This window comes from Adiantum capillus-veneris, chromosome 11, assembly GCF_014529385.1.
Source record: "Adiantum capillus-veneris isolate H3 chromosome 11, ASM1452938v2, whole genome shotgun sequence".
NCBI lineage: Eukaryota > Viridiplantae > Streptophyta > Polypodiopsida > Polypodiales > Pteridaceae > Adiantum > Adiantum capillus-veneris.
Genome location: NC_140941.1, coordinates 52,964,626 through 53,108,804, shown reverse-complemented (window position 1 = coordinate 53,108,804; position 144,179 = coordinate 52,964,626). Strand labels below are relative to the sequence as shown.

The 144,179-nt window shown below is 45.2% G+C and overlaps 1 protein-coding gene across 2 annotated transcripts; it reads left to right on the top strand.

The window, feature by feature from the left end:
• The first annotated feature begins 25,120 nt into the window (after positions 1-25,120).
• Positions 25,121-134,278, top strand: LOC147447238 (Haloacid dehalogenase-like hydrolase (HAD) superfamily protein). 2 transcript variants are annotated; one of them, XM_086523092.1, is made up of 9 exons: positions 25,153-25,254; positions 58,672-58,757; positions 58,867-58,994; positions 83,771-83,840; positions 83,942-84,101; positions 84,224-84,305; positions 84,397-84,613; positions 133,768-133,832; positions 133,923-134,278. In XM_086523092.1, the coding sequence occupies exons 3-9, from the start codon at positions 58,902-58,904 to the stop codon at positions 134,175-134,177; spliced, it is 942 nt and encodes a 313-aa protein (XP_086379218.1). In that variant the 5' UTR covers positions 25,153-25,254; positions 58,672-58,757; positions 58,867-58,901; the 3' UTR covers positions 134,178-134,278. The 2 variants fall into 2 exon arrangements, with proteins under 2 accessions (XP_086379217.1, XP_086379218.1); XM_086523091.1 differs by lacking the exon at positions 58,672-58,757 and having other exon boundaries at positions 25,121-25,254.
• The last annotated feature ends 9,901 nt before the right edge of the window (positions 134,279-144,179 follow it).

Genomic DNA, 144,179 nt, shown 5'->3' with positions numbered 1-144,179 from the left:
CCACTATTCACTTACATTTAGTCGAGTCTATGTATTTGACCATAGTGGATGAATCTATTGCTAAATCCTTATGGGACAAGATATGCAATACATATGAGAGCAAAAGTCCAAGGAACAAAGTACACTTGATGAAGAAGCTTTTTGAGCTTCCCATGAAAGAAAGTGACACAATTTTTGCGTATGAATGTGCTCAATGTACTTTTCAATCAATTGACATCACAGGGACTAGAATTTGATAACAAAGTGCAGCCCATCTTCTTATTGTGATCTCTACCCTCTTCATGGGACATATTTTACACAACAATTAGCAGCTCTTTGCTACTCAATGAAGAGATATGTAGGAAGGCTATGGAGCATGTAAGGTAAGGTGATGCATATATTGTAATGAAATTGGCCTATTTAATTTGACAGTACCGGAAATTAATGAGAATACTTTTGAGAAATGACTTTGTGAGCATAGCGGGTGAACATAATTGAAGATAGCAACATAATCATAGCAATTAGTTAACTTGGCATGAAAAATACTTTTGCAAGAGAGAGAATTTAGAGAACATGACAACAGTTGAGGACCGGATTTATGTGGAGCCGGTCCCCCCTCCAATAGGCATTTGTATTATGATTTCTCCCATTAAGAGAGACTTGTTACAATACAATCTTTGTGTTCCTTGTGACCTAGGTGATGCAATGAAGATGGAAAGCTTCATGCATCACAAACATAACATAAACTTGAAGAAAGCTTTAACTATCCCAAGCCTCAGTCCCAAGACCTCAAACACCTTCGAAGGTGGACAGAGCTAGCAGGGAATGAGGGTAGGGAAGAGGAAGAAGAAACATTTCGTAGGAGAAAGAATTAGTTCCTAACTCGTCATAACTCTTGTTGCTAGCATACAAAATAGCATAGTAATGAAGAAGAAGGAGATGGCAATCTTAAGCATTGAAGCATGGCTCTTGGTTGGATTTGCACTCCATATCCAAGAGTGTTGGTGTAGGCTCTCAACCTCTACTTGCTTGGAGAAGGAGAGGGAGCTCTTGCACTTTGCATAGCACACAATGAGAGTGTTTGTGAGTGTGTGTGGGTGAGTATACCCCCTAAGCAACCCCCTAGCTTGCTTGGGTCGACCCCCCCTTGTAGCTCATGCTTGAAGCTCATTGGACCCCTCCAGGCCTAGCCAATCACAAGCAGAAGGCATTACAAGCAGCAAGGGTAGCCTTGAGACAAGTGTCCCCCTTTCCCCTTTGAGAGAGAGGGCTAGATAAATGCTAAATCAATTAATTAAATCTCCTAAATTATTATTGGACCCCTTGGGTGGCCAACCAATAGGCTTCAGGCACACCATGAGGCAACATGAGGAGAAACTTGACAAGTGTCCCTTTTGCTTTCTTTGTACCATGCATGCCTTGTGTGAGTGTGTGGGTGTTCTCTCTCATCCCCCCTCATGTAGGGCTTGCCCCCTCCTTGTAGGGATTGAATCTTTGACTTTTTGACACCTCAACCCCTCATGCATAGGCCCAGTTCCCACCACAAGCTTGGCTCATAAGCACTTTAAGCTTGGGGTGGGTTCTCACCTCAAGTGCAACCCTAGCATCTCAAGCATGTCAAGCACCTCAAGCATCTCAATAATTAAGCACCTCAAGCATTTCAAGCACCTCAATAATCAAGCACCTCAAGCACCTTAGTCATCAAGCATGACAAACAGGACAAGCACCTCGAGCTGGGTCGGATTCCCGTGCCTCAAGCTCAGCTCTAGCTTACCTAAGGTCAAAGGCCTTTTACACACATTATTGGAGGTCTTCAATGAAGCTAACCCTAAGGTCTTATGCTCCATTTGTTGCCTTGCTCTTTGATAGACCATCTCTCATTTGGGCCCCTTTACCATTGGCCTCGTGTTGAGATAGATCTATAAGCACATGTCTATATCTTAACACTTGTTCCCGTTTATTCTCCCACATTAAGTGATCAATTTAATATGAGAAAATCATTTGGATTGGTTAGATATTAGATATTATATTTTATGACATATATTGTGAGTGGTGAAGGTCAGAGAGGTCACACTCACAACCATGCCAAAATTAAGAATAACGAGAATTCGTGTAGCAAATCTAGAGGTTTTTTGCAGAATGGAGAGTGCTATCATTGCCATAAGAAAGGACATTTAGAGAAATATTTTCGTGCATGGCAAAGAGATAAAGAAAAGTCTCAAGACAACAAGAATTCTAACAATGACAACAAAGACAAAGCTAAGATTGAGGATCCCAATGTGCTAAAGTTTCCTAAGATTGCAAAAGTACCTGAGGTCCAAAATTCCTTGGATGTTCTAGTCTTTAGTATAGATCTTAGTCTACATGCTCGTATTGCACAATTTGTTAGCTTTGATCAAAATTGGATCATAGATTTTGGAGCCAGTTTCCAAGGGACACCTCATATAGAATGGTTCTCAACATATGCACATACTCGTGGCAAAGTCAAGCTCATTGATGCATATGAGCTTGAGATCCATGGCGCTAGAGACATCAAGCTATTTTTACATAATGGCGTGGAATTCATAGTAAAAAATGTCGGACATGTTTCCAAGTTAGTGAAGAGTGTGATTTTTTATCATCAAAGATAAATTGTGCTACATGACCACTTTTGGGAATGGATCATGGACGATCAATAAGGGAAATCTTGTGATTCTTAAAGGTTAGAAGCATGGAACAGGATTCTTTATCCATAGCTGAGTTGCCATCTATTGAGTTGTGGCCACATAGCTTGCAAAGCCATATGAGCCAAAAGAGCATGAAAAAACTAGCTCATTTTGGTTTCTTGGCTCTGTTAAGTTATTCCAATATTTTGATGTATGAGCATTGCACTGGGGCTTGTCCATAGCAACATTGCATTCCTATGCCGACCAAGTCTCTAGAGGGAGCTAGCTATTTTGTGGCTTTCATAGACAATTCCTCTAGAAAGTTGTGGGTTTATCCTTTGAAACATAAGGAATTAAGTCTTATGTACTTTCCACAAATTCTTAGCATTGGTAGAGAGTTAGGTTGGCAAGAGGATCAAAAGCTTGAGGACTGATAATGGTGGAGAGTACATCTCCAGGGAGTTTGAGAATTTTTATAGCAAGAGAGGTATTAAGAGGAAGCTTACTACACCTCACACCCAATTAGAATGGAGTTGCAAAAAGGATGAATCAAACAATTCAAAAGCAAGTCACAACCATGGAGCACCCATGCTTTCTATGGCTATTGGATAGAGTCAATATGTATTGCAGTACGTATTCATCTAGAATACAATTGAATTACCAGATTCCAAAGGAGTTGTGGTATGGCAAGAAGCCACATTATGTTCATTTGTGTGTCTTTGGATATGAGGCATATGCACATATTCCCAAAGAGCTTCAGAAAAAGCTAGACCCAAAGTCATACAAGTGCATCTTCCTTGGTTATGGTGCAAATAAAGAGATGGGATATCTTCTCTGGCACCCAAAATCTTGCAAAAAAAATTGTAGCTCACATGTTATCTTCAACAAATCGAAGATGCACAAGAAGCCTATCAAAGAGGTTGAGTATAGAAAAGTCACATTTGAAGACCTTGCCTTTGAATATATGAAAACTCACAAGACTAGTGATGTACCTTCCACTACTAGCACTCAAATTGATAGGGTAGAGAGTAGAAGTTAGGCTTTGAGACGATCTAGTAGATCTTCACATTGACTTGAGTTATTTCAACTAGGGTTGGACTATGTTATACTGACAGACTACAGTGAGCCAACTTATTATAACGAAGCCATGCAAATGGATGACAAGGTCAAGTGGGAGCAGTACATGCAATCAGAGTACAACTCAATTGTCAACAATGAGACATGGGACTTGGTTGAATTTATAGAAGGCAAGCAAGCCTTACCTTACAAATGGGTTTACAAGAAGAAGTTTACATCTGATGGTCCTACGCTTGATAAGGTATTCACGTAGCAAAAGAGAGTTGATTTGACAAAATCTTCTCGTTACTGGTCAAGATGACTACATTACGCATAGTGCTTGGCCTAGTAGCCATTGAGGATATGGAGCTTGTCCAAATGGATGTGAAGGTAACCTTTCTTCACGAGGATCTTGAAGAGGATGCTTACATGAAGAAACCTGAAGGTTTTGAATAGCCTAGCAGGGAGGAGCTTGTATACAAACTCAAGAAAGCACTTTATGGCTTAAAGCAGGGTTCAAGGAAACGGTACAAAAGTTTGATGCTTTTATGTGGTCCCAAGGTTTTAGAAGGAGTCAAGAGAATCACTGGTTATATCCAAAGAAACTGTTGGGGTAAAGACCTGTGGTGGTCACCCAACCCTTTTCTCCCTACCCTCATTAACTCATTTAGTAACCCTTCTTCTTTATAAATACATAATAAAGAAGCACACATGCATACTCTCCTTCTAACAGTGTGTGGTGTTTCTCCCTCTATTTTGTTCCTCTTTTCCTTCCTTGCATGCACGAGCATAAGCACACGGCCCTTACAACCGGTATTAGAGCAGTTGTGTGCTCCAACCCCAAGCCCAGTCCATCCACCCCATGTGTGTAGACCTCCCAATTCAAGAAGGAATCTCAAGGAGATCTAAATCTCTGAAGAAATCGGGATCAATAGGAAAATCGTACTTGTTCGAGGACTATATGCATCAATTTTTTTGGAAAAATATTATGTGGTTGTGTTTGTACACGCACGCGCGCGCACACACACACACACACACATTGCAACAAAAGGGCAACGTGGAGCTTTAGCATACAAACACATTGGGAGTTCAAATCGAGTAGTAGAGGCATTGAATTAGTAGAATTGGGTAGCTTTTCGAATTTTGAAAGTGAGATTAAGCAAGAGTGTGCTCTCTCTCTCTCTCTCTCTCTCTCTCTCTCTCTCTCTCTCTCTCTCTCTCTCTCTCTCTCTCTCTCTCTCTCTCTCTCTCTCTCTCTCTCTCTCTCTCTCTCTCTCTGCATAAAGAGAGAGAAGGTCGTTCTCTTCATCAACGGAATTCTCTCGGCATAAAGAGAGAGAAGGTCGTTCTCTTCATCTGCGGAATTCGGGCCATCCCACAACCTTGGATCGAGAGAGAGAGAGAGAGAGAGAGAGAGAGAGAGAGAGAGAGAGAGAGAGAGAGAGAGAGAGAGAGAGAGAGAGAGAGAGCGAGCGACAATGGCTCTCCTCTAGCCCGCATCCAAAGAGGCCTGGCCCTAATGAGGTATCCTTGGAGACTACCTCTGTATCAATTTCTTATGCGACAACACACATCGACACTCCAAAATGGCATAGACTACGCTTGGCATTTTTTTGACATCCTGCACATTAGGCATCGGATTTTTGACATGCGACCCCTAACATCAGCTAGTGTGCTTTCATATGCACATACATATGTTTAGGCTACATTTCGACTTCGAGCATTGACATTTTCAGCACTTTCGTTTGGTGGAAAAAGTAGACAGCAAATTCTAGTCTATGTTTACATATAGGCTTTCTCATAATAGGTTTTAGACAGACACAAGTACAAGGCCTTCATAGGCACTTTTGGTAGTGGTTTTGATAGCAGCTTCATTGTGGGATGTTTTGCATTGGCATATGCGGTTTTTTTTAGCACTTAGAGTGCCATTGAGCTCTTCTAAGAGCAAATATCCCTGCAACGATCTTGTTGTCTACGGTTTGTAGCAGTTTTTTGATGCAGTTTGTGCTACACATGTACGTTGAGTTGCAAATATTTCCCTTTGTATGCCACGTGGAGCCAATTTTTGGCAATTTCTCAATTGTTTCTGAGACTCGGACCGGATGAGCCTTTTTGAGACTGTGGCTTGTCATTTGTGTCTATTATCCTTTGGAGGATTTTATGTGTTTTATGCGTCATTTGGATCGAGTTTTCACTCTCAAACAAAGGAAACTCATCCAAAAAAAAATTGGCAAGTTTGTCTATGTGTTTTATGAGGCTTTGAGCATTACTTTGGCTTGAGATTTCACCCTCATTACAAAGGAGGTTCTGTCAAAATCTCGCCAAGTTTTCTCACCATAACTTTTGGCATTCTTGTCATAGTGCTCAAGTCTTGAAAAATGGCATCTTTTGTTAAGAACAATATTTGCAATATAAGAAAGTTTGATGGCATAAATTTCTCTATGTGGAAATCGCAAATCCATGATGTGCTAACCCAAAAAGGTCAATTATAGACAATCTTTGAGCATGTAGAGGGAGATGGCTATATAAAAGCACAATGGAAGATGCAAAAGCGAGGTCCACTATTTGCTTACACTTAGTCAAATCTATATATTCACCATAGTGAATACATATGAGAACAAAAGCACAAGTAACAAAGTGTGCTTGATAAAGAAACTTTTTGAGCTTTGCATGAAAGAAGGTGACATACTTTTCAAGGACTTGAATGCATTCAATGTACTCTTCAGTCAATTGACATCACAAGGACTGGAATTTGATGATGAAGTATGGTCCATCTTCTTATTGTACTCTTTACCCTCTTCATGGGACATATATTGCACAATTATTAGCAACTCTACACCCAAGGGCAAGGTATGTTGTGATTTCCACTCTACTCACTGAAAATCTATGGAGCGTGCAAGGCAAGGTGATGCATATGTTGCCAATGGAAACGGTCAGAGAGGTCACACTCATAACCATGCCAAAAGTAAGGATCACGAGAGTTCTTGAAGAACATTTAGAGGTTCTTTGTGCAATTTGGGTGCTATCATTGCCATAAGAAAGGACACTTGAAGAAATATTGTCGTACATGGCAGAGAGACAAGAAAAAGTCTCAAGATAACAAAAAAGTCTCACAATGACAACAAGGGCAAAGCTAAGATTGAGGAGCTCAATGTGATAGAATCTCCTAAGATCACAGATGTACCTAACGTTCGTAGTTCCTGAGATGATCTAGTCTTTACAGCAAATTTTAGTCTAGATGCTCTTATTGCACAAGATGCTAGTTTTGATCAAAATTGGGTCATCGATTTTGGAGCCAATTTTCATGTGACACCTCATAGAGAATGGATCTCTACGTATGAACATACTCACAGTAAAGTGAAGGTCGGTGATGCCTATGGGCTGGAGATACATGGTGTTGGAGACATCAAGCTAGTCATGCAAAATGGCATAAAATTCATAGTCAAGAATGCAAAACCTATTCCCAAGTTAGCAAAGATTTTGAAATTTGCTGGGCCGGCTTGACAACTTGGGTTACACAACCACCTTTGGGAATGGTTCATGGTTAATCAAGAAGGGAAATCTTGTGATTCTCAAGGGTCAGAAGCATGGAATGCTTTATTCCATGTTTATTTTGTGTGCGAAAGAGGATTGTATATTCATAGCTAAGCTGTTGTCTACTGAGTTGTGGCATAACCGGCTAGGCCATATGAGCCAAAAGGTAATGAAAACTCTATCTCATTTTGGTTACTTGCGTGTGTTAAGGTATACCAATTTTTCTATGTATCAACATTGTATCTACGATAAACAAACTAGGACCACCTCATCGCCAGTGAATAGGAAACGTTTGTAGCCACTAGAGCTTGTACATAGCGATGTTTGTGGTCATATGCCGACCAAGCCTCTACACATGATTGATTTTAGAAATTACACATAGAGAGTAAGAGGTTCTTCACTTATGACCATCAATATTTTGTGACTTTCATAGACTATTCCACCAAAAAGGTGTGGGTTTATCCTTTAGGACATAAGGATCAACTCCTCTACTCTCCAAAAATTATTAGCACTTGTAGAAAATTAGTATGGCAAGAAGATCAAAAGGTTGAGGATTTATAATGTTGGAGAATACATCTCCACAAAGTTTGAGAATTTTTGTAGCAAGAGAGGTATTAGAGAATGCTTACTGCATCTTACACACCTAATCACAATGGAGTTGCAAAAAGGATAAATTGTACAATTCAAGAGCGAGTCACAACCATATCTTGACTCAAGGTTTTTGGGCAGAAGCAATAATGACATTAGTACATATCATCAATCGGTCACCTAGTACACCATTGAATTACCAAATTCTAGAGGAGTTGTAAATAAAAAAGAAAACCACATTATGAGCATTTTCATGTCTTAGGATGTGAGGCATATGCACATATGCCCAAAGAGTTTCCAAAAAAAGTTAGACCCAAAGTCACACATGTATTTTCCTTTGTAAAGTGCAGATGCAGAGATTGGATATCCTCTCTGACACCTAGAATCTTGCAAGTCATTCGCAGTTCACATGTTACATTCAACAAATGGAAAATGCACAAGAAACCTATCAAAGAGTTTGAGTGTAAAAAAGTCACATTCGAGGACTTGCCTCAAAATCTGTGAAAATTTAGAAGACTAGTGATGTACCTTCCACTAGCATCACTCCAATTGACAAGGCAGAGCGCAGTAGATAGGCTTTGAGACCATCTACTAGCTCCTCACATCCACCTGAGCAATTCAGCTAGGGTTAGACTATGTCACGCTGACTAACCATGATGAGCCATCTTGTTACAAAGAAGCCATGCAAATGGAGAAAAAGGTCAAGTGGGAGCAAGCCATGCAATTTGAGTACAACTTGATTATCAGTAATGAGACATGGGACTTGGTTGAATTTTGAGAAGGCAAGCAGGCCTTACCTTGCAAATGGGTTTGCAAGACGAAGTTTACATATGATGATCCCAAGCCTAAGTACAAGGCTCGATTGGTTGCTAAGGGATTCAAGCAGCAAAAGGGAGTTGATTTTGATGAAATCTTCTCGCCCCTGGTCAAGATGACTACATTGTGCACAGTGCTTGGCCTAGTAGCCATTGAGGACATGGAACTTGTCCAAATGGATGTGAAGACAACCGTTCTTCATGGGGATCTAGAAGAGGATGTTTACATGAAGCAACCGAAAGTTTTTGAACAACCTAGCAGGGAGGAGCTTGTATGAAAACTCAAGGAAGCACTTTATGGCTTAAAGCAAGGTTCAAAGTGGTATCAAAAGCTTGACACTTTTATATAGTCCCAGGGTTTTAGAAGGGGTGTATATAAAGAAACTCAGTTGATGGTTCTCTAGTCATTCTTATTTTATATGTAGATGACATGCTCATTGCAGGAAAATCTACTAAGGAGATTGCCAAATTGAAGCAAATGTTGAGCAAAAACTTTAATAAAGGATTTGGGCAAAGCACATCATTTTCTTGGTATGCATACCAAGAGAGACAACAAAAAGGGTATTCTTGAGTTATCTCAAGAATCCTATATCCACAAGGTCTTACAACATTTAAATATGCAGGGGGGGAAAGGCAGTGAGCACCCCACTATCATCATACTTGAAACTTAGCAAGGAAGATTCTCCCTAGACAGATGGTGAGAGAGTAGAAATAGCAAGTGTGCCATATTCTTCAGCTATAGGCAGTTTTATGTATGCTCTGGTAGCTATGAGGCTAGACATTGCGGTATATAGCTAATCCTAGCAAGCACCATTAGATAGCTAGCGGTAAACACATCCTCATATATGTGAAGGGTACAATGAGAAGGTGTTTACGCTTTGGCGACAGTGATCCACCTATTGTTGGTTACACGGATGCAGATTATGCGGGTTGCAAAGACAATAGGAGATCTATGTTTGGCTACATTTTCATATTTGCAAGAGGAGCCATTTCTTGCAGACCATCTCTTCAAAATTATACATCTTCTTCCACTACAAAGGCTGAGTACATTGCAACATCAGATGCCAGCAAAGAACTATATGGTTGGCATGTTTAATGGGAGATTTAGACGTTCATCAAGTATCTGTTTTGTGTTGTGATAATTAGAGTACTCTTGCTTTGGCAAAAAATCCCATGTTTCACTCCAAGTCAAAACACATTCAGGTGAGATATGATCTCATTTTGGATATGTTGACATTTAGCAATTAAAGCTTGTTAATGTTCACACTGATAACCCAACGGATGCTCTTATGAAGAGCCTAGCTACAAAGCGGTTTACACATTGCATCGAGTTGATGGGTGTAGAGCAAACACAATTGTACAAGGGTGAAGCTTTCATGCTTCATGGTTTTACATGATAGCTTCAATCATAGACATTTATGGCCACATTTTCCTTTAAGTAGGAGATTGTTGGGGTATAGGCTTGTAGCCACTGCCCATGACTAACACCCTCTACACTCTAGTTCACTAACTTGATTTACTCTCTTCAAGTGTATATACAATAAAGGAAACATGTGATGACTTCTGACTTTGTGTTGTTTCCCCCAATTACTCTTCGCTTCTTCTTCTACTTCATGCACACACGCGTATGGGCACATTGCCTCTCTCACATCGTTAACCTCATTTAACAATTGTATATACAATTGTACAAGGGTGAAGCTTTCATGCTTCACGGTTGTACATGATAGCTTCAATCATAGACATTTATGGCCACATTTTCCTTTAAGTAGGAGATTGTTGGGGTATAGGCTTGTAGCCACTGCCCATGACTAACACCCTCTACACTCTAGCTCACTAACTTGATTTACTCTTTTCAAGTGTATATACAATAAAGGAAACACATGATGACTTCTGACTTTGTGTTGTTTCCCCCAATTACTCTTCGCTTCTTCTTCTACTTCATGCACACACGCGTATGGGCACATTGCCTCTCTCACATCATTAACCTCATTTTCCACCAACTGAAGATGGGGACCGAGAGGTAGGTAAACTTGGCAAAGTATGCGCATGAAATTCTAGAAAGTTGTTCACCAAGAAAATAAAAGTGAACTATATTGCAGAGAGGAAGCTCTCGCCAGGCTGGCCTACTATGCATTGGGAATGGCCGACAACCTACCACTTGCACCCAAACAAAACCTTTGGCTCAAGCTTGAAGAAGAAGAGAAGAGCAAAGCACTAGTGCCTAGTATTAGATTGGGCAAGAAGTTGTTGATTGTGCACATATCATCTAAGGAAGATACCTTGGAACACAAAAGAAAGGAAGCTCATGAGGATGATGAGGGTCTAATGTCGCTCATATAAAAAATGGCAAGTAGATCAAAGATTACAAAAAGTGTTGTTGTTGCATCTAGCAAGAGAAAGGAATATGAGTCACATATGGTAGCACAAAAGAAGGCTCAATCAGATCAAGAGCAAGATGATGCAACAGAGTTACAAAAGCAAGAGCGTCCATAAGAAAAAATGAGGACAATGGAAGAAATCTGTAAAGATGAGAAAGGAGTTCTAAGAAACATTACTGAGCAAAGATCTGATGAATCTACGAAAAGAGCAAGGGTAGCCACCACAGATTTGGCTAGATTGCTAGTAGAGAAGGACAAGGAAGAGAGAAAGAGGGCAGAAAGAAGAATAATGATCGACAAGTGTGCACACCCCCTTTTCAACCCTCTCCACTGCCAACAACAAAAGAAGTACCCAAAAACAAACACGAGGGGAAGAAGAAGGAGAGACAAAAGCCTCAAAGAATGAGGAGAAGAATATTTTTGGCCCTACTCCAGTGGGTTGCAAAGCTAGAGAGGGAATGACCAAAAGGACTTGGAAGAGCAGCGGAAGTCACACAACCCTAGAATCAAGAACCCCTCTATGGTACAACATGTGGACATGCGAGAGGAGATAGAAAAAAATTACCAAGAGGAGGAAGCTAAAAGAGTCTGCAAGATGGCCAAAGATCAAGAAAAGCAAGATGAGGAAGTGGCTCCTGCAGCAGTAGGGATTTCACAAGGGCAACAACTTGTTGCAGAAGCTGTACCAACGTAAAAGGAGGAAGAGACTACTACACAACCTACTCAAGAGGGACAAGTACCACATAATATACCAAGCCCTTTATGGAATCCAAAGTTGATAAAGCTTGAGGAAGCTACCACAAGTGAAGTGAGAGAGACAAGCAAAGACATTCTTACATAGCCAGGCACAAGTGGACATAGGCAAGATGTAGAAGAGTATTCTCAGTAGATGATCCTCTAGGTGGAAAATTTTAAATAGCCGAGAAGAAATCATAAAGTAACTGAGCTCTTGAATGCAAGACCTAGATAAACACCTCAAATACATTGAAGATTATCAAGAAATATACTTTTGATCTAGGTCTTGAGTGCAAGACCTAGATAAACACCTCAAATATTTTGACGATTATCAAGAGAAATACTATATGAATCTAGAAAACAAAATGGAAAATATTCATAGGGTGCAAGAAGAGGTAATGGTTTACAAAGCCAACAACAATAGTTTGCAAGACTTGCTAGACAACTAAGAAGAAGAAACCAAGATAGTAGCGGAGTGGTTAGGGGCAATAATGAATATTTGCAATTATCAGGGTGAGGATCTCACTGAAGTTAAGGTAGATCTACAAAGGATAATCCATTGATCACTAAGTATGCAAGTGTACTTAAATATCTCAAATACCTAATTGAAGCGTATTGAGGACACGTCACAAGTCCAGGACCAATAGTTGAGACAAGTAAGAGAGAATCCATCACTCGTGGATTTTAGTAGGGATGAAGATTATGCTTCCATGGAGAAACGACATAAAGAGCTGGAGATTGAGTTGGAGTTAGAACATAGGCAGAGGCAAGATCTAGCCTTGCAATACATGCTTAAGAAAGAAGCCATGCAAAAAGAGATAGATGCTTTGAAGGTAGAATTGAAGAAGGTGAAAGAAAAGTCAAAAGCACAAGGTCCAACAATGTCAGAAGATATCCAAGAGGAGGTCATAAAAGATAAAGAATTTCTAGTTTGATACTCCAGGGGTAGATGGTCAAGCGGACCCAAAGTTTCTCTTAACATAAGTAGAGGCTAGCACATTAGAGGTTGTAGTAAACCTTAGTTGCTACAGCAGAAAAGAAGCTCTCTCATGCTATTTTACAAGAGATAGATGAAGTATGGAAGGAGGCCATGGAATGGGAACAGAGAATATTTTACTCAATGAATATGGACCAACTTATTTCTAAGCAGACCAATGATGATTGTCACTAGTAATCACTTCCCCTATCCACCAATGAAATTTGAGCTTTTGTTTATCAAAGAGAGGATGCTTAATGAGATCCAAGAGGAAAGACCAAAGGTCAAATAACAAGCAAGGAGATAGAGCCAAAGTGGAAAATCAATCATGTAAAGAAACATCTCAGTACTACTTGTAATTGCCCCGCAACTTGAAGTCTAAGAAGATCTCCTCTATTGTCATGTGCCTAGAATCAAAAGCTAGCATTTGCTTCAAGGACTCAAAGCAAAGAGGCCAACCTAGCTTAATTACCCTATAATGCCAAATCTAGAAGAGGGGATTGCCACTGAAGACTATATGGTGAAAACACTAAACGATGGCACCTTCAAAGGCATCCTACTAGGTCTCCCCAATCTGAGAAAAATAAAAAGTCTTTCAAAACATATTAAGTGCGTAAGTGAAGGGTGAGTTTAGGAAATGAAAAGACAGATGAAGGAAGAAAGTCAAAAGACATATGAAGGTGGAAAGTCAAAAGACCTTTTGCATCCATATAAAGAGGTGGTTGACTTCACATTGTATATTTGTGTTTCTCTTCTCCTTTATTTTCCCTTTAGTGTTTTCTTCTCTTTAAAGTGTCCTCTCTCTCTCTCTCTCTCTCTCTCTCTCTCTCTCTCTCTCTCTCTTCAATTGATACTGTTGCAAATCTACGTGCTTCATCATTGCCCATTGCTGCATGCTATAGACTAGCGCATCATCTTTGTTGTTATTGAGGGAATCTTTGAATTATGAATACCTTTCAATTTTTTTGAACCCATTAGGAATACCTTTTTGCATTTGGTGCCACGCTAATAAAAATAGGAAGAATGATACTGACATAACTAGAAACTTTCCAGAGAGCGGAGCAGACACATGCTAAGTGGATATCCTTCTTCAAGGGAAGCAAGGGCCTCTATTTTGATCTATCAAGCCAGTCTACTGATGATATTCTCTATGTATTCTATGCTCAATTGATGTTCTTGCTCTCTGCATACATGGAAATCTTTGAAAAGGCTTTCTACAAAGGATTCTTTACGTGGAGGACAAGGGTATTTGGCCCAGTCTTTAAAAACCTCAAAGGTAGATTTGTGGGATACTCTAGTGTGGAGCTAAGGGATAACATCTACATGGAGTTCATGTCAAATAAAGACCAACAACTACGGATGAAGTACCAACAAGGTTTAGAGTAGTTGCAAAAAGGACAAAAGGCCCAGGCTCCCACACATTACTTAGCACCCTGACCCTCGTGTCAAGGGATGCCATGGCCTAACAGAGGGGGGAATGTTAGCTACTGATCTAAAAAATTTCACCAATTGAAGATCATGTGGCAATGATTTCAAAATTTTCCCATTATTAAATGATGTCGGCCACTTAAGTGTGTCATCTTGACTTGTAATTTTTGCTTATTTTTGGGTGTATACATGTACCATTGTCATTGAGTTGGGCTACAAGCTTCCAGTTTGTATTTGTCATATCTGTTGGCACTTATTTTGCTAAGTCCTGAGCTATTTTGGGCCAAGGACCAAATCCTAAGACTTCAGCCAAGTATAAAGATCATTTATTTAACCTAAGATTTGAAGGTATTAATGAGATAAGTTTTTGTTGAGCGTACGACAATGATCTATGTATTTGTGGACTTTATGTGGTCATTTCTCCCTCATGCCACACTGCATTTTAATTTTGAGCATTGTTACATGTTGGTAGATGAAGGCTCTTCACATTGATGTAAGACACTTGTGCTATTTCTCAAGTTGGTTTGTGACTTCCTACGAGCTATTTGGTGTGAAATCTTGTGATTTTGACGAATGGTCAGTTGGGTCAAGTAGAGATCAACATTCCTAAGCAGAGGATTGCTTACAAAAATTTTGAGGTGCTAAATTCAGGGGTAAATTTGAGTCTCATTTTTGCGATTAATTGCTATCTAGTGATCCTTGGACCATATGATTGGCTGTTTTAGTTTGGTATATCATCCCTATAAGTTTGATTGCATTTGGGTATCATTTGGTTGATGAAACAATTGAGATTTACTCATGGTCATAGTTTAGCTTTTGATGATTTTAGGATCATTTGAGAGTGGGTATTTGATTGTAGCTTGCATTGACATTTTTTTCCAAGAACCTTGTTGCCTCCATGCTCTAGCTAGGTCTACAACACTCCTTGTATTGACATCAATGTAAGGTTCTCACTATTTTTGCAATAAGATGAGACCGGAGTGTGAAAACCTGTGTAACGTCATCCAATTCCTTGTTGACAATTAACAACACTCCTAGATTGTCTATTGGCTGAAAAACACTAGTACACAATGTTTTTGTGATGAGGACACAGTAGAAAAGATCCAACCCCTCTTGATCCAAAATGCTACTCTAAGAGAGGATTTTGTGACAAAAATGTAGCCACAAGTTTCCCTCTTGCTGTCTCTTAAAGCGTACTCTTAATTATCCTTCTCTTGTGCTTCACATCCACTAGGCATTGTCAAGCCTATTCTTTCATACAATGTCAAAGTATAGCAGAAGGTGTGGAGTCAAGGGAACTCACCGTGCACAAGAGACAGGAGAAGAGGACGGAGAAAAACTCTAGAGAGAGAATATGGAGAGAGAGAGAGAGAGAAAGAGAATGAACACACCTTGCACGGGCAAATTGTGCGCCCAAGAGAGCACATAGGTGCTACAACTCAAACTACAACGTGCTTGAATTGGGAAGTCCACTCCCCTATGTAGGGGATCAGACAACATGTGCCCAATCTATCCCAAAATACCCCACAACCTTGTTAAAGTTATGGCATCTCAAGTGACTAGCCCAATGTGATCTCACTATTTATTTTGTCTTTAGGTATTTGTTTTCCTTATTTGACAAGATTCTTGATAGGGAAATTCTCTAAGGGGGGTACTTAAGGTCCCCCCATGCTGGTGTATATCTAGCACCTAGCCCCCATTGTATTATCATCTAGTTCATGGCCCACTTGGTTGGTTCAATACTCTCTCTCTCTCTCTCTCTCTCTCTTGTGCATTCTCTCCCTAGCCCTATGCTTCCACGTCATCAACTTTGCATGGTAACAGAGCTTTGTGCTTGATGATCTAGAGAAAATTGCACACAAAGAAGAAAAAACCTTCGGCAATGAGAAGAGGAGCACTTGGAGAACCGTGGTAGTTTTGGTGCCAAGAAGAGAGGCACTAACAAATGCATTTTGAAATGCTAAAAACAAAAATGGTTGCATTTTCTTGTTCACCAACAGTGTTTAGACCGTCTTCAAGCAATCCTTTGGAAACGCTAGGCATCTTTGGCAGTATTAGGCGTGGATTTTGGCAATGTTTTGAAATTCATTGAACGCGAAGAGCTTGGTGTGGGGAAGTCATGGCAAGTGGGTAGGGGAGGGCAAACATTCTAAAACGCTCAAGCTAAGCGACCCCCCAAGCACTGTCAATTTTCTTGTGTTTTGATATGCTATGTCCAGCAAGGCAATCCGCGCTTTCTAGGGCTTGTGTTTGCTAGTGTTTTGAGAAGTTATTCAAGGGTAAGAGGCCATGATAGTTGTGCTTTTTGAAGCGATTTGAAAGGGACCTTCTAAAGGCAATGCCTTCTGCTATTGAAGCTCTATAGTGGGGGATCTCGAGTGGCAAAGATGGTCGAATTCCAACTCAGCTATGGAAAGAGCCTTGAAATTGCTCCAAGAAGAGGGTGGCAGTAGTTTAGCCCACATTTTGAAGGAGCATATTGCTGCAAGAGGTTGGGCATTGTGATCATGGGTTTCGTGCCCGTTGTGGAGTTACCAATGCCATGTTTTGAAAGGCAACGGAAGAAGGGTGGCATGTTGTGATGAAGAAGATCCAAGATCAACATGGCCACAATAAGTGTGTTGACTAGTGCTCGGTTAGTTGCCTCAATGCCCGCAAGGTCTGAGAGCCATTAGTATAAATGTGAGAAGATGCTTTGTTTGGCTCGGGAATGTGAAACCAAAGGCAAATGCAAGAGCTTGCAAGAGGACAAAGGCAAAGGCAAGCTTGACAAGGATAACAATGATACATATTCCGATGAGGAGATTCGCATGGTACATGTGGCCGCAGCCAGAGTGGCCACGATGCCAGATTTCTAGCCATGTGGCAATTGCCACAACTTGCTTCAACCAGAGAGAGGCTTGTGAGGCCAGAGAGTAACAAAAGGAGCTCCCTATACATGATTTGGACCCATGTGTTGGAGTTTAAATTATCGGTGTTTGAACCCGTGGGTCGGAGTTCAAGACATATGCATCTAGCAAGGAACCAATGCGACATATAAAAAATACTATGGATGTTCACACAAATTCATTGTTGTTGGATGAAATGTGTTCCAAAAGTTCATTATTTAGAAAAGTTTGGATGTGATGTGTTTACAATTTATGAATGGGGATTCTTGGCTGTAGTGTGGTCTATAGTTCAATTTTCCAGTGAGGTGACCGGTGCTTATGATGGCATTCTTCTGAGGAGCGGGTTGGTGGTTGCATAATTCAGGTGTATCTAGTGGATGGATCCTCTATTGGGTGTCCATGGTAGCTTCTTCATCGACTTGGTCTTCCTACATATGTCCACTATGAGCTACAGAGAGGGTGTTAAAATTATGGCATCTCAAGTGAATAGCCCAATGTGATCCCAATATTTATTTTGTCTTTACGTATTTATTTTACTTATTTGACAAGATTCTGGGTAGGGCAATTCTCTAAGGGGTACTTAAGGCCCCCATGTTGGTATATGAGTAACACCTATCTCCCATTGTATTATTATCTATTTCATTGCTCAGTTGGTTGGTTCAACAATCTCTCTCTCTCTCTCTCTCTCTCTCTCTCTCTCTCTCTCTCTCTCTCTCTCTTGCACTCTCCCTAGATCTATGTTTTCGCATTGTCAACTTTTGCAGACCCATAAATATGGAATAAATGAGGGAAACAACGAGAAAATAGGGCGGCCAACGAGTGATAATCCAAACACAAACTACAAACACCCCCCCCCCCAAACATGCTTAGATCAAAAATTACATTTGAATATTGGAAAGCCTCACAAAGAAGCCCTCGCTGACTAGGTCTAGAGAGGAAAACCTAGGAGATGACCTCCAAAAATCTAACAAATTGAGTAATTCAATGGCGAGTTCAATTAACATGTCTCTTTCCTATACCTCTCTTTCCGTGTGTGTGTGTGTGTGTGAGAGTGAGAGAGTGAGAGAGAGAGAGAGAGAGAGAGAGAGAGAACCGGGAGTATTTGCTTGTGAAAGGTAATCATGCATTTCAAGGTTGAGATTGGGAAACTAGATGGAAGGGTGAACAGGGTCTCCTGAGCGATGCCTTGGTGGCTGATGCGGGAAGGTTAGCTGAGGTTTCGGATAGAAAACAAGTCACTTGGGAAGCAAGCCTTGCCGGCAAGAGAGGTGTTGAGAGTGCCGATTCTGTTTTTTTTTCGTAAGCTTAGCCTTAGTGCTCACCAGATGCACCTCGGTCTGAGTCGATCGCTCGCTTATTTTGTATTGCGCGCTTATTTACTGCCACAGCTGTAGTGAGCCTCTTGATCTCGGCATTGTAAAAGCAGTGCAGCAGACAGTGAGTCCCGTGAGTAGCAGGAGCGCCACTATCCCAAAGTTTCGCTCCTGAGTTTCGCTACTGCCCGCCGCCTCAAGCCTGAATCACGATTATTAAGTCAGTAGAATCATTTGTTTTTGCTTTCCTCTTTTCCCTAGTAAATAATCGCCTGGATAATAATCGCCTTTACCTTTTGGTGTCCTAAGTGAGCCTAGAGGTACTATTTCCCTTGTAACCTTTTTTGACTCCTTTTGAATTTAGTCTAAGAGAGGAGGAGGTATTCACTTATTTGATAGAGCCCATCTACCCTTAGAGTCTTGAGCTTAATCAAGTATTAAAGGTCTGCGATCATCAAAAATGGAACTTGACGATTTGGTCGTTAGTGAAGATATTGGCGTATTTTCATAGATGTTAGCGGTGGGTAAATTTTTCGAAAGGGAGGTAGCCGTGCCGATGGATGAAGGTGGTGGCTCGGGGATGAGATCGATGGATGATGCGGAAATGTCGAGCCCCAACTCGCCAAAGGCATCAACCAAGAAAGAGGACAAAACTGTCTCGATTGAAAAAGCTCTCTCTGAGGAAACAAGAGAGAAAATAGGCTCAACTCAAGGGTTCCCATTCGAGGTAAAAACATTGAAAGACGGGGTTCCTCAGGGTTCCATCTGTACGAACGCAAATAAGACGTCAAGTGCATCTGTTGCTCGTAGGTCAGGTATTTCGTTTGCTAGCATACTCAAGGGGCCTACCTCTAATGATTATGGAAAAGGCTCAGCAGAAGGGATGTTGAGTGAAGGGGATATCGAAAAACTGCAGAATACAAGAGCCAGACTTCAGCGAGAGCTCACGGAAGTCAATAAGAAGATTGAGTCCGGCCCTAACAACAACAAAAGAACTTGCTCCCATACAGAATACAGTGGGCTGGTAGAAGACGGTTTGGCAGATCCAGCCTTCTCTGCTTTAAAAAAGTCTCTACCGCAGAGCAGGTGGAGGTAGCCGAGGCTATTACTGTAGCGATTCCACCAACGCTTATCAAAAAACAGTTAGCCAGGCAAGCTAAGCTAACGCTTATATTTGGGTTCAGTGGAAGAATCCCGAATAGGTTTGAGATGATTCAATGGCTTCAGGGCCTTCAAATTCTTGGTCATGGAGGAGCAGTTGAAAGTACTTCTTACCTAGCTAAAGCGTTTTGTTCAGTGAGATTCAAAGAGGCCTCCGATGTGGAACAATTACTTGACAAAAGGGACCGTAGTATTTAATAGGACTATGGTTTGTGTGGTGCCTTGGGAGCCAGTGTTTGATTCAACTGAATCTCTTCAAGGGTTTTATCCGGTCTGGGTTGAGTTTGTGGGACTACCTAGCTGGCTATGGGAAAATCTCAGGATGCTTGCTGATCAACTGAGCACTCCCTTATTTATACCTAACAAGAGAGGGTTTGGCAAAACCTCAAACAGGGTTTGTATAGGCTGGGATATGTCTAAAACGCCACCTAAGAGCATGGTTATGGGCATGGTTATCAATGTCGGAGCCGGGCTTGTTACTATTCCGCTAAACTTTGGAACATACTTTGGAGCATGTTTTGAATGCAACAACTTTGGACATTTTGCCAAGGATTTCCCCTTGAAGTCTAATGGTAATGCAGCTCCGGTAGCACAGGGCCCTAGAAAAATGGAAACCCCGATGGAAGGGCTGGAGAAGCAAGGAGGCAATAACGAAGGGGTAAATGAAGGGAAGGATAAAGGAGGTATGATAGATGACAAACTAGATATGAAGATGCAGGAAAAGGTTGTGGCGGAATCGATTCCCATGCAACAAACCTCCGAAGGTGCAGGCAATAATAACAGGTTCATTACTCCCGCTGCTACCCCGAAATTTATGACAGTGACGACGGTGACGGCTGTTCAAGTCCCTGGTCTGAAAAGATCCAAAAGGGTGAAGGCAGTGGCAAGAGACTCCAAAGTGCTTCAAGTCGTGAGAAAACTTGAGGTGAAAGGGTTTAATCCATCCTCCACCCCTGGGAGAGGAGGGGGGTTCACTGTCCCATTGCACAATCCATTTGTAGCATTGCAAGAAAAGAAATCCCCCAACTTGGAACCCCCAGATTCTCCTAGGGCCAAGGAGATGGGGGGGGGGGGGGGGGGGGGGGGGGATGATTCGGATGCTGAAGAATTTGTTCCTCTGTCACAATGAACCCCTCATTACAGATGGAGTCACTCACTATCCAATCTTGGAGCATAAAGGGGTTGAAAACACGTAAGAAGAGTACTCTATTTTGGGAAGAAATAAAAAAGGAGAAGACAGTACTCAACTGCTGGGCCATCTAGGAACGCCACTTAGATGCCCATAGCAAGAGAAAGCAGGTGCTAGGAGCTGGAAGCCAGTCAGAGCACCTATTCAATGATATAATTGTGGGATCTTTTGAGGTCAAAAGGTCTATTAAGCAAGGCTGCCCTCTGGCCCCCCTACTTTTCGCCATAGGATCACATCCTTTAATCACAACGCTCGAAGCTAGTGCAGAGCAAGGGGAGTTGCAAGGCCTAGCTTTGCCAGGAAATAGCCAACTCCTAGCAAAATTTTTTGCAGACGATTCTCTCCTCTTCCTGAAGGCGTGCCCCCAGGTCATCATGAATGCTCTGGAGATTGTACAAATTTTTTCAGTAGCTTCGGGGTCCCAGTGTAATATAGAGAAGTCAAGGCTGATCTCCCTATCGGAAAATGACTCATTTGACCCTTCTGTCTAGTTGGGGGAGATTGTCAAAAAAGGGAATATCTTCAAACATCTGGGAGCCCCCTTGGGGGTGGACGTAACTCACAAGCAAATATTTGAGTGGGTGCTTGAAAAAATCAAAACAAAAATGAGTAGGTGGGAGTATGCTCTTCTCCCATTCCCACGTCAGATTAAAGTGATAAATGCCTTTATGATTCCTTATATTGCCTTCACTAGCCCGCTTCTCAAGATGGCTAAGTGTCACTAGAAAGAGTTCTTAAAACTAGTGAAAAGGTTTTAACAAGCCTCTAGTATGCCCGCACTGCCTCCAGGCTGGACAGATGCTATTGCTCACACCAAGCTGACTGGTTACCGTCATTGATGGAGATGAAGGTAGTCCCAAAAAAAAGCCTCTCGGATCACATACCTCTACACGTACAATTTAAGAAGAATACAGAGGAGGAGCAGAAACCAAGAGGAGGGAAAAAACTGTTAGTAACAGGGGCACACCTATTCAAAGACCCTCTTTTCAGGAATATAACCAAGAAAGCATTAGGTAAGCTCAAAAAAGATGTCGACCTCAACAAACACAATGCGTGGGACCTCTTTGCTCGGAGCATCCAGAAAGCAATCAAAACCTCAAGCCCCCGAATTAAGAAAGTTAGGGAGGTACAGCTTCTGTAGGTTACAGCGGAGGTACAATTGCTTACCTCCAAAAAAGCCAATGGGCTTGCTACTGAGGATGAGCACAAACGATGGCTCGAAGCCAAATCTAACCTAGCGAATGAGCAATTGGAAGATATAAAAAAGGCAAGGCTTCTTTCTAGGGAGACTTTCCTTCAACCTGAAGCCTCTAATCAAGCCCTTTTCTTTGGGGCTTTAAAAATCAAGAAGAGCCGAGTCCAGGTACGCTCGCTCTATGATGAGAAAGGGACAACAATTCTTAACCGGGATGAGATGGCTGGTCTGATGCTGAACTATCTTAGTCAAATCATTGGACGGCCAGAGATTCAGTCCCAAGAAGTGGAAGAAGCTAGAGGGTCCCTACTTTAGAGTGTCAAGAAGAAGATTCCCCACTCAGAAGCTTATTTCTTGGAAAGGGCATTTTCCAAAGATGAATGTTCACTAGCATTGCAAGCCCTTGGCAAGTAAAAGTCCCCTGGTTGGGATGGGATGACGATGGAATTCTATAGAGAATTTTGGGACGATCTCAAGGTCCCAATCACAAGGATGGCCAATAAAGCCATTGTCGAAGGGTCGTTGGAGTTAAGTGTAAAGAGAGGGCTTATCAAACCCATCCCCAAACAGATTTGTTGTTCACAATTGAAACACTGGCGCCCTATAACGATGATGTCGGTGGCCTACAAAATTATTGCTAAAGATGTAGCCCTCAGACTAGCCCCCTTACTAACCAAGATCATCTCTCCCCATCAACATGGGTTCATCAAAGGAAGGTTCATTTACGATAACATCTTGGCAGCAATGGTGGGCATCGAGTACGCAACTGTCACGAAGCAAGAGTGTGTACTGCTACAGTTGGACCTAGATAAGGCTTATGACAGAATGACATGGACATATATAGAAGCCGTCATGGAAGCTCTGGGATTTGGGCCGCGCCTATGTCGTTTGGTAAGTGTATTGGGAGTTGGAAGCCAATCAGAGCACCTGTTCAATGATATAATTGTGGGATCTTTTGAGGTCAAAAGGTCTATTAAGCAGGGCTGCCCTCTAGCCCCCCTACTTTTCGCCATAGGATCACATCCTTTAATCACGACGCTCGAAGCTAGTGCAGAGCAAGGGGAGTTGCAAGGCCTAGCTTTGCCAGGAAATAGCCAACTCCTAGCAAAACTTTTTGCAGACGATTCCCTCCTCTTTCTGAAGGCGTGCCCCCAGGTCATCATGAACGCTCTGGAGATTGTACAAATTTTTTCAGTAGCTTCGGGGTCCCAGTGTAATATAGAGAAGTCAAGGCTGATCTCCCTATCGGAAAATGACTCATTTGACCCTTCTGTCTAGTCGGGGGAGATTGTCAAAAAAGGGAATATCTTCAGACATCTGGGAGCCCCCTTGGGGGTGGACGTAACTCACAAGCAAAGATTTGAGTGGGTGCTTGAAAAAATCAAAACAAAAATGAGTAGGTGGGAGTATGCTCTTCTCCCATTCCCACGTCGGATTAAAGTGATAAATGCCTTTATGATTCCTTATATTGCCTTCACTAGCCCGCTTCTCAAGATAGCTAAGTGTCACTGGAAAGAGTTCTTAAAACTAGTGAAAAGGTTTTTATGGAAAAATAACACGAAATCCTCCAGGCCATGGCAATGGGCCCATTGGGAATCAGTTGCTCGGCTGGAGAATCAAGGAGGCCTCAGAATTCTGAACCCTGTGGCCCATGCAGAAGCTTGCTGTGCCAAATTTGTTGTTTCCTTAGCTAAACAGTATCAAGTTTGGATTGTCATGATCAAAGATACGATGGAGGCAGCTAAACTTGGCTCGAAAGGGGGAAAGTGGAGAGGGGTGGAGGTTCATGACAAGCTGTTAGCCCCGACGTGGACTAATCTAAGACTGGGGGGCAGCTTAGGAGAATTGGTAAGAAAATGTGATAGAGCAGCAGGAGTCTCAATGTGGGGGGAGAAAACCAAATACTTCAAGAACTCCATTTTGCATTGGTCCCCCTAGCTGTCCAAAGTTATAGAACCGCTACAAATTCCATATTGGATAGAGATAGCCAGGAAGCTGAATAATAAGGGTCTGAATTGACTGGGGCACTTATGGTACACATCTGGGACAGTGACAACAAGAGTTGGAAAACCATTGACCTTCTAGTTACCGAGTACCAACTGAATAGCTTGGAGGTCTTGCTGATCCACAAAGTGATGAAAGAGCTTGACAGTTTAGTGATGCCTATCTGTGTTTCGGAGTTTGACTGGAATGCCTGGAAATGGCCTAGAAGCAGTCTCTTATGGAAACCCCATCCTAAAGACATCTACCATACAATGATGCATAAGAAGAATTGGTCTAGCGCCCTTAACAAGGTATGGAAAAAACAATGGCCGGAGGAAAGGTGGGAGCAAGTAATGGAGAACATTTGGAAGCCAAAGATTCCGCAACACATGAAGGTATTCTTATGGAAGGTAATTTGGGGTGCTCTTCTGACGAGGGTGAAGATTCAGGAAAGAGGGATTGGGTCAGAACGATGCTTGGGGTGCACGTTGGCTAGTGAAGATCTGGCCCACCTCTTCATGGATTGCCCAACTATCAAAGGCCTCGCAGGGAAGATATGCAAGTGGGTCCAAAGAACATGGAAAATTGGGTTTTACAAGACTGATCTTTTCCTTGAAGGGAAGAATTCAAGTGGTCCTGCCATCCTCATCAACACTCAAATCGTCAGGTACTTCTTCCTACATAATGTATGGCAAACAAGGAATCGACGTGTGTTTGAAGGAGGTCTTGAGGTGGCAAGCTTCGCAGAAATTATACAAGAGAGCAAAGTGCTAATATGGACGCTCGGGCGCAAGCAACAATCGGAGGATTGGCCTAGGACTACTTGTGCCTTGCTGTTAGCAGAGGGCATGCCTAGGACGGGGGAAAATCTTGGCTATTAAAAGCTCTCAGAAGAACATGATAGCTCTCAGAAGAACATGATAATGAACCTTATGTATCATGGATAAGTTGGTTGGGCTGGCTGCCCTGTTAGCCGATGTAACTTGGGGCCCTGGATGATGTCATGGCTCAACACGAGCATGACAAGACCTTATGACTATTTGGGTTGATTAATATAATTCACTCACAATTGTGAGTTTTGTTAAAAAACATAAAAAATAAAAAGGTTGAGGTTGTGTAAGAGTCCGGTCTCGTCATGTTGCAGTGGCATTTGTGGTATTTACAAAATAATCTTGAAAATATGTCATGCTCGAATTTTTTCATTTTCCACACCCTTTCCCTTATATTATGACCGGCAAAAAGAAACTACCAGTGAAAAATCGTAACTTGAGAGGCACCTTTTCTCACTTTCATTGCACATTCATCATTACAAATGCAAGTCGGCTCTACCCGCTGCGACATGCCGTGGAGCTAAAAGATGAATGCCCACGTTTTAGTGCGCTCTCTACCAGGTCAGACTCTGTGTCTGTTTCGATTTGAGCTGAGAGAGAGAGAGAGAGAGAGAGATCGAGATCGAGATCTTGTAGGTGGCTGGATTTTTTGAGAGGAGATCTGGTCTGTGCCCTGCTCCTCAGCATTGTCTACATTGCAAACCTAGAGATTTCTGATCCGAATTAATGACTCCAAAGCCCTCCTCGAAGAGGCAATGCAAACGTTCTCGAGTTCCAATCATATTTAGCAATATAGTAGTCTCTGGCGCCTGCTGGCATATCCTAGATGCACCTTGTTAAATCTGGCAATGTCTATATCTGCTTGCTGCAAGGGGTGCGCAACTGGGCAATGACACATCTGATTTGTATCCATATACCTTGCACAATGAATAAAGCCATGATTTCGGTGGCGAGAAAATGCAAAAACCACCTTTGACTCTAGCTTGTATTGGTGTGAGCAATCTCGATCCGTGTAATCTTTTGTCTGATGATCTGGCTGCTGAGCGGTTCAAAGTACGGAATGGCACATCTAAATAGTATCGAAACTTTTTTTATATTGAATCCATGTTACTCAAACGGTGCTGATATGTGTGCATACCATGAGGTATTATCTCCTGTACTGGATAGCTGTCTAGCTGTCTAGATGACATGCATAAATGAGACTCTTATGGACAATGCTATGCAATGGTGGAGTGCTTCATTCACCAAGCCTCATGCTCTGAGGACATGTCAAGGTTTGAGGACAATTTTGCCAATAGTTATCTCACATTCCTGTTAAACTACTTGCAAAGATGATCTCCACCGGTACTTTGGAAGATCATAGTTAGAGATTATGGGATGCGTATTTACCCATTTCTTTCTTAAGAAACTAATACTTTGGAAGATTATAGTCAAAGATTATGGGATGTGTATCTACCCATTTCTTTCTCAAGAAACTAACACTCGAAGATCAGTTTGATTAATGTACTATTGGATTATCTTCACCCCTTCAAGAGGTTTGCCTCTCCAAGTAGGTCACCTCCATGCAAGAACTAATGGACGAGAGACAAACTTATCTTTGAACTTGAAAGGACTAAGGACTCTCCCATTGTGTCACGATTTGTATCACCTTCCTTGTATGCTCCTATTGTAGATACGAAGACGTACCAGATCAGAGACCCCTATTCACGAAGGATGCGTCTCTTCGCTCAAGGGTCGCTCCTGTGTGGTAAATAGCCATGCCTCTTCAATGAATGGTCGCATCTCTACGTCGAATGGATATGAATCTACAGTGAAGGGACACAACTACTGGTTTAGAGTCACGTCTCTTGGCCTATGATTATGTCTATTCATATGTGTTTCTTCGTCTCCTATTTAAGGAGCTTGTTATAACATGAATCACTCAACATAAATTCACCATCGTGAGTCTCTTGTCTTCAAGTTCTGTTCAGAGTTCAATTTTTATGTTAGTATGAATAAACACACATAGTAAGCGTGCTCTTTATAGTGATATCAGAGAAAATTGTTTTTCCAGCCTTGGATGTGGCACTCATTTAGCCTCGCCGTTGCTCTCTTTCTTAAACTCTCAATCGGACGTGTTGTATGGCACCAGAGGAATGACGACATTGAATTTGCTTCCAACCGGTATGAGGTAAACTTAGTATTTATTTGCTATCTACACACAGAAGTATAAAGAGCAATAGAAATGTGTGATATGAACAATTAGAGCATAACTCTTTGTGAGAAGTGAACGGGGGTGTCTCTTGGTGAGTGCCTCCGTGTGTGCCTCTTGAAAGGTGTGTTCTCGAAGAGAGATTTTTTGCGCTCCTTGCAAGGTGTCTCTTTGTGGCACCGCTTCCGCATTAGATTTCCTTTCACGAGCACCCCTTTGCAGCATCCCTTCGCATGCCCCTTCACGCCACCTCCTCCCGTATGGCTTTGGTGCCAAGTTTTTACACTACTATGTTTTACAGCCATGTTTAATAAAAAAGTTTGACCGGCTGGTGGCTACATGTAATCACCACCGGCAAGTGATCGGACGTAAAAACAAAGATAACTACAATTTGCAAAGCTCTACAACACTCACTTTAAAACAACTTGAATAACTGAGAGAGAGAGAGAGAGAGAGAGAGAGAGAGAGAGAGAGAGAGAGTCCACAGGAGAGACACGTTGTGGCGGAGTTCCACTCCGAGATGGCATTGGCCCCAAAGATTGGTGTCGCTTTCTACATTTCTTTATTATTGCTTGAACAAGGTATATCTCTAGGACATTGCTCTGCTTCTCCGCGTGGTAGAATGCTAGAGAGAGAGCCCAACATACATATTTAAAGGCCCTTGGCCTCACCTAAAAGTTGAAAAGCATGGCTTCTGAAAGCTACTGGTCAAAGAGCAAGCGCCCATAGGGTTGTGTGTATAGCGCTGCCATGTCATCAATAATATCCACAATTCGCTTGTGGATCCGTACAACATGCGATGTCATCGCTTTTTACACAATTGTTGTTGTTGTGTGTGTGTGTGTGTGTGTGTGTGTGTGTGTGTGTTTTGCTTTATTTTAGGGTTTTAGGCCTCTCGGCCGATGTTCCGTAGGTTGGTCGAGTTAGGATTTTTGATCCCAACTCACTTTGGGTTTTAGGCCACTCGGCTGACTTCAGTAAGTTGGGTCAAACTTCTTTTTCTTCTGGTGGTAGGGTTTTTAGGTCTCTTGGCCAATGGTCTGTAAGTTGGTCGAGTTAGGATTTTTAATCCTTATCCACTTTGGGTTTTAGGCCCCTGAGCTGACTTCAGTAAGTTGGGTAAAACTTCTTCTTTTTCTTTTGGTGTTAGGGTTTAGGTCCCTCGGACGGGATGTGCAAAACTCAATCAAGTTAGTTCGAAAATCTGAGGGTCATTTTGAGAATGAGTTAGTGTTTCTCATTGCACCAATGATTACATATGCAATTAAAAGACATAAAAGAGGAGAGAAAATGTGTGCGTGGCATAGAAGATTCTGGCTTTGACAAAGAGATTGACATGGACTACCTTTTTAGAGAGAGTTTGTGACTGGCCAAACGAACGTAGTGATTAATTGCATCTGTGACCTCGACGCAGAAACCCTAACCCCAAAACCTGTCACATATCGCCTTCTAAAATCAAAGCAATCGTCCTCGATTGTAGGATATAGTAGAGAAAGAAATAAAAGTGATAAGCTAGTTGCATACACCTCAAGTGCATATGAAAATTTGCTATATGGCTAGTATTATAGCCAATACAAATAAAAGGACATTGGATCATGCTTGGATGACGATTGCAAACCCAAGGTCATCATAATCATAATCATAATCATCTTTCATAAATTCATATAAATTTAATAATTTATGCTTCTTGTCGTCAATTTAAAATTTATAGGATTGATTCTTAAGCTGTCATCGCTTCTTGATCAGTTGGTATACTCAAGTCTAACAATAAGTCTTCGTTTCTGTGAATCGTTTGTTCTCTTGTGTTGAGCTTGGCATAGTACTTGCAAAACCAAAACATGCCCCATAAAACATGATACATCACATCTTGCCAAGTCCATATTGTAGAAATCAACTGGATCTACGAATGCTTGAACGTGGAGTCGAAGTGATCCAATCAACGGTGTCAATGATGTGTAAGTCCCATTTGCCATTTGTGCTTCAATCTGAGCTCCTTTGGCATATTTGTCAATGCCAATCTTGCAGCTAACTATGGGGAGATAAAATTTTGCATGGTTCTTGGGTCAAAGAGAATAAATGATCTCTAACATTTCCTATAGCTTTATGTGTGTCATGGTTCATGGAGTGGATCAATGGTGATTGTGCTTTGATTTGCAAAGGGCAAGAAAGCAAGATGACCTTTGATACCATTGTAATCACTTTTGGCGAGGGATTCAACGGAAACACAAGATAACTACAATTTGCAAAAACTCTACCACACTTTCACTTCAAAACAACTTGAATAATTGAGAGAGAGAGAGAGAGAGAGAGAGAGAGAGAGAGAGAGAGAGAGCCCAACATACATATTGAAGGCCCTTAGGCCTCACCCAAAAGCAATGACATGAAAAGCATGGCTTCTAAAAGCTACTGGTCCTAATAGCAAGCTACTTATGACTCGGATCGCGATATAGACACCGAGTGCCACATATGTAATACGTAGATGAACTTTCGAAAGAAATTCTCCCCAAAAATTCTTCCTTTCTTCTTTCTGCTCCGGAACCGCTTTTACTGTCAGCACCAGTACCTGACCTGGCACCGGCTCTAGATCTTGAACCCATTCTAGAGCCTAAGGTTGAGCCAGAATCTGAATAGGACAGTCCGGTCCCTGCTATTTCAGAGGATTTTCCATCTCCCAACAACTCTCTAGACCTCCGGAGCCTGCTGAAACGTGAATCTCATACATATTTCTAAGCATTGCTTTTGATTCCGACGTTGGTGCATTTGGAAGTTGACTATCAAGTGTGAGTAGGACGAGTTACCACATTACAAGTTCATTCTCACTCGTTTCCCTTATCTGGCCACCATATCCCGGACTGCTTCGTGGAACCGCATTTCGGAGCTCCAGCGAGCACATACGCTGGTTTCTTTTCATTCAAAGGAAATAGTGCCGGACTACACTCCCCTTACCCCAAAGCTCGATGAGATTGAAGACCTTACAAAGGACGAATGGCTCGTCATGTTCCATCTCGTTCGTCTAGTGCGTTTCGTATGTTCAAAAATTCCCAGTCGTTTGTGACCGTTGACGGTATTCTGACTGTGGAGTAGTGAACGTTGTAGATAGGTTTTGGAGCGCATTTTCACCACAATGGATCATGTGCCATGTGCTAGAGCCTAGCCCTTCCACATGTGACAAATTACAATGGACATGAAGGCTTGAAGCCCATCATCCATGTGAGATGATGTGACCTAAATTCTAATGACACTCTCTCTCTCTCCCATGCCCTCCCTCACTCATCAAGAGTCATCATCCATGCTCTCCCTCTCCCATGCCCTCCCTCTCTCATGCTCTAGCCTCTTCTTGTTTAAGTAATGCCTCTCCATTTTGTTCTCCAACACTTACAACTCCAAGCTCTCAATGCTCTCATGCTCTCAATGCTCCCATGCCCATTCTCGAATCTCTACTTGTCATTTTGGTTTATGTAATGCTCATTCTCTTGAGTCTCGAGTCTTTACATTATAGTATTGTAAATTGTAATTTGTACAAATGTCAAGTTTCTTTAAGTGGAAAGTTTAGACCCAAGGGCCTAGGCCTTAGACTTAAGAATTATTTTTGAACGTACGTAACGTCATCGTACATAATATTTTCTTTTAGTTCGTTTAGTACCGCACATCGTCGTACGTGTATAGAACGTACGGGACCGTACGAGACCACTATGATCGAGCCAGCACATTTATTGCCGATTTTACCCAGAGTCACAGTCACAATTCAAGACTCTTTGTTACGAGACTGTGACAACCACTATATATTTACTGGTTTCTTTCCCTTGATTTTTTATTTAATTTTTGGGACTCTCTTGTTAAAATCACAAATGCTTGGACATTGTGTGGCCAGTGTGAAACGATCGTTGGATAAGAATTTCACTCGTAAGAGTCAAGGCCAGGCAGCTAGGAGATGGTTGAGCCGATCGGCAGTGGAATCTGACTAGTAAAGTAGTGGCTAGACTCACTTAAAGTTATTTAGGCCCCTCGGCAGGACTTTATAAGTTGGTGGGTACTAGGAATTAAACCAAAAGGAGCAAACTGGACACATGGCAGTAGGAGAGCAACCTGCAGGTAAACCCTCATTCTCCATAAGCTCATCCCAAGAGGGGGCGCCCATTTTTGAGGTTGGAGGCTGATTTTGAGTTATTGTGCTCCACAATGTGTGTGTGTGTGAGTAGTGGGTGCAGGTGATCACAGCTTTAATGGAAAGCTTGCCTTTTCCTTTGTCTCATGTAGCGCGATGATTTGCTCTCGCACATCTCTCTCCCCTTTGCACATATGGTAATGCCCCACTAGTTGGGCTTCTTAGATGACCATGTATAGTTCTGGGGGTTTTATGCACGTTTGCCAAGGCAAGAGCCTTCTGTATAGGAACTAACTGCTAATCCCCTTCAGGTACATACAATTCCATCGCGAAGGAATGCAAAAACGGAGAGTTTTCTCGAGTGAAAACTTGTCCGATTTATAGGGGAACTGTCCCATTGTGCGCGGGAGCTTCTGAGATACGCATAGACGTGGTTGCTCCGCTCAAAATGATACGAAACAAGGAATTACACCTGCTCTGTTTTTCTGTAGGTTTAGGGTTTCGCACCTAAACTGCAAGGTAATGTCAAGGGAGCCTCGGGAAAGCCTTGGGTGCTTGTATAGGACAATTTAGAGAGGTTTCCCGTGAGGAATCTCGTCTAATTCAAAGGGCAAGTGACCCTATGGGTGCGGGAGCTTGAGGGCTACCCACATAATTGATCGGCACACGAATCAAAGCACAAAACATAGAAATACAGCTTGCTGTAATTTTTTGCAGGTTTTGATGCCTACAGGTCTCATGTTAGGTGCATTGGAATGATTGTTGCGCTTTGCTCAAGATGAGTGCTCCGAACTGTGCTCAAGGGTTTCTTTTAGTTCTTATGGAAGGGAGAGCCTTCCGTTCTTAATGGAAAGTGCTATGATCACGAACAAAGTGAATGGACATTGTGCGTGCAAGTGAATGAAACTGAGAGATAGAGAGAGAAGAGAGATACGACACCAGAGACGTTGTAAAACCCTCCTCCGAAGGCCCCACTCTCGTCGGCGAGAGTGGTCTGCTTTTGATTGCACAGTGGTACAATGCGTATGCAATGGACTGATGCAACTTGGACTATGCCGATGACGACGACGGTGATGACGACGACGACTTGGGGCTGAAATCTGGGATCTTCTAATCGCTGAATTTCGGGGCTGTTTCGGTGGCTGAAAATGACTGTTTTGGCTGTGTTTTTATGGGCTGAAAATGGGGGAACTTCTGCAACCACTTAGGCTAAATCTGCTGCGTTTCTATCTGCTGAAAATCTGCGTTTTCGACTGCTGCAGATCTGCATTTTTAGGGCTGATGTCGCCGGCTGAAAACGCTGAGAACTTGCAGGCTTGCTGGCGTTTTTGGGCTGAAAACGCTGATGATGGCTGCAACGTTTTTGGCTGAAAAACGCTAGGGCTGCCCATTGCTGGCGATGGGAGGAATCTGCAAACTCTAAGATGCTGATGAGATGATGATGACGATCAAGGTAGGACTGGGGAAAAACGCCAAGAAAAAGGAGTCCTGCTGCCTCTTCTGCCAGAAAGTGCTAACTTGGGTTTGCTTATATATTAACTTAACAAAATTTCCCTACCTACTTTTGTTGGAAAGTCACTTAACTGGAAAATTCCCCTAACTGAATCTGATGGATTCTGAAGGGAATACTGATGATCATGTTGTGTGCAACCGGAGGATATGCATCTACATTAAGTGACTTGGCATGCACGGTCTACGAATAGACTCACAAAAGTGCCAGATCACTTTTAATCTAAACTTGACTGGACTGACTGAACCTTGCTGTGGTGTAGCTTGTCCACGGACACATAGGGTTAGGATGTGTCACGTGACATCCCCTCCTTTTCAAAGTGAGGTACTGGTACCGAACTGTATGGCATCGAGGGAGATCGCCAATAGCATTCGGAATCCTGGAAGGGACTCTTCGCCAACCCACCCTGATGTGTGGGTCGTGTGGTACTTGAACTTCATAAAGGTCTGCAACGCTTGCTTCTTTGGGCCGCGCCGAAAGCGACACAAAGTCTTCTGTGGCTCCTTCCTTGCTTCAACTTCATCTAGAGACCTGCTTCTTTCGTCTTCAAGAATCTCCATGGCTGAAAATTCCTGAAACCATCTCCAACACAAAACCATGATCATACCCATTCCATGTAAAGTGAAGGAAAAAAATCTTGTCTTCTCTAAAGACTGTGGATGCAATGTAGATGAACATAGAGACGGAGTGACAAACCGTTCATCAAACACATACAAACAATGAGATCGAATTGTTTCCGTTTGATCGAAATCAATCAACTGTGACAAATCACATTGGAAATACCCATGTGTGGTACTCATACTTTCATGTGCTCTGTCTGCAACTGTGTCATGCCAAGGAAGAGACATGGAATGTGACTTCCTTACATACATACTGTTCAGCTTTTCATGAACAATCCGCATACATTCGTGCTCATCCATGAGAGAAACGTGCTCAACATACAATATGTCATGCCTAGGAAAAGGGATCACATAATGATGCTGACTAAAATACTGGAAACGATCACGAATGAAACATTCGAACAATGCGGGTATATCAATCATGCGAACACATAATACTTCATGTGAGGGCTCTTTGGACCAAGGCTCGAGAGCCAAGATTGATCCTTCGTGATTGATCAAACCTGCAACGAGGTTAGCTTCGCTAGTAAAAGCATCCACTAACACATCATCCTTGTGAACAATCACATCAGCTTCATGCAACTCATCATGCTTGTGAGAAATCACATCTTGATCATGCAAATCATCATGCTTATCTTTGTCATCCAAATCATCATGCAAATCATTATCCTTCAAATCATCATGCTTCTCATAATCATGCAAATCCTGTGTGTCATGCTGTGGAGAAAAAGGGACTGTCAGAGTCTCCTTTTCCTGAATCCTTTCAATCTTGTCCTGCATATTAGCAATGAGAGATGGAGAATGAAAAATGTCCTCTCCCTGAAAGGCAGTAGGAGAATCACTTTTGGCATTGAGAGTTAAAGTGTTAGCCTCAAAATCAATGAGAGCGTTAGTCTCACGAAACCATCGAATGCCCAAAATCATATCACATCCTGAGAGAGGAGAAACAACAAATCTTCTAGTGAAGGCAGTCTGTTGAATTGTAAACAACACATCAAGGCACTCCTCTGTGATGAGAGCGTCCATACCGGGACGAAAGCCAGAGACCTCGATAGGAGATCTCGGACTAACCTCGAGGCGGGCTCTCTCAACAAGAGAGGAACTGATCACATCATGCATACTACCTGGGTCAAACAATATGACAAAACGGTGCCCCGACGTACGACCATAACATTTAATGAGAGATTCATTAATGGGAGGGTCCTGAGAAACTTGGGGCACACTTGTGTTATCATTCATTGCATTGATAGAAGAAGTGGGTGCTGTGGGTTCTTTAGATTCATTCGATTCAAGCTTAGGACATGTTCTTTTTATGTGACACTTAATGTGACAATGAAAACAACGACCTTCCTTAGAATAAGTGCTTTGTTCTTCCGACGTGATGTATCCTCCTATAATTCCTTGTGCTACCTTTTCATATGGAGTCAGCTTAGGTTTAGCAATTGTGTTAGCCTTATCCTTAGATTCATTGGAAGAATTCTTTGATGAGAGACTGTTGGAAGATTGGTTAGAATAGTTATCATTCTTACCATACTTACCGTTCTTACCGTTTTGCGGGTTCTGAGAAGTCTGCGAGGTACTTGTGGAAGTCTTGTTCTCCTTAGGCTTTTCCTTGTTGTGCTTCATCTCCTGTGCGAGAGCAATCGCTACCGCCCTGTTGAGATCGATTGGATCGAGTACCTCGACATCGTACTTGATATACTCGTCCAATCCAAAGAGAAAAGCCTCTTTGCGCTCATCATCCGATTTTTGTAATTGAGTGCTTAGCTGCAAAACACGATTAGAAAAAGACATGACTGGCATACCATTTTGCTTGAGAGAGCGCCAATCGTCTTTCAATCGTGCGAGGTACTGAGGTGGCATAAACCGCGTCTTGAGCTTGTCTTGGAAATCAGTCCAATCTAAGGAAAGGGGCGTGAATCCGTCGGCTGCCTCTAGGTGCGCGGCTAGTTGTGCCTTTGCCATGCGTGGTACCAATTGATGGCATCACTGGCAAGGTACATAGCTGGCGTCAAAACTTTGCTATTTCCTGTCTTCTTAGTTGTCGGAAAATAAGCATTAAATTGATGCAACCAAGAATGAATAACCGTAGCATCCATCTTACCGTCATACTTACTAAAAGTCAACTTCACTGTGATTGGATGGTTGGAATCCACGTCGTGGCTTGCACCACTTGAGGAACTCCCACGATCTTTGGGTGGTTCGGTCTTCGAGGCTAGGACTTGGACAAGCAATTCTTGAGTGCGTAGCTTCCTTCGAGCTTCACGCGCGGCCTCCAAGGCCGCGGCTCGTGTTGCCGCTTCCTCCTTCCTTAGTTCTTTTCTTTCTTTTCTTGCGTCGCGCTCGCGTTCTAAAGCAAGTTGCTTGTCTTCCTGTTGTGCGGCATGTCTGACGTTTCTTTTGTTGCGCTCGCGGTCCTTGGCTTCTTGGTCTGCGGCAATTCTTGCAATTGTGTCGTCGCGCTCACGGTCCCTAGCTTCTTGTTGTTCTGCTTTGCTGGCGAGTTGTGCCAATGCAACTCGATTCGTTTCTTGTTGTTGTGCCATCATGTCCAACATCGACTTGACCATTATCTCCTTAGGAGTGAGTGCAACTCGTGGCGTAGATGGCGAAGGGAGAGGGTCGAAAAAGTCTCCTGGTGGGGAAAAATCTTCGCCGCCTCTCATGCTCATCACCTGTATGCGAAGTATCCATTCCGCTTCGAGTGACGACCATGCACTATGATCTTTGGTTCTGAAGTTCACGAGGAACTTGGGTTCTTGAGGGTCTTGGTTCTTGGGTTCTTGAGGATCTTGAGGTTCCTGAGGTGTTCTTTCGCTTGCAAATCGCGTTGGAGAAGGATCTTCTCTTCACCCGAGTTCTACTCCTTTCTGCGGGCGCACCCCTTGGCGGCCTTGCGCTCACACCAAGGTTGCTTTTTCCCACCTCACGTCGATTGGCCGGCCGCTAAGTGCACGGTCCACTCTCAATGAGTGAAAAGAGACACAACGGGAGGCTGGACAAGCTCTTCTTTTTTGGGATTCCTGTCACTCTTCAACAAAACACGATTAGGGATCGACACGCCCAAGCGAACTTGGGTTCGTGCGACCTCAACAAGCAAAAAAATTCTTGTGGTTCTTTCCTTGAGTGATACAGAACACTGCCAAAGCTCTGATACCAATGTTAGGTGCAGGGGAATGATTGTTGCGCTTTGCTCAAGATGAGTGCTCCGAATTGTGCTCAAGGGTTCCTTTTAGTTCTTATGGAAGGGAGAGCCTTCCGTTCTTAATGGAAAGTGCTATGATCACGAACAAAGTGAATGGACACTGTGCGTGCAAGTGAATGAGACTGAGAGATAGAGAGAGAGGAGAGATAGGACACCAGAGACGTCGTAAAATCCTCCTCCGAAGGCCCCACTCTCGTCGGCGAGAGTGGTCTGCTTTTGATTGCACAAAGTGGTAAAATGCGTATGCAATGGATTGATGCAACTTGGACTATGTCGATGACGACGACGACGACTTGGGGCTGAAATCTGGGATCTTCTAATCGCTGAATTTCGGGGCTGTTTCGGTGGCTGAAAATGACTGTTTTGGCTGCGTTTTTATGGGCTGAAAATGGGGGAACTTCTGCAACCACTTAGGCTAAATCTGCTGCATTTCTATCTGCTGAAAATCTGCGTTTTCGACTGCTGCAGATCTGCGTTTTTAGGGCTGATGTCGCTGGCTGAAAACGCTGAGAACTTGCAGGCTTGCTGGCGTTTTTGGGCTGAAAACGCTGATGATGGCTGCAGCGTTTTTGGCTGAAAAACGCCAGGGCTGCCCACTGTTGGCGATGGAAGGAATCTGCAAACTCTAAAATGCTGATGATGATGATGACGATCAAGGCAGGACTTGGGAAAAACGCCAGGAAAGGGGAGTTGGCCTAGCGCTAGAAAACTCTAGGGGTGCTTGAGGGGGTACTGCTGAGAAGTTGCCTGTTTGAGCGGGAAGCTCCTACTGCCTCTTCTGCCAGAAAGTGCTAACTTGGGTTTGCTTATATATTAACTTAGCAAAATTTCCCTACCTACTTTTGTTGGAAAGTCACTTAAAAATAATAAGTGAAAAATACCAAAAATAGGGAAAATAGGCTAAATGCATTGGAAAATTTCCCTAACTGAATCTGATGGATTCTGAAGGGAATACTGATGATCATGCTGTGTGCAACCGGAGGATATGCATCTACACTAAGTGACTCGGCATGCACGGTCTACGAATAGACTCACAAAAGTGACAGATCACTTCTAATCTAGACTTGACTGGACTGACTGAACCTTGTTGTGGTGTAGCTTGTCCACGGACACATAGGGTTGGGATGTGTCACGTGACATCTCAGGAGCATCGGGGAAGTTAGGGAATCACCGAACATGTGTTTTAGTGCAAATTAGAGGCTAAAAACAGAGAATTCAGCGTATTGTAATTTCTTGCCAGGTTTTATAAAGTGCTCTAAAGTGCGTGGAAAGTCACTGTTTACTTGGGATTTTGTTTGTAGAGACTTCTACTTTGGTTATGCTGTCAAAATCGGGTTAAGAGTAGGGGAATTTCAGCCCGATAAGAGTGGGACAACTTGTAAAAGTTTACTAATTGATTTTCTAAAAATATGGCATGCTTCTTATGAGTCTTCCTACTCTAGTTCTTGTCCGCATAAGTGAAAGCTTTGGGACAACTTGCTTGGATGGAATCTAGCTCGTCTTTTTCTTGAGTCAAAGGAGATGATCAACCAACGTCAGACCAGCCATAAGAGGTAACCAACGTTGAATTAAAGCTTCTTTATCGTTTAATAACAAGCAGTGATAAGGAAAAGGTTGACATTAAACCTCCATAACCGTATGTTGGGTGCTACAAGCGGACTAGTGGCTTTAGTCCACTAGTCTCATCAAGGATACTACCTTCCTTTTGTGGCAAAATAGGGTGACCTTTGGAAAACACATGCCAACATGGGCTAAATTTAAGCAAGCATTATGCAAAGCCTTCGTGCAAGCAAGTGCCAATTTTCATTCACGCTCTGCTTTGTGTTTCTTATGCAAAACAGGTTCTGTGGCTGCATATATATCTCAGTTCCAAAAATTGAACTCGGAGATTATGACCCTTTATGCCTATGACAAATTACATTGTTTCATTCAGGTATAATATATGTTTCATTCATGGACTTGAGCCCACCTTACGTGATGATGTGCATAAGGCCAGTGCCCCTACAGTTGATGTCATAAGACGGGCACCACGTGCCAATAGAAAAGAGGAGACTAAAACAGACTTTTAGCACTTCAATAATAACTGACCACTGTCACAAGATGGGCACCACGTGCCAATAGAAAAGAGTAGACTGAAACAGACTTTTAGCACTTCAATAACAACTGAATTGAGAGAGAGAGAGAGAGACGACACACGACACGGAGTGGCGGAATTCCACCCCAGAGAGTATTGGCCCCAAACCTTGGCGCCCCTTTTGGTATTTCTTTATATTGCATCAACACAGTACAAGCCGGTACTCGAAATTCTGCACCTTCTCTAGGAAGCATGCCAGAGAATGAGTCCTAACCTCATATTTAAAGGCCCTTGGCCTAAAAAGCAATTATAGTGAAAAGCCTTCAAACTTAAAAGCATCTGGTCCGAAAAGCAAAGCCAAAAAGCTGCCAGTAATCACGGAAATTTGTACAGCCTGCCACGTCATCAACCAGCGCAATTTTCGGAAATCTCCCTGCTACCCTTAGGGTTAGGGTTGAGGTTTCTGCAGTTTTAGGGTTAGGGTTTCCATAATTAGGGTTTCAAGTTTTAGGGTTAGGGTTTCTAGAATTAGGGTTTCAGCAGTTAGGGTTTTTGACAAAAATTAGGGTTAGGGTTTTTGCTCTCAGGTAGCCACGTCATCACTTTGTGACTGTTTAGGCCCCTCGGCGACATCTGTAAGTTGGCTCCATTCTTTAGGCTTTGACATGTCAGCAGTTTGTTACAGTCGAAGACGCCATCTCTTATGTGGAACGGCTAGGAGACTTTCGTAAAGACCTTTTATACTTGGTTGAGTCGTTGATCGCCCTTATGGTTGCGAATCCAAGAATAAGTTTTCTCTACCTCGGATTGATGAACTATTTGATCAACTTCTTAGCACTAAGGCATTTTTGAAAATCGATTAGAAGTCTAGTTATCATCAAATTCAAATAAAAGCAAGTAATGAATACAAAACAACCTAACAAACTAAGTGTGGACATTACAAGTTCTTGGAAGTTCCTTTTGGGTTAACTAATGGCCCTGTATCATTCATGATCTTAATGAACAAAAGTTTTGCTCCATATCTTGATTTGTTTGTCATCATTTATTTGGATGATATCTTGGTTTTTAGTAAGAATTTGGTAGAATACAAAGAACATCTTCGACTGGTATTTTGGGTATTGTGCTATATATCAATAAGAAGAAAAGTGAAATTTTCAAAGATCTGATTGAGGGTTTTTAGTAAGAATTTTGCAGAACACAGAACATCAGCCCATGCATAAGGAGTGTTTTTCTTCAACAAGAGAGTAAAAAACAAGAGATTTATAAGCAAAATTACAAACAAGCCCTTGTAATAACATGCCCCTATGGGAACTAGGGTTTGATATCCTAGAACTGAAGGCCAATTGACTCTTTTATAGGTTTTTCAGCCATTTGCCCTACCGACACTTTATAAATGTCATATCAAAGTCATTGATAAATGACTTAAGTGACTGTTCATATGCCTATATGCTTAAGTGATTGTATTGTGCAAGTGAGGGTATGCAACTATTCACGTGTTTGGGTATGCAGGTCCTCTAAGAGGCTCACAAGGGTGCCGGACTAGATCCCTAACTAAGATTGACGCTAACCTCTAGGAGTAGCTTGTTCACGTGGCTCAAGTGCAATGCGCAATATCCCTCCGTGTTAAAAATGAGACACAATTGCCGAACTTCTTTCGGTGGATGTTGTCTGGACTTCTGATGCTTGTGGATACATACACCGATGAAAATTCCTCCAAACTTACGGATACTGTGGATGTAGGTACTGCTGCGATGTAAACATCGACCATATGAGTTACTAGGCAGCCTTACTACTATCGCAGCATATCAGTTGTCACAAACTGCTGACGTGTCAAGCCACTGATGACCGGAGCTAACCTGTAGATCCCGGCCGAGGAACCTAAACCCTAAGAAGAGGTAGTAGAAGAAGAAGAAGCAGCAACAGAAGAAGTTTTACCAACTTATAAAGTCTTGCCGAGTGGCCTATTTTTAAAGAAGAGTTCTCGGCAACTTATTGGACCCTGTCCGATGGGTCCACGTGACCTAAAGAGATTAAATAAAGCGGGACCTTCACACACGTTGTCAGAAGTTTTTTGGAGCAAGGGATTGCGCATATGTACATGCCCATGCATGGTGCATCAAATAAAGCATTGGCCATTTTCCAGAGCCAGGTGGTTACGTGGGGCCCACATGTGTACAGGTAGGACAGCATGTACATAGTGCATCAATTTTCATCGTTACCAGTACAAGTGTGTTTTTCTATAATAATGAGGAGTTGGTAGCGCGTAAAACTTCTCGAGGAAGCTATCCGCGGGTCGACGACATGAGGTAAGCAGGTGCGTCAGATGGCATCTAGTGGCGTCAGGAGGTCGAATGGGGTCAATATTTGCACGTGGATAAGTACGGACACAACGTGGGTGTTTTCTTGTGATAATTATGCAGAAAGGTCATCATGAGGACCATCTTTTGGGGCCACTTCACGTGGTGACGAGATGCATTATTGAAAAAAGCTGAGTGCCAGGTGTGCGGATGATGCAAAAAGGTGACAACTATGCACTGCGAGGTTAGTTTTTGGTCTGTTCGGGGTCCGTTTGAGGTCAACTAAAAGGCCAAGGGTGCCCAAGTAAAAAAGCTAAGTGTAGGAACTGAAAAAACAGAGAGAAGACTAGAAAAACGTGGAGAAGAGAGGAGGAACAGTCGGAACTGTGTTTTTGGGGTTTTTGGAGCCTGTTTTGGCCGTAAACTGCTCATCCGAGGTGGGATTTGAGCACTTTGACATTGTGGACTGGGGTTTGGGCCGTTCCAGATGCGATGGCGCTGTCCATTTTGCCAAATTCCTCAGTGTTTTTCTGTTGTTTTGGCTGTGTAAGTTTCTCCTATGAGCGAAGCTTCTGCTCCAGTTTGTGATTGTATCTGGTTTATTTTACCCATATTGTGTGAGCTATTTGTCCCATTGGTGTTGGCCCAAGCTCAATTGTATCTAAATATTAGAAATTCTCCTCTTTTGAGCTGAGTTTTTGAGTGTGTGTGTGTGTATCTCTCTGTGTGGAGTGGGCAAGTGGATAGTCTCTCTCCTCTCACTCGATCGGTGTGTTCCCTGTCTCGGCCAAGTGGTTTGTGTAAGCCGAGTGGTGCCCCATAGTGTGTGTGTATATCCTTCCAAGAGTGTGTGTCGGGTCATTATAGAGGCATTCTGTGTGTTTCCATCCCGCTCACATTCTTTTGGTGCCCCCACGGAGGATCTTCTTCGAGTACCTTCTGCTTCGAGCTTCAAGCTTCGAGATTCGGGATTACAGGTTACAGGTTACAGGGACAGGTACAGGTGATTCACACAGGTACAGGTAGCTGGAGTATAGTGATATACTAGCAGTGGAAGTCACTTGCAGTTGCCGTGGGTATGCATCATTGGGCGCCTGTTTGAGCGCATTGTCTGTTGGTATTGTACGTTACTTGTGGAAACTGCCATTGTACGCCTTTGTAGAGCCATACTTGGTTTTTTTTGGCAGTCCCAGCCATTTCTGAGACTTGGTTTGGAAGATAGTCATTTCTGAGACTTGACTATACGAGATTTGCATAAGCCTTCGTGTGAGGGTCGATAGCGTTAGGTTTTATTGAGCTGGGGGATTCTCAAATGTGGAGATCCTTTCGGTGATATAGGTAGCTGGAGCACCCTTTTCGTGACCTCGCCATAGGCTATGTATTAGTGATTCCTACTTGATGCTCGGGTTCTATTGTTGGCAATTTATGCATACATATACAGTCTATATTTTGGGTTCACACTGCTCTACTTCTGGGGAAACTTTGGCAAAATTTTTCCAAGTTATGATGGCTGGTTTTTTGGTCTTTTGAGCCTTTATGTTGTTATATTGTTGAAATTTTGGCAAAATCAGAGGATAAGATAGGTGTGCTTTCTTGGGAGCTTCATGGTTGGCTTTAATGGATGATCAAAATGGCCCTCAATTCACTCCTTTTCATTTAACTCAGAATCCAGATAAATGTTCATGTGTCCAGGAAGATCGTTTTCCAGCAGCGCATAGTCTTTATCTTCGGGCCAAGAAGATTAAGAGAGATCCTGGAATGTCCTTTGCCTGTTGTAATTCCGATGATTAACTATGAAAACTCATTTGATGTGCATGTGTTTGTCCTTATCTAAAGTTGAGCTCCATTGAAGTTTCTGGGAATTGAGTCAGTCAAAAGTTTTGGGTTCTTGCGCGTGTGTTTGAAGGGGTTCTCAAAGCATCGTAACTTGGGTAGCCATGGCTTTCTCTTATCCGGAGTTTCATGGAAGAAGTGATGAAGATGTGGAAGATTTTGTGGAAAAGATGGAGGTTGCATGCATTAGCAACCAGATTCATGACCCTGCGCATATGTTACGTCTTCTCCAAATTTGTTTGAAGAGTGATGCACGAGTTTGGTCCAAAGCATTTGAAGAGGAGTTGTGTGTGGCTGATCCACCCGTAAGGTTGAGTTGGGACAATCTAAGGCATGGATTGGAAGTGGAGTTTGTGAAGATAGAAGATCCTGACAAAGTGTGGCAAGAAGTACAGGCTTTAGTGCAAAAGGAAGGTGAGCCAGTAGATGCATACATACGAAAGTTTTCATTGGCATGGGAGAGGATGTGCAAGACCTTAGCACCACAAGTACCCCCGCCTGACATGATGAAGAAGGACAGGTTCTTGGCTGGTCTTTGGGAGAATATACGTTGGAGAGTGGAGATAAAGAAGCATAGGACATATGAAGATGCACTAGAGGTGGCAAGGAACAAAGAGTGGAAGCTGAGGAAAATGAGCCAGCTAGGAGTAGAGTCTTTGCCCAGTAGGTCTGAATTTCAGCCTATGGACTCTTTGCCAGGTCGCATGCCAGGGGTTCATCATGAACCAGTGGTTTCTGTTACTCCTCAAGCTATGCCAGCAGTGGTCACTACAACAGTGCAAGATGATGGGCTAAGGCAAGACATGAGGCAAGTGGTAGTTTTAATGAAGAATCTCAGCCTAAACATGCTAGGTCAAGTGGGAAATAATCGAGGTCGAGGGAGGTTTGCAAATCAGCCAGGAGGTGAAGAGAGACCCAGGAATGGTGTTGGACAAAGCAATGGTAGGTTTTGGAGGCAGACGGCCACATGTTATAATTGCGGAGAGTTGGGCCACATGAGCCCACAATGTGATAAGCCACCAAGGATAGGGGGAGACATGTATCCATTGCCAACACAAGTGCTAACTAGGTCAAATGATTATGGCATTGAAATCAAGGGAGAAGAAGGAACGAGTGGATTAACCCAGGAGGAAAAGGAAAAGAAAAAAGTGTTAAGTGTAGTCACCTTGGAGAAGGCATCAAAGCTAGAGGATACATTAGTGATGCCTATTGGGAAGAGGACCACAGAGGAAAAGGAAGGAAGAAGTGTCCCAGGTCCTAGTAAGAAGAAGGGAAAGAGTCATGAAGGCGAGGATGTCAAGGCCAAGAGGAAAAGGAGGGCTCGTCGCAAGTTTCATGTTTCAGATTTTCCACTAGGGGATGGGCAATTAAGCTATGACTTAAAGGAGGATCTGACAAGCAGGAAAGCCGATGTTACTTTTGGGCAGCTTATAGAGATGGTGCCTAAGCTATAGAGACAATGGAAGAAGATGGTTAACCCAATGGAGAAAGAGCCAGAGAGAGGTTTAGTAAAGGTATTGGCGATGGACGAGCTACCAGATATTTGTCCAATAGTAGATGTGTGGTATAAAAGAAAAAATCTGGGATAAGGTTATGTGGATGGTGGAGCTCAAATATGTGTCATAACTCATTCATGCGTTGAGAAGATGGGTCCTACAGTGAGTGGGGTGTCGGGCTTTCGGATCAGATTGGCAAACCATAAAAAAGTAAAATGTTTGGGTGTTGTAAAGAGCTTAGAAGTGGAAGCATATGATACAAAGGCAGTGGTTGATTTTCATGTGATGCCAGCAGGGTTGGGAGCATATCCTATTATACTGGGTAGACCATGGTTACGTGCAGTGGGAGCTGTTCAAGATTGGAGACGTGGTACGATTAGCCTCTATGGAAAGACAGGTGCTATATAATATGGACACAAGGAAACGATTGGAGGAGCTTTATGAAGATGAGGATGAGTCTAGTGATGAAGATTATTCCACAGTGAGACTGATGAGGACAGTTATAGTACTACCAGCAGTGATGAGGATGCCGATGTTGCATTTCTTTTGATGGACAAAGAAATCCAGGAGTCTGGTTTAGTTGCATTTGCGAATGAAGTTAAAGATAAAAGTGAAGGGCCTTATGAAGTGATTGGAGGGCCGATGCAAACCAAGGTTGAATTGTCAAAGAAGCAGGAATTGATGACACAAATGATTAGTGGAGACCTCTCAGCCATGGAGAAGGAGATATATTTGCACATGCTGGCTAGTTTTCCTGATTTGTTCATTACTTCATATGAAGAGATCAGAGGGTTCAAGGGCGAAGAGATGCATATAGAGCTGAAAGAAGGTGCTAAGCCAGTGCAGCAAAAGCTAAGACGGATGGGTCAAGAGCAAATGGAAGCCTTGCGAGAAGAGGTGGACAAGTTATTGAAGGTAGGGTTCATAGTCCTTGTGGAGACCACAGAATGGGCGAGTCCAGTAGTAGTCAGTCCAAAGAAGGATGGGAAGTGGAGGATTTGTGTAGATTTTAAACCCTTAAATGCAGCCACTAAGAAGAACCCATATCCTCTTCCATTCATTGATCAGATCTTGGATTCAGTGGCAGGTTATGAGAGATATAGTGTGTGTGATGGTTTTTCAGGCTATTTTCAATTGAAGATTTCTCTTAAAGACCGAACAAAGACAACTTTCATTACGCCATGGGGTTGCTATTGCTACACTGTATTTGCCATTTGGGTTGACAAATGGACCATCTTTCTATCAAGAAAGAGCAAATTGGGTATTGGAACCATTCATTGGAAATTGTGTTAAAGCTTTTATGGATGACTTCTGTGTATACAGCAGTAGGGCTGAGCACCATGAGAAGCTGCAAATGGTATTGGCTCGATATGATGAATATGGAGGGCAACTAAATCCAAAGAAATGTCATCTAGCACAGCCAAGGGTGAAGTTATTGGGCCACATGGTGTCAGAAAATGGCATTGAGGCTGATCCAGACAAGGTTAAGTCTATTATTCTTCTTCTATCACCTACGAGTACAAAGCAATTGGCAACCTTTATACACAAAGTGAAGTACATGGCACGGTTTATTCCATTGTCTTCGCAGCTTTTTTATCCATTACAACAAGTGGCAAAGCATGATTCGTTGCAATGGGACGACAAGTGTGAAGAAGTGTTTCAAGAGGTCAAAGAGGTGTTAGGGGGGTTGTCAGCCATGCAGGCTCCTGATTGGGAGAAAGTTTTTTATGTAAATTCCTCAGTAGGGGATGATGCCATTGGAGCCATGCTATTGCAAAAGGGGAAGGGCAGCCATTATATGAGGCCAGTGTATTGTGCAAGCCGAGTGAAGCTGGTAGCAGAGAGAAAATTCTCGGAAGTAGAGCTAGTGATGGCCAGTGTGATATTTGCTTGTCGACGATTTCGTCATTACTTGCTACCACGACCTTTTGTTTTCTTGACGAGTTATGCCTTTTTGCCACAGTTAAGTAATGGCACTAACATGTTAAATGTGGTGAAGAAATGGGTGATTGAGCTGCAAGAGTTTGAGTTCTCTTTTTTAGTGGAAGACAATACAAGAGCTACCCTAGCTGATTTGTTAACCTACAAGGAGAATCCCCTTATTGTTAAGGAAGAGGTGGTGAGGAAGGTAGTTAAAGAAGTGCCACAGATCAGCAATGCGCATGTTTTGTTCTTTGATGGCTCATACAGAAAGAGCCATGATGCGGCTTTAGGGGGTATAGCACTTTATGATCCAGAGGGGAAGCTAGTATGCAAGAGAGGCTTCAAGTTGGATGCGCATAGTAACAATGAGGCTGAATATGCTACATTGGAAGCTGGATTACACATTTGTTTGAAGCATGGGGTTAGAAGGTTGAGCATAAAAGGTGATGCCTTGTTAGTTGTGAAGCAAGTGCTGGGTGTGTGGAAGAGTAAGAACACCTCATTGAAGGAAATGTGTTTCAGAATTAAAGGCCTGTTAAAAAAGTTCGAAGCATGGAGCATCAGACACATTGAACGTGCTCTAAATGGAGAGGCACATGAAGCAACTCAAAGTATGATTGGGGAGCTATTTGTGTTGAGGACCACTTTACCTCTTTATCATGGCCGGGAAAGTTTGGCTCAAGAAGAGTTTTTGCTAACAGGAATCATTCCAAAGGAGATTCAGAAGTCTAAGAAGTATGGTTTTTTGCGTAGAGCATACAAGTACAAATTGATTGGTGATGTCTTATACATGAAAGGGGCTGATCTTATGTTGAGACGTGTACCTTGGCAGGAGGAGCTTTACAGAGTGTTGGAAGAGAATCATGAAGGCGCATGTGGCTGCCATTTTGCTCTAAAGATCACCTTGCATAAGATCTTGCAAGAGGGGTATGTCTGGCTTAGTTTGCACAACGATGTTCACCATTGGTGTAGGTCTTGCAATAGGTGTCAAGCATTTGGGAAGAGAGTGTTGAAGCCAGAGCTACAAAAAACCATTATGGCGTTTGATGTGTTTGAAAAGTGGGGGATTGATGCAATAGGCCCGTTACCTATCACAAGCAGGGGCAAAAGCTATATTTTGACTGAGGTGGACTATCTCTCTAGATGGGCAGAGGCTATAGCAGTAAAACAGATCACTGCAAAGGATGTGGCAAAATTTGTGTATGATGAAATATGTTGCAAGTTTGGGGTGCCACTGGCGCTACTTTCATATAAGGGGCCAGGATTTAGAGCTAAACTACTATACTAGACTTCTTATGCGCAAAGATGAAGATTAGGCACTTGTATACGACTCCTTATTATCCGTAGTGTAATGGCTTAAATGAAAAATTCAATGGTGAGTTGGTACAAATTCTTTCAAAAGTGACAGAGCACCAAGAAAAGAATTAGGATTTGCAATTGCCTAGTGCATTATGGGCTTACCGTACTTCGGTGAAGACAGGTGTAGGGTTTACTCCATTTCATTTGGTGTATGGAAAGGAAGCACTATTGCCTGTGGAGGTAGAGTTGCCTGCAGTAAAGATGTTAGAAAAGTTGCTTGGGCAGCCTAGTGATGCATTCAAAGAGAGGCTCTTACAGTTACAGGAGGTTCAGCTGGATAGGATGAGTGCATTGGAACATTATGGGCAGATGCAGGATAGGGCTTTGGCAAAGATAAATGAAAAGGTCAAAAGTAAGGGTATCAAGAAGCATGACTTGGTTTTGTGCTACAACAGTAAGCTAGACAACACCTTCCAAAAGAAGTTTCAAATTAAGTGGGAATGCCCTTTCAAGGTAGTGGAGTGTTTTCCAAATGGTATATATCAGCTGGCTAACTTGGATGATGTACTACATAAGTCAAGGGTAAATGGATTGCGTCTTAAATTATATCATGCCAGGTTAATGATGGTGGAGCAAGATGAGCTGTCTGTGGATCAAGCAGTGTTGGTGAAGGATAAGGAGACTTGTGACGTTGTGAGTCTCATATCGCTTTTTGCTGCTGCTGATCATGAATGATCTAGCAGGCTAGGGGATGGGCAAATTATGTCAGGAGTTTTTTGGAGCAAGGGATTGCGCATATGTACATACCCATGCATGGTGCATCAAATAAAGCATTGCCCATTTTCCAGAGCCAGGTGGTTACGTGGGGCCCACATGTGTACAGGTAGGACAACATGTATATAGTGCATCGATTTTCATCGTTACCAGTACCAGTGTGTTTTTCTATAATAATGAGGAGTTGGTAGCGCGTAAAACTTCTCGAGGAAGCTATCCGCGGGCCGACGACATGAGGTAAGCAGGTGCGTCAGATGGCATCTAGTGGCGTCAGGAGGTCGAATGGGGTCAATGTTTGCACGTGGATAAGTACGGACACAACGTGGGTGTTTTCTTGTGATAATTATGTAGAAAGGTCATCATGAGGACCATCTTTTGGGGCCACTTCACGTGGTGGCGAGATGCATTATTGAAAAAAGCTGAGTGCCAGGTGTGCGGATGATGCAAAAAGGTGACAACTATGCACTGCGAGGTCAGTTTTTGGCCTATTCGGGGTCCGTTTGAGGTCAACTAAAAGACCAAGGGTGCCCAAGTAAAAAAGCTAAGTGTGGGAATTGAAAAAACAGAGAGAAGACCAAAAAAATGTGGAGAAGAGAGGAGGAACAGCCGCAACTGTGTTTTTGGGGTTTTTGGAGCCTGTTTTGGCCGTAAACTGCTCATCCGAGGTCGGATTTGAGCACTTTGACATTGTAGACTTGGGTTTTGGGCCGTTCCGGATGTGATGGCGTTGTCCATTTTGCCAAATTCCTCACTGTTTTTTTGTTGTTTTGGCTGTGTAAGTTTCTCTTATGAGCGAAGCTTCTACTCCTGTTTGTGATTGTATTTGGTTTATTTTACCGATATTGTGTGAGCTATTTGCCCCATTGGTGATGGCCCAAGCTCAATTGTATCTAAACATAAGAAATTCTCCTCTTTTGAGCTGAGTTTTTGAGTGTGTGTGTGTGTATCTCTCTGTGTGGAGTGGGCAAGTAGATAGTCTCTCTCCTCTCACTCGATCGGTGTGTTTCCTGTCTCGGCCAGGTGGGTTGTGTAAGCCGAGTGGTGCCCCATAGTGTGTGTGTATATCCTTCCAAGAGTGTGTGTCGGGTCATTATAGAGGCATTCTGTGTGTTTCCATCCCGCTCACAACGTACACAAAGATTTGCGTGGAGCTTGATGACGTGGCAGCTGTACAAACGTCCGCGTTTTGCGCTGCAGTGGAACCTGGCAGACTGTACCTGGATAATAATTTGCGAGGGGAGTGTTCATCTGCGACTTTATGTTTCTATCCCTTGTAACATGCATATGTGAGCATCTGTGTTGCATTCTGATGTGCAAACCATTGAATATTTCTTATTGGATGAGATACTTCTGGGAAACCAACGACTTAAGATATCAAGAGCTCCGATGTGGAATGAGACTCCTTATTGGATGAGATTTTTTTGGGAAGCCAACAACCCAAGAATTCAAGAGTTCCAATTGGGAATGAGAAAACTGATTGTCCCTCCAATTGTCCCTCAGAATATTCCTTGAAAATTTTTGAGCTAACTTGACTTGTTTTGCAGACATACGATAATCGCGGACGATTACTTTCTTCCAAGAAGGGGGGATGCCACAAACTGCTGACGTGTCAAGCTAATGAAGAACGCAGCCAACGTGCAGATCCCGGTCGAGGAACGTAAACCCTAAGTGGAGGTAGCAAAAGAAGAAGCAGCAAGCAGAAGAAGTTTTACCAATTTATAAAGTCTTGCCGAGTGGCCTATTTTTAAAGAAGAGTTCCCACCAACTTATGAGACCCCGTCAGATGGGGCCCAAGTGACCTAAAGAGATTAAATAAAGCAGGACCTCCACACACACACACACACACACACACACACACACACACACACACACACACACAAAGATTTGCGTGGAGCCTGATGACGTGGCAGCTGTACGGACGCCCGTGTTTTGCGCTGCAGTGCCGCGCGACAGACTGTACGGACTTCCATGAATTGCGCTGGCAGATGCTGACGTCATAGAAACAGGGGACCCAAGGTTGGGGGCCTTTACGATAGGGACACAACGTGGGACGAGATTAGGGGACGGGACGTGCAGACGTCCCTTACACGGGTGCGTAGGCGGGACACGTCCCGAGACGCACGTCCCCGGTGACGGGTGCGGGTGGGAAACAAGCAGGGGCGACTCGGCGGGATTTTTTCAAATTTTAAATTTCAAAATTAGGCCGTTTTGTGGCCGTTTCACTTTTGGGGGGGGGGGGGTCTATATAAGAGGCCCAAGGAGGAGCCACTTTCAAGCTAACTTGCTAAGAGCCTAAGGCCTCATACTACATATTACATGGTACATACCCAAGCCTCAAGGGCTTCGAGGCTTCAAGCTTGACTCTTGCCTTGAGTCTTGTCACTTGAGCCTTGAGCATTGCCATCCCCTCTCGAGTCTCTCCTTCCCCTCTCTCTTTCCTGTCCCCCGTCCCCTGTTTTGCCATGTCCCCGAGACCCGTCCTCGTCCCCGTCCCCATGTGACTATGGCTGACGTGCCAGGTGTATGGATTTCCGTGATTTACGCTCAGCAGCTTTTAGCGCCAATTTTTGAGGCCAGATCCTTTTGAGTTTGAAGCTTTTCATGTAAACTGCATTTTATAGACCAAGGGCCTTTAAATTTGAGCCAAGGGCTCATTCTCTAGCACGCTTCTGGGTGAAGGTGCAGAGCGCGAGTATCGACATTGTACTGAGTTCAAGCAATATAAAGAAATATCGAAAGGGGCGCCAAGGTTTGGGGCCAGATGTCTCTCGAGGTGGAACTCTGCCACTCCCCATCTCGTGTCGTGCATCTCTTTCAGTTCAATTGTTATTTGAAGTGCTTAAAGTTGTATAGTCTGTTCTTTTCCGATGGCACGTGGTTCGTGTCTCCATGACATTAGTCCTGATGCTGACTTTGCCTTGTGAGCAAGTACTACCACCTGAATAGTCCTGTCATGAAAACATTGTGGGTGAAGATGAAAGGTCAGGGTGCTCGGAGGTATTTCTAATGGTTCCATGTGTATGGAAGTGGATGCGTCCTACATGCGAATGGGAATACAGAAGAGAGTTAGGGATCCTTTCTCCAATTTCTTCCATATCCGCATAGGAAGCAAGGAGATCTTGGTACTCAAGATCTAGATCTTCTTGTATCTGATGCCTATCTTTGTTCAAAGATAGCTATGAAGACGGGAGCACGCTTGATGTGCGATGGACTAAGGGTGGGAGTGGCTAATATCTGTAGGCGTATGTATTAGTTGGGGCAGGCCCACGAAACTTCTTTGATATATAGAGAGATTTTCAAATCTGGGAGAGGTTCCTTGGCATCTTGGTTCTTCTTGGGTTCTTGATTCTTCCCTTGAGTTTGCGCTGTTGAAGCATGTCTGGAGGTGTGATACCAATGTCAGGTGTAGCGGAAGGGTTTAAGGATTTTACTTAGATCTAGTACTTCGCACAAACACAAGGTAACTTTATGTGACGGGTTTTAGGGTTAGGGTTTTTGCATCGAGGTCATAGACGCATCCGATCCATGCATTCGTTTGGCCAATCACACTCACTCTCCCTAGAAAGGTGATCCATGCCAAATTCTTAGTCAAAGTCAGAATCCTCCCTGCCATGAAAAGTTATCTCTATGTGACATTTTGCATCTGTGTCCATGTGTGGCACTAGGACATCTAAGTGACGTGTGGGTCTAGGGCTAACTTGATTGTATTTTGTAGGTTTTGGCAGAGGGGCCTAAATCCTAGAGAAAAGAAGAGATTCCAACTTACAAAGTTCCGTCGAGGGGCCTAACTCACTAAAAAAAGGACACTATAGCACTACTGTACGGATCCCGCGATCTGCGCTGATTTTCCACAATTTACGCCCAACTTGACACGTGGCAGCAATGTAAGGATTTTCCGCTTTTTGCGCGTCAAATTTCGCTGGCTGACGCGGGCAAAATTTTACGTTGGAGCCACTCTTTGAGGCATGTGGCAACCCTTGTAACGTTTATAAGCACCCCTTGGGCCACTCTTTGAGGCATCTGGACGCAAAGCTTGAAGAGCTGGACTCATCGGGAGTTGTGCCTACTTGAAGCAATAATAAAGAAATATTGAAAGGGGTACCAGTCTTTGGGGCCAATGCATCTTGGCTCGGAACTCCGCCACACCGTGTCGTCTTTTATCTCTCTTTAAGTTGTTTTGAAGTACTAATACTGTTGCCAAGTGTGTAGATTCTGTGTTTTTGTCCGATCACGTGCTGGAAGTGATTACGCTCATTCGAAAGAACTGAATTGAACACGATGAAAGAGAGAGGCAAAGACAGACCACCGCCTGTCGGGTCCCAACCACTCTCAAGGGCTCCCTTGCTCTGTTGCCAGAATAAGTACTTGCTTTAGATTACTTGCATAAATGATGATACAATGGTTAAATGCTTAATGCTGACTACTTCGTGCTGATGCTAAGCTGATGCAAAAGCGTTGGCTTGATGTGATGCAAAAACGCTGGGTTGAACTGATGTAAAACGTTGGGCTGAAGTGATGCAAAAACGCTGGCTGAACTGATGCAAAGACGCTGATGATGGTGGGGTACTGGCAGTGGAAACACTAGGTGCTGTGGGCGTTGGATGCCCCGATGGGTACTGGGTGTCCTAGAAACTAAAGGCCAAGTGACTCTTTTCTAGGTTTTTTTAGCCATTTGCGCTACCTACTTTTTATAATTGTCATGCCAAAGTTACTTATTAAGTAAATGACTTAAGTGACTGTTCATATGCTTGTATGCTTTAGTGATTGTACTGTGCAAGTGAGGGTATGCAACTATTAACTTTTCTGGGCATGCAGGTCCTTTGAGAGGCTCACAAGGGTGCCAAACTAGGTCCCTAACTAAGACAGACGCTAACCTGTAGCAGTAGCTTGTCCAAGTAGCTCAAGTGCAACGCGCACGTGACATCATCTACAAATAGATGGACAAACTGAGCGAGTGAATCAAATTTTGGAGGAAATGTTCCGACATTATATTCAAACTCGAATTAATACTCGTATCTACCTCTAGTGGAGTTTGCTTACAACAATTCATTCCGTACAGCAATTGAAATGACTCATTTCCAAGCAGCCTTTGGACATACTCCTTTGGTTCCTACGAATTTTGTGATACAACACAAGGTTGCTTTGGCAGATCAATTGGTAAATGAAATGTAGGATATTCTTCTTCAGATCAAGAATAATTGACTCATGTTCGACAGAATTATCAAAAGCTAGTAAATAGACATCGGTTCCATTTAGAATTTCAAGAAGGTGATTTTTTGCTATTATGTGTTGCTTCCCATCGATAAAAAATGGTGAAGTCTGTATTTTTAAAGCTACGGCTCAAATATTATGGTCCTTCCAAGATTTTAAATAAGTGTTCTACAATCAATTACAGAGTTGAACTTCCTTAAGCATGGGGTAAGATTCATCCTACATTTCATATTTCTTGGCTTAAGAGATACACTCTAGGAGATTTAGTTATTCCCGATGTAACATCCTATGTTCCAAAGATTGAAGAAGAACACTTGGTGTTAGTTCCAAGACTTATACTGATGTTCGTTGGGAGGAGACAACTCAACCTTACAATTGGAAGTGACCACATTAGGTTGCTTCTTGCTCAATCACGATATACATAAACTGTCGAGCGTGAAACATAACCCACTTGTGTGTCATAACAACTAGCTCAAGGCTTTTGAAGTTCTCAAGGTTGCAGTGACTGAGGCTCCATGTCTTATCCTTGCCTCTTGGAATGACCCTTTTGAGTATGGACGGATGTGAGCAATGTCGCCATAGGAGCTGTGCTACACCAGCATGGCCGTCCAATTGCATTTCTTAGTAGGAAGTTGAACAATGCTGAAAAGAAATATTTAGTGTATGATAAGGAACTTCTCTTTTCCATTCATTCTCTCAAACATTGGAAGCATTTTTTATATGGTAGAGAGTTTACTGTGTGTACTGATCATCGAGCCCTCAAATGGCTTCAGTCTTTGCCTAGTGCACATTGGAGTGACTGCCAAGCACGGTGGTCACAGTCTTTTGTGCAATTTGGAGGTTTGATAACTTTGTGTTGATGTATGCTCATGTGTGTGTGCGTGTTGTGTTGGGGAGCATATGTTAGTACCTAGTTCTACACCCACTATTGGGCTTTGACGACGTTAGTGGGGATGTCGTGGTATTTAGTCAATACTATGCATAATGGAGCTGATGGTCTATACCTTGGGTGACTACCATGGGTCTATACCTTGCACTTTCCTTCAAGGGTGAATCTGGGCTTATCCTGGATTCATCTAGGTATATATATATATATATATATATATATATATATATGTTCTAGGTAAAGCTAACCCTGTTGCAGATGCGTTAAGTCGCAAAGGATAGATTTTGATTGTTGAAACAAGCTCAGCCGTCTCTATTCAAGGCGTCTCTTTTGACAGCATGAAGAACAAGTATGCAGATTCCGAGTTTGGTAAGCAATGGTTGCAGGCTCTTGCTTCCCAAGGGTCTAGCAATTATTTCATTCGTGAGGGTCTCTTGTATTTCCGTCGCCATCTGTGTGTGTTGCCTCCTCTTAGGCAAGCCATATTGCACGATGCACATGATGCACTCATGGGTGGGCACAGAGGCATGAATACCACCTTAGAAAAGGTAGAAAGATTCTTTTTTGGGCCTAAAATGTGAAAAGATGTGTTCAAGTATGTCACACAGTGTTCCATTTGTCAAAAAGTAAAAGCTTCTCGGAGTAAGCAGCAAGGCTCTTGCTACCGTTGCCTATTTCCGAAGGGCCATTTTAGGACATTTCAATGGATTTTGTGACTAATCTTCCACAGGGTTTGCATTCAAGGAACACTCAGTGTCTAACCATTGTTGATCTTTTCAGCAAGTTTTGCATGTTGATTCCTTGTAAGGCCACAATAACAGCACAAGATGTAGCACGTCTGTTTATTAAGCATTGGTATCCCCTTTGTGGTTTGCCAAAGTTGATTGTGTCAGATAGGGATGTCAAGTTCAAGTCTGATTTTTGGAAAGCACTGTTTGAAAATTTTGGCACCAAGTTGAATTTTTCATCCGCATTTCACCCATAGTCCGATGGTCAAACTGAGATCTACAATCAATTGGCTTTCGATGTTTTGAAGTCTGATGTGCATGATCAGCAGTCTCATTGGGAGCAATATCTCCCTTTAGTTCAAGAAATTTTGAATGACTCATATTCCAGTGTCATTGGTAGAACTCTGTATGAGGCAGCATTTGGCCGTCCGCTTTAGTCTTTGTTGACTCGATCGTTCAGTTAGTTGCCTGATGCCAATGCTGAGAGCAAGTCTTTGGATGAGATTACTGAGAGTGTGAAGCTTCGTCTAAGCAAGGCTCAGGAGTCTTATTCTCGTCAAGCTGACAAGCATCGTCAGGAAGGAAGGGATTGGGTCTATCTTAGGATCATGAAGCAACGTCTCAAGCAAGTAGGAAAGAAGTGTCCAAAGTTGTCTTTTCGTATATATGGTCCTTTTCCAGTCATTAAAAAGATAAATGAGGCTTCTATGAATAACTCATGGTCAATGCTCAATGTTTTCCGTGTTTGTTGGTTGAAGTTGTTTCAAGGAGACCCACCAAAGGACATTTCTGAAGAAGAACTCAAGATCATTGATGAAGTAGATGCCATGGAATCGGAGCAAATCTTGCTGCATTGGTTTAGCCATGGATCAAAGAAGCACGTACGACAATACCTTTTGAAGTTCAAAGATCGAGGAACCCACGAGGCAGTGTGGGTTGATGAAGCATTTTTCACGGATTACCCTGAGTTGTTGGCCGACTACAAAGAAGCCATGCAGCTCGGTACTAGTACCTCACCTTGAAAAGGAGGGATGTCACGTGCACATCTAACCCTATGTACATGAGGACAAGCTATTCCTACTTCTAGGGTTTAGGAAGCCTAGGAAGTGTTCAGGCAACCTTGTGAGCTTGTACGCGGGCCGTGCATGTCTAGGCACTTAGTTGCATACCCTTTGATTGCACAAACCATGATCACTAGCATGACCTTCAGTACCCAGAGGAAACTAGTGACAAAAGCGTCTGCCTTAGGATTCTGGGTGCATAGTCTTGGTCGTTCTTCTTGTGCACTTTTCTGGTGTATGAGGAGAGCGGCCGGGAGTGCCCTGCCCGACTCCTAAAACAAAAAAACTAGCATGACCTTCAGTACCCAGCATGAGCATTTTCCAGTGCGCACAACCTTTTTGGGCAAAGTACTCATTTTTCACTTATTTATTAAATAAGTGATTTTATTTGAAATTGTGGGCTGTTGGGGAGCTTGCTCGACCCAGACTAAAATACCTATATAAGGAGACAGTAGGCGCCATGAAGAAGCAGAAGAAGCAAGTGTAGAACACTCAGGAGCTTAGTCCAGTATTGCTCCTCAAGATCTAGCCTTGGCGTTTTTCTCAGGAAGTCCACCAGCCTGGCATTGTGCCACAGATCCCTCAGCGTTTTCAGATTTCAGCCTTGGCGTTTTGCATCAGCATTTCAATCCTAGCCTTGGCCCTCGCGGTACCATACCTTGGCCCGCACCAGTTTCCTCGGTGATTTCTCACAATGCCATCAGTTCAGCCAGCGTTTTCAGATTCCAGCCATCAATTTCAGAGTTCAGCCCATCAATTTTCAGCATAGCGCCGTCGTCACTGTCATCATCGCCAACAATTGCAGATTTCAGCCCTAGGACAGCGCTCAGATTTCAGCCAGCTTCAGCCCTAGCGTTTTAAATTTTCAGCCCTCAGTCTTCGCGGTCGACATCATCATCGTCAAGTACCACATCATCTAGAAGCATTGTACCAGACCTTTGTGCAATGATCAATCTAAAGCAAAGACCTCTCTAGCAATAGAGAGGGGGGCCCTTGGAGGGGGGTTTGGGACCCATCTGGTGTCGTCTCTTCTCTCTCTTTATCTAGCACTCTCATGCACTTTGCACTCACTGTTTCCACTCTCTTTGTTTTGGTCATTGCACATTCTTTCACTAAAGCACGGAAGGCTCTCCCTTCCGCTAAGTAAAATGGAACCTTGAGTACCACTGATCACTCATCTTGAGCCATACACCATCATTCACTTCCGCTGCACATTACACTTTTCTACGTTCGATTTTTCACATAGCTTGTAATGTATATAAATGTCTGTAAAACTCAAAGTCACTGAAACTTTCACATGATTGCCTTTCATATTTCTCCAAAGTTTACCAAATGCTTATACCTTTTTTTTGAGTTTGGAATAATTGTTCATTGACTTTCCACCTTCTCTTTTTTTGAAGTAGTGCTTTGTATGCATGTAGATGCTTTTGATAGTCTTTCTTATTTTTGTTTGCATTTAAAGTTATCAAGTACTTGTGCTTCTTTACATTCTATATCAAACCATTTCCTCTTTGAGCTACCTTTATTGACATCTTTGCGCGCCATGTGCTTCACGGCAAAGCATTTCTCTGCACAAGAGCAGATGACTTGCTTAAAAGCTTTGTGCTTGCATTCTAATGTTGCATCGCTTGGAAGCTTAGTCTTCAAACATTTACTCAACCATCTCAATACACATAGGTGTCCGTTTGAGGTCTACGCACAAAGATGATTGTTCCATAGTATGGTTGGAGTTTATATGCTTGGGTCTCTGTACATTTGAGATTGATACATAGTCTTATGGTCCGATTCCGCATTCCATTGAGTTTAAAACTTTGTATACAATCCAAGATGGCTTCCGAAAATAAGATATTGTGAGTCAAACCATCTCCATTGTGTTTTCTACATGTAAATCCCTTGGTGCCATTCCATAAAGATACACCATTTGCAATGAGAATTCCAGTGCTATTGCACATATGTAGAAGTGACTTGCCTTATTGGTCTCGATCTTTTCATCGCAAGAGATCGGCTATACATATATACATTCTTTAGTCTCCTCAAAACATGTGGCACATCTAATTGTTGTATGTTATGCAACAAATTTGTTGTGCGTACATTCGTATCATCAGAGACAATAACCTCACCCTTGTCCTTGAAATGAACAATGTCTTCCCCTAGATTGACAAAAGGTTGATCTCTATCCAAGCAAGTATCAAAGTTGGAGTCATGGTGAGAAATGTAACAACGCGCAAAAGTGGGTGTGCCGGTTGGTGTTATTATATGCTGTTTATGCTTATCATTTTTGACGATAGATACATAATCTTCCAAACCCTTCTTAATCATGCATGCTACACCTCCTTGTCCTCTTCATTGCCTTGGATTTTGGTCCACATCAAAGAATGTGCATTGTATTTGTCTATCCCAGAATCTGATGGACATCATGTTCCCATGTTTCAACAAGAAGGATGATATTCGATTCATTCGTTAGCTCATCTCTGCCAATTCCTGCATTCCATGGATATCCATTGCAATTCCAAAAGCACACTTGTAACCGTGAGTTTGTCTCATAGGTCATGTGTCCCTACTTGTTGGATGGCCTTGCTTCCCTCTTGGGCATCTTTCCTTCACGAGATAGCTCCTTCTTTTACTTTTTTAGAAGGCAAAGAAGATGTGAAAATTAACATTCACGTTGCACCATTGTTTTATAGAGCAAAAGGTAGCAAAGCCCTCGCTATTAAATCTTCTTGAAATAATAAAGGCTATCATAGCCCATGGTTTTGAAAACTCAGGCATAAGATCGGAGAGCTTACACTGTGGAGCATGCCTTGATGCCATATCAATAGCTATAGGACCATCTTAAGATCCCCCAATATTGGTAAAGCTTTTTTTGGTTTTCTTAGTAAGATGTTACCATTAATTTTGATTGTTTTTGGAAAATTGATCAAGCCATTCAATGCAAAAATTTGGTTCTGTTTAATTTTCAGCTTGTTCTACATCGTCGAAGTCAAAATCCATCTTTATGAGGACAAGGATGCTAGTCTCTAACACAATGGAACAGAACTTTACAGTTTTACACGGGCTTAAGCATCTTTGTGAGCCCCCTCATTATAAGGTTCACATATTTTACTCCAGTGGATGCCTTTTGTGATTTCAAAGCAATTAAGTTTTTATAATTCATTGTAATAGAACATTCCCGTCCATTGGATGCCTGTTACAATCTTCAAAAGCGTATTTTCTTTTTAGCAATGAAGTTTACAAAATTCATTATAATAAAACTTCAATTAACATGCTGTGTGAATGCACATAAACAGATATAAACTTGTGGCATGCTGCTTTGGTACAATAATCCTTAGTGTTGGTTTGCTTAGGAGTGAATGTAAGACATTTTCTTGTGTTTTTTTGGCATTTTATGGTATTTTGTTTTGTTGTGAGTAATTTTTTGAAGGAGTTTCATTATCTAATGCTTTTTCTGAAGGAGATATCATTGTCTAATGCCTTTTTTGTTATGGTGCGTCAATTGAGGAGAGTGCGCAAAGTTCAAACACCCTTTTCATTGTTCAAGGCTGGGGAATGGAGATAATGACCTCCATTATTATTAGTGAGTGATTACTTGGGCTATCTGCGCTTCGTGTAGGCCCAAAGAAAATATTGAGGTTTGAAAAAGTCCAACATGGCTTCCAGATTTGCAGCAGCAGCTATCATGATTCTTAGCAAGATACAGTCCCATGAAAGAGGCGTTTAATATGCATCTCAATACTTTAAATCGTTCAGATTTACATCTAACATTGTCTGCACAACAAAGGTGGTCTGTCCCACTCCCTTAGCAAGCATCTCTTTATCTCTTTCCAATAAACAATTGTCGAGCTAGCACTATTTTCTTGGCATATGGCACATGTCACCTACACACCACACCTCCCTTGGGAGAAAAGATGGACATCTTTTTTAGGTTTTAGAATGGACTAGACACTAGACACGACTATCAACTCCACTGCCTCATGTGGGAGAAGTGATCTTGCAAAATGTCTTGCAACTGACAAAAGAGGGACTGAGGATGACTTGACTTTGGAGCTGACAGCGGCTTGGACTGAATGAACATGACTAAGGATCTATCATGTGAAATAGGATGGGACAAAGTAGGGCGGCCACTGGCTAGGTCCATTCACACACATCATGCCAAGGGATGGGAAATCATCTCCATATTGGAGAACACTCTATTTCGCTAACCCAATGCGCATATCCGATTTGAGGAACGGCAAGAGAACAAGGACAAGACTCTATTTTTGTAACATACTTCATTTCCCAAGGGACTTGGTGTGTGTGGAGCTTTATCCAACAAAAACAACTGATACAGAAACTACCACTAGTGTGAACATGGGCTAAGAAAATTGGGAAAGAAATTATGTTGCATGAGTTAGAAAACAATTCACCAAGCTATATTCTCCTGAACATGTTGAATCTTGCATGCAGACAATGTGCACTGCTGGTAAACTTTGGGCGTGCATCATCATCATTATTTGCAAGCTCCCCAATATCACAATCAAAACAGAAATCTTGCAAAGTTATGACTTGGGGCAGCCATCTGGAAATGAAAGGTAATAATATCGAAGCTGACAAGCTTGACATCCTTAAAACAGCTTTCGTCGTAGGTTGCTTGGACCCGCCTAACTGCAAACCCAGCACATTCTGCTTCACATTCTACTTCACATGTTTGGCTGCAGTATTCATGGTGACTGAGCGAGGTTGTGGATAGATAGGATCCAGCCACATCTGTATACAAGCATGCTTGCATTAGCATTGCAGACATCTGAAGCAAAACTACCAATATGGATCATATTGTCTGAGCAGTCAGTACTAAATCCTATATGGAAGTATACTTCCATTCTTTGCATCCATCACACCCCTTTTTCTTAGAATTCATCAGCAAAAGTTGTGAGCGCATGAGCTCTAGATGAACCCAGCCGGGAAGATGGGGAACCTTGGAGTGTACAGAGAGTAGGTGTGTGTTGGTGTTGCCATTTGCATGGACAGGGTGCAAATATAGGCATGGAAGAGCAGCTTGGGAGTACTTGCATTTCTGATTGCGCCCAAGATGACAAATCTTCATAGTGCAAAAGATTAGTAGATCTTGTTGTGGATGATGTATGCAGCAATTCGTTTCTTCACTGTGAAGTTCTGCTTGGGCATAAAGCAAGCAAGTAGGGCGTCTTCCTCACCTGGTTTCCTGCTGTTTGAGAAGCAAATTATCCCTCCATGTTGTATGAAGTCTACATTTCATTTTTAGTCTTTTTCCCTTTGTTTAAATTCGAAACTGAATAAACCTCAAAGTGGGCTTAGCAGGAACCGTCATAGATGGTTTGTAAGCTATGATATAGACCTAAAGCATGCCTAGTTCAAGCTTAAGGAAAGTCAACACATACTTTTGCAATTGATGGCAGCCTCGACTTTTGAATTCATCAGACACAAGGAGCATGATGCACGGCTCTTGCACTTCAAGACCGTTGGATTAGAAGTGTGTGCTCTTATGTTTGAGTGAGGCACCAGGAACATTTGGAAAGGCTATAAAAATGTTTATTCTCGAGTCCAAGAAAATGATCTCCGTCACTTGCTCTAATCTAACACGCCGTAATTTTTTTCCTCAAGGAAAACCAAAAGCACAGTTCTTTTGTGAACAGGACACAGTCTTTTGCTCACATAACAATCTAATGGAATGAATTTTCCAGCAATGTGAGGAACAAACCTTTCGCAAGAGGAGAAATTTCTTTTATCTAAAGCATAGTTTCTTTTGAGAACATAACACAGTTGTTTGCCCATATAACAATATAAGGGAATGAATTTTTCAGCAATGTGAGGAACAAAGATAAAGTTCTGCTAAGCTCCTTTATGGACGAGCCTCTGTCACCAAGTATGATGTGGCAGTAGTCTCTGATGTGGTAAGATTTGTGACGTGGCACCTGATACTGAGGCAGCCACCTGGGTATTAGCGTGAGGAGATCTATGAGAAGTTACAAAAAACACACAGCCGGAAACTTATATATGTGGCACGTAGCTGAGATGGCTACTCAGCCCCTGTTTTAGAAAAAACCAAAACACCAGATGGGCTGCTTTTCGGTGCTCAACTCTGGGGATGTTGCTTTGTTTGCGAGAGTCACTAGGGCATGGCCTATGTGCCACTTTGTGACAAACACAAACTGTGAGGGCTTCAATTGGGAAGCAGAGGGGGTGCGTCCAATCGCAAGGAATAAGCTAGCAGTGGGAAGGGCGATCGGCTGCCAGAAAATGCTAGGGCAAGGCTGCAGGTGGAGAGGCCAATTCTAGTCAGAAAATGCTAGGGCAAAGATGGGCTGAAAACACTGACAATCCTCCAAATGTGCATGCACTAGAATGCACTAGAATGTAGGGGTCTTCTCACCTCGAGTTTCAAAGGTCAGATAAATTTGCATTAAAAATATTGCAGTCGTAGTTTGAATGCATTGTTGGTCTTGTATCTCCCAATTGACCCAACCATTTAAACATAGGTTCTATTCTACTCTACATGCTAGTGTTGTCGAATGCATACTTATGGAAAATAGGGAAACAAGAACAGGAGGGAAAAGAAAAGAGAGAGAAAATCGGGGAAAAAATTTGAAGTTTTGGTTAACTATAGGAAGCAAGGAAACCAGAATTGGACGTGAAATGGCAATATATTGGGAACATGGAAGTAGAAAAAAAGTGGAACCATAGTTTTGTAATACCTGACACCTTGTATGAACCATTCATGAAAAGAATGTTACGAGTGACAACAAACCTAATCTAATGGACTTGTGCAGACATGTAGGTCCTGCAAACAGGTTCCACTGTTGTTGATACTGAGAGATTCCCCTCCCAGGGGCCTATGCAACAAATATACAATTTTACATCTTTCATTGGTACATAATTTATATTACATTAGAGTGTGAAAGCAAAGGGAATTTTCATGCTCGGCATAGCATGGAGTTTAAGCCATGAGCCGGACTGCACCTTCAGGTACGTGGCAAGTAGTGATACCCTTGGAGCACCCCTTTGTATGTAGTCAATTTCGCACCCCGAGTCATGAATAACTCACACTCGAGACTTGATAACGGTAATTTAAATTTATATTTCTGCATGTCAAATCAAGATTCTGAATTGGCCAAATGGGCTCCTCCATCTGTAGCAGGCTACAGTGTCACTTTCATAGGACACATAGTCAGTACAGTTGGTTTGGTCTGGTTCACACTGGACGGACTCTCTGGGCTCGGCAGCGACACGTGGCAGGGATATGACGGTGGTTCTAGTGGACATCGTGGCAAGGTCACCACCACCACTCAGTCTGGAGATAGACTTAGATGGCTGACATTTATGAGCCGTTGTGGCTCTTTATGGTGGGACATGAGTAGTAGCTGTTGGGTCATAGAGATTATCTTCTTCATATCTGGTCCAACGTCGTCGTCTAGAGTAGCGAGTCTATACACAGCACGTCTTCACCATCCGTGCACACTCCCATTGTACCTGAGTCCTGGGCTGGAGCTGAGTGTGCTGCCACGCCAGAGTCTGTATCGGTTCTTTGAGATAGTCGAGTCATATGTTCTGGTCTGCTGTTGTGTCTCTGTGAGCTCAGTTGTTATCTATTGTTCCTTTGTTTTCAGTCTGTTTCGAGTGAGATTGTCACGTACATTGCATTGAGGAGCACCCACTGTAGAGAGCACGACACACTATCCGCGCTACAGGTGCTCTCATTTTTGGCGATCACGGTGGGATCTCAATTGAAGTCTCACTCTCTGTTGAGGTCCAAATCGTGAGGCTAGTTGGTTTTTACCTAGCTTCGCCTACTTTGCCTTGCACTCTGTAGCCTGCTGTTCTGGTCCTCTCTCGCCCTTGTCCAACCAGCTCTCGTCCTGGTCTAGGCCTTCCTAGTCCCTGGTCCAGCCCTCCTCGTCCCTGGTCCAGCCTAGGTCTAGTCACTTACCTGGTCTAGTAGAGTCTAGACTTGTCTTCAGCCAGTTAAAGCAGTTAAAGGTCTTCTTGCCCAAAGCTTGGTTGGATTTGTGGTCGCCACACACATACAAGGCGGTCATTAGAGCGTCAAAGCGCACTACTGAGTCCTCTGAAGTACTACAACAGAAGACGACCCTTGGTACCTAGTAGAAGTCCATCAACCTCATCACCCATACCTCCACATACGGCATCACCCATTCCTCCATCCGGTTCCACATCTTCCAGGTCACCTTCCCTAGTAAAGCTCTCTCCTATCTTGTTACAGCAGGCTATTGAGCACGGGCTCCTGAACAAGAGGCCATGGAGGCGTTGGCCAGTGTTTTGGCCAAGGTAAACATCAAGTTTCCTACCTTCAAGGGACTCTCTTCAGAAGATGCAGACGACCATGCAAGGAGGTTTGTATCTCTCTGTAGGGGTCGTGTTCTTAATAGAGAAGATGCTTATTTGGTACTCTCTCCATCTACCTTGGATGGCTTAGCAGACAAATGGTGCAATCAGGTTGCAAAGAACCATTTTGCAACTTGGGCAGCTTTAAGACAACAGTCCTGTGCAGCATTCAGGCCACGTGACTACCAGGAAAAGGTTTTGGATGAGTTGGCCAACATGGTGCTCCAACCAGAGGAGACTTATGCAGAACTTATGACTAAAACCAAGTCTCTGGTTGCCAAGCTTCCCCAGCAACCCGGTGAAGTTATGATGAAGAAGTGGGTGGAGAAGGCTCTTCCTAAAACTTCCCAACAAAACTCTGAGAGAGTCTCTGACCTGACGCAACTCTGGAAGAGTTTGTCGCGGCTGCTACTAAATAGAGGGAGCTAGGAAGCTGTTCACCAACTCCCCTCAGGTAGAGACCACCTCAGTGTTTTCGGAAAGTCCTTCTGGTCTGTTAACTTCTTTACGCATGGAACTGGAAGCCCTAAAACTACAACGCGCTCTTCAAGAGGAGAAATCAATCTCTCTTAGACAGGAGACGCAACCCCCACATCACGAGGCTTTGGATCAAATCAAGAGAGAGCTAGAAGAGCTTCGGTCTTTGCAGGAGACTAAAGCTATGGTATGGTGCAGCTCGTGTCGCTCTCCAGGACACCCTCCATAGGACTGTCCCCTTCGGGCTTATTGCCACTTCTGTGAAAAGTCTGGGCATGAGGACAAGGATTGCTATTACCTCAAGGGATTGCGACAAATATAGCAAAGTCTTGGTCCTACTCTTCAACAAGGGCCAGCACTTGCATCCAACATGGTTTCTCCCTGTGGCCATCCACACCACATGCCACCTTTATTGTCAGCCCCTCGTATGCAAGGTATGCAAAGCACTTTTCCCTCTCAGAGCTTTTATCACACCCATGCTCCCTCTCCACCTCACAGCTTCTATGACTCCACCTCCAACTCCATGCACCAAGAGCAAGGACCACCTCGTCCTTCGACTCGTCCATTGAATCGGCCCATTTTGTGCTACAGATGCGGGGAATATGGTCATTACCAAAGCAAATGCCCTCTGCCCGAAGGGTCCCCTCCCTGCCGTTATTGCCCTGAACTGAAGGATCACTATAGTAAAAATTGCCCTAAACTTCGTGCATCCACGGTTGCGAACCCAAGTCAAAGGCAAAATGAGTTTACCTTTCATAAGCTCAATTTGATAACAGTTAGCACCACTCCTCAACTACCCCCTTCCGCCCATGTGGTTACCACTCAAGAGAAGTTGTAGTTGGTAGAGGAGCCAGCGGGCGTCCTCACCGGGGCCGAGAGAGCCGCTCTCGGTCTTAGTATTCCAACACGTTCAACTCCCCCACACATTCTCACACCAGTGGATACCCTACCTTCAGCTGTTAACAAGCCATCCCCCAGTGCCATGAAAGAATCCAAATCTTTGCTCTCCGATATTGATGAAGCTTTCTTGGAAGCAGTTTCCGATCTACAAAAGATCAAGGTACTGGAGAAATCACTGGTAGAACAAGAAAAGCTTATAGCAGAGACAGTCTTGAAGAACACCTTCCAACAAGTGTCCCTCTATGACACGCTGCGACTAGATGCGAGTTTTAGAAGTGACACCCTTACTGTTATTCAGTCACTTTACCCCGGAGCAAGTCCTAGTGGCGGGCACCTCCCAGTGCGACCATCAGAGTCCTATATGATATCCAATCCCGCTGTAATATATGACTTTGATGGTCGCACTTGGAGGTGCCCGCCACTAGGACTTGCTCCGGGGTCAAGTGACTGAATAACAACAAGGGTGTCACTTCTAAAACTCGCATCTAGTCGCAGCGTGTCATCGAGGGACACTTGTTGGAAGGTGTTCTTCAAGACTGTCTCTATTGTAAACTTTTCCTGTTCTAGCAGTGGTTTCTCGGGTCCTTGATCTTTTGTAGATTGGAAACTGCTTCCAAGAAAGCTTCATCAATATCGGAGAGCAAAGATTTGGATTCTTTCATGGCACTTGGGGATGGCTTGTTAACAGATGAAGGTAGGGTATCCACTGGTGTGAGAATGTGTGGGGGAGTTGAACGTGTTGGAATACTAAGACCGAGAGCGGCTCTCTGGGCCCCGGTGAGGACGCCCGCTGGCTCCTCTACCAACTGCAACTTCTCTTGAGTGGTAACCACATGGGCGGAAGGGGGTGGTTGAGGAGTGGTGCTAACTGTTATCAAATTGAGCTCATTTTGGCTTTGACTTGGGTTCGCAACAGTGGATGCACGAAGCTTAGGGCAATCTTTACTATAGTGATCCTTCATTTCAAGGCAATGACGGCAGGGAGGGGACCCTTCGGGCAGAGGGCATTTGCTTTGGTAATGACCATATTCCCCGCATCTGTAGCACAAAATGGGCCGATTCAATAGACAAGTCGAAGGACGAGGTGGTGCTTTCTTTTGGTGCATGGAGTTGGAGGTGGAGTCATAGAAGTTGTGAGGTGGGGAGGGAGCATGGGTGTGATAAAAGCTCTGAGAGGGAAAAGTGCTCTGCATACCTTGCATAAGAGGGGCTGACAATAAAGGCTGCAGGTGGTGTGGATAGCCACAGGGAGAAACCATGTTGGATGCAGGTGCTGGCCCTTGTTGAAGAGTAGGACCAAGACTTTGCTATATTTGTCGCAATCCCTTGAGGTAGTAGCAATCCTTGTCCTCATGCCCAGACTTTTCGCAGAAGTGGCAATAAGCCCGAAGGGGACAGTCCTGTGAAGGGTGACCTGGAGAGCGACAAGAGCTACACCATACCATAGCTTTAGTCTCCTGCAAAGACCGAAGCTCTTCTAGCTCTCTCTTGATTTGATCCAAAGCCTCGTGATGTGGGGGCTTCTCCTGTCTAAGAGAGATTGATTTCTCCTCTTGAAGAGCGCGTTGTAGTTTTAGGGGCTTCCAAATCCCTGCGTAAAGAAGTTAACAGATCAGAAGGACTTTCCGAAAACACTGAGGTGGTCTCTACCTGAGGGGAGTTAGTGAACAGCTTCCTAGCTCCCTCTATTTAGTAGCAGCCGCGACAAACTCTTCCAGAGTTGCGTCAGGTCGGAGACTCTCTTGGAGTTTTTGCTGGGTCATTTTGGGAAGAGCCTTCTCCACCCACTTCTTCACCATAAATTCACCGGGTTGCCGGGGAAGCTTGGCAACCAGAGACTTGGTTTTAGTCATAAATTCTACAAAAGTCTCCTCTGGCTGGAGCGCCATGTTGTCCAACTCATCCAAAACCTTTTCGTGGTAGTCACGTGGCCTGAATGCTGCACAGCACTGTTGTCTTAAAGCTGCCCAAGTTGCAAAATGGTTCTCTGCAAACTGATTGTACCATTTGTCTGCTAAGCCATCCAAGGTAGATGGAAAGAGTACCAAATAAGCATCTTCTCTATTGAGACCACAACCCCTACAGTGAGATACAAACCTCCTTGTATGGTCGTCTGCATCTTCTGAAGAGAGTCCCTTGAAGGTAGGAAACTTGATGTTTACCTTGGCCAAAACACTGGCCAACGCCTCCATGGCCTCTTGCTCAGGAGCCCGTTGCTCAATAGCCTGCTGTAACAAGATAGGAGAGAGCTTTATTGGGGAAGGTGACCTGGTAGATGTGGAAACGGATGGAGGAATGGGTGATGCCGTATGTGCAAGTATGGGTGATGAGTTGGACTTCTACTAGGTACCAAGAGTCGTCTTCTGTTGTAGTACTTCAGAGGACTTAGTAGTGCGCTTTGACACTCTAATGACCGCCTTGTATGTGTCATGCAGCGACCACAAATCCAACCAAGCTTTGGGCAAGAAGACCTTTAACTGCTTTAACTGGCTGAAGACAAGTCTAGACTCTACTAGACTAGGTACTAAGGTAAGTGACTAGACCCAGGCTGGACCAGGGACGAGGAGGGACTAGACTAGGGACGAGGAAGGCCTAGACCAGGACGAGAGCTGGTGGGACCAGGGGGAGAGAGGACCATACCAGTTGGACTAGGGCAGAAGAGGACCAGACCAGTAGGCTACACAGTGCAAGGCAAAGTAGGCGAAGCTAGGTAAAAACCAACTAGCTTCACGATTTGTACCTCAACAGAGAGTGAGACTTCAATTGAGGTCCCATCGTGATCGTCAAAAATGAGAGCACCTGTAGCACGGATAGTGTGTCGTGCTCTCTACAGTGGGTGCTCCTCAGTGCAATGTACGTGACAATCTCACTCGAAACAGATTGAAAACAAAGGAACAATAGCTAACATTGAGCTCACAGAGACACAACAGCAGACCAGAACATATGACTCGACTATCTCAAATAACCGATATAGACTCTGGCGTGGCAGCACACTCATCTTCAGCCTAGGACTCACAGATACAATGGGAGTGTTGAGGCTCAAATGTGCAGGGATGGTGAAGACGTGCTGTGTGTATAGACTCGCTACTCTAGACGACGACGCTGGACCAGATATGAAGAAGATAATCTCTATGACCCAACAACTACTACTCATGTCCCACCATAAAGAGCCACAACGGCCCATAAATGTCAGCCATCTAAGTCTATCTCCAGACTAAATGGTGGTGGTGACCTGGCCAGGATGTCCACTAGAACCACCGTCGTATCCCTGCCACGTGTCGCGGTCCAGCCCAGAGAGTCCGTCCAGTGTGAACCAGACCAGACCAACTGTACTAACTGTGTGTCCTATGAAAGTGACATTGTAGCCAGCACCTGTAGCGCGGATAGTGTGTCGTGCTCTCTATAGTGGGTGCTCCTCAGTGCAATGTGCTTGACAATCTCACTCGAAACAGACTGAAAACAAAGGAACAATAGATAACAACTGAGCTCACAGAGACACAACAACAGACCAGAACATAGGACTCGACTATCTCAAAGAACCGATACGAACTTTGGCGTGGCAGCACACTCAGCTCCAGCCTAGGAGTCACAAGTACAATGGGGGTGTCGAGGCGCAGATGTGCAGGGATGGTGAAGACGTGCTGTGTGTATAGACTCGCTACTCTAGACGACGACGCTGGACCATATATGAAGAAGATAATCTCTATGACCCAACAGCTACTACTCATGTCCCACCATAAAGAGCCACAACGGCTCATAAATGTTAGCCATCTAAGTCTATCTCCAGACTGAGTGGTGGTGGTGACCTTGCCACGATGTTCACTAGAACCACCGTCGTATCCCTGCCACGTGTCGCTGCCTAGCCCAGAGAGTCCGTCCAATGTGAGCCAAACCAGACCAATTGTACTAACTGTGTGTCTTGTGAAAGTGACACTGTAGCCTGCTACACCATCGTGCAAGTCTATATGGTGCCTTGCTTGGAGCTTAAGGTCCAAAATATTGATCAAGTGCAAAAAAATAGAAAGCTGTATAATGACCACAACTCTTTACACAAGCACAATTTTGCGTATGAACCATACAAAAGAAAACACTTTAAACGATGTGGTTAATACAAAGGGTTCAACTTGATTTTTAACCATTTGGGAGATACGACCAAAAGAGTGTCTCTACTGCATACATTATATGTCACGTGCACATCTAACCCTATCTTTACGTGGACAAGCTAATTCATGACAAGGGTTTGGTTCAGTTCAACCAGTCTAGAATAGGAAGTGATCTGGCACTTTTGTGAGTCTGTTCGCAGACCGCGCATGTCCAGACACTTAGATTAGATGCATATCCTTTGGTTGCACACGACATGATCATCAGATTTCCATCAGAACCCATCAGGAGCATTTTTACAGTGCATAGACCTATTTTTCCTATTTTTGACATTTTTCACTTATTATTTTTAAGTGACTTTTGTTGGGAACTGGGTAGGGCAAATTAGCCAAGCATGTCTATAAAGAAACCTAGCGCTAGCATTTCTGGCAGAAGAGGTAGCAGGAACACTCTGTTCAACAGGCAACTTCTCAGCAAGACCCCCATCAGCAAACCTAGAAAACCTAGCGTTTCCCCTACAGCAGCCTTGCGTTTTTGCACAGCAGATCAGCCCCAGCACCAACAAGACGATAGATCAGCCCTAGTGTTAGCAGATTTACACAGCAAGGCCAAAGCGTTTTTGCAAATTGAGACCAGATTAGCCTTAGCGTTTTTGATCAGCAAGAGGCCTAGCATTTTGCAGATCTTTCGCGACAGAACCGATACAAGCATCAGCGTTTTCAGTTTTCAGCATCAAGACTCCGCAGAAGAACCCCCAACCTCGCAGATCTCACCTTCCCGCAGCAGATCCTTGCCACATGGTCAGATCCAGCGTAGTTTGCAGTTTCAGCCCGGAAAACGCAGATTTCAGCATCTGTGTTTTCAGTGCGTTGTTGTTGCATCGTCGTCGTCACCGACATAGAGTCATAATTCAACAGATAAAGATTTGCAGATTTCAGCCCTTAGCATTTTCAGTTTTCAGCCCATCTCATCGTCGTCGACATCGTCGGCAAGTCCAAAGCATTGTAGAGATTTGTGCAATCAATAGTAGACCACTCTCACCATAGAGACCGGGGCCTTCGGAGGAGGGTTTGACAACATTCTGGTGTCGTATTCTCTTCTCTCTCTATCTCTCAATCTCATGCACCTTCATTCACAGTGCTCACCACTTTGTTTGTGTCCATTGCACTCTCTCACTAAAGGAACGGAAGGCTCTCCCTTCTGTAAGTAAAAGGAACCTTGAGCACAGTTCGGAGCACTCATCTTGAGCAAAGTTCAACATTCACTTCCGCTGCACCTTACATTATGCAAGCGCATACATGCCATAAACATACATTAGTGTGCTAAACATAATTATGAAGTAAGAATCAATAGTGTACATTTCTATGAAGAGGCAGGGATACCCTTTACGATAGCCTTGTCAAAGGTATGAGTAATGAAGGATGACAGAGCCCTAGCTGTTCAAATGAGGTACTCTCCTTGGAGATAAAATGGTCACATGCTCTCAAGTATTGTAATCTCCATATCACCCTTTGTACCATGCCCTCTGTGAAGGTTGGCTGTGGCTTGTAGGCCGCGGTTTGGGTGGATCGTATCGTACATGGTATATCCCTCTACATATGTATGCCATTTTGTTAAGATTCTTAATTTTCATGTGCACATGGCTCTGTGTGCCACATGGACATGCTAAATTGACTTCTATATCCAATTGTGTACATAGGAGTGTTTGAGAACCTAGGGATTTAGTACAGGCAACTTTTTGAGCTTGTTCGCAAGACCTTTATGTCCGGACAAGTCCATTAGATTAGGTATTCCACTTTTAAAACCCTCTTACGTAAATGGGTTGTGCACGTGTTTTGACAAATGTTATTACACTTTCGGTGGGCATTTGGCGACACGAGCATGTAGAGTTAGGCTAGGGGAACGTGTCGGTCTAATTCTTGAGACCAACCGTTTCCAGAGTTGAGAGATGTGGAACTGTTCCATCTAGAAACTTGCAGTTCCTAGACCCTCGTAAAAAATGACTTATGATTTAATTCATTTAATCATGTCAAAGTCACTTGGCCTACCTGAAGTCAATTTATTAGAAGAGGGAAAGTTTGCAATATAAAGAGAACCGGATGTTCCTCTCACTCAGCATCGTCTGGAGTGCCCTCTCTCTATCTAGCGTTTCAAGAGTGTGGTTGCCCCACATCTCCATCTCCAATGTTTTTGAGTTGGATTGCTGCCTCTCTTTGGCCTAGGCGTTTTCTGCCCAAATCACTCCCTTCTCTTGCAACCTTCTGTGCACTAGAAATCCATCTTCCTCTCTTCCTTGGTGCCCCATTGCCTTGGAGTGGAGCCCCATTTACTGCCCATTTGTCGCCACATCATTCACATCATTTCAAAGTTGCTCACGATGGATCGACGCTTCCCATGAGAGAGAGAGAGAGAGAAAGAAAGAAAGAAAGAAAGATTTTTTAACGTCTATGTCAGGCCGAAATCGGCCTATGAGACAAAACAGATGTACATGGTGTGTATGTCATCCGTCTATCGGAAAGACAAATGAAACAAAACTGATACAAAACTGAACTGAATGTAGGTAGTGGAGTATCTGAGGAGGGATGGAGCTCTATCTCTCTAGGGGTATATGCATGTCTATATGCTCAAGGTAGTACAATCATGAGAATGCATCAAGCTATCTAGCTCCATCCTGTACTAATGGGGGGATGTAAGATGTGGTACATGGGCGGGGCTGGTGCCAAGGCTACCCGGATGAAAGCTGTCGGGTCGGCCCTCATCTGAGCTACTCGCTCCTCAGTGGCACGGTGCTCCCGGGCTCGGATCTCCTCGATCTGTCGGTGGTGGGAGCTCGCGCCCCTGTAGCCTGTGACTCGTGGTCGTCGTCTAGCTCGGCTCACCTCCGCCTGTGGGAGTGTCACTCCCCTCTGAGTGTCTGGTGAGGGAGGGGTGGCAATCCTCTGAAAGAAGTCTGTGAGCTGCGACTGTCTCCCCTCTGTCTGTGTAGCTGTGTGTGGCTGTAGTAGTGTGTCCCGATGGCTTTGTATCTCTAGTAAGAAACGTCCGAGCTGTCTCTGATCTCGAGAGTCCATGATCTCTCGGAAAGTGGGCTGTCCTCTGAATAAGGCCTCATACTTGCCTCTGATCTCAGTGTATGCTCTGCATCTACATACAAAGTGCTCCTCACTCTCCACCTCCTCTGTGCAGGCTCTGCAGACTCGCTCCTCCCTGGGAACACCAGTGTGTCTCCCGATCTCAATCTCTAACCTGTGTGAAGCCACTCTCAGCTGACCAATCGCCACCCGTGAGCTATGTGGCATATATGTGTCCATATAGCGTGGTCTCTGTATGAACCCCCCAGACAATATGGTGAGAAACTGGTCTCTGTAATCTGACATCCTCATCCCCAAGCCAGGTGACTCCCAGACTCTCCTAGTGTATAGCTGCCACAGATCCTGTCTCAATACCAAGTTCCTCTCACTGCGAGAGAGGTGAATATATGGTGAGTGGGGGTCGTACTGGAATGGTGGTAGGCTCTCCATGTCAAGACCGTGTCCCTCAAACCATGCTCTGACCTGTGAGTACCATGCTCTCTCATGCCCACTCTCTGATAGCTGTATAGCTGCCTCAAATGCTCTACGAGTAAGTCTGTCAGGAGGTAGCTCTCTCATCCTCTGGATGAAGCAGACTGTCTGGAATAGTGCCTCTACAACCATAGGTGGTGTGGCGAGCTCGGCTCTAATAATGTCATGTGGCACTGTCTTCTTGCTGCGGAGCAAGCGTGAGATCATACATACCTGTGGCCTCTCAAGCTGTGTCCACTGGTCAACTGTCAATCCTGGTGCCCATACTGCCGCCGAGTACATCAGGGCCGGGGTGACTAAGGTGTCGAAAAGCCACCCCTTCGTGCGGGGCTCCTGAAAGTGTGCCTGGTGGCACCTCCGCTCTAGCATGGTCAGAGCTGCATATCCTCGGGTGAGCCTGTCAGCAGCAGCCTGCCTCATAGTGAAGGGTCCTGGTAGGCTGGTGAATGTGATGCCAAGGTAGACATAGGAGGTGACTACATCAACCTGTCCTCCTGCTGCTGTGAAGGTGGCAGCGCTCCTCACTGCACTGGATGTGTGAAAGATCATGACCTTGGTTTTGCCAAGGTTCACAGTCAACCCCCTGTGTGTGCTGAATTCGTCCAAGGCCTCAAGATGGCGTTGCAAGCCCTCGGGTGACTCTGAAATCAACACAATATCATCAGCATATAACATGATGTGGACCGGAGTACCTGCCAAGTCGCTCCCCTCTCCCCCTGCTCGCAGTATGTAGTTGGAGATCTCGTCGATGTAGAGCCCAAAGAGTGTCGGGGAGAGTGGGCATCCTTGCTTAACACCAATGGTGCTAGCAATGGTCTCTGAAAAACCGCCTGGGCAACGAACTCGACCCGTCACCCTCTCGTAGAGAGTATATATGGCCCAAATCATCTCTGTTGGTACCCCAATGCTGTGAAGGCGCTGGAAGAGTCTCTCGCGTGGGACTGTGTCAAAGGCCTTGCGGAAATCCACAAAGCAGCAGTAAAGCCTCTTCTTCCGCACCTTTGCCCCATCAATGAGGCAGCACAGAACGAAGATGTGATCAGTGGTGGAGAAAGCTCGTCTGAAACCTGCCTGGCCTGGAGCTCGTAAACCCTCGGTCTCTGCGTAGCGGCTGAGCTGTGCCTCAAGTACTGCTCCATATAGCTTGGCCATCGTGTGGCCAATCATGATAGTCCTGTAGTTCCCTGGGTCCAGGGTGTCGCCAGATTTGTGGATAGGCACTATGGTGTGCTGTGTCCACTCCTCTGGGAAGCCCTCCCCTATAGCCCGGTTGAAGACATGTGCAATCAACGGGGCTATAGTGGAGGCCGCATAAATGATGTGCTCACTCTGTAATCCAGTATGGTCAGCTGATCGTCTATGTTGCATGCGGTGTATGGCCCTCTCTACCATCTCTGCTGTAAAGAAGGAAGAGCACGTGGGGCGTGGCCCGTGTGGCTGTGGGATAGGAGGCTGCCCTGGCACCTCATAAAGTCGCTCTGCATAATCATGCCATATCTGTGGATCCTCAATAGCTGTAGTCAGACGTGGCTCGCGCAGGGTGCGCCATGCCATCGCGCTATCCATGCTCATGAATAGGCGGTATAGCTCAAGCTCCTGTGCCTCTTCTAATGCTCGCCGCTTTTGGCGTGTCAGCGTCTTCATATGCCGTCTGGCCTCTCTCTCTGTGATCTCTCCTAAGGCTCACCGTGCACGGAGGCGTTGGTATAGCTCTCTGCACTCATCATCATACCAGCAGTTCTGAGGCATAGTCCCGGGAGGGGGAGTGCGTCCTGTGTGAGTGGTGTGTGGAAAAGAGCTAATAGCTGAAGTGTGGAGAACGGAAGAGATATGTGATGTGAGAACTGAGAGTGGTGTGGATGGGTGGAGGAGGCATAGGCCATGCTCGACCTCTCGGCCGAGTAAAGAGGGGCTAGATCATGTGTGAAATGGATGGTGGTGTGTGGAGTGTGTGCTGTGGAGCTGTGTGGGATGGTATCTCCGGTGATGGAGAAAGAGAGGTATGTGTGGTCGGCTCCGATGGGTATGGGTGGAATGGTGAAGGATGTGATAAGGTGTGTAGCCTCCCTGGGTCCCAGAATATAGTCGACTGTACTCCCCCCTCCCTCTGTAACTCCATGTGGCATACAAGTCAGGCCCCCTGAGGTGGGCCACTGAGCCATCCCGTTATAAATAACGAGACGGTGCTGGGAGCCAAGTCGAAGTAGATGTCGTCCGTAGGCTGTGACTGGAGCTCTGTCTGCTGTATCTCTCATAGTAGCCTCCTCATCTAGAGTGTGTAGTGCCTCTGGGTCCTCGTGGTCATATGCTTCACACTGCTCACTGCGCGTACGAGCATTGAAGTCTCCCATAAGGAAGACTTCACCCAGTGTGGAGTACTCCATAATCTCCTCCGTGAGGCATGCGTACGGTGACTCCTGCTCAATAGGGGCGAATCTGGAGCCTGTGGGAGCAAAGTAGCAAAGGGCAATGTAGACGATCCTGTCTCGTGAGAGCTCGAGGCGAATCCACATGTAGCGGGCCTGTGGGTCCCGGGCAACAATCTGTAGTCTGTTGTGAAGCCCCTGTCTAAAGAGTATGGCCACTCCTCCTGAACCGCGAGTGGTGTGCTGGCGCATACATCCCCGATGTAGAGACTCCCACTGGAATCCATGTATCCGTGGTAACCCTCTCTCTGGGCTCTCGTGTGTCTCTGTAAGTAGAATGATGTCTCGACCTCTCATCACCTCCTCAAGTCTCTCTGGGTGTGTCCATAGGTCTCCATTGCAATTCCAAACCGTGACATGAATCTCCTCGTGTGTCCCACAGGCCGCGAGTCCCTATGCGATGGTCTTGCCATCAATGATGACCCTGCCATCTCGATATACTGCCTTCTTCCCTTCTTTGCGGGCTTGGTGGACTCTAGGCATGCACGCGCGACGGTGATCTTGTTGCATCTTTGTGAGGTCATCATCAAGATAAATCGGGGGGCCTTCTAGCCCTCTCAAGATGACCCTCTTTCGGAGGAAAGAAGTTCGAGACTCCTCGGAGGCGAATTGGAGGATGAGAGCTCTCATCTTTGGATCTTTGCCGGCTCTCCAAACTTTGGAGAAAGGGATCTCTTCTTCCTTGTATCCCACTTTCTTGCATAAAGCTTTCCCATCGCTCTCGGGTGTAGACCCTTCTTCTTCTTTGATGCCGGTCACTCGCACATTGAGACGGCGAGCTTGTCGCATATTCTCCTCCTCGATGGTTGTGTGTACGATGAGTACCTCATCTCTTTGGGCTTCCTCTCTTGCTACCTTCTTGATATTCTTTTTGACCACTTCGACCCATCCTTCTTTGGTGGCCTCTAATTTGTCCTCAATGCTTGCGGTGAGGGCTTTGGTGATCTCCTCCTTGAGGGCTTCCTTAGCCTCCTCTTTAATCTCTCCTTCCTCGGGGGTGAGGGATGTGATGGAAGCATGAAGGAGATCGATTTGTGCCTTCATCTCTTCTTGCTCTTTCCTCCATCTCTCCCTCTCCTTCTCGTTCTCCCGTTCCCTTCTCTCCTTCTCCTCTTTGAGGTTTTGGATTTCCGCTCTCATGTCCTCCTTCTCTTCGTTCCATAGCTTGATGAAGGTGGCTTTCTCCTCCCTCCATATCTCTCTCTCCATCCACCATTCTTTCATGTCCTTCTCCAATTGTGCAAGCCTCTTGTTCGTGAGCATGAAGGTTGTCTTCATTGTCGATGTCGGCGTCTTGATGGTGGGGGAAGACATGGTTGTCTTGGAAGCTACCCTCTCTTCATATTGTGAAGAAGAGGGGAGAAGGGGAAGAGAGGGAGTACGTGTGTGTATGCGTGTATTATGTGTGTGGGTATGTATCCGTGTGTGTGTGTGTGTGAGAGAGAGAGAGAGAGAGAGAGAGAGAGAGAGAGAGAGAGAGAGAGAGAGAGAGAGAGAGAGAGAGAGAGAGAGAGAGATGGCTGCGTGATGGGAGCGAGTAGGGGCTGCGTGAGGGGGAAGCTGGAGGGGGGCTGCGCAAGGGGAAGAGAGGGAGTACGTGTGCAGCAAGGAGAGGCAGTTCAGCAGCAGCAGCAGGTATAACAGCGGCAGCAACAGGCGGATACCGGGGGTGCTGTGCAGGTGGGGTGGGCGCGCTGAGCAGCTGGGGTGACACAGCAGCGCGCAGCACAGTAGTAATGTGCCTGGGGCAGCACAGCAGCAGGTACGCGCGCTAGTGCAGCAGGAGGAGGGCGCTGGTGCAGCAGGTCCGCGCGCTGGTGCAGAAGGTCCGAGAGAGAAATGAAATGAAATGAAATGTTATATTAACGTCTTCAAAAGGCCAAAATGACCTATGAGACCAATCAGTTACAAAATAGTGAATCTAATACCATGTCTGGGTACAAAAGAACTAGAAAAGAACTAGAAGTGGAACAAAATACTACTACTACTACTACAATCTAAAACTACGTGGGTGTAGCAGCTGATACAATAGGTACCCGGTAAACTGGATGTAACAGTGTGTGAAACAAAGATGGAAGAAATGGTGAGGATCCATCCTCATCTGCACTCTGGATGTCGAGAGAGTATGGCTCCAATCTTCTGTTGTAGTCTCCGTCGATGCTGTGTAGCTCCTCTCCTCAGTCGCGGTCGTCTGTATCTCTGTAGCTCCAATGCTCGGTCGATGAGAGTGCCAGTAGTGGTCGAATGAGTGTGGGACGAGCTCTGCAGTGGTGGCTGCTCCTCTGGCTGTCCCATATCTAGTGAAAAGAAATCTGTAATGTGTCTCTGGGACTGCCTCTCTCTAGCTCTCCCCAGTAAAGTGTCTCTATACCTGTGTAACTCAAGTAGATATAGTCCAAGACATCTCTGATCCTCATAACTCATGACCCTAGATAGAGTACCAAAACCCTCTCTGAATAAGCAGTGGAAACGCCCCCGTATCTCATAGAACACTGTGCAATGACATATGTAGTGCAACTCTGTCTCTGGCTCTCTCTGGCATAATCGGCATATCCTGCTGTCTGCTGGTATCCCTCTGAATCTGCCAGTCTCAATCTCGAGCTGATGTGAGGATGTGCGTATCTGACCAATGGCACAACGCAAACCATGAGACATATGTGTGTCCATGTAGCTGGGTCGAATCACAAACCCATCTCCTGTGAGGTGGAGAAGATGCTCTCTATAGAAAGCCATCTTCGTGCTCAACTCCTGAGGCGGCTCTATCCATGTCCTCCTGGTGTCGAGCTCGATCAGGTCCTGACGAATGAGTCTAGTGATCTCCACCCGTGTAAGAGACAGCGAGGGTGCCTGAAGAGAATACTGGAAAGGGGGCAACCTGTCCATGGTGAAGCCATGCGTCTGAAACCATGAAGTCATCTGTGCATACCAGCATGAAGTGTCCCCCTGTAGAGCTAACTGTCTGGAAGACTCAAGGGCCAATCTAGCATATCTGTCTCTAGTAGTATCCCATAGGCTGTGCACAAAGGACACTGATCTGGTAAGCGCCTCAATCTCCAAGGGGGGGGCAGCTAGCTCTGCTCGAATGATCGCGTGAGGTACGAAGGCCTTGGCTCTAATCAATCGGGAGATCATAGATACCAAGGGCCTCTCCATACGTCTCCAACCATCCTGGCCTACAGAAGGTCCCCATACCTGTACCCCATACATCATAGCTGAGGCTACTAAAGTATCAAAGAGCCATAACTTTGTCCGAGGTTCCTGGAACTGAACCTGCGAACACATCCTCTCCAAGCCTCCCAAGGCCGCATAAGCTCTAGTTAGTCTAGTCTTTGCTGCTCTCCCCAAAGAAAACCTCGGCCCAGTGAAGACTATCCCAAGGTAAGTGTATGCATCTGTATACTCCACAATCTCTTGACCATACGTGAAGGTCGGTGCCGATCTCCTGATCTACTGCGGTGTGGTGTTAAACACCATGACCTTGGTTTTACCAAGGTTTACAGACAATCCACTATCCTCTGCAAAACTGTGTAATGCATCCAACTGTCGCTGCATACCCTCTGGTGAGTCAGAGATCAAGACAATATCATCAGCATATAACAACAATGGGATCCACGTCCCTGCCAGCTGGGCACCTCTATCACCCTCTCTGTCAATGTAATCAGACACCTCATCAACATACATACCAAATAGAGTAGGAGACAATGGGCAACCCTGTTTCACCCCGATAGTGGAGTGAACTAAGTCAGATATCCCCTCTGGGGTGCGTACATGTCCCATCACTGATCTGTGTAAATCCATAATCCCCCAAATCAACACTGTGGGCACCCCCATCTCCTGCAGTCTGCGCATCAGTCGAGCTCTCGGTACCATGTCAAATGCTTTGCGGAAATCCACAAAGCTACAATAAATCCGTCTCCCATGTGACCTGCCCTCCTCAATGATAGCTCTGAGTGTCAGAATATGGTCAAGAGTGGAGAAACCCCTCCTGAAACCTGCCTTTCCCTTTGCCCGTACACCCTCACCCTCTGCCCAGTTACTCAACTGCTGCTCAATAATGGATGCATACAATCGTGCCAGTGTGTGTCCAACCATAATAGTGCGGTAATTTCCAGGCTCTGTAGGATCACCTGCCTTGAATCTAGGCACAATAGTAGACAACCTCCAAGTCTCAGGTAATCCCTCACACATGGCACGATTGAACAACACTGCAAGAACCTCCATCAGCATATCCCTAGCATGTATAAAGTGCTCCGCTACTAGACCGTCATGATCGTAAGCCCTCCTGGTCCTCATCCTGTCAATGGCTCTCTTTACCATCTCAGTGGTAAAGAAGGTGCTCGTAGGTGGACATGGCTCTGTAGGATCTGGAAGGGGATCCTGCCCAGGAACCGTATATAACGATGTCGCATACTGGCCCCACACATCAGGAGAAGTAATCACTGGGGGAGGGGAGTGCTCATGGAAGAGTCGCCATGCCTCGCCTGAGTCTCTACTCAAGAACAACTGATACAAGTCTCGCTCCATTTGGGCCAGGTAAGCTCGTTTCTTCTTTCGCACAAGGCGCCGGAAAGCAATCCGCGACTGTCTGTAGGTGATGACTCCTAAATGAAGATCCCTCTGAAGCTGGGCTCTCATCTCTCTGCACTCCTCATCATACCAACTATTCTGGGGCATGCTCCCAGAATGTCGCCTCCGATCCGGTTGAGTGTGTGGGTATGCCTCTGATGCTGCATCATGTAGTGTCTCAGTCAATAAAGTAGTGCACTCCTCTACTGAGAGGCCTGGAGCAACTGTGCATAGACGATCCCAGATCGCCTCTGTATAAACCGAGTCAGTCTCTGGTGTAAATGTATAACGGGTGTGTGACCTGCCTCCTGATTTCTGGGCTGTACTAAACTGAAAAGATACGGACAGTGTCAAGAGAGCATGATCCACTGCTACGCCCACTGGTCTGGCTCCCACTGTGAAATCCTGAATACAAGGAATAAAGCTCGGCTGTGTCATAACATAGTCCACTGTACTGGCCCCATGTCTGTGTGGAAAGCATGTGAAGCCTGCTGCTCCAGGAAACCGCTGTAAGCCATTAAGTATGGCTAGCCCATGTGTAGTCGTCATCTCCGTGAGGTATCTCCCATACTCAGTATGCTCTCTGTCATGTGAGCATCTGTCAAACCCCAGCTCACCCACATCCAACTCTCTAAGCATCTCATCTGAGGTGTCGTAGAAGACTGTCTGACAGTTGCCCGTTCGAGCATTGAAGTCTCCTAGGAGGATGATATCACCTTCCCTAGAAAACTCCCATATATCATCATCTAGAATTGAGAAAGGCGACTGCCCTCTGGATACAGCATATACTGACGTACTGGGGGGGAAGTAACATATAGCAATATATAGAAATCGACCTGTGTCAGCTCTCAGCCTCACCCACATGTATCTAGCCTGATCATCTCTCCGTACAATATGTAGTAGTGGCTGTAGCTCCTCCCTAAACAACACCGCTACTCCTCCTGAACCTCTACTCCCATGCTCAGATCTCGTGACTGTTCTGTGGGCCGTCTCCCATTTGTATCCCACCACATGTGGCAACAGTTGGCCAGGGGCCTGGTGAGTCTCTGAAAAGAAAACAATGTCCTTGTCTCTGAAACTGTCCTCAAAGGCACCAACATCCAACCTCATAGACCCATTACAATTCCAAGTCGCCATCCTCAATGTGGTCCCATAGGTCTCGCACCGTCATGTAGAGCGCCGCTCTACAATCACCACCCGACCATCTCTGTAAAAGGCCATCTTCCCCTTCTCCCTTGCCGCTTGAATCTCGGGCATTACTTCTCTCATATGCGCAAGTTGTGAGAGAGTGAGGTCATCGCCTAAGAAAATACCTGTCTTCTTGAGAGTAGGTCTCTTCCTCAAGAATTCCTTCTTCTCTTCCAATGAAGGGAAGCGTAGTATGAGAGCTCTTTCCTTTGAAGATTCTCCGGGGCCCTCACTCTTCTTGCCCACTCTCCATGCCTTTGTGTGTGAAGGCTTCTCCACTCCCATCATTGATGTGAGGCTTGTGACCTCTTTTTCCACATTGTTTATGTCCTTGAGGCCGGTTACCCTCACATGTAGAGCCCGCACCCTCCTTCTTTGTTCCTCATCGAGGGTCATGTTGATAAGAGTGGGTGTACAAGGAGCTTCCTTACCTTTCCCTTTCTTGGCAACCTCAATCCATTTTTCGGCCTCCTCTACTTTCTTTTGCGTTTCGGATATGACCGCGGCCCATGACTTCTTCTCCTCATTGATGTTGTCAATTTCTTCCCTCAAAGAGGGCTGAAATTCCCCCTCTTCAAGCCCATTTTTTGACCGTGTTTCCAACACTTCTTTGTGGAGGTCCAAAATGCTATTCTCCAACGTGGCGATCTTGTTGAGAAGATGATCCTTCTCGTCCTTCCACCTCTTCTCCTTTTCTTCATTTTCTCGGAGGAAAACGGTCTTCGCGTTCCTCCAATCTTCCATCTCTTTTCTCCATGCTTTCATTTCCAATTCAATGATGGAAATTCGTTTGGAGTGAAGCATATATTTGAGTTTGCTTGTTGCCATAGGTGAGGTTGGGGATGACATGAGAGAGAGAGAGAGAGAGAGAGAGAGAGAGAGAGAGAGAGAGAGAGAGAGAGAGAGAGAGAGAGTCTAAAACAACAAAAAATATAAGAAACCGTAAAAAATAGCAAGAAACGCTTGTGAAACCTTAAAAAACAGCAAAACACAGATTTGAAACCCTAAAAACCAGTAAGAAACGGTGACGAAACTCTAAAAAACAACAAAAAACAGTGACGAAATCCTAAGAAACAGCGAAAAAACAGTTTCAAAACCCTAAAAACAACGAAAAGGCAATTTCGAAACCCTGAAAACAGCAAAGAAGAAGTGGTGAAACCCTAAAAAGAGAGACTCTTGAGGGACTAGAGAGTGACGAGCCTCAAGCCCCGTGCTGCCGACACAGAGAGCGGATACAAATTTTTTCAGTGCTAGTACTAAAGTTCTAACAAGTTCTACATCCTCATCCAGTATTGACTTACCTTATCAGAGACGCCTCTAGAGGAGTAATGTCGGGAGTGAGACCTCCATGACTATGAGGTCCTCGCTTGTGGCTTCTTCACCATCAACGGACTCGAACCACCATTGTTCACCATCGAAGGAGTACTGCACGGTGACTTAACGGCCTCTTCATCTTGAGGCAACCCTTCATAGAGATTCTGGGTCGAGGAGAAACTACTCCTACAACTTACTAGTTGCAGCCTATAGTTTCAGAGTCTCTCAAGGGATCTTCTTTTTCTATTTTAGCTAGGGATTTGGCTTTCCCCTTTTGTGACACTTTATGATGAGAAACATCATGATTAATCGTACCTTGTTCTGGTCTCATTGGCCATTTTGGCCTTATAGAGATGTTAATATATCTTTCTTGTTTTAATTTTTCAAACTATTTATTTCAATCATTACAGCAAACTGATTGTAGAGTTGTTTATGGGCCATGAAGCTTACCTTGTGGATTTTTACCTTGTGGATTTCATTATGTGGATGTTTATTTTTCAGCTCGTCTCGTAGTGAGGGTAGACATCTGGACCTTCACAAATGATAACCTTCCCTTTTTTTTTTTGGATCAGAAGTGGGTTTCATAGTTGTTTTTTCAGAGCTGGAAACAATAGAAGCAATTCCGATCTTTGAAGATTTCTAGGAACCACTAATATGAAATGGAAATATCAACCAAAATTATGTTGCTACGGTAGATTATGGAAGTCCTCTGCACTTTGACCAGTTTTTGGTGTATGATTTAGTGGCCAAAAACCGTTGGTGTTTTAGTTCATTAGCTAGAAAGATCTAGAAATGATTGGAGGTTCGTTATTTTAGGGTACTTGCCTTGTAATCTTTTTCAGAAAACATTCATCTCGTGTGACATCACAAATATCATTGTACTCAAAAGAGAATACATGTAAAATAGATGATGATTTGAAACCTGCTACTATATCTCATTCCAAGAGAGCGCATGTCTCAAATGTTTCACACAGGTATGGCTGCTGGATCAGTTTGGTGTACTTCATGATGGAAAAAATGCTTATAGTGGATCCATTGAGACTTGTATGTTGGTACAGTTTTCTCCTGACATAGTGGACTGACAATTTTTCTTTCGAAGAAGAAGTTAGCAGTTTATTGCTCACTCTTGAAATTCTTTGTATCAGTGGAAAGAATTGCTGGTTCAGGAGCGCAGCTCATTGTTATTAGCAACTCATCAAGACGAGCAGAGTCAACTTATAGAAGGCTGGAAAGCCTTGGATTTGACCCCTCTTTGTTTTCTGGGGTGATCACAAGTGGAGAGCTTACACACGAGTACCTTCAAAAGTTGGTGCTAAGTCAATGATGGCAAAATTTACAGACCTGGTTGAGTTGAAGTCTACATTATTGGTTCTGGGTTGGAGTTATCTGCACTTTATGCTAATCGGTTTTCTGTCAACACAATGCAGGAGACATGATCTGTGGTTTGCCAAACTTGGTCGAAGATGCCTCCACATAACATGGAGTGAGCGTGGTTCTATATCTTTGGAGGTCCTAGTTCTTTTTCAGTTGATTTGAATGTCTTATGTAGAGAATTTTGAATGTTTGCATTAAGGCTGTGGTTTTCTCATTAACTTTGTAGGGATTGGATTTGGAAGTTGTGGAGGACCCTCACAGTGCAGATTTTATCCTTGCTCATGGAACAGAGGCAGTGGGACTGGAAAATGGAGGTGTGAGGCCTGCATCTTTAGATGAGCTTGAGGCCTTGTTGGCTATCTGTGCCAGCAAAGGAATATCCATGATTGTTGCAAATCCTGACCATGTGACAGTGGAAGCCCGGGACTTGAAAGTTATGCCAGGTATCAATTTGCTAAAATGTTTGATTTAGAGGCTAAAATTTACTACATCTGCTTTAGTCAACTGTATGGTTTGGCATTGCTGCCTTACTGAGGTACCTTGAGAGAGGATGGTTGATTAGACACAACAAATGTGGGCATGAGTGATTTTACTGGTCTAGGCAGCCACTAGCTGGTTGCTGCTGCTGCCATGGCCACTGATGGAGGCTAGAAACTAGAGAGAGCTCAGAGAGTATGGGCTTGGTTCTTCTACTGATGCTCCTCAAAGGAAACCCCAAGAGTCATCAAATATTAAGTGATACCTTGGTCTACCAGGACTTGTGAAATTCATGTCAAATGAGATCCCAGGGGGCACTTGTTCTACTAGGAAAGTTTGTTCTTTGCTCGAACTTGGAATCACATACACACACACGACGAGCGCCCGCGCACAGAGGAATTGTTTTAAGCCTTGAGAAAATCAACACACTCAAGCAAATTTTAAATTGAAAGCATCAGCAGTTAGGATTGGGATGAGAAGAGGCAACACATAACCTTAGAAAAAGGTTGCTTGTAGCCTTGTTAAGACTCAAAAACAACAAATTCAAGGAAATCTGGATTCTGCTTTCAAGCCATACATTGCTCCTACATGACCTTGTCATGTCTCTGAAGAGCAAAATGGATGAAAGTAGTCAAGCTTATTCATCCAACCTAAAAAAGTCAAGAAAAGCATATTCAAAAGGAGAATATAACCAAATTATGCGCATACGTGGAGGTTGAAGATAACGTGCACCCACCCATAGTCACGTGCACTTGCAAACCATCCATAGTCACGTGAAGCCATCCACCCTAGGTAGTAGAACCACCTTAGGGAGGGTGTGCGTGTCCTTTACCAATACTCGTACCGTAGGTATGCCAGCTGCTTTGGCAGCGACTGAAGCTGCTAAAGCGAGGAGTCTCCAGAACTGTATCAATCTCTGAGCCAATCCTAGATAGAAATGGGAGGTACTCTCTCCTCAAACCAGGGAAGCAGACTGAAATGGGCAAGTCTGATTCCTCGATAAGCACATCCGAAGAGGGTCAAAACCATGATGCCAGTGACGAAAATAAGCTCGAGCTGCTCTGATAGCTAGTGGGCTCATCGAGATGATCCTCGAGATGAGCTCGGGAGTTTCAAACTAAATCTGATAGTAACTGGCCCGAGGAGCTGCACATCAATAATCCTCCCCAACTATGTGAGGAGGTGGGCCTGGAGGAGGTCTTGCATCTCACCCTGCTGGGTCGGGTGTTGATGATTTTGCAGATGATTGAGGTTGCTTGGAGACACTCCACCTCTCTGCGAGGCTCGGTTGCTTTGGTGGTGAGAGAGAAAGTCGGATGGTGGGCTCTGCAGGGTTGGGCGAGTGGGCTTCATCAGAGTCGCTCTATGGCGGAGCATGAGCCTCCATCTGTGTCTACTACTGCTGTGGGGGGAGAGGGCGCTTGGGGTGCCGACTCAAAACTGATGTTGTAGACCAAATCCAAAACTGAAGTTGATGGCTCGAAGCCCAAACTTGGAGTCGACGTTCACTGCTTGAATCGAAGACGGTGAGGAGGGAAATGTATAGTAAAAGGGGGATGAGGCGAGGGGCGTGGAGAGGAGAGGAAGTAAGAAGCTCACAATACACACAAAAAACAAGGGGACCAGGGGGGAGGGGCAGCAGATAGTGAGCTGATTTTCTTCAATAGATATCTTACGTAATAGAAATATGAGGAAAAGATCAAAAAGTATGTACGGATTCAAAAGTACGGCTCGAACCCAAAAGTACAAGTTACCGGACCCAACCTTGCTCTACACTTGAGTAGAAGCAGTTCCCACAACATTTGTTAGTCATATGTCGAAGCGTTGTTCTATGAATGAGGAGAGACCTTGTGTTTGTGAGTCGTTTAACAAACACATTTGGCTGGGAAAACATTCTCCCACAAACCTGATGAAACATTCTCCCACAAACGCATACTTCCATACATAATTGTTTTAATATTCCCACCATGCCCATCTTTTGAAGTTCCAATAAAACCTTACCCCAATTCCCCGCTTTCTTAAGTCTGAGACTACAAAGCTGCGTTTTCTTCCCTGTCGTACCTGGGTGAGCACCTACAAGCTGCCGACTAAACTGCTCTTGCTGATTCTCATTTCTATAAGTCTCACCACCATCATGCGATCGTGATTCTTGTGTTAGTCTTGTGCTGCAGCTTGCTGTGCAATGTGCATGCGCTGCTGCCAGAAATTGGACTCTCAAAGGTACCAAGTTCTAAGTTTCAAGTTCCACATTGCCATTGCATTTCTATTGAATTGCAAATTTCAAAGAGTGTTTAATAAGCAGATGGGCCATCTTGCAAAGGCCAGTCCACGGAGGAGAGCACGACCCCCACCACAGGCTCAGCCTACCATGGCTGGCCAGGGACAGCAGCCAGAGGCACAGGGCGCCAGGTAGGCACTCAGAGCCTGGGGCCTAGGCAGCAGAGGGATGGCAGCAGGTACACGGCTGCCCTCATTAGGGGAGGGCACACCCCACAGCTTCCCTTGGAGGCCGACCAATGGCAGCACAACAGCACTAGGTTCTACGGGGAATGGTTTTGATCCCTTTCAACAGTAAGTCCCCGTGGAGACCTCCCACCCTAGCTTCGCCATCGCTAGCAAAACCGCCCCCCCCCCCCCCCCCCCCCCCCCCCCATCCCCCCACGCCACCCCACTCGCCTCACCCATCCTCCCCGCAGCTTCCTCCTCCAGCCCAACCCATGTTCTGTCCTGTATACTGAAAGAAAGGAATCCTAGGGTGGTCCCTGGCAGTGAAGGGATCTCACCAAAACCACTCTCCAGGATCCCATTGAGCCCGGGCCAAGGGGCGGCTCTCCCAAGCCCACAATCTCCACCCTCCTGTCTCTATGACGGCTAGGTCGGGATCTAGCACGCACGATCTCTCACTAATGCCCCAATACTCTGATCCGCTGAAAGCAGCACTCTGAGATCTCGGGTGGCTCCAAGAGGACACGATGCAATTTGCCCTCGCTCTGAACCTCGAAGAAAAGACAGTCACACTAATGCCCAACACTCTGAACCGCTGAAAGCAGCATTCTGAGATCTCCGGTGGCTTTGAGAGGACACGATGCAATCTTTCCTCGCCACTGTCCGAGCATGCCCTAACTACAATCAAGACCTCCAGTCTAGCGAATGCACCCATCTAGTGGGGGGCCATGGGCTCGAGAGGTGTATGCCATCCTGCAAGAATGGCCTCTGAAACATCCGGGCATATACTCAAGGCTCCAGGCATGACACGTAGTCTGTCACTTTGTAGCTCCTGTAGCAGTGATCTGAAATGCAGCCAATCCCCAAAAGTGCTAGTAGGGCCCTCTGCTAAGGCCCCCCTCCAAGCATCTCGGCTCATGCTGCTCTTAAGCCCTCTCTGAGCTGCTGCCAGGAGCGAAGTATGCTCAATGCAAAGCGATCCTCCCAGCCTCTGCTTAGTCCCACTCTTGCGAATCTTTATGAATATCCAGCATGTAGAAGGGCCCCATGGGCTGCCTGTCTGTGGAACTCTTGTGCTGCATCCTCTGCTGCGGGTGGTCACGTACGTTTTGTCCAGGTACAAAGACGTACGGTACTCATCGAATTAGAAAATTTTATGTCTACCACATCGTTACGTACGTTCAAAAATAAAAACACGCAATTCTTAAGGCTAGATTTTACACTTGATTGATTATCACATTGGACAAGAAGGCAACTTGCAAGTGCCAAGTGCCAACACTCAATAGTCAAGAGTCAAGACAATGGGCATGAACCGCAATTCGCATTGCATATGTCATAAATCAAAAAGCTAACTTGAGATTCGAGAATCGAGATGATACAAAAGTAGGCCCTCAAGGCCTCAATGGTGCAAAAAGTGGAAGTACGGGCAAAAAAGATATGGGAGACACTAAAGTCTAAGAGCTTCCTCCGCTCTCATCATCATCATCTTCCTCTTGTGAGGTATGCTTGTCGATGTCAGCTTCATCCTCACATGAATCGGATTGTGGTGTGTCATAATCTCCCTTAGTAAGAGATTTCCCTCCTCGTCATACTCCGGCTCTCTAGGCTCCATAGTGCTGGATCTACGAATAAGCACATCCTCCATAGCGGAGGCCATCGCAATGGAGCTGGTTCTCGAGCCTCGCCGCACATAGGTTGTAGGAGTAGTAGCCTCCAACTGATTCTCAGCGTGTGTCTCCGCCTCTATAGGTGTTGTTGATGCTCTAACACGTCCACGGCCACGAGCATGGGAAGATCTTGCACCTCTACCTCTTGTAGCCGAAGGCGTAGGGACTCCACGCACAAGGACCCTCTTGTGTGATCGTGTGCAAGAAACCCGGCGGTCAATCTCCTCTAGCTCCAAGTAGAGTTCACGGAAAATTTGCTCCTCCGTCATATCACGCTCTTTGTTGACACTTTCGAGAGTCTCAACTGAGAACTTGCAATCATCAACATTGACCTATTTGACAAGTTATAGAAAAGAGTCAAGACAAAGTTAGCACATGTGAATTGGAATGCAAAGCCATAGCCCATAGGAGTCAAGAAGTAAGTGTGTAGAAAGAGGGTTTTCTTGTCTAGCCATAGGCATCTCATGCATGGAGCGCAACATTCGGAGATTGGAGCGACAATAGATGAGCCGCTCCAATTGCTTTGTTGATAGTTTGTTACGAATTTTGGTGTGGATAAGCGAGTGTGCGGACCAATTTCGCTCGCATGCAGCGGATGAGCAATCCTATATTACATTCAAGAGATAGTGAGTAACTAATATAATTCATGAATGATGAGTAAGAGAGATTCGAGAACTTAGAATGTAGATAGATTATAGTCTATACTATATAGAGTCTAGACTATAGTAGATATGTAGAGAGAGAGAGAGAGAGAGAGAGAGAGAGAGAGAGAGAGAGAGAGAGAGAGAGAGAGAGAGAGAGAGAGAGAGAGAGAGAGAAGGCCCGAGGCTTAAGAGGGTTTACTTGTCCAAGAATCCTTAATGCAACTCTTTGAAGGTGAGGTAGTTGGTACCCAAAGCTCTCCCAACAAAGAGGCTTCACCAAAGACTCCCTCTTCCAACGTACGGTGGAAGTAAAAGCCGTGCCTCTTTGGTCTCCATATCTGATTAGCTCTTGAAGTTTCTCGGGGAGGGCCTTGGGAAGGAAGTTGCGGCTCTCTTCTTGTAGCACTTGGTTTGTGACAAGGTCCGGCTTCTTGTAGGCCGGATGCAAGAGAGCCGCAAAGTGGTGAATGGGCCTCTTCATAAAATCCAACCTCTTTTGGAAAAGAAAGAGGATGTCATCCCTCTTGGGGGAATCTTCAAAGACATTATACAAAGAGAGAGAGAGAGAGAGAGAGAGAGAGAGAGAGAGAGAGAGAGAGAGAGAGAGAGAGAGAGAGAGAGAGAGAGAGAGAGAGAAATGAAATGAAATGAAATGTTATATTAACGTCTTCAAAAGGCCAAAATGACCTATGAGACCAATCAGTTACAAAATAGTGAATCTAATACCATGTCTGGGTACAAAAGAACTAGAAGTGGAACAAAATACTACTACTACTACTACTACAATCTAAAACTACGTGGGTGTAGCAGCTGATACAATAGGTACCCGGTAAACTGGATGTAACAGTGTGTGAAACAAAGATGGAAGAAATGGTGAGGATCCATCCTCATCTGCACTCTGGATGTCGAGAGAGTATGGCTCCAATCTTCTGTTGTAGTCTCCGTCGATGCTGTGTAGCTCCTCTCCTCAGTCGCGGTCGTCTGTATCTCTGTAGCTCCAATGCTCAGTCGATGAGAGTGCCAGTAGTGGTCGAATGAGTGTGGGACGAGCTCTGCAGTGGTGGCTGCTCCTCTGGCTGTCCCATATCTAGTGAAAAGAAATCTGTAATGTGTCTCTGGGACTGCCTCTCTCTAGCTCTCCCCAGTAAAGTGTCTCTATACCTGTGTAACTCAAGTAGATATAGTCCAAGACATCTCTGATCCTCATAACTCATGACCCTAGATAGAGGACCAAAACCCTCTCTGAATAAGCAGTGGAAACGCCCCCGTATCTCATAGAACATTGTGCAATGACATATGTAGTGCAACTCTGTCTCTGGCTCTCTCTGGCATAATCGGCATATCCTGCTGTCTGCTGGTATCCCTCTGAATCTACCAGTCTCAATCTCGAGCTGATGTGAGGATGTGCGTATCTGACCAATGGCACAACGCAAACCATGAGACATATGTGTGTCCATGTAGCTGGGTCGAATCACAAACCCATCTCCTGTGAGGTGGAGAAGATGCTCTCTATAGAAAGCCATCTTCGTGCTCAACTCCTGAGGCGGCTCTATCCATGTCCTCCTGGTGTCGAGCTGGATCAGGTCCTGACGAATGAGTCTAGTGATCTCCACCCGTGTAAGAGACAGCGAGGGTGCCTGAAGAGAATACTGGAAAGGGGGCAACCTGTCCATGGTGAAGCCATGCGTCTGAAACCATGAAGTCATCTGTGCATACCAGCATGAAGTGTCCCCCTGTAGAGCTAACTGTCTGGAAGACTCAAGGGCCAGTCTAGCATATCTGTCTCTAGTAGTATCCCATAGGCTGTGCACAAAGGACACTGATCTGGTAAGCGCCTCAATCTCCATGGGGGGGGCAGCTAGCTCTGCTCGAATGATCGCGTGAGGTACGGAGGCCTTGGCTCTAATCAATCGGGAGATCATAGATACCAAGGGCCTCTCCATACGTCTCCAACCATCCTGGCCTACAGAAGGTCCCCATACCTGTACCCCATACATCATAGCTGAGGCTACTAAAGTATCAAAGAGCCATAATTTTGTCCGAGGTTCCTGGAACTGAACCTGCGAACACATCCTCTCCAAGCCTCCCAAGGCCGCATAAGCTCTGGTCAGTCTAGTCTCTGCTGCTCTCCCCAAAGAAAACCTCGGCCCAGTGAAGACTATCCCAAGGTAAGTGTATGCATCTATATACTCCACAATCTCTTGACCATACGTGAAGGTCGGTGCCGATCTCCTGATCCACTGCGGTGTGGTGTTAAACACCATGACCTTGGTTTTACCAAGGTTTACAGACAATCCATTATCCTCTGCAAAACTGTGTAATGCATCCAACTGTCGCTGCATACCCTCTGGTGAGTCAGAGATCAAGACAATATCATCAGCATATAACAACAATGGGATCCACGTCCCTGCCAGCTGGGCACCTCTATCACCCTCTCTGTCAATGTAATCAGACACCTCATCAACATACATACCAAATAGAGTAGGAGACAATGGGCAACCCTGTTTCACCCCGATAGTGGAGTGAACTAAGTCAGATATCCCCTCTGGGGTGCGTACATGTCCCATCACTGATCTGTATAAAGCCATAATCCCCCAAATCAACACTGTGGGCACCCCCATCTCCTGCAGTCTGCGCATCAGTCGAGCTCTCGGTACCATGTCAAATGCTTTGCGGAAATCCACAAAGCTACAATAAATCCGTCTCCCATGTGACCTGCCCTCCTCAATGATAGCTCTGAGTGTCAAAATATGGTCAAGAGTGGAGAAACCCCTCCTGAAACCTGCCTTTCCCTTTGCCGGTACACCCTCACCCTCTGCCCAGTTACTCAACTGCTACTCAATAATGGATGCATACAATCGTGCCAGTGTGTGTCCAACCATAATAGTGCGGTAATTTCCAGGCTCTGTAGGATCACCTGCCTTGAATATAGGCACAATAGTAGACAACCTCCAAGTCTCAGGTAATCCCTCACACATGGCACGATTGAACAACACTGCAAGAACCTCCATCAGCATATCCCTAGCATGTATAAAGTGCTCCGCTACTAGACCGTCATGATCGTAAGCCCTCCTGGTCCTCATCCTGTCAATGGCTCTCTTTACCATCTCAGTGGTAAAGAAGGTGCTCGTAGGTGGACATGGCTCTGTAGGATCTGGAAGGGGATCCTGCCCAGGAACCGTATATAACGATGTCGCATACTGGCCCCACACATCAGGAGAAAAAATCACTGGGGGAGGGGAGTGCTCATGGAAGAGTCGCCATGCCTCGCCTGAGTCTCTACTCAAGAACAACTGATACAAGTCTCGCTCCATCTGGGCCAGGTAAGCTCGTTTCTTCTTTCGCACAAGGCGCCGGAAAGGAATCCGCGACTGTCTGTAGGTGATGACTCCTAAATGAAGATCCCTCTGAAGCTGGGCTCTCATCTCTTTGCACTCCTCATCATACCAACTATTCTGGTGCATGCTCCCAGAATGTCGCCTCCGATCCGGTTGAGTGTGTGGGTATGCCTCTGATGCTGCATCATGTAGTGTCTCAGTCAGTAAAGTAGTGCACTCCTCTACTGAGAGGCCTGGAGCAACTGTGCATAGACGATCCCAGATCGCCTCTGTATAAACCGAGTCAGTCTCTGTTGTAAATGTATAACGGGTGTGTGACCTGCCTCCTGATTTCTGGGCTGTACTAAACTGAAAAGATACGGACAGTGTCAAGAGAGCATGATCCACTGCTACGCCCACTGGTCTGGCTCCCACTGTGAAATCCTGAATACAAGGAATAAAGCTCGGCTGTGTCATAACATAGTCCACTGTACTGGCCCCATGTCTGTGTGGAAAGCATGAGAAGCCTGCTGCTCCAGGAAACCGCTGTAAGCCATTAAGTATGGCTAGCCCATGTGTAGTCGTCATCTCCGTGAGGTATCTCCCATACTCAGTATGCTCTCTGTCATGTGAGCATCTGTCAAACCCCAGCTCACCCACATCCAACTCTCTAAGCATCTCATCTGAAGTGTCGTAGAAGACTGTCTGACAGTTGCCCGTTCGAGCATTGAAGTCTCCTAGGAGGATGATATCACCATCCCTAGAAAACTCCATATATCATCATCTAAAATTGAGAAAGGCGACTGCGCTCTGGACACAGCATATACTGACGTACTGGGGGGGAAGTAACATATAGCAATATATAGAAATCGACCTGTGTCAGCTCTCAGCCTCACCCACATGTATCTAGCCTGATCATCTCTCCGTACAATATGTAGTATTGGCTGTAGCTCCTCCCTAAACAACACCGCTACTCCTCCTGAACCTCTACTCCCATGCTCAGATCTCGTGACTGTTCTGTGGGCTGTCTCCCATTTGTATCCCACCACATGTGGCAACAGTTGGCCAGGGGCCTGGTGAGTCTCTGAAAAGAAAACAATGTCCTTGTTTCTGAAACTGTCCTCAAAGGCACCAACATCCAACCTCATAGACCCATTACAATTCCAAGTCGCCATCCTCAATGTGGTCCCATAGGTCTCGCACCGTCATGTAGAGCGCCGCTCTACAATCACCACCCGACCATCTCTGTAAAAGGCCATCTTCCCCTTCTCCCTTGCCGCTTGAATCTCGGGCATTACTTCTCTCATATGCGCAAGTTGTGAGAGAGTGAGGTCATCGCCTAAGAAAATACCTGTCTTCTTGAGAGTAGGTCTCTTCCTCAAGAATTCCTTCTTCTCTTCCAATGAAGGGAAGCGTAGTATGAGAGCTCTTTCCTTTGAAGATTCTCCGGGGCCCTCACTCTTCTTGCCCACTCTCCATGCCTTTGTGTGTGAAGGCTTCTCCACCCCCATCATTGATGTGAGGCTTGTGACCTCTTTTTCCACATTGTTTATGTCCTTGAGGCCGGTTACCCTCACATGTAGAGCCCGCACCCTCCTTCTTTGTTCCTCTTCGAGGGTCATGTTGATAAGAGTGGGTGTACAAGGAGCTTCCTTACCTTTCCCTTTCTTGGCAACCTCAATCCATTTTTCGGCCTCCTCTACTTTCTTTTGCGTTTCGGATATGACCGCGGCCCATGACTTCTTCTCCTCATTGATGTTGTCAATTTCTTCCCTCAAAGAGGGCTGAAATTCCCCCTCTTCAAGCCCATTTTTTGACCGTGTTTCCAACACTTCTTTGTGGAGGTCCAAAATGCTATTCTCCAACGTGGCGATCTTGTTGAGAAGATGATCCTTCTCGTCCTTCCACCTCTTCTCCTTTTCTTCATTTTCTCGGAGGAAAACGGTCTTCGCGTTCCTCCAATCTTCCATCTCTTTTCTCCATGCTTTCATTTCCAATTCAATGATGGAAATTCGTTTGGATTGAAGCATATATTTGAGTTTGCTTGTTGCCATAGGTGAGGTTGGGGATGACATGAGAGAGAGAGAGAGAGAGAGAGAGAGAGAGAGAGAGGATTGATGTTTCTAAAGTGCATAAAATGCAGCAAACCCTAAAACGCAGATCTGTCCAACAACCCAAAAAAAAAAAAAAAAAAAGGTCGCGAACCCTAAAATACAGGTCGCGAACCCTAAAATACAGCAGTAAACCCTAAACGAAAGCATGGTAAAGAGAGAGAGAGAGAGATGGCGTGATGCGTGATGAGAGAGAGAGAGAGAGAGAGAGAGAGAGAGAGAGAGAGAGAGAGAGAGAGAGAGAGAGAGAGAGAGAGAGAGAGAGAGAGAGAGAGAGATTTGATTTGATTTGGTATTAACGTCCGCGGGTGGCCAGAAATGACCCATGGGACCTCAAAGTGATACATAGTCTCCCCTTAGGGGGGTGTATGGTGTGGTGTGTGTTATTCTCTTTTTGTGTTCCTATGAGTGTCTTTTGATGCTCAAGTATGCGGGTGAGGTATGTTCCGAGAGCTGTAGGGGAGGGGTCTGTCTTGGATAATAGGTTCGCAAAGGTAGAGCAACCGCTTAGAAGTGGTTGAAAATTAGCCCGGATGTGAGCGTATTCTGGGCATTCCAATGTCACATGTGCTTCATCTTCGGGAGCTTGCATTGTACATGATGTGCATATCCGTTTAGAAGCATCAATTTTCAGCCAGCCCTCTGTTTCTATTTTGAGCATATGTGACCTTGTGCGCATCAAAGAGATGGCTCTTCGTGCCATATGGGGCATGGGTGTTCGTATGTGGGCCTGGGATTCCATTGGGTTTGTGCTATAGCCTTCCCAATACTTTGTGTTGACATGCTTGCAATAGTATTCAAATTTCGAGCGGTGTTGCGTTGTCTTCCACTTGGTGTGGAGGCTATTTAGTAATGCAATGTCAAAATTCACCATGTGTTCTCCCTCCTTGCCCTCCTCAATAAGCATGTCCACATATGCCTCTACATTCCATTTAGCGAACCATTTCTTAATGTCCCGTGTATGAGGCTCAATGACAGAAATTTGCTTTTTTTTGTCTTTTGTGGCGCACATCCCGTTTCCCATGCAATGCATTATGCGGGGGATTCGAGTAGGAGGCATCGCTTTGACCTTCATGATATACGAGTGCATTTTTTGCAATGCTTTCATTTCTAGTGGTCTCTTGCCTGTCTCCAAGAGTAGCACGGAGTATGGTGTCGTCTTTTTGACCCCCATGTGTCGACATAGAAACTTTTTCTGAATTTTTTCAATTTCATTCCACGTGTGGGCTGAAATGCTTGCTCCCCAGATTTCCACTCCGTAGAGGATGGCTTTGCACCACGCATGTCTCAAAAATGGTCGCTTTTATCTCCCATCTTTTTATGCTCCTCTTTGTGCACATGTTTTCAAATTGATAGTACTTGGCATGGCCGATGTCAATTCTATTATGTGCGCATTGTCCCCTAGCATAGTTGCACAGGATGTCAATCCCCAAGTACTTGAAACTGTCGAATTTCTCAATTTGTTTCCCTTGATATATGAGGGGGGCGTGGATATCCATCGTACGAGTCTTTACAATCATGAACTTTGTTTTGTCTACATTGATCGATAGACCCACATTTTCACAAAAAGCATGTAACGCATCGACCAATTTCTGTAGAGCTGTAATGTCATGGGCGAAAAGAGCCACATCGTCTGCATAGATGAGCATGAGAAGTGTAAGCATCCTGATGGCTGGTTCATCCCCTTCTAGTTGAGGGAGGAAGCTTTCTATTTGATCAATGCACAATCCAAAAAGAGTAGGGGAGAGAGGGCATCCTTGTTTGACCCCCATGTTGCTCGAGAAAGCTTTGGACAGCCCTTCGTGCGTTTTTAGTTGACATATGACTCTGTCATAGAGACGTGCTACCGCACTCCTGAGATGCATCGGTACTTTTATGCATTCCATCCTTTTCCATATACCCATTCTCGGGACCGTGTCAAAGGCTTTGGTGAAATCTACAAAGCAACAGTATAATGTTTTTTCCTTTAGCCGACTCTCTTCCATTAATACCCTGAGTAAAACAAGGTGATCAATGGTGCTATGTTTTGGTCAGAAACCTGCTTGTTCTTTTGCTCATTTTCCATTTTTCTCCGCCCATGTGCTTATGCTTTGTTCTAAGATGCTTCCCAAAAGCTTTGCCATGCAAGATCCTACCATAATGGTACGGTAGTTGGTAGGTTGATTTACATCCCCTTTTTTGTAAAGTGCTTTGATCCAGTTCTTTTGCCAATCCTCGGGTAGCCCTTGAACAATGGCTTGGTTTAGCATTCTATGTATCCACTCTTTGGCTCTCATACTTGACCATTCAAGCATTTCTGAGTTTAAGTGTAGTATGTCCGGAGCTTTTCCATTTGCAAGTTTCTGTATGCCTTTTTAACCGTTTCGAAATCAAAGTGGTTTTGGGCATGGAGATCGGTTTGCATGTGTGGCATTTCTTTCGCATTATTATGCACATATAGTTGTTCCACATACATGTACATGTCATCTGAGCTTATGTCCCCCATAATGTCATGTCTTCGTCCTTTTATTTTCAGCCATTCCTTTTTGGGATTTTTCTTGAAGTTGGCTATGGCTTGTGTCTCCGTGCGTAGCTCATAGTTTCTTCTTTTCCGCCTCTTGAGATTTGTGTAGTCTTTTGATAGAGTTTCCCATTCCGTGTTTGTCGTTGACAGTGCTCGCAATTGTTTTTTTACATACTTGCACTCTTTCATCAAACCATGGGTTATGCGGTAGTCCTTTAACATGATTTCCTCGCCGATGCGTTTTCCCATTGTTTGTTCCATGGCGTCACGACTCACATAGAGCTTGTTTGAAAATTGGCCATGTTTGTTCAATGTGTGATGGCATGGGTACATGAGCAAGTGCATTGTCTAGATGTTCTGCATACATTCTTGTCTTGTCCACTTGCATTTTGTATGTCCATGATCGGGCATGGGGCTGTTTTTGTGCTTTTTGAGTGGGAACTTGTAGCCATACATGGATTGGGGTGTGGTCCGAATTGGGTGACCTCTTCCCAATTGTAAAATTACTTACAATATGGGATGCCTCATATGCAATCAATACATAATCAATAACACTCATGCCTTTGTTGGCCGTGTAGCATGTGCATTCTCCCGATTTTTCAAACTTACTTGTTCCATTGACGGCGATTAGTTGTAAGCATGTCATCATACTGAGCAATGCAATACCTTGCGGGTTTGTAATGAGATCTTTCGAACATCTCTCCCATGTGGGATCTAGTATCTCATTATGTTCAAGCATTGGAGGTGTCATGAGATCCACCATTTCCATTTGCGCATGTGCTATGTGAGCATTCATATCATAGTTACATGGGATGGCGGGTCGGGGTCGGGAACGGGGTCGGGACGCAAAAGTCAGGAAACGGGGACAGGGGTCAGAACGGCAAAAAAAAAAAAAAGAGAGTTTTTTTTGGCATTTTTTGACCTACACACATGCCACACACATAGAGCATCACTTTGACCATAAATTTACACTAAATAGACCACAGAACATGAGTCATATAGGCTGAAATGTGCTAATAAAACATCGATGATCGATGGATACAAAATGAGAAGTGCATGCCACAAGGGCTCAAGAGTCAAAAAGCCTAAAGGACTTAGGAAAAGCCTGAGGCCTCAAGGATAACAAAAAGTACAAAGGGCTATGTAGTAGGTAGAGTTGTAGGCTCAAGAGTCTAGATTCGAGAGTCTAGTGATCAATGATCATCAAACTCAAGAAGTGCTCGCCTGCTGAATCACCACATCGTCGTCGTAGTCGAGGTCGTCAGCGACGTATGAGGGCTCCGGCTCGGGAGGCTCACATTGAGGCTCGAAATCCTCCTCTAGCTCCTCCAAAAGAGTATCGGCCATAAATGGATTCTCTTGTGCCATCTCCCACTCACTGAAAGGATCTGCCTTGTGTGTGACGCTCTTGGCAAGCATGCGCAAGTTAGCGCTCACAAACACCAAATCATTGGCCCTCTGAACCTCAAGGCGATTCCTCTTCTTAGAGGCAATGTGGCTGTACACACTCCATAGTTGCTCCAAGCAACTAGTGGTACATGCTTGGCTAAGGACACGAACAGCCAAGCGTTGCAAATGTGGGCCATCTCCTCCATAGTCCTCCCACCACAAAACCGAGCCAATCTTGTTGCGATCAAGCTGTGCATCTACACATCCATAGGAGCCCTTCTTTTGCCTGTAGTTGAGTAGCTCGTCTCTAATCTTGCGCCTAATGTCATTGCTAGGCTCAAGGCGCTCCAATGCAAGCCGCCATCCTTTGCTCACCTCCTTGTCGGTCTCTTGACGCCTTCCTTGAAACTCAGGGTCAAGCACATAAGCTGCCGCATGAAGTGGAGAGTAGTATCTATTCCACCTCGACTCCCACAAGCCATGAATCTCCGCATACTGAACAGGGTCAGGCACAAGCTTCTCAAATGCCTCTATCATCCGATCCATGGCTTCGTAGACTTTGCCAATGCATGGCTGCAAGCCATCCACCACTCGAAGTAGGTGTAGAATAGGCTTGACCATGGCGTCAAGAGTCTTCACCTCCTCCCACCAACCGACGTCGTCGGCCCATTCTCGGCATTTCAATCCTACTGTTGATGTAGACTCCAGCATGGCCTGGAACTCATCACTGAGAAAGAGGCCCCTTAAGGCTCCGCCACATGTAGACAAGCGGCCTAGCATAAGCCAATTGAATGCAAATCTTGTCTCTGAATATTTGAGCAAAGACAAGTGGCTCCTCTTTGAGAATTCATGGCGCACTTTTTGATGGTTGAGCACAAAGGAGACAATTCGAGAGGCATCACCAATGGTGGGTGAAATCCATGACAAGTTCCCTATGTCCTTGAGGAGGTTATTGAGGCAATGCGCCATGCAAAATGTGACATGGATGCTGGGATACATGCCCTCAATGATAGCTCCGGCTGCCCTATTTGACGCCTCTCCATCTGCAACCATACAAAGGACATTCTCCGGGCCGGTGATCTCTATGGTGCTTGTCCACTCCGCAGCAAGCATCTCGGCGGTCTTGCCACTATCCCCCCGGGAGTAGGCCACCACCCCGTGGATGGACCGCTTGCGGGTGTCGCTCCATCCATCTACAAGAAGAGAGACGCCATTGGTCTCCCACAAATCCTTTGTTGCTTGGGCCGCTTGCTCCACGGCAAGCTTCTCTTTGTCAAGGAGGGTGGTGCGAAGCCTCTCCGATGAAGGTGGCACATAAGAGGAGCCATATTCCCCCATTTTCGTAACCATGGTTCGAAAGTATGGAGACCTATCCACAAAATAGAGCATGTTGCGTTAGTATGGAGAGTCGAGAAATTATAACCCATTATGAATACAAAATGGAAGATTGCAATGTGCATATGCCAAGGGAAACTCACCGCGAAGCATGGAAGGCAATGTGGTCGTGGAAGAAGAATCGGGCAACCGACCTATCCACCTCTTCCTTCAATTTAGGATTCCAATTTTCGTTGAGAGTGGTTTGGCGATGCGGAAGGGAAGAGGACGGTGTAGATCCATGGCTCTTGAAGGTTCGAGAGATGTCGTCAAGGTTGGATTCCCTTTGCTCTCGCGGTGTCGCCGTGGCGGAGGGATCAACGGCAACAAAACGGCCCCTCTTGGCCGCTTCCGCAACCTCATACACCGTGAGCTTCTCAAGAAGATCCAACCTCTTCTCGGGAGCTACATGAGGGCAAAACTTCACCTCGTGACCGGGTTCATGAAGAAGATGGGCTCGCACTTTGTTTGAACCACCCGATCTCTTGTATGGACAGCTTGCACGTCCATGGTCTTGCACCGCCACCTTTGCCACGTGAGCTAAAGTCGACTTCATCCCACCACGACCACGTTTGCACGGCGGGCCTCCTTCGAGAAGAAGCGGCTTGAGAAGTGGAGTTGGCTTGAGATGACATGATGGTGGAGAGACTCGAGAGAGTAGAGCTTAGAAGTTAGAAGGGTTAGAGGAGAGCTTGTGTGGAGAGAGAGTATAGGAGAGCTTCAAAGTGGGTAGAAGAGGGAGAGGAGAGCTTCAAAGTTCAAACTTGAGCCTTGAGCTTGAGAGAAATGGAATGAGCATTGAGCATTGAGACTATGAGTATTAAGAGGCCCAAGGGAGCCTTTTATAGCCTCCCAAGGGCCAAGGCTTAAAAAATATGGCAGTTGGGGCTGCACAGAGCCGTTGCAAACGGTCAAAAACGGCCATTTTTTTGAATCTGATCCCGGTCCGGCCCCGGCCGTCCCCCCTGCGACCCGCCCGTCCGGCCCGTTTTCCGTCCGTCCCTCGGCGTTCCCAGCCGTTCCCGGCCCGGTTACGGCCGTCCCCCGGCCCTAGGGCCTGTCCCCCCCGTCCCCTGTAACTATGATTCATATCCCCAATAAGCATAATCATCCCTTCTTGTGCATAGGCATGGATATCGGCATACAGATCCTCGAAAGGGTAATTCTTCTCTATATTGAAGGCACCATAGAATGGTGACTCTCTATGGGGGATGTAGCACCCGGCAATGAACATAGGTTTAGGTTTTGTGTCAAACTTGATCCATATGTACCGGTTATGAGCATCTGTGTTGCAAATTGTGATCATTTTTCTCAGTTCCTCTCGGTATATCACCGCGACAACTCCTTGTCCCCTCATTTTTGTACATGGTATCCGTAGGGAGTGTGTGACATATCCTTCAATGTGTGGTATTCTACATGCATCGTGTTCCCATGTTTCCAATAAAAAGAGAATGTCGGCTTGTGGTAGGACTTCCGTTAATCCTTCTCCTTTATGCCACGAGAGAGAGAGAGAGAGAGAGAGAGAGAGAGAGAGAGAGAGAGAGAGAGAGAGAGAGAGAGAGAGAGAGAGAGAGAGAGAGAGAGAGAGAGAGAGAGAGAGAGAGAGAGAGAGAGAGAGAGAGAGATGAAATGAAATGAAACGTTATAGTAACGTCTTCAAAAGGCCAAAATGACCTATGAGACCAATCTGTTACCAAATGGTGAATCTAATACCATGTCTGGGTACAAAAGAACTAGAGACTACTACTAGGATCCATCCTCATCTGCACTCTGGATATCGAGAGAGTATGGCTCGAATCCTCTGCTGTAGTCTCCGTTGATGCTGTGTAGCCCCTCTCCTCAATCGTGGCCGTCTAGATCTCTGTAGCTCCAGTGCTCCATCGATGAGAGTGCCGGTAGTCGAATGAGTGTGGGCCAAGCTCTGCAATGATGACCACTCCTCTGGCTGTCCCATATCTAGTGAAAAGAAATTTGTCATCTATCTCTAGGACTATCTCTCTCTATCTCTCCCCAGTAAAGTGTCTCTATATCTGTGTAACTCAAGTAGATATAGCCCAAGACATCTCTGATCCTCATAACTCATGACCCTAGAGAAAGGACCGAAACCCTCTCTGAATAAGCAGTGGAAACGGCCCTGTATCTCATAATACACTGTGCAATGACAATTGTAATGTAGCTTTGTCTCTGGCTCTAACTGGCATAGGCAGCATATGCTGCTGTCTGCTGGTATCCCTCTAAATCTACCAGTCTCAATCTCCAGCTGATGTGAGGATGTGCGTATCTGACCAATGGCACACCGCGAACCATGAGACATATGTGTGTCCATGTAGCTAGATCGAATCACAAACCCATCTCCTGTGAGGTGGAGAAGATGCTCTCTATAGAAAGCCATCTCCGTGCCCAACTCCTGTGGCGGCATGTCCTCTTGGTATCCAGCTGGATCAGGTCCTGACGAATGAGTCTAGTGTTCTCCACCCGTGTAAGAGACATCGAGGGTGCCTGAAGAGAGTACTGGAAAGGGGGCAGCCTGTCCACGGGGAAACCATGCGTCTGAAACCATGATGTCATTTGTGCATACCAGCATGAAGTGTGCCCCTGAAGAGCTAACTGTCTGGAAGACTCAAGGGCCTGTCTAGCATATCTATCTCTAGTAGTATCCCACAAGTTGTGCACAAAGGAGACTGATCTGGTAAGCGCCTCAATCTCCATAGGAGGGGCAGCTAGCTCTGCTCGAATGATAGTGTGGGGTATAGAGGCCTTGGCTCTGATCAACCAAGAGATCATAGATACCAAGGGCCTCTCCATACGTCTCCAACCATCCTGGCCTACAGAAGGTCCGCATAACATAGCTGAGGCTACTAAAGTATCAAAGAGCCATAACTTTGTCCGAGGTTCCTGGAACTGAACCTGCGAACACATCCTCTCCAAGCCTCCCAAGGCCGCAAAAGCTCTAGTCGGTTAGTCTCTGCTGCTCTCCCCAAAGAAAACCTCGGCCCAGTGAAGACAACCCCAAGGTAAGTGTATGCATCTGTATACTCTACAATCTCTTGACCATATGTGAAAGTCGTTGTTGATCTCCTGATCCACTTTGGTGTGGTGTTAAACACCATAACCTTGGTTTTACCAAGGTTTAAAGACAATCCACTATCCTCTGCAAATTTGTGTAATGCATCCAATTGTCGCTGCATACCCTCTGGTGAGTCAGAGATCAACACAATATCATTAGCATATAACAACAATGGGATCCACGTCCCTGCCAGCTGGGCACCTCTATCACCCTCTCTATCAATGTAATTAGACACCTCATCAACATACATACCAAATAGAGTAAGAGACAATGGGCAACCCTATTTCACCCCAATGGTGGAGTGAACTAAATCAGATATCCCCTCCGGAGTGCGTACATGTCCCATCACTGATCTGTATAGAGCCATAATCCCCCAAATCAACACTATGGGCACCCCCATCTCCTGCAATCTTCGCATCAATTGAGCTCTTGGTACCATGTCAAATGCTTTGCGGAAATCCACAAAGCTAGAATAAATCCGTCTCCCATGTGATCTGCCCTCCTCAATGATGGCTCTGAGTGTCAAAATATGATCAAGAGTGGAGAAACCCCTCCCGAAACCGTCCTGTTCCCTTTGCGCGTACATCTTCACCCTCTGCCCAATTACTCAACTACTGCTCAAGAATGGATGCATACAACCGTGCCAATGTGTGCCCAACCATAATAGTGCGGTAATTCCCAGGCTCTGTAGGATCACCTGCTTTGAAGATAGGCACAATAGTAGACAACCTCCAAGTCTCAGGTAACCCCTCACACATAGCACGATTGAACAACATTGCAAGAACCTCTACCAGCATATCTCTAGCATGTGTAAAGTGCTTTGCTACTAGACCATCATGATCATATGCCCTGCTGGTCCTCATCCTATCAATGGCTCTCTTTACCATCTCAGTGGTAAAGAAGGTTCTGGTAGGTGGGCATGGCTGTGTAGGATCTGGAAGGGGGTCCTGTCTAGGAACCATATATAACGATGAGGCATACTGGCCCCACACATCAGGACAAGTAATCACTGGGGGAGGGGAGTGCTCATGAAAGAATCGCCATGCCTCTCCTGAGTCTCTACTAAAGAACAGCTGATACAAGTCTCGCTTTATCTGGGTCAAGTAAGCTCATTTCTTTCGTCGCAAATTAGCAAAAAACATAGAGTCTACTTGAGAATGGAGAGCAAAGTAGATACCGTGTCCCATCGGGTGGATCATCAAGAATGGTTGATGCCTCTATTTCCTTGTATGCCTCCTCCATATCCCTCCATGTCGGTCATTCGGAGCACTTTGTAGCACTTTGTAGATGGGCTACCACTAGACCCTTCACCTCTTCCCAAATTCTTCTTTGAGGGAAAGTCGTTGGATGGCCTTTGCCTCTTGTGGGGTTGCTTGGTTCTCTGCTTCACACCATTACTTGAACTCATCAGACACCATGGTTTTTTGCACTTTGTTTCGAACATCGTAGAGGCGCTCAAGAAGAAGCCACATGGAGGCAAATCGTGTTGCCGAGGGCTTCTTCAATTCCTTGTCGGAGTACGTGCAATAAATTGCGAATAATCTCACCTTGGCATTGATGAAGTTGACCATAGTGAGGAGGGCTTGGGTGAGAATGGCCTTCACCCATTCTAGTTCTCCTATGTCTTCCATGAAAAGATCGAGTCAATGGGAGGCACAAGGGGTCCATACAATGTTCTTGTATTAGGCCTCAAGTAGTTGGCTCATGTTGGTGCAATTGGATGCATTATCGGTGATGACTTGCACCACATTTTCGGGTCCGACCTACATTGAAGAGAAAAAAAATTAGAACACTTATCAAGAGGGCGAAAAAGTAGTAAGTACATACTATATATTGCACAAGAAGAGGGGACAACTTAAACTCTCACCTCTTCTATTACCGTCTTGATACACTTGTAGATGAATTTGCCCGTGACCTTCTTGCCTCTTGCTCCCGCATCAACCGCTTGCAAGAAGTAGGTGCAAAGAGTATGTTAATGATGCCCCTCTTCTTGCGATCACTCCACCCATCAAAGAGAATGGAGCACCCATATTTTGCCCATCCGGCTCGCACGGACTCAAGGGATTTGTCGATTCTTGTCCGCTCTTCGTCGAGCTTCTTGGTGCGCATGTCAGCATAGGATGGACGCGTCCACCCCTCACATGGACCGACGGTTGCAATAGCTTTCACCATCCTCCTCCACGGCTCTAGTCGAAGGATGTTGAAAGCAAGATTACACTCAATGATGGTGCGTGCAATCTCAATGTCCGCAAGCCTTCGTCATCTTCGAGGAAAGACAATGGACCGCAGCTCAAACCCACCGATTGCAAGAGAGAGGCTTGCCTTGCTTGCTTTGGAGGATGGCCACTAGCACTTGCAGACGCCTTCTTCTTCGTGGTAGCCATTGAGCTTGCCGTCGCGTCACCGACTGCAATGGAGGTAGAGGGAGAAGGGCCGCTCATATCCTCCTCCGAGTTGATAACATCAATGTCGGGCGCCACTACTCTTGGGCTCTCTTCATCCCCACCTTGCACGTTTTCAAGGGGAGATACTTCTGCTTGTACTCTTCCAAAATGTTGTCCGGTATATTGAGACATGGACCGGCTTCACCTCCCATCTTCCTCACGTGGATGCTGAGTCGAGTGGAGGAGGAGGTCATGATCTTGGGACAATACTTGCAAGTCCACCTACAAACGTTTCGTTTGTCCCTCACCCTCTCATAGGAACGGCAATGCTTTTCAAAAGTTTCATGAAAAGGGGGAGGCATGATAGAACACTCGAAAGTTGAGAGACGTAGAGCTTGAAAGTTGAGAGTTTTGCGCAATGGAGGGCTTGAGATTTTTTGGTAATGGAGAGAGGAGGTGTGAGAGAGGAAGACTCAAGAGGCAAGCTTCATGGAGGAATGAGGGAGGAATGGAGAGCTTGAGAGGCTAGAGCAAATTGCAGTCTCTCATGACTCATGAAAGAGCTTGAGAATGACTCATGAGCTTGAGCCTTGAGTTGGTACTTAATGGAGAAGAAGAGAAAGAGGGCATCCTTATATAGATTTAGAGTGTGGACACTTGCCCTTGAACGAGAGAGAGAGAGAGAGAGAGAGAGAGAGAGAGAGAGAGAGAGAGAGAGAGAGAGAGAGAGTTCTATTATCGTCCTCGGAGGTCAAATATGACCTATGGGACCAAATGAACATGTCACGTGGTGTGAGTGGAGGTCATAAGTGACTCTTGATGCTCAAAAATGGCTGAAATGAGCGTCGCAATAGAGAGTCCACATCGTGGTTGGGAGAGGAAGGTATGTAGGGAGAGCTCATGGCTGAATATATGGGGAAAAGAGGACCTAATGTGGTCAAAAGCTGAGCACTCAAGTAGTGTGTGGTACTCACTCTCTCGCACTTGACAAGGACATAAGGTGCAAAGTCGATGAGACTCCTCGCCAGTGCCCCAACGTCCTGTCTCGCAGCGTAGAGAATGTGAGCTAAGACGAATAGAGGCAATGGTGCGGATCGCACTCAACGGGATGGGCTCAAGGATGTAGAGATGGGTTCGGTTACCTCGTTTAGAGAAGAAGAGAGATTTGTAGTTTGGGGCAACGTGTGTGGTGTAATGGCTGAAGCGAGAACCTCCGGATTTCTCCCAAGCCGTGATACATTGGCGTTGTAAGAAGGCCTCATTAACTTGGGAGTCGATCGACGCATCCTTGACCAAGTGACATCCATCCCATCTTCCAAACCATTTCTTGATGTCAAGCATCCATCCCGAACTTAGTATTTTGCTCTTGCATGTCTTTTGGACCTTTTGACTTGCTTCATATGCGATTCTAGGAAGTCGATGCAAAGGGCTACCTTGTGTCTTAAGTATGTACTCCACAACCCTTTGCATGCTCAAGACCTCAATGGGAAGCGATCCGGACTCAAGAAGTAAGAGCATGTAGGGTGTTTGTGTCTTGACTTGGAGAAAGTTGTTGAGAAAACGCTTTTGGACTTTCTCAAACTCTTTCCAAGTAGACTTCCCGATGCTTCCACCCCACACCTCCACTCCATAAAGAAGCACCGGTGTCACCAATGTGTCAAAAGAGGTACTTTTTGAGAGCCCAACACTTGATCTCTCCAGCATTGCACATGTTCTCAAATGCATAATAAGCCCTCTTTCCGGCTTCCAAGCGACGCATTGCACAATCCTTCCATTTATGATTGGATGGAACCTCAAGGCCAAGGTACTTGAAGTGATCTACCACTTCAAGTTGCTCATTGTTGTATACAATGCATGGATTTTCGTCATTGAGAGTCTTTACAAGCATAACCTTGGTTTTGGATCCATTCACGATCAGCCCGCTATGTAGGCAAAAGCGTTCCAAGATACTCATAAGCTTTTGTGCATCTTCTAAGGTATGTGCCAAGAGCACTACATCATCGGCATAAAGCAAAAGCATGATCACCGCATTTCCGATCTTAACCTCTTCTATGCCTTCTTGCTGCATAAAATCAAGAACCATGCATTCCAATTCGTCAATGAGTAGCCCAAAGAGGGTTGGGGAAAGTGGGCATCCTTGTTTGACACCAATGGTGCTTGCAAAAAATTCTGAAATTCCATCCCCCATATGTAATCGATATATCACTTTTTGGTAGATGCGAAAGACTGCATGCATAAATTCTCTCGGCACTTGAAGGCTTTGCATACGTCTCCAAAGATTTCCTCGCGGTACCATGTCAAAAGCTTTCTTGAAATCCACAAAGCAACAATACAACTTTTTTCCTTTCAATCGAGACGCTTCCATAAGAACTCGAAGAGTGACAAGGTGATCAATAGTGCTATGATGCTTTCGAAAACCTGCTTTGCCAAGCGCACGTTTGCTATTCTTTTCAGCCCATTCACTTATATTCATCTCAATGATACATCCAAATAACTTTGCTATCAAAGAACCAACCATTATAGTGCGATAGTTGTTCACATTGTTTACATCTCCTCCTTTGTGCAAAGGTTTGATCCAATTTGCACTCCAATCATGAGGCATGCCATGCTGAAGTGTAAGGTTAAACATATCGCATATCCAATATCGTGTTTTCTTGCTTGTCCATTTAATCATTTCAGCCTTGACACCTTGAAGGTCCCCTGCCTTGCGAGTAGCAAGTTTCTCAAGCGCCCGGCATACATCTTCAATGGTAAAGAAGGAAGACATAAACGGAAGGGAGCTACAACACTCCATCTTATCAACATTGGGTTGCTCATAGAGGTTCTTGCAATGCATATACATATCCTCACGAGTCAAGTTACCAAAGCTCTCAACGCGCTTGCCTTTTAGATTTTGCCAAAACCTGCTACATGCCTGTGCTTTCTCTTGCGCTAAAAGAAGTTGTTTTTTGACTTCCTACCTTCTCCTCTTCTTTTGAACAAGTGCTTTGTATGTGTGTGAACATTCCAAGTAAACTTCCTTGTCTTTGCTTGCATCCAATCTTAGCAAGTGTTTTCGGGCTCGACTACATTCCATGTCAAATCATTTCTTCTTGGTGCTACCCTTCTTAGACCTTTTGCAGACATGTGTTTCACCGAAAAGCATTCCTTCGCACAAGAGCAAATTACTTCTTTGAAAACTTTCCACTTGCATTCTAATGTTGGGCTCTCTTGATGCTCTATCATGCTTAACATTTGGTCCACCATATCAGCATATATAAGTGCTCGTTTGAAGTCTAGACGTAGGTACAAATGATTCACATCATGATTGGAGGCTACATGCTCGGGCAGTTTATCACACTTGAGGTCAATACATAACATCCTATGATTCGATTCCGGATTCCATTCACCAAGTGTAAAGCTTTGTATGCATTCTAGAGTGGCTTTCGAGAACAACATATAGTCAATCACGCTATCACCATTGTGCTTTGTACATGTAAAGTCATTGGTGCCTTGCCACAGAGATACACCATTTGCAATGAGCATTCCGGTACTATTGCATATATGTAGAAGTGACTTTCCATAGTGATCGAGTTCTTTTGCATCATTAGAACTTCGATTATACATGTACGAGTCATCCATTCTTCTTGAGACATGCGGCATGTCAACTTGGTGTGTGTCGTGTTGTAACGTATTTGTGCGAGCATTCATGTTTCCAAAAACAATGACTTTACCTTGATCTTTGTAATGAGCTATGTCTTCCTCTAGTTCAACAAAGGGCTGATCTCTATTCATATCCAAGCGAGCATAAAAGTTGGAGTCATAGTGAGGAATATAGCAACCAGCCACAAACATGACTGGACCATTTGGTGGGCTGATTTTCAGCCATAAGTAGCATTTATACTTATCTTCTTTGACAGTGGAAACATCTTTCAAACCCTTTTTGGTCATACATGCTACATCTCCTTGGCCTCTTCGTTGCTTTGCATTTTTGGCCCACATCAAAGAATGCACATCGTATTTGTCAAATCCAAGAATTCGTTGCGCATCATGCTCCCATGTTTCGACAAGAAGTATCACATCAGTCATTGGTAAGCTCATCAATGCCAATTCCCGCATTCCATGGATACCCGTTACAATTCCAAATGCTTATTCGCAAGCGTGAGTTGGTCTCATAGATCATGTGTCCCTATTTGTTGGGTGGACTTGCATCCTCCTCAAGTGGCTTTTCTTCTTGAGATGACACCTTAACCTTCTTGCTTCTTTCCTCATATGCTTTGCGACGTACATTTTGTTGCATAAGAGTGCGATCCTCATATATATTACAACTCGTTCCTTTGAGGTAGATCCAACTATTGTCAAGGATGATCTTTCTCTTTACCTCATCAGCCATGGTACATACAATAGGTCTTTCTCCCGAGCGAGGGACTCCTCATTTTCCAACTCGATGTGCACCATAAGCCATGATTCCTGACATGCCAAAGTGTGTAGCAAAAAACTCTTCAATAGCAACCGCAAGAGATTGGGGTGTTTATATGCTTTCCTCCTTGATTCCACGAATGACGATGTTCTTTTAGCGTTTTTGTCGTTCTTGCAATTCTTGAGTGTCCACATTCTCTACATTCTTTGCTTGGACAACGGCTTGCGTGATAGGAGATGTAGAAACTACATTATCCTCACATATATCAGCCCATGATTTGGATGCATTTTTCATCTCACATACATCATGTCGTATTGTATCTATCGTTTCCTCTTTCAATACATGATCACTCTCAACTTTGCTCAAGCGCTCTTTCAATACATTCATGTCAACAAGAGAGCGTTTACATTCTTGAACTTCATTCTCAAGATGCATCAAGCGTGTTGTTTGCATTTCAAGAACCTTCTTGAAGTGCTCATTCTCCACAACGAGAACTCTTAAAGTGCCATTCTCCATTGCAAGTGCGCGCAACTCTTCACCTTGCTTGTTGATGGTTTCTTGTAATGAGATCAAGTAAGCCATGACTATTGCTTCCGTTGTTGTAGACAATGTGGTTGGATTAGCATCCAAATTCCTTGGAGATTTTGCATCATTCTCCATGGCGAGTGGATTTTCCACCCTTGCGAGTTTTGTCTGACATTGCCTTCAAGCCGGCAACAAAAACGAAAAGTTTTGACAGTTTTTTCAGTTCTGAGATGTTGTTACAGCAAAGCCTTCCATTACACAGAAAAATTCTGTCTTTACATCAATGCGTAGAGGGCTTTGTGTTTTTCGATTGAGGCTATAGATCACCTAAATCGGAGTTCAAATGAGCGAGTTATGGTCAAAAGAGTGGACTGCTATCTACTAGGTCAAAAAACGGGAGAGAGAAATGAAATGAAATGAAATGATATATTAACGTCTACAAGAGGCCAAAATGACCTATGAGACCAACTGATTACAATGATGAGTCTAGTACCAAGTCTGGGTACAAACAAGAAAACTACAAACAAAGAACTGATAGGAGTGCTACCGACTCCTATGGGTGGCTGGTAGGCTGAGCAATGGTATCACCATAAAGGTACAAAGTGGGGATAAGTGTCACCATGATACAATATAGCAGTAGCATGAAGCCTATCCCGATCGACATTCTGGGTGTCGTGCTAGAATCCTGTGGATCCTCTGCCGCAATCTCCGCCGGTGCTGCGTGGCTCCCCTCCTCAGTCGCGGTCGTCTCGATCTCCCTAACTCTGTAGCTCGATCAATGAGAGTACCGCTGATGTGTGTATGGGTGGGAACCGAGCTCTCTGGTGGTGGTGTCCCCTCTGACTCTGTGGTACTCAGACTGAAGAAATCTGAGATGTGTCTCTGGGACTGTCTCTGTCTTTGCCCATTCAATAGAGCGTCTCTATGTCTCTGAATCTCAAGTAGGAATAATCCGAGACATCTTTGATCGTGATATCTCATGACTCTGTCTAACGAGTCAAAACCATCTCTGAATAGACAATGAAAGCGTCCCCGTATCTCATAGTAGACTGTGCAGCGACATATATAGTGGAACTCTGTCTCTGGCTCTGCATGGCATAACTGACATATCCTACTGTCTGCTGGTATGCCTCTGAATCTACCTGTCTCAATCCCAAGCTGGTGTGAAGATGTGCGAATCTGGCCAATAGCACATCGTAACCTATGAGATAGATGTGTGTCCATGTAACTGGGCCGTGTGACAAATCCGTCTGTCGTGAGTTGAAGAAGATGTTCTCTATAGAAAACCCTCTTCGTACCCAACTCCCGTGATGGTTCTATCCATGTCCTCTTGTTATCAAGCTGGATAAGATCCTGCCGAATGAGTCTAGTAGTCTCCATCCGTGTAAGAGCCAAGGATGGTGCATCAAGAGAATACTGGAAAGGGGGCAGCCTGTCCATGCTGAAACCATGCCTCTGAAACCATGAGCTCATCTGTGCATACCAACATGATGTATCTCCCTGTAATGCCAGCTGTCTGGATGACTCGAGAGCAAGCCTGGCATACCTGTCCCTGGTGGTGTCCCATAAGCTGTGTACAAATGATACTGATCTGGTGAGTGCCTCAACCTCCATAGGTGGGGCAGCCAGCTCCGCTCGTATGATGTCATGTGGGACTGAGGCCTTGGCTCTAATCAGCCTAGAAATCATAGATATCAGGGGTCTCTCCATATTAGTCCATCCAGCACTGTCAATAGACGGTCCCCAAACCTGAACCGCGTAGTGCATAACTGAAGCGACCAAAGTATCGAAAAGCCAGAGCTTTGTTCGAGGTTCCTGGAACTGAACCTGCAAACAAATCCTCTCTAAACCACCTAGGGCTGCATAGGCACGAGTCAATCTAGTGTCTGCTGCCACTTTCAGTGTGAACCTCGGTCCACTAAAGACCACCCCAAGATATGTGTATGCATCAGTGTACTCCATACTGTCCTGTCCATATGTGAAAGTAGGTGCTGATCTCCTAATCCACTGTGGTGTGGTATTAAATACCATGACCTTGGTTTTACCAAGGTTGACAGACAATCCACTATCCTCTGCAAAACTATGCAATGTGTCCAAATGTCTCTGCATACCCTCTGGCGATTCTGATATCAACACGATATCGTCAGCATACAATAAAAGAGGGATCCATGTCCCTGCAAGCTGAGCACCTCTATCTCCTCCTCTGTCAATATAATCAGAGACCCCATCAACATACATACCAAATAAAGTAGAGGACAGTGGGCATCCCTGTTTCACTCCGATGGTGGAGTGAACTATGTCGGATATCCCCTCTGATGTGCGTACATGACCCATCACTGAACTGTACAATGCCATGATCCCCCACATCAGCTCTGTGGGTACCCCCAATTCCATAAGCCGGTGCATCAATCTGGCCCTCGGCACTGTGTCAAACGCTTTGCGAAAATCCACAAAGCTGCAGTATATCCGTCTACCATGTGCTCGACCCTCCTCAATGATAGCTCTGAGTGTAAAGACATGATCTAGTGTGGAGAAACCCCTTCTGAAACCAGCCTGCCCAGGTGCTCGTATGCCCATAATCTCTGCCCAACTGCTCAGCCTATGCTCGAGGATGGATGCATATAAGCGTGCCAATGTGTGTCCTACCATGATAGTACGGTAATTCCCCGGCACTGTGGGGTCACCTGTCTTGAAGATAGGTACAATAGTAGATAATCTCCAAGACTCAGGGAGACCCTCACACATGACACGGTTGAATAGCCGTGCAAGCATCTCTGCCAACAAATCCCCAGCATGTATAATGTGCTCTGCTACCAAACCCTCATGATCCTGTGCCCGTCTGGTCTTCATCCTGTCAATGGCCTCCTTTACCATCTCAGTGGTAAAGAAGGTGCTCGTAGCCGGACATGGCTGTGGTGGGTCTGGTAATGGTGGTTGTCCAGGTACAGTGTATAAAGATGTTGCATACTGCCCCCATATCTCTGTAGAAGTAATCACTGGTGGGGGAGACTTCTCATGGAATAGACGCCAAGCCTCTCCTGAATCTCTACTAAGGAAGAGCTGATATAAATCTTGCTCCATCTGGACCAAGAAAGCTCGCTTCTTCCGCCGCACTAGTCGTCGTGTAGCAATGCGAGACTGTCTATAGGTGATCACTCCCAATGTAAGGTCCCGCTGTATCTGAGCTCTCCTCTGTCTACACTCCTCATCATACCAGTTGTTCTGAGGCATGTGTCCAGAAAGACGTCTCTGCCCCGGCTGAGTGTGTGGATATGCCTCTGTCGCTGCCCCATGTAATGTCACTGTCAGCATAGATGTGATCTCCTCCACTGTGTATACTGGCTCTGATGTGCATAAAAGCCTACGTATCTCCTCTACATAGACTGAATCAGTCTCTGGTGTAAAAGTATAGCGTGTATGTCCACCACCCCGTGACGCCTGAGATGTATTGTACTCAAAGGAGACTGATAATGTTAAAAGTGCATGATCTACTGCTATCCCAACTGGCCTGGGCCCCACTGTGAAATCCTGAATGTGAGAGATAAAGCTCGGATGTGTCAGAACATAGTCTACAGTGCTGGACCCATGTCTATGTGGAAAACAAGTAAAACCTGTAGACAATGGGAAAGTCGTTAAGCCATTCAGTATGGCTAAACTGTGAGTAGTCGTCATCTCTCTCAGGTATCTCCCATACTTTGTATGCTCTCTGTCATGTGAGTATCTCTCAAGCCCCAAATCCTCTGGCTCAAGCTCTCTAAGCATCTCTTCTGATGTGTCATAGAAGACTGTCTGTGAGCTACCTGTACGGGCATTGAAATCCCCCAGGAGTATGATGTCTCCATCTCTGGAGAACTCCCAGATATCATCATCAAGTGCAGAGTAAGGAGACTGTCCTCTGGGTGAAGCATATACTGAAGTGCTGGGAGGAAAATAGCATATGGCGATGTACAAGAAACGTCCAGTCTCTGCCCTCAGCCTCACCCACAAGTATCTGGCCTGATCATCTCTCCGAACTATGTGCAATAGTGGTTGGAGCTCCTCTCTGAAAAGAACTGCTACACCTCCTGATCCTCTAGTCCCATGTGCAGTTCTGGTGCATGTCCTACAAGCTGTCTCCCATCTGTATCCTGATATGTGCGGCATCAACTGTCCTGGAGCCTGATGAGTCTCTGAGTAGAAAACAATGTCTCTGTCTCTGAAGCTATCCTCAAAGGCCCCCACATCAAGTTTATACGAACCATTACAATTCCAAACTGCCATCCTGAGAGTGGTCCCATAGGTCTCGCACCGTCATGTAGAGCGGTGCTCTGTAATCACTACTCGTCCATTTCTGTAGAAAGCTAACTTCCCCTTCTCCGTTGCTGCTATAATCTCTGGCATGACCTCTCTCATATGTGCAAGCTGTGAGAGCGTAAGATCATCTCCTAAAAAGATACCTGTTTTCTTGAGGGTTGGCCTCTTCTTTAAAAAGTCTTTCTTTTCTTCCATGGAGGGAAAGCGCAAAATGAGAGCCCGTCCTTTTGAACTCTCCCCATTACCTTCACTCTTCTTGCCCACTCTCCAAGCTTGTGTGTGCGAGGGCTTCTCCACCCCCATCATGGACATGAGGCTCTTCACCTCTTGGTCCACCTTATCTGAATCTTTTAGGCCGGTCACTCTCACGTGTAGAGCGCGTACCCTTCTTCGTTGTTCCTCTTCTAGTGTTTTGTTGATGATGTCGGGTGTAGTCGGAATTTCCTTGCCCTTTCCCTTCTTGACAACATCAATCCATTTTTCAGCCTCGTCCATTTTCTTTTGCGTTTTGGAGAGAACCTCCACCCATGAGGTCTTCATTTCTCCTTCCTCCTTTATTTCTTTGACTTGTGCTCGTATACTATTCAGCTCGTCAATCATAGATGGCTGAATTTCCCCATCTTCAAGGCGTCTTCCCTCTTTGGTTTCGTCGAGTTCCTCCCGAAGGGCTGAGATGCTACTTTTTAAAGCTTGAATTTCATCCCGGAACTCCTTGCGTTCTAGTTCCCTCGGCTGTTCCTCCCTCCTTTTCCATTCGAGAATTAAATTCTTCTCTTTCTTCCACTCATCCATGTGAGCTTTGCATTCTTTCAACTCCTTTTCAATGGCTGTCATCCTCTTGCTTGTGACCATGTAGTGCGCCGCCATTTGTCTTGCCTTATTTGTTTCACTTTCTGAGAGAGAGGAGAGAGCAACCTATGCGCACCGCATTATGCATACATATGTTTCCCCATTCAGCCTACATGGCATATGTTTGCTTTCTGTATGTGTCAATTTGCAATTTCTGTGAGCTTTGCAGTTTTCAAATTTCTTGCAAATAAATCCCTGCAGGTTTGATGAACGTTGCAAGCCGGTAAAGCTGGTGGGCACTGCAGAGGGTGATGGCGATGGGAAGTCTAGCACTGTGTTGATAAAGAGAGAGAGAGAGAGAGGGTGCGCCAGTGACCTGCTCCCTTTTCGTTTCTGCAGCCCTGTACTTTTAACAACCCCAGCCTGCCTTAAAACCTGTGCGCTGTGGTACTGAGGCTGAAAACTTGCGCACTGTGTTGCTGAGGCCGAAATTTGCGCGCTGTGGTGCTGAGGCTGAAAACTGCGCGCTGTGGAGCTGACTGAGACCTGCGCGCTGAGGCGTTGTGGTGCTGAGGCTGAAACCTGCGCGCTGTGGAGCTGACTGAGACCTGCGCGCTGAGGCGCTGTGGTGCTGAGGCTGAAACCTGCGCGCTGTGGAGCTGACTGAAACCTGCGCGCTGTGGAGCTGACTGAGACCTGCGCGCTGTGGTGCTGAGAGAGAGAGAGAGAGAGAGAGAGAGAGAGAGAGAGAGAGAGAGAGAGAGGCCTAATGAAATCCAAGGTTGAAGGACCAAAGCAATGAGAGAGAGAGAGAGAGAGAGAGAGGAGCCTAATGGAATCCAAGGTTGAAGGACCAAGGTCCAAAGCAATGAGAGAGAGAGAGATGAGGCTCAAGGCATGTGGGAGGTGGGGGGGATCCCATGCTAGGTGGGAGGAATCCTATGCCAAAAGGCAACCCAAAAACCTCCCAAAAAAAAGCGTAGTCAAACGGTCAATCGTTGACTGGCCAACTGGACGGATCAGACGCCATCACCGAACGGGACGGAATCGGACACCACCGGACGGATCGTTCCGTCCGTCGAACGAGAATAACCCTGCAAGCTCTGCAGTAGTTGCTCCTTCTAGGGCTCTGCTCTTGGAAGAAGTCCTTTGATAATGAGCTTCCCAAGGTAAGCTCTACTCTGTCGTGCTGGGTCAATGATCCCTAGGCCTGCCTGAGATCGAGGAAGTGTAATGACCTCCCAAGAGACCTTGGCCCGTGCTGACTGTGTATCTCGCCCTTACCATAAAAAAATCATGATCAACCGCTGAATCTCGTTGATGCGAGAACTCCAAAAGATCCAGCAAGACGTGATGTACCACATAGTTGCCAACAACACCTCGTTGACAACTACCACCCTGCCAGCAAGAGAAAGGCGTGTCGAGCTCCAATGAACCAGTTTCCTCCGTATAGAGAGGAGGAGGGGAGCTGTCTGCTGCTCAGGGGATAAATCTAAATCAACCTTACAGCCCAAGTATCGCACTGCAGTCCCTGGAGATATCCATCTAAAGCCCTCACCAGGCAACCACTCAAGTGTAGGAGCACGACCAACCCAAAAGAAACCGTTTTGTGCCACTTGATCAATGCTCCTGAAGCACGGCAAAACACCTCAAGCGACTGCTCACATTTGTGCAAGTTGGCCAGCTGGCCCTCCAAGAAAAGTCCAGTATCGTCTACAAACTCAGCATCCAATAGCTCCTTGCCTCTAATAGGCAGTTGTATGCCCTGCAGACCGACCTCGTGTGAAGCTAGAAATGGGCTCTTCGCCTCACCATAGAACAAAAAGAGAAAGGGGGCAAGTGGGCAGGCCTGTCTCACCAAGCGTAAAAGCATAAAATGTGGGCCTCTGTCTCCATCTAGCAGACCTAGCTGTAAGCCTAAGAATACAGAGCAGCCACCCCTCTAATCCAATCAGCTGAGAAGCCCATCCTCAACATAGTGCCCTCTAGAAAGCTCCAATCCACACGATCATATGCCTTCTCAAAGTCGAGAAGAAGCACTACAAGGTCCACCCCTCGAAGTCGGGTGAGAGCTGTCGCCTCCCAAAAGGTAAAGATATTGTCAAGGATACTACTCTCCTTGACAAAACCTGTCTGTGTCCCATGGATCAGGGTATCCAAGAGAGGTTGGATTCTCAAACTCAGAGGCTTGCCCAAGATTTTGTAGGCTGAGTTGAGAATCGTGATGGGTCTCTGCTGTCTTATATCATCCAGCAAGCCTCCCTCCTTGGGGATCAAGTAAATCAACCCCTCTGTCAAATTGTCAGGCATGTCTCCAGTGTCCATAATATGTTGGAAGGCTCTTCACAATCCACTCCCGATGGCATCCCAGTACTCTAGAAAGAAAGCAGGTGTCAAACCATCCTCACCAAGGCAACTGCCACGTGGGAGCGCCTGTAATGCATCACGGATCTCCTCCGCTAAGAAGGGCCTCTGTAGACTTTGTTGCATCTCCTCAATGACCAAACAAGGAATATGGGCCCAGAACCTCTCTCTGCATGCATCTCTATACTCTGTCTGGGGGTCAGCCATAAGTAGCTCTCTGTAGAAATCTGATGCCACTGAGCGCATATCCGCAAGATCCGTGGCTACTGTCCCATCAAGTCTCCTCAGTTGACTCATCCTGGTGTGGGCATGGCGTGGGCCCATCATCTCAAAAAACTCTCAAGTGACTCTGTCTCCTACCTGAGACCAATGTGAGGCTTGACGATGAAATGCAAACTCATGTCGATGCTCCTCGAAGCTATCAGCTCATGTCTGGCCTGCTGCATCTGTCCTGCCATCCTAGGGCTATTGGGGTGCCTCTCTTGTATCCTCTGTAAAGAGGCAATCCTCCGCCTGAGCCAACGCTCCTCCTCCCGTGCTGCAGTCAATCGCGCTGCTGCCTCTTGATGTAAAAAGAGCTCTATAATGTCACTTGCTGCCTGAGTCGCAGGATCTCTCTCCCCCTACAGACTCTCTAACCATATCCTGTCAATCTGCTCCCTCAGCTCCTCGGTCTGTCCATCAATGTCACCATCACTGGTGCATGGTCAGAGAAAGTAGTCCCTACCATGATACTCACTGATCCTCCCAATCACATATGCCGTCACTAGCATAAAACCGATGAATCCATGAGAGATTCACCCCTCCTACTCGCCTGTCAGAGCGAGAGAATGAGAGGCTCTCCTGAGGTTGCATGAATCCCCCATGATGACATACAACAGCAACCCGCAAAGTCATACATAGCCTCTCCCAAGCAGCCAACTTGGCTCCATGCATTGTAGTGTGACTGCCCCCCACACGGTCCAAGGGGTCCTCAAGCATATTAAAAAATCTCCCCCAACGCACCACTGCTCTGCATGGGGTAATGCATCAACCAAACAAGACCAAAACTCAGCACGCAGGCTCACACGATTTGGTGCATAGAGATTCAACAATCCAACAATGCGACTCTGCCACTGATAGTAATCCACTAGGCCTTGCTAGGTACAATGACTCCTCTGTCCACAATGGCATGCTGCCAAGAGTCAGCTATAGTCATGCAGACACCTCCCTAGATACTACAGGCCCAAAAGCAGCTGAGGAGAATGTCTCATATCTGCCTCTCAACACATGTCTACAACGCCAAATGCGGCTCTCACAAAGGTGGTGCTCCTGTAGCATGAGAATGTCAATGGGTCCCGTGTGGTGAGGGAATTCTACTGCTTGTGACCTGAGAAAACCAAGAGGGAACTCTACTGCTTGTGACCTGAGAAAACCAAGCACAGAATCCATAGTCTAGACATGTTGATCCTTGCCACACAATAGGAAGGAGAAGCCCTTTGCAGTGTCAGAGCATCTGTCCCTCGTGCCGGAAGAAAGAGTACGTGAACTCGGAAGCAAGCAGCCTCTAAATCAGCATGTGGGTCGCCAAGAAAGCGGGTAAAGGCATAGTCAAAAGTCTCCCATCGTCTGCTAATGTCAAAGCTAGATAGGCCCCCGGGAATGGTGCCAAGAGGCGAAGTCTCTACTAGCAGGGGTAGGCGCAAAGAAGGTTGTCCCTCTCTGGCAAGCCTGCTGGTAGCAAAGGTGCTGCCAAGTGATCGCCTAGCAGTTGAGGAGGGCCCAGGCCGTCACATCTTTACTGCTCAGCGTGAGATCTCTCCAGCAGCAGTGGACCATTCGCAGAGGGAGGGCCTCTCATCTGAGTTCTTGACAGATTCTTGGACATGTCTCTGGGATAACCGACTGCCCAAGAGCCACGATGTTCCAGTGGTTGGTTGCTCACAGGGTAGTAGCAGTGGGCAGCTGGTTGGAGCACACTGGCCACCCCTCCGCGTGCACATCATGTGGTCATCACAGAGAGACACAAAGGCATTGCCTTTGGGACTGCCCATAGCACAACAGATATGGCTCCGAGTCCTTCTTCTGCTCCCCTCACTAGGTACAACTAGACAATTTACTTGGGGCTCGGCAACATGGTCCACCCTCACGGGCCTTGCACTTCAGTACGAGACATAAGTAGTCAGCATGATGATAGAGATCTAGGATGGTCGACCTCGACTACGTCGAGCCTTGGAGGTGATCCCTTGGGACTGGGAGACAAGAGGCAGATAGCCGATGGGCCCTTATCAGCAGCTTGACACTATGGTTTATATGGTGGGCCCGCTGTTTTCGCATTTTTGAGGCCTGAGCAGTTCCATCTGTAGAGACAGTACGCGACATCTGGCTAGAGCTCATACACACCTTGAGAGGCCAGTTTGACCAACTCCAGGATGGTTCGGATCGCGTAAGGGCTATGACTATGGAGTTCAGGCCCCTTCTTCACTATACAGCAAGGGATCCCTCGATGGCATTACCGCCCACCAATGTGGTTATTCCCACCCCATATCTCGTGATTTAGCCCACATTTGTACATATCTTTTCGGTTGGGAGAGTCTCCCCTCATGTATCTTTCCCTTCAGGGATGTTGTAGCCCAATGGGCGATTTTTAACTAATAGAAGGATCTCTTTCTTGCCAAAAAAGAAAAAGTAAGATATTTATTGTCATGACTTGTGTAGGATATTTGGACCACAAATATAAGACCCCACACGACCTTAATGTTGAAAGAGAGATAAAAGGACACTAGAACAAGATAAAACGAAAGAAAAAACACCCGGGTACTCATTTCCCCACACTCTCACATTGTGACACACACACCAATTCATGATTAAATTTACACTAGGCATCAAGAGTGATGTCTCCAACATCATGAGCAAAATGTAGTGCTTCACCAAGAGATGAATTGAAATAGGGGAAGGGGTCAACATAGGTGCCTTGGAACATTAAGGAGGTCCTATGGTGCCAGATGGTCCACAGGGCCCAAAATCTGACCCAGGTGAAGAACACCGCAAACTGAGAATGTGATGACCGAAGCACTCCAAAAAGCCAAAAGTGTCTGTGAAAAGAGCCGGAAAGAAAACGCAGCCGAAGAGCAGTCGACACTTGCCGAATGAAGGCTCTGGAGTGGCGACAACGTCATAATAAGTGTGGCACGGTCTCCTCAGCTTCAAGGCATCCGGGGCAGTGGGAAGGTGCAATATGCCGAGTATGTAACACATTGCCAACATGTAGAGCTCCCACCAAACAACGCCACAATAAAACCCGTTCCTTCAAAGGTAGATAACTCTGCCAAATACGATACATTGTGTGTTGCCACCACAAGTATGACTCGGAGAGCAACCACAACCGATTACCATGATGCACAATCCATATATCAGACTGAAGGATGGCATATACACTGCCAGCTGAGATGCAGTCCAATCTAGTCGTAGCCTGATTCCAATCAGAGAAGCGAGAGTCCACATGCCGGAAAAATTGTTTAGAAGAACATCCTTTATCCGCAAAAGCTTGTTGTCGAGCTCGAGTTTGCCATTTGGCCAACTCCTCTCATCATTGTGCTGTAACACAACGCGAGCAGAAAAGAACTCAGTCGCTTGAGTGTCAGTAAGAGAAGAATGATTCGCCAAGTGCATTAGTCTTCTCTACAAGCATCCTTCGCCTGATTAACTTGTTCCCTTAATTGTGAAAATAATCCCTGCCATAATCCTGGATAACACATTGAACACGCATAACAAAGCGGAACCAGGCTATGTCCATATCAACATACATCTGGGAGATCAAAGGCGGGATGATATCCACAATCATTGTTAGGTGCAGCGGAATGATTGTTTGCGCTTTGCTCAAGATAAGTGCTCCGAACTGTGCTCAAGGTTCCTTTTGTTCTTATGGAAGGTAGAGCTTTCCGTTCTTAATGAGAGAATGCTATGATCACAAACAAAGTGAATGGACACTGTGCGTGCAAGTGTATGAGACTGAGAGATAGAGAGAGAAGAGAGATACGACACCAGACGACGTAAAACCCTCCTCCGAAGGCCCCACTCTCGTCGGCGAGCGTGGTCTACCTTTGATTGCACAAAGTGGTACAATGCGTATGCAATGGACTGATGCAACTTGGACTATGCCGATGACGACGACGGTGATGACGACGACGATTTTAGGGCTGAAATCTGTGGTCTTCTACCTGCTGAATTTTGGGACTGTTTCGGTGGCTGAAAATGACTGTTTTGGCTGCGTTTTTATGGGCTGAAATTGGGGGATCTTCTGCAACCGATGGGGCTGACTCTGCTACTGATCAAGCATGCTGAAAACGCTGCATATTCTGCTGCATTTTGGCTGAAAATAAAAAACGCTGATGCATTCCTGTTGCTAGCAAAAACGCTAGGCTGATCTGGGCAGGAAATCCAAAAACGCTGAAGCTCTTGCCAACGTTAGTGAATTGCTGCAGTGCTGGAGTTTCTGGCGATGCAATGCTGTGGAAATGCTAGGTCTTTATGATGCCGAGGTCAAAAACGCTAATGGGCTGATTTGTTGGCGATGGCTACAGATGGGGAAACGCTGTATGCGAAGTATCCATTCCGCTTTGGGTGACGACCATGCACTATGATCTTTGGTTCTTAAGTTCACGAGGAACGTGGGTTCTTGAGGATCTTGAGGATCTTGAGGTTCTTGAGGTGTTCTTTCGCTTGCAAATCGCGTTGGAGAAGGATCTTCTCTTCACCCGAGGGCTGAGTTCTACTCCTTTCTGCGGGCGCACCCCTTCGCGGCCTTCCGCTCACACCAAGGATGCTTTTTCCCACCTCACGTCGATTGGCCGGCCGCTAAGTGCACGGTCCGCTCTCAATGAGTGAAAAGAGACACAAGGGGAGGTTGGACAAGCCCTTCTTTCTTGGGATTCCTGTCACTCTTCAACAAAACACGATTAGGAATCGACATGCCCAAGCGAACTTGGGTTCGTGCGACCTCAACAAGAAAAAAAAAATATTCTTGTGGTTCTTGTGGTTCTTTCCTTGAGTGATACAGAACAGTGCCAATGCTCTGATACCAATGTTAGGTGCAGTGGAATGATTGTTTGCGCTTTGCTCAAGATGAGTGCTCCGAACTGTGCTCAAGGTTCCTTTTGTTCTTATGGAAGGTAGAGCCTTCCGTTCTTAATGAGAGAATGCTATGATCACAAACAAAGTGAATGGACACTGTGCGTGCAAGTGTATGAGACTGAGAGATAGAGAGAGAAGAGAGATACGACACCAGAGACGTTGTAAAACCCTCCTCCGAAGGCCCCACTCTCGTCGGCGAGAGTGGTCTACCTTTGATTGCACAAAGTGGTACAATGCGTATGCAATGGACTGATGCAACTTGGACTATGCCGATGACGACGACGATTTTAGGGCTGAAATCTGTGGTCTTCTACCTGCTGAATTTTGGGACTGTTTCGGTGGCTGAAAATGACTGTTTTGGCTGCGTTTTTATGGGCTGAAATTGGGGGAACTTCTGCAACCAATGGGGCTGACTCTGCTACTGATCAAGCATGCTGAAAACGCTGCATATTCTGCTGCGTTTTGGCTGAAAATAAAAAACGCTGATGCATTCCTGTTGCTAGCAAAAACGCTAGGCTGATCTGGGCCTGAAATCCAGAAACGTTGAAGCTCTTGCTAGCGTTAGTGAATTGCTGCAGTGCTGGAGTTGCCGGCGATGCAATGCTGTGGAAACGCTAGGTCTTTATGATGCTGAGGTCAAACGCCAATGGGCTGATTTGCTGGCGATGGCTACAGATGGGGAAACTCCAAGGAAGGGGAGGCTTGCTGGCGATGGTCTGTTGGGGGAGAAAACGCCAATGATGGAGAGTGTATGGCGATGCTAAAACGCTGGGCTGATGCGGCAAGGATGGGAATCCAAAACGCGAAGGATCTGCTAGGGGTTCTACTGAAAAGATGCCTGTTGAGCATGTGCTCCTCCTGCCTCTTCTGCTAGAAAGTGCTAACTTGGGGTTTGCTTATATATTAACTTAGCAAAATTGCCCTACCTACTTTTGTTGGAAAGTCACTTAAAAATAATAAGTGAAAATACCAAAAATAGGAAAAATAGGCTAAATGCACTGGAAAATTCCCCTGACTGAATCTGATGGATTCTGAAGGGAATACTGATGATCATGCTATGTGCAACCAAAGGATATGCATCTATGCTAAGTGACTGGGCATGCACGGTCTACGAATAGACTCACAAAAAGTGCCAGATCACTTCTAATGTAGACTTACTAGACTGACTGAACCCTGATCCTGCTGTAGCTTGTCCACGGACGGATGTGTCACGTGACAATCATAGCCCGAAAAGGCTCATGCTTGAGATAAGCATTATTGACATGCAAAAGCCTCTTCTTGGGCAGGCGATCATTGGCATAAAAAGAGCCAAAACGAAGCTTCAAGCATACAGGAAAATGATCCGAAAGACACATAGCATAATCAATCTTCAACTCGCATACAAAGTCCTCATATAATCGCGTGTGAAAAAGATACCAGCGATCTAGCCAAGCGCGATACATAGATTGAGCATTATGTTGAAAAGTGAATCTTGGATTAGTCGCATGTGATAGGGGCCACAAATCAAGCCCATTACATGTCATCATAAATTGATCCCATGATTGCCGTTCTGTATGAAGCATGTGAGAATGCCCAGTAGTATTATCTGCATGGTTAGGTGCATTATTAAAGTCCCCACAGAGAAATGCATTAGAACGCCAACAATAAGAGGAGGTAGCGCTCCACAACCGTGCCCTATCTGCAGACACTGTGTATGCATATAAGCCTCCAAATTCAAAAACTTCTCCATTAACAATACAGTGGATGACCATCCATCTCCCAGCTGGGTCATTGAAAACCAAGGTCGGAAAGAGTTCGTGTCGAACAAGTATAAGTACACTAGAATAGCCGGCCAAGCTTGCATAAGCTATCCAGTAGCCTGCAAGGTAAGAGGTCTGTCCTGCAAATTGATGCTGGTTATGCTCTTGAAGAACCACAATATCCGCTTGACATGTATGTACATAGTGCCAAGTTAACCGCCACTTGTCGTGATTGCATAACCCACGCACATTATAGGAGATGCACTTCAAAGAACTATGCATTTTGATATGGTATATACAGTGGGCGAGGAAATGAGAAAATGGGAAAAAACTCAAGTACCAGTGCCCATCGACACATCCTCCCCGGCTGCAATCACCTGAGGAGGTGGGTCAAGACCTGGACTCGGAAGATTGAAAGTAAAAGCCTTGCGATGAAGAGGCTTCACTTGTAACAACTTCCTTATAAGAACGGACCACCTTGTCCCAGGCTTCAGCCAAAGACGAGTTGTCATTACAAGGGAGCTTTTTTTGAGAAACATTCTTCAAAGGGGGCACATAATTACGAGAAGATGCCGGAATACGGGTTGTAGCAGCTTTGACGGGTTTCTTGGGCAACATCCAAGTTTGGGAGGTTGAAGCCGGTTCTTTGCCTTTGTCTTTAATATTCGGAGAGGCAGAAAGTGTAAACAATTGTAGTTGTTTCCCCTTGCCTTTATTCACTCCGGCTGTCGGAGAGGAGGTTGAAACACCTTTGGTTTGAACGTCAGCAGAAGATTTCGGATTTGAGTGGGGTTGAGGAGTAGGAACAGCTGAAGGCGGTGGTTGCAGGTTGGGTTCCGGACATTCGGACTGCATATGACCGAATTTGCCATATCGGAAACAAGAGTTTGCAAACTTGCCCCACTTAAGCTTAAATGGACGCTTGCCAACCACTGCATCCCCAGAATCGATGGAAATACCTCGTGGTGTGGGGATATCTGTGTCCCATAGAATACAAAAACGATTTGTATTTGCGTCCAGCTTCGGAGGGCAAATGACTTTGCCCAACTGAGCAGCTAGCAAAGGAAGGAAGTGACGCCAGGTGCGAGGAAAATCGATAGTCCTTGGTGAGAGCCCAGGGCAGTACATGAGTCATCTGCGTATTGAAGAAAAGAGGAGACATTTCAAGCAAAGCGTCCCGAGCATCCATGTCGGCCAGCAAGACTTCATAGAACCCGCGCGCGCCGAAGTAAACCCCTCGGACTGCTTGCCGTTTGAGTAGGAAATCAACCCATTGGCCTACATCCTGAGCCGTAGGCATTCTTCCCGGGAAAAAAAGATTCACCGCGTTGAGTGCATATTGCGCAACGGGATCCATAAGCTCCTTTATAGGAATGCGCACTTCCATGACAGGAGCGGATCCTTCCCAGGCTTGATGAGCATCCTCGAAATCCTCATGCAAACATTCTTTGATAAAGCTTAAAGCATCCATATCCGAAGATTCCATGGCCTTCCCGGGCTTGTATATACACTGCTCGGCCGAATCCATGTGAAGCTCCCACACACACAATCTTTTTTTTGGGTTTTTGGATATTTGACTGCTATCGACACCGACAGACACACACAAGCTGGCTGTATAGGAAAATGCTGCTTGAAAACTTTAATCAAACTAAAAAACCTAAAGATGTACAAAACCTGTGTCGGAAGCTAGCTGTCAAGGCAACGCCTGAACTGCAGATGGCGCAGAGTTAAGGGAGGCCGCAAGGAATTCTCTGGTGGGACACCGTGCGCACACCCAAGCTGTCAGTTCCGAGACCTTCACGCTTTGCTGTCCCACTGTGAACCCCTAATTCGCTGCTGCTTGACTGTGTAACCCTAACTTTTTTTTTTTCCGATAAATACGCTATTCTTCTTCTCTATTTTGATTGATGTGTAACCTTTTACATATATAGGCTAAACTAACCATGCAAACTCCACTTGTGGAGTGGCTCATAACTAAAAGCATCTGCATGCCATAGGAGGCTTTCCCACGGGGCTGGCCGACAAGGGCTTGGACCCAACAAACTCGACTCCATGCACAGTAGCATGGTTGCCTCGAATCCTGTCAGAAGGGTCCTCCAACATGTTGAAGTCCCCTCCTATACACCAATGGTCAGCCTTTGGCAAAGACTCAACAATCTGTGACTAAAACTCTGCACGAGCACTCGCCACATTGGGCGCATAGATGTTCAGGAAGCCCACAAGGCCACCCTGAACCTGCATAGTAATCCATTGAGCCGTGCCTGGCACAATAATCCCTCTGCCCACAATGGCCTGCTGCAATGAGTCCGCAATAGTCATACATACCCCACCCTCGATGCCTCCAGGTCCAAAAGCAGCTGACCAAAAGGTATCATATCGTCCACGCAAAATCTGACCACATCGCCGAATGCGGCTCTCAGACAGATGGTGCTCCTGAAGCATAAGGAGATCAATCTCTCCTCTCACAAGGTAGCGCTGAAGCTCCTAACGCAATCGGCTCCGCTGTCATTGAAATTGGGGCCCAGCTAGTCCCTGCACGTTCCACGAGACGATCCTCATGGGGAGCAAGAGAGAATAGATGCTGCCGCAGCAGCAAGACGGGCTATCTTCGAGGCTGGCTTGGATGGGGAATAATCTGCATCCGAGTGTCCTCTAGATAGGCGAGACTGCAGTGAGTGCCTAGCTTAAGCCCAAGCAGAGCGAGCCGTGCGTAAAGCAACCTCCTCTGTCCAGGAGTCCTCATGAATGTATACATAGCAAGGCAAACACTGCGTATCAGCAAAAAAGTACACCACAATGTGCCTACATCCTGCTGAGTCTGGGGGTGTCACCGCAAACTTGGCCAGTGGCCACAAAGTCTGCAGCAAATTTGTAACTCCAAGTTCTCCCATGTGGTGAGAGAACTCGAGAACCTGTGTATGCAACCATCCCACCACTGAGTTGAGGGACCACTCTGTCTCGGCCCTACCACAGAGGGGGAAGGAGAAACCAACTGCTGAGTCCAAGGCCTGTGTCCCCCTAGCGGCGAGGAACAAAGCGTGGACCTTGAAGCAGGCTGCCTCGTGGTCTGCTGCGGAATCACCGAGAAAGCGAGTGAACCCGTAGTCGAAGAAATCCCAGCGGCGTCGGAGGTCAATGCTCGTCAGACCACGAGGGATAGCTGCAAGGGAAGATGTCTGCATCTGCAGAGGGGGCCGCAAGAAGGGCTGACCCTCTCTCGCTAGGCGACTCGTAGCAAAAGCGCTGCCAAGAGATCTCCTAGCCGCCGCCGGCGAGGACCGGTTTCCTGAGTCGACTATGAAACTGGAGCAGAAGGGGGGGGAGAAGGAGATGGGGGGTGGGGTGGGGGGAAGAGGAGCGGGGTGGGGCGACAGAGGTAGAGGGGCGAGGTGGGGAGTGGACGAGAGCAGAGGGCGGAGGGGAGGATGAGGAGGAGGGGAACTCTGAAGGGGGGCGGCTGGCGAGGGTGAAGCGGAGGTGGAGGCTGGCGTAGGGGGCTCCTCCTGCTCAAGAGGACCAAAGCGGTTCTCCGTGGGAACCCACTGCTGCTGAGTAGGCACCTGAGAGCCACTCTGAGTGTCAGGCTGTCGCTGTGGCCCCTGGCGTCGACGGCCACGGGCCTGCTACCACCCCTCCTCCGTTGGAGCCCCAGTCTCGGAGGGTGGCTCTGAATCTGTGTGTTGTGCCGCTGGCTGTGGCAGCGGCCCAGCCTTGGCAGGCTGGGGTTGAGGCTGAGGTGCAGGTCGTGGCCTCCTTCGTGGACAGGCCTTCGCTAGGTGGCCTATCTGTCTGCAAATGAAGCACTGGTTCGGGAGGCCCGAGTACTCCACACTCTGTCTAAACTAACCCCCACTCACCCGAGGCAGAAGGATGACCTTCGGGAGCGTGTGGGTATCTCTGACCAAAACTCGAACTGAGGGGATGCCAGCCGCCTTGGCAGCTACTGATGCTGCCATACGAGGTGTCTCCAGGACAGTCCCGATGGCAGAGCCAATCCTGGAAAGAAGTGGTAGGTACTCCCTCCGTAAACCTGGAAAGCAGACTGAGACTGAGATGGGGATGTTTGCCTCCTCTACTAGCACATCCGAAGTCGGGTCAAAACCATGTCGCCACTGTCGAAAGTGGGCGCGTGATGCTCGGATGGCCACTGGACTCATAGCTCTTGAACTCGATCTGGTAGTACCCCTGTCCGAGAATCTGGACATCCAAGATCTTGCCCACCTCTGCGAGAAGGCGGGCCTGGAGAAGGTCTCGCAGCTCTCCTTTGCTAGGATGGGTGCTGAGAATTTTGTAGATGACCGAAGTCGCCTGCAAACGCTCTACCTCAGCGGCTAGGCTCGCTTGCTTTGTCGGCGATAGAGCAAGTCGAATGGTGGGCTCAACGGGGTCGGGCGAGGGGGCTTCTGGCGAGTCCCTCTGTGGCGAAGCTGGAGCCTCCATCTGTGTCTACTGCTGTGTCGTAAGAAGAGGTCAACGGGCGGACGCTGCAATCAGGCGCAGGAGACATTGCCCCAAAAACGAAGCAATGCCGAGGAGGCTGAACTGCAGCGGATGACGAGGAGAAACCGAGGCGGGGGGGGGCGGAGGGCAGGCAGCGGGCGGGCTGGAGGCAGCGCGGGCAGGCAGGGGGCGGCAGTGGGGGAGGGGGGAGAGGCAGCGGGCTGAGGAGGGGGGGGGGGGGGGGCAGCAAGGCGTGCGCAGGTGGGCAGCAGTAGCGAGCTCGTGAGTTCCAAGGATCAATGATCTGTGAAACCCTAACTTGCTGTAGTCCGATTGCGAAACCCTAACACTGCTGCCCGACTGTCAAGGCGCTGGCACAGCAGGCGTCAACACACACACGCACACACACAGTCCACCTGCTGGCGCTGGCACAGCAGGCTTCAGCACACCACACACACACATACACACACGCGCACACACAGAGGCCCCCACAGGCTGGGCAGAGTGGCGCGCGAGCAGTCTTGGAGGCAGAGGCAGGGTCGCACTGGCCACAAACCTACACGCAGTACCACACACACACACACACACACACACACACACACACACACACACACACACACACACACGCGTGCGTGCGCGAGCGCATAAACCACCTTACACACTTTAGCGATAATATGGTGTTTGCTGAAGTTAAAACATGTTTGGTTTGGATTGAGGATGGAGTGGCTGGGGATATATTATACAGTGTATATTTCCTTTGGTACTTTCAGGTCTATATTATCAATGTTACTTAACGTAGAAAGATCTAGCCGTACTTTATGTACCCTTTTTGGGACAGCGTACCATATTAGCTATCGTACCGGACCGAATCGTACGTATTGTACGCATGGACCTACGTTTGGTGTAGAGACAACATAGCGGGAGGTGTCTTCTATCGCATGTCTAGCCCTTTAAATAGCCAAAGGTATTTATCGGGTTGATAGGGTCTTTGAACTCTTGCAAGCAAGTGTTCAAGTCAAAATAGGTAGTTGATTTTGCCAAACATGGTCTATATAAATCTCTTTTCCCTTTTGAAAGGCAAAGTGCTCATGGCTGGGGACAGAAAATTGAGCTTTTGTGGTTTCCAACTTTTTCAGGTGCCTTTGCATCTCCATCGACTGGTTTTGAAGCACAATTAAGAGAGATGTCTCATCGCTAGAAGATCGGAAAGAACTTGTGGGGCGGTGCCCGAGCTTGTGAATAGTGTGGGAGAAGCATGTTGCCATCTTCTCTGTGTTGATTATCGGCTGTAGTAATACCATTCTCCTACGAAGAAGCATGAAGTATGGGAGTGGGACAGAGTTGAGGATTTGTTGGGACATTCATCTTGAACAGTTGGACGCAAGTCTAGGACCCGTTCTACCGAGACCAGGTCTAATAGTAAAGCACACGCCCAGGACCGGTCATGATGATTTTCATCGAGTGGTTGGACATACATCCCCTGTCTTACTCTACATAGTTTATGTGACACTTTGGATTCATTTGTTTAATCATTGCTTCTATGAATTGCCATTTGCAAGGCATTAGTGTATGGCGTAGCGTTAGTTATGCATGATCATGGGCATATGGCATGCTAACATTGTCTGCTGAGATTTGGTCCTTTCTTAGTGTATGGAGGTGTAATCGAGGACAATTACTCCTTCAAGAGGGGGGTATGACAGAACTTTGATAAGGTGGCACTCAATAACGCAAGGAGCCTACTTGCCAGACTACCCCGCCCACCTTTGTGTCCACGGTCCATGATTTGCGCTACAAATTACGGCGGGAAACATTGGAAGGGTCTCCTTCCAGGGGAGGAGCCCTGGAAGGAGTTGCTGCTTCATCGGATTCATGCCCGGGTTCCATAGACGGGCAGCCCATGGAGTCCTTCCACTCGCTGGATTTTCATAGGGTTGCGCAGAGTGGGCCTGAGCAGGAGACGTGAGGACCATTTTGCTCTGAGCGTGCTTTGGTCTTGGGAGCAACTGCAAAGTGGCCTTGAGCAGCACCAGCCCACATGCATTGAGGAGCGCTTGAGACAACCACTTACATGGAACCCTTGGTTAGCACAGAGTGAGGTCACATGGTTGGTAGCCGACCTCATGTCTCTTGGGGTCCCATGGTAGAGGGTCTAGCCCGCACTTTTGGGAATTGGCTGCAGTGTACAACACTTCCTGAGGAGATTCAGAGCTTTCAGTTGCAAGACATGAAGAGGGTGCAGAGCATGTGTCAAGATATCGTAGAGGCTATACCAATAGAGTGGCACACCGCTCTTGAACTGGCGTCTCCCTGCTGGAGGTCCTCATTGCAGTTAGGGCTTGCTGAGACACAGGAGGGTCACCTTCATAGAGTCACTACCGAGGTATCAGAGGTGACCGAGTGTTGCTTTCAATGGATCCGTAGCCCGAGTTGTGGGCATCAATGGAAGGACTTGTGTGATAGAACCTAACCGGTCGGCTCTTGAATCAAGACACTGGCTGTTTTGGGCTTGGGAGTGCCACCCTCTGGTGCAAGTACAGTGGGACTGGTTTTGGCGGGATTCCTTTATGTATGCCAATCACCCGGGGACCCCCTTCTTTTAGTACACAACACGGCTGGGACGTCACATAGTGACAGCACAGCGAGAGGCTCATCCTGCTGTATCGGATCATTGGCAGGAGGTCGATCTCACGACTGAGTTCTTGGCAGATTTATGGGGGTGCTTGTGGGACAGCAGAGCCGAGGAGAGTCACTAAGTTCCAGTGGCTAGTCGCCCACCAACCTACTGCGGAGTTGTTTAGTGCACAGTGGACACTCTGCGGCGTGTACCGCTTGTTACCATCCACTTGAGACACAGTGTCAATGTCTTTGGGATTGCCCCATGGCACAACAGGTTTGACTTCGGATTCTTCGGCTGATGCACACACTTTCGGCAGCTAGCCAGTACACCTCCGGTGTTGCGGCTTGGTCCACCCTCACGGGCCTAGCACTTTGTTTTGAGATGACTTGAATCATCCGAATGATTGTGATACAAGGAAACCGGCCTACTCTCAAGCCCACCAAAGAGCTTGTACCTCAGGAGTGGAAATCGGGAGAGTCTCCCCACATTCTGATGGGTGGGTGGCTACAACTTAGTTTACTGCATCTTTCTGGATAGTGCATTCAAGGAGTTTGTCTCGACTGCATTGCCTTATCAAGAACTTCCTTTTTGGAGGTTCGAATGGGATGATAGATACTAGTGCCATAGTAGCCTAGCGCACATGCATTATGCCATGAGCAGAGGGAGATTTGGGGATTGGTGATCCATCATGTTGTGGCGAGCATGGTTCCTATCTATGGTGCGTTAAGTACAGGTAGCTGGCACCGCTCTGTACGGTTTATCTTCACAGATGCTTCTTTGCCTTTTTCTTAACGTTCACCTTTGATTTGTTGCCTTTGGAGGATATGGGTGGGCATGAGGAAAAGCCTTATCAGAAAGGGCCTAGGAGAGTAGAGGAGTTTGAGCGTCAACCTTTTATTTGGAACTCCCAGGTCCGTGATTCAGAGGGGTGCCAATTGGGTGAGAGGACACACATTGATTGAGTAGGATGGGACGGATGGCCTTCCGCATCACTCTTTCAGTGGATACGCTATTTCTTTATGAATATGCACTTTATTGCTGTTCTATTTGTAAAGGAATTCATGTTCCGATTGCAGAGATTGAGGATGCAATATCCCTTACTTGGAGAGAGGGGATACAGTGCACTGAAGACCTTCCTCATTCCATGGGAAAGGGCGGCGAGCAGGAAGGAAAAAAAAGTGCCCCAGGTGTGTGTGTGTGGGGTGGGGGGGGCGGGGGGGCAATGAGGGAGGGGGCTGAGAACATCAGGAGAGGGGGAGGAGGGCTGTCGGTGAGGGGAGGATGGATTGGGGCGTTTTGGGGTGGGGGGGTTGGGGGGTAGATTGAGGGCAGCCAAGAGAATTGGGGCTGCGGGTGCAGTGGGGCGGGGGAGAACCAGGAGCAGCGAGCTCTGGCTGTCTGTTATATCGCCCGGCTGGCTAGTGCCAAATTTGATATGATAAGAAGAGAACTTGTTGACCTTCTAGAAGATATCTTCTCATTCATCAATAATTTGAAAGTTCAACTTGTCGATGTCTGAAAATCCTTCAAAATTTGAAGTAGAAATAGCGACTTGCAATTTTTTGTTCGGTCATAAGTTACCCTGCTATGTTCCAATTATTCAAGCTCAACTTGCTGACATGATGAATACTGAAAATCCAACATTGGGCTATCAACCATGCTACATAAGCAAGTTACTTGGTTAGTGCGATAGGACCATAAAGAACACAGGCTCCGTTATAGACCGCTTGAATACTAAAGGCCTACGGAATGTGTATATTTTGACCGTCATTTATTATTTAAGTAACCTAATTGTATGAAATTCTGTTCGGTTATCACTTGTATATTGAAAATTGGGATGCTATGATTGTTTCTAAGCTTCTGCACATCCACTGCTTGAGGTAGGGACCATATTGATAATTGAATGGGCTTTTGCTGATATTTTAGACATTTTTTTGGCAGGCACATTGGGGTTGAAGTATGAAAATCTAGGTGGTCATGTTCAGTATATGGGAAAACCTTATCCTGTAAGTGTGTATGGATGGTTTGAGCTACTGCGTTTGGATATGCATACAATGGGTAACCCAAATAAAGCTTACAATTGATTTGTGAAACAGGTAATTTACCAAGCTGCAACCGCAATGACTGGGGTCGATTTTAGTGACATGATAGTTGTGGGTGATTCTCTTTTTCATGACATTCAAGGTGGAGCTAAGAACCAGATTGATTCCGTGTTTGTAGCAGGTGGAATTCATGCAGATGAGCTGGGCATTGAAGAAATTGGGCACCAACCTATGTTTGATAAGCTTGAATCCCTTATCAAACTCAAGAAGATTTACCCCTCTTACGTTATACCCATGTTCAAATGGTAATGCAAACAGTTTTTTTTTTCTTTTGGGGTGTGCAACGGCTTACTTGTGTATTTAGGTTTTATGGTTCTTAGTTCTTACTCGAGTTCATTGCTTCAGAGAAACATGCCGTAACAATAGAACTTTGTGGGACATCTCTCTCTGAACACCTTAGCTTGTAGCTTCTTAAGACTTCGGATGGATGGACGAGAATTATTTATAGGCAACGAGTATGTGACCCGGCCTCCAGTTATATTAATGTCTTCAAAAGGCCAAATGACCTATGAGACCAAACTGTTACAAAATTGTGAATTTGATACCATGTCTTGGTACAAAAAGACTAGAACAAAAATACTACTAGAATCCATCCTCATCTGCACTCTGGATGTTGAGAGAGTATGGCTCGAATCCTCTGCTGTAGTCTTCGTCGATGTTGTGTAGCCCCTCTCCTCAATTGTGGCCGTCTGGATTTCCATAACATGTGGCAGGCCGTCAGCTCCCAACCAAAAAATGGTGGCTCACCGTATAGGGTGTTGGAATTAGGGTTGCAGAGAAATGTACACAACTCGGAGAAGACGAAGGAAGCTCAAGGCACACAATAGAGAGTATGTTACTTAGTGTGCAATGGAAAGATAAATAGCCTTAGAGTGATGGGCGTATATACAATGCTCGGGGGAAAAAAACTCCTAAAGAGGGAAAAAATGCCCCGGCGGTCCTAGTGTGTTCACACACATCACTACCACATGTATATGGTAACATAGAGTGAAGAGAATCTAGCCTTTATACTTAGGCTTCCCATTAGAAAATGTGTAAATCTTGTACACAACAAAACATTCTTCCTTTTTACAAAGGTACCAAGTGTGAAGTCTAATTTTTGTGCAAAGAATCCATTTTTGATTGCATAACAAGGAGATATTAAGCTCCCGCTGATGCTTGCATAGCTTCCTCATAGCAGTCGGGTCCTTTGAAATCAACCAACACGACGTAATCAAGAAACCCAACATATCTATTGAAAGGACATGAAACGCTCCTAGACCTTGTAGCACATGCTCAAAATTTTTCCAATTAGCCCTTGTAAGTAATCTATTGACATGATATGTGCAATAGTAGCAACATTAGACGAAGATCCACACCAAAATCCAATAGACAACTATGCATTGGACAACATACTCAGCCATGCCCTTCTAAATAGTTCTATTCCTCTCTTCCCTAAAATATTATGTAGATGGTTATATGGAGCAATCAACTCTCTCTTTATTTCCTTCAATTCATAGAACTTACGAAAGGGCTTAGAGAGATCAAAATACATGGTCGATGTGCAAATGCACAATACCTTGCAAAGCACTTTGATTTCCTCTACTTTTGTCAGTTTTCTTCTCGTTAGAGTTCTTGGCATGCTTCTTTTTCATTGTCTTCCTTTTAGCCTTTCTTGTGCCATGGTGAAAAGATTCCACATCTCTACATGTACGAGACTTCTCAACTCAACTTTCACAATAGATTTTCCCCTCTAACTACACGAACCTTGCCACTTTTCTCACGCTAGCATTCTTTCCTTTCATTTTCTTTGTGAGTGTTAAATAGCAACAACTAAAGTTTGAAGTTCACTAGTAGTCATACTAATTGCCATCTCAAAAGTATCCCAACTTTTTGACGATGTAATAAGCAAAACACCTTTTCAAAGGATCATGCATTGTAAATTTTTGTGCATGATTGATAAAGAAGAACTCGCAACAAGGATTTGAGACCATTTTCCCTCCTTTTATTTGATAGTCTAGAATCTTCTTTAGCCAATAAACTTAATTTGTAGCACTCTAATTGTCACAAATGGGAGCGATTAGCAATATAAAATATACTCGGATAAATAGAATTTATCACTTAATATTGAAGCCAGAGGGTATAGAGTGAAATAGAGAGAGAAGAAGACTTGATGGTTCTTGGAAGCCTCAACTTCCAATTCCTAGGGAAGAACCCTATTCCAAGGAGCTTTTGTTCCTTATTCCGAATCCTCGAGAATCAAGGTTCTTGCCTCTGGATCTCATCCTCTAGACTCGGGGCATGGCATTCCTGCAACTCTTCTCCGACTTTGTTTCTAGAGTCCTCTTCTTGCAGAACAACTGTGCTTTCTTGGACGCGAAGTCCTTACTTGGGAATCCCTACTTCCGGATCACAACTCAAGAGACTACCTCTCTCCGATCCGTGGATCTACTTCCCAAACTTGGGTACGAAACCCTTAGGTTGATTTGGCTCTAGTTTCTCAGAGCGCTTTCTCCTGTAGAGGCTCATGTCTTCCTCTGTTCCTACTCCCTCGTGAAGAGGAAGTACACCTGCAAACACACACAAACACATGACAACAATTCGTATGGCCAATCCACAATTGATACCTCGCGCTCTTTGCGCGGGAAAAGCGACCTCCGTGTTTTGTAGTCTCGCGATCTCTTGTGTCTTTTGGCGGTAGAGACTCCTCTTGCTAACGCTAGCAAGCCCCTTCCTAAGAGAGGGCGTTTGATGCTTTATAGCTTCTTGGCCATAGAAAGAATAACTGAGCATTGGTTGTCTGCGTAGAGATCGCGCCCGTTTTTTTTCCGGCTCTTCTGCCAAAGAAAGAGAGAGAGAAATCGTTGGCTGGTTTTTACTGCTTTATTTTCCAGGCGGCTGCCCACTTATTTAGTGGCCGGACAATCACTTTTAAAAATGATATAAATCTTTCCAAAGACTCAATAAAACCTTATAAGTTCAAAACAATGCTTTCACAATACTCTCCAGGCGTCCTTGGATCCAATCACATGCACAGATGCAATGTAGACATACACTTCCTCGCGAGGAAGCATTTGCTTTCTTGAAAAGCAACCTGCTTTCTCAGAAAGGAGTTGTATTTACTCAAAGTTTCCTCTGAACCCATCTTCATTCAAGTGCTTGCTCTTCCTTGTGCACAATTCTAACACAGTGTTAGCTGAAGACGGGCGGCCACACTTAACTGAAGACCGACGAAATGATAAAAGAAGGAAATCTTATGTAGCCATTCCTTGATTAAGAAAACCCGTAATTGCACTTGTAAATACTTGGGACTTGCAGAAGTTTCCAATTTTGTATATTATTTTTGCCATTAGACTAAGTAGGATTTCACTTTGGAACATGAGGTTTTGTATTTGAAAGGTATATATACCAAATTTTAATCTTCATAAAAAAAACTTCCCCCTTTATTCATTTTATGAAGTGTCTGTGAGAAGCGTATTTTGTGTACGAGAGAGAGTGAGAGCTTATCTTGATGCTACACGCACACTGGTGGTCGGAATCGAGTACGAAGAAGTACAGCGTGCTGCCCCCGGAGAGAGCTACGCGCCAATATCCACATTGTGCGTGTATGGCCCGGCTTTGCAAGCTTGACCCGCGAGCTATTTCTAGGGATTCGGTAAGCAAACGGTGTTCGTTTTCGCATTTCAGCATATCCACGCGTTCGTATTGAGTAGAGCTACACATTAAGAACCTTAGTTTTCAGAAACATCAACCTATAAAAACCTGTCAGACATCCTACATGATTCTGCACTGGGTGTTAATGGGTAGGGTTTTGGGTCATGGACCTTAGGGAGAGTGGCCTATTGTGTTAATAGAATATCCCTTAAGTTTCGTAGCGTTTCAAAACGTCTAATGGGTATTTGGCTCATGGAAGCGTTGTAGGAAATCTCCTCCTGTGCACAATAGTAGGCTGTAACTTAGACATTGGGTAGAGACCTCTGTAGGAAGTAGTCAATAGTCGGTCGAGTGTAGGTTGACACCCTATGCTTGCTTCCACGCGCATGCAGGTGGAGCTTCGTCCTTAGATGACAATTCTCGTTAGGTGAGTTCTCGCTGTGCTGACGTTCGTCGCGGTGTAGCCGCCAACATTGGCGCCGTTGTCGAGGACCAAAACCCTAGGTAGGTGATCGAGACTAATCCTTGAGGATAGGGATTCTCTGGCTTGCCAGAGTCTTATTTTACATTTAGATAGGATCAGAGGGTGGTGGACTCTCTAGGTCTTAGGAGGAGTTTAGGGAGTGTATGGCTGGCCTGGATTGTCCGTCCTAGGTAGTGTTAGATAGGAGTTAGGTTGTGGTGTGGAGAGTAGAAGTTGGAGCGGTAGATGCGGTGAGAAGATAGCTTGAGAGTTCGTGCGAGGCCAAGAAGCAACCGAGGCACCAAAATCACCATCTCACATGATGAGTAGCAGTAGGGTAAGTAGGACATCATGGTTTATGATCTGGAGCACTTCATGCATGTTACATTTGTTGTTAGGCTCATCGAAGAAATATAAAAGACGATAAATTGTGTTTAGAAGTTGAATTGAAGTCCAAACTTTCTGTGATTATTGTTGAGAGGTCTAAGGGAAGTCCACTGGCAGAAAAAAAATAAATTCTAAGATAGTAGACATCCTACGTGTAGGATGTCTACAGGGTGATCTGGCAGGAATTTTAAGAATCTGAGTCGGCCAAAGTATTTAGAAGATAGGTTTTACCCTATTTTCACCTGGAAAGTGGAAGATTGACCATATCTTGACAGATTGTGGCCAAAAGACAGGAATTGCCAGACGTCCTACCCAAATTGTGTCAAGGTATAATTTTGAGACCAAAACCATAAGATGTCTTCATGTGCATGATCTACATGATTTATTGAGTGCATGTAAAAGGTTTCATCTCAATTGGGTGAGAAAATTGGGGTTTAAGCAGACTTGACGGAAAAAAGGCCAGAATAGCTAAGTTTGGGGTCTTTTGACATTCAAACACAAATCTAAACACACCAGGGTGATCAGCACATCAAGGAAAAGCTGTGGGCCAAGTTTGGTTAAATTTTGATGCAAAAAACATCCTACGCGTAGGATGTCTAATGCATGATTAAAAGGCCAAATTATATTTAAGACATACCAAGCTCTCATATAGCGTTAGACAAACATCCTAGTCAAGTTTGGTCCAATTTGGAGTTGATTTAACGAGGTGAATTCATCAGAACGGACATTAGGCTTTTGGAACAAATTTTTGATCAGTTGACCAGCTTAAAGGTGTCCAAACCAAAAAGTGAGAACAGCTGTGAGCTCAGCACATCAAGGGAAAGCTATAGTGCAAATTTTATCTGAAACAGAGCAACTAGACATCCTACGCGTAGGATGTCTACATGATCATTTTTAGGACAATATTATTCTGTGGACATACAAGAGGTTCTAGTTGACTGAAGGGTTCTAGAACTTCTTTCAGAAGTAAAATTGGACTTTGTTTGACCTATTTACAGAGCAAAGACGAGAATTAAGACGTTACCTCTAGACTGACAAACACGTAGGTGGTGTACAGTTCAAGATTAGTGGACCTAATCAAGAACATTAGAAGTGTATAGAGTACAGTAGTGATTGGGATTAACCCTCCAGTTATACCAATCATTACTAAGACCACCTCTAGCGGTTAAATTCTTTGATTCGATTGCCGAAATTAAATACTTGTGTACAGGTATATTCAGTAGCAAAGCAAGAAGTTGTGCAGAAACTGATCCCTTGCCAAGTGAGTTGGATTTGTGATAAATTGCATTGCTAAGTTTGATGAATTTAAGATCAGGAAGACACATTCCAAGAGACCAAAAAGTGGCATGTGATCAGGGTAGCTAAGTATCCACTGAGGAGAGTGTAACTCAGACAAGGCTAGGTAGTGATACTGACACTTCATCACACAAGTCCTTCATGATGGCTAGTCAACAGCCAGAAGGCTTCTCCGGTGAAGGACCAATACTAGGAGGAAGTACCTCCCAAAACCCTTTGAACAAGGCTAAGTTCACATAATTTTCTTAGAAGGAACAAACTCTCGGGGAGCCTTAGTTTATTCTGACTATCAGGGATGCAAGTGTATTTGTATAGAGGAACGGCCTTCTCAGAGACTGGAGATAATCCAAGTCTATGATGATGGAGATAGATTCCGTGATGAAAGGAGGAACCACTATTTGATAGTTAGGAACCCTGAGGATTACAACTGGTATGGAGATAATGTGGCAAAAGAAAAAATGGTCTCAGAAACTCAAGAGCCGCCTCCTAAAATTGATCGACCTGGAGCTCTTTTTATGTATGATAAAAAAACAACTAGAGTCTCTACTTATAATGAGAATGTGGGAATTTACAAGCATGAGAGCGAGGGAGTAGTTACTTATTTTCGATGCAAAGAACCCTACCCAAATGAATTAAACGATGACAAGGTTCTTTACTTGTTCTCTTATGAAAGTGCTATTGGGAAGGATATCATTTTGGTTGACAGGTACGAGCGAGAATACAAACGAATTATGCCAGAGGAGGTAGATAAAGCAACAGTTCTAGAAACATCAACATATGCCCCCGAAGAAGTACCAAGGTCCACCTATACCCCTAGCAAGTCTACAAATCCATTTTCAGAAGAGTATAACGCAACATCACATTCTAATCGGCATCAGGCTTTCAACTATCAGAACCAGTAGGCAACCCAACCATCATCGCATGCATGGCTTCAACAAAATGCAACATCCGAACAAAACCTAAACAAAGGTGGTTATGCAGCCGCAGGAGGGCTAAGAGATTTACAAGAAACACCACTCCATTCACATTACCAAGGCGAGAGTAAGCCGAAAAGAGTCGGCAAAGCCCTGAAGACAACCCATAGAATGAGAACAAAGAGAACGAGTTCGGAGAGATGAACCACCTCTTGCAAGAACCGTCAGAAATTATGGCTTAGGAGCACCTCTGGGAGAGGAACCCTCCCACTACCGAAGGTCAGAAGAGGCATATCGAGGAGGACGAGGAGAACCAATGATGAGATTTGTAGACCATCGTAGAATTAGACCTTCTCAGGTGCAAAAATGGGTAAACAAGAAATACTCAGGAAACAAAGATCCAAGGGATCATGTAGCAGGCTTTGTGCGTGTAATTAGAGTTGAAGAAGTTTTGGATTTTCCTACTCAATTTGCAGGGTTTGGACTTACCCTAGAAGAGGATGTAGCCACTTGGTTTGATTCTGTGAAGTGTAGAGATTTTGAGTCTATGGAGGAGGTTTTTGACGAGTTTATTGAGAAATTCTCACAGAAGGAAATAGCTCATAATACAGTCTTACAAATCCATAAATTCAAACAGAAGGAAGGGGAATCTATGCGAAAGGCAACCCTACGACTAAAGAGATATGTGAAGTTGTGCCATGTGGAAGAACTACCAACTTAGTCCAGACTTATGCTTATATTTATTCAAGGACTGAGAAATGCATCTCTCCAGAAGGACTTACATATGAAAAGGAGCACAACGTTAAATGAGTTAACTAAGGAAGCTCTTTACCTTGTAGACAATTGTGCGGTCTACAAGGAGGGTGAATTTAAGGATTTTGATGACGATTTATCCTCACAACAAAGTGGAAGCAAGTCCACTAAGTCAGCGCAGAAAGAAGTAGTTGTAAGCCAGGAGCAGCTGGTGGAAGAAGTGCTAAAAAAATTAATATGTATGCCAAGCCTCATGCTAAGCAGCCGAAGTGGTGTGCAATTGAAAAAAAATGGACAAACAATGTGACGGAGGAATGTTATTATAACAAGGGATATGTGAGAGAGTGACCTTATGCTCCCCAAGCTCAAGTAGCATCTCTTTAAATCCCACCGATGTCTAGGTATCAAGCAGGTAACCTACAAGGACCTGTAGGAGTTGAAAGACCACAACTAGTATTGGGGCAACAACCACCCCTACCAGGAGTAAGACCGGTCGGCATAAGGTATGCATCGATGGTAAAGGAACCAGAAGAGAAGGCTTTGGTACCTATGCATGCATATTACGAAGATCCCAATGAATATGCAACAAATCCTGTCTATTATCCACCTAAAGAACCTAAGACGCAAGAACCTTGGAGCATGATTGGAAGTACGGGACCACCAACAGCTGCTTAGGCTGCAGAAGAAGGAAGATACAGCTTGGATGAACGAACACTACCAACGCCCATAGCCAACAGAGGCATGGGCGGACAGAGGAATGCTTACCAACGGAGAGGTGCTTAAGGAGCACCTCTAAAGCCTAAGGGACCCTGCTACAAGTGTGGCGGAGATCACTAGCTAAGGGATTGTCCTCACGATGAAATCATTAGAGTGAATGCGTATTGCACTGAATGTGGAATTACTCACTTGATTCCTGAATATCCTAAGAACCCGAGCAAAGAAGAAAAAACTACTTTAAACATGCTGGAAGCGATGCCATCCAGTTGGGGGGATCAGAAAATGAAACAGTAATACCTATTCAGGTAGTCACACGGTGTCGTGATGTGACACGTACATAGTGGGAACGCATGCTACAAGAGTTATCTTGTAATTTTTTAGATACATAATTATCTTTCCTATAATGTACATATGCATATTTAAGTATAATAATAAGCTTTCTATCTCATCCTATTATTTTTCTCAAGGGTAACCTATTCTTACTTTACCAGCAGAAAATACTATGGGAAAAGCATCAATAGCTCCGCCTCTTTAACTTGGGGCAAAAAGCATTGATTCTTTATTTCTACTATCTCATTATTATCTCACACCCTAGCTAGATCCTATATCTAGGGTAAACTCCAATATATATATATATATTCTATGTATTTTTTATATTTTTCTTATATTTCTTTTTAAATAGCTACTAGGAGGGAATCATATCCTAGTGGGACACTAGGTGGCATGATTTCAAAGATACACTTATTTTAATGCATTATTGCAAGCATGATTATAAAACTTTGTCAAGGAGCAATGTCATGCTTTCATATGGCATGAGGTGTCCTTTGGAATTAAATGAAAGTCTATGCTAAGGGGACCACGGGAAGACTTTTGCTGCCAGAAATGGACCCTATTTTGATGAATTTTTTACACAAGGTTCCAATCCGAATTGGAAAATGATTTTAAAATGAAAATCGTAGCTAATGAGCTGAAGTTTCTGCCCATATTTTTACTTTTTTATTTGGAGCTACGGTTGAGGAGATATGATCAAAATACTGGACCCCAGTCTGCCCACATCATGCAGGGACATCTCATTTTCAACTTTTCCAATTCCTATTCACACTGGCTCCTCTCTTCTTGTATAAACCCTTGGGGGTTCCCTTCACCTATAAAAGGGGACCTCTTCTTCCTTGAAAAGGAACTCAAGCATTCAAGCCATTGATGAGAGGAATTCTTGAGGGAGTCAGTAGTAATGCCTAATTGTACTTAGCCCCATTAACATAAGCCCAAGCCTACACTTTCTCTTAAAGGAAGACTAGCCATTCTTGTACGCTATCCTTGGAAGATCAACTATAATCAAAGAAGGTGTTGTACTTGGCGTATCAATCAAAGTGGAGTGCTCCCCTCTTCTTCTCTCCATCAATAATGGTGCCGAAGGGTTTGTCAAGTAAGATGTGTTCTACATTGATGTTTTCTTGATTTCTTGTTGTTTCTTTTTTCATCTCTAATCCGATATATATATATATATATATATATATATATATATATATATATATATATATGTATCTAATCTCATCTCCTTAACCAAACCTACCTCTCTCATTCTTAGTAATTCATCCTCTCTGCAAATTCTAGGTTCTCTTTTCTACAGGTACATCTCTCCCCGCAGTATCCTTATTGCCTACGGGCAAGAATAGGGCTTGGGAGGGAAACTTCTGATCTCTTCACTTCTCTCATATCTACATTTCTTACATACTATCCTAGATGAATAACTCACATGATGATCATTTCTATCGCTTTCACTCTGTACGATCTATTAGAATTAACGTATGGATTAGCCGAAAAATACACTTTCAACAACGTATAGTGTTCCTCTTTGGCCCAAAAAGGCTCAATGAAATACTTCTATCACCGGATCCATCATACTACCTCTCATAGACTATAACTTTTCTTTTTACGTAAGCGTAGTTATCTTGCTCTCTGCAAATTCTAGGTTCTCTTTTCTACAGGTACATCTCTCCCCGCAGTATCCTTATTGCCTACGGGCAAGAATAGGGCTTGGGAGGGAAACTTCTGATCTCTTCACTTCTCTCATATCTACATTTCTTA

Excerpts from the sequence above, each read along its gene's own strand:
- LOC147447238 (XM_086523091.1), top strand. The coding sequence starts at position 25,221 with ATGAATGCCCACGTTTTAGTGCGCTCTCTACCAG. Across the intron at positions 58,995-83,770 it reads GTGAGCCCCCTCATTATAAG|GTATGGCTGCTGGATCAGTT; the intron begins GTTCACATATTT and ends TGTTTCACACAG. Across the intron at positions 84,614-133,767 it reads GGACTTGAAAGTTATGCCAG|GCACATTGGGGTTGAAGTAT; the intron begins GTATCAATTTGC and ends TTTTTTTGGCAG.